The sequence below is a fragment of the Dendrobates tinctorius genome, unplaced genomic scaffold (assembly GCF_039654945.1).
Source record: "Dendrobates tinctorius isolate UK_male_01 unplaced genomic scaffold, ASM3965494v1 ptg000073l, whole genome shotgun sequence".
NCBI classification, from domain to species: Eukaryota; Metazoa; Chordata; class Amphibia; order Anura; family Dendrobatidae; genus Dendrobates; species Dendrobates tinctorius.
Window position 1 is genome coordinate 19617543 of NW_027361741.1, and position 121896 is coordinate 19739438.

General features: G+C 43.6%; 1 protein-coding gene across 1 annotated transcript; it reads left to right on the forward strand.

Annotated features, from left to right (window-relative positions):
• Positions 1-37922: 37922 nt before the first annotated feature.
• On the forward strand, positions 37923-117459 carry LOC141096202 (dehydrogenase/reductase SDR family member 4-like). The gene is made up of 9 exons (XM_073582685.1): positions 37923-37994; positions 38285-38380; positions 38502-38679; positions 39355-39456; positions 79121-79191; positions 95464-95515; positions 111859-111993; positions 112157-112209; positions 117292-117459. Exons 2-9 carry the CDS (start codon positions 38292-38294, stop codon positions 117404-117406), a joined length of 795 nt encoding a protein of 264 aa, XP_073438786.1. The 5' UTR covers positions 37923-37994; positions 38285-38291; the 3' UTR covers positions 117407-117459.
• The last annotated feature ends 4437 nt before the right edge of the window (positions 117460-121896 follow it).

The following is a 121896-nucleotide window of genomic DNA, read 5'->3' on the forward strand; positions in this document are numbered from 1 at the left end:
TAGAGGATAAGTGAGATTTTGAATTTCTGCTCACACTAGTGGACACTGGACACTTTTGGATTGTGTGAGGCCCACTGAATAGCTGAGCGCTATGTCACAGGCTCGATGGCACAACTGTGACCAAAGTGACTAGAGGATAAGTGAGATTTTGAATTTCTGCAAACACTTGTGGACACTGGACACTTTTGGATTGTGTGAGGCCCACTGAATATCTGAGCGCTATGTCACAGGCTCGATGGCACAGCTGTGACCAAAGTGACTAGAGGATAAGTGAGATTTTGAATTTCTGCAGACACTTGTGGACACTGGACACTTTTGGATTGTGTGAGGCCCACTGAATATCTGAGCGCTATGTCACAGGCTCGATGGCACAGCTGTGACCAAAGTGACTAGAGGATAAGTGAGATTTTGAATTTCTGCAGACACTTGTGGACACTGGACACTTTTGGATTGTGTGAGGCCCACTGAATATCTGAGCGCTATGTCACAGGCTCGATGGCACAGCTGTGACCAAAGTGACTAGAGGATAAGTGAGATTTTGAATTTCTGCTCACACTAGTGGACACTGGACACTTTTGGATTGTGTGAGGCCCACTGAATATCTGAGCGCTATGTCACAGGCTTGATGGCACAGCTGTGACCAAAGTGACTAGAGGATAAGTGAGATTTTGAATTTCTGCTCACACTAGTGGACACTGGACACTTTTGGATTGTGTGAGGCCCACTGAATATCTGAGCGCTATGTCACAGGCTCAATGGCACAGCTGTGACCAAAGTGACTAGAAGATAAGTGAGATTTTGAATTTCTGCAGACACTTGTGGACACTGGACACTTTTGGATTGTGTGAGGCCCACTGAATATCTGAGCGCTATGTCACAGGCTCGATGGCACAGCTATGACCAAAGTGACTAGAGGATAAGTGAGATTTTGAATTTCTGCTCACACTAGTGGACACTGGACACTTTTGGATTGTGTGAGGCCCACTGAATATCTGAGCGCTATGTCACAGGCTCGATGGCACAGCTGTGACCAAAGTGACTAGAGGATAAGTGAGATTTTGAATTTCTGCAGACACTTGTGGACACTGGACACTTTTGGATTGTGTGAGGCCCACTGAATATCTGAGCGCTATGTCACAGGCTCGATGGCACAGCTGGGACCAAAGTGACTAGAGGATAAGTGAGATTTTGAATTTCTGCAGACACTTGTGGACACTGGACACTTTTGGATTGTGTGAGGCCCACTGAATATCTGAGCGCTATGTCACAGGCTCAATGGCACAGCTGTGACCAAAGTGACTAGAGGATAAGTGAGATTTTGAATTTCTGCAGACACTTGTGGACACTGGACACTTTTGGATTGTGTGAGGCCCACTGAATATCTGAGCGCTATGTCACAGGCTCGATGGCACAGCTGTGACCAAAGTGACTAGAGGATAAGTGAGATTTTGAATTTCTGCAGACACTTGTGGACACTGGACACTTTTGGATTGTGTGAGGCCCACTGAATATCTGAGCGCTATGTCACTGGCTCGATGGCACAGCTGTGACCAAAGTGACTAGAGGATAAGTGAGATTTTGAATTTCTGCAGACACTTGTGGACACTGGACACTTTTGGATTATGTGAGGCCCACTGAATATCTGAGCGCTATGTCACAGGCTCGATGGCACAGCTGTGACCAAAGTGACTAGAGGATAAGTGAGATTTTGAATTTCTGCTCACACTAGTGGACACTGGACACTTTTGGATTGTGTGAGGCCCACTGAATATCTGAGCGCTATGTCACAGGCTCGATGGCACAGCTATGACCAAAGTGACTAGAGGATAAGTGAGATTTTGAATTTCTGCTCATACTAGTGGACACTGGACACTTTTGGATTGTGTGAGGCCCACTGAATATCTGAGCGCTATGTCACATGCTCGATGGCACAGCTGTGACCAAAGTGACTAGAGGATAAGTGAGATTTTGAATTTCTGCAGACACTTGTGGACACTGGACACTTTTGGATTGTGTGAGGCCCACTGAATATCTGAGCGCTATGTCACAGGCTCGATGGCACAGCTGGGACCAAAGTGACTAGAGGATAAGTGAGATTTTGAATTTCTGCAGACACTTGTGGACACTGGACACTTTTGGATTGTGTGAGGCCCACTGAATATCTGAGCGCTATGTCACAGGCTCGATGGCACAGCTGTGACCAAAATGACTAGAGGATAAGTGAGATTTTGAATTTCTGCAGAGACTTGTGGACACTGGACACTTTTGGATTGTGAGAGGCCCACTGAATATCTCAGCGCTATGTCACAGGCTCGATGGCACAGCTGTGACCAAAGTGACTAGAGGATAAGTGAGATTTTGAATTTCTGCAGACACTTGTGGACACTGGACACTTTTGGATTGTGTGAGGCCCACTGAATATCTGAGCGCTATGTCACAGGCTCGATGGCACAGCTGTGACCAAAGTGACTAGAGGATAAGTGAGATTTTGAATTTCTGCAGACACTTGTGGACACTGGACACTTTTGGATTGTGTGAGGCCCACTGAATATCTGAGCGATATGTCACAGGCTCGATGGCACAGCTATGACCAAAGTGACTGGAGGATAAGTGAGATTTTGAATTTCTGCTCACACTAGTGGACACTGGACACTTTTGGATTGTGTGAGGCCCACTGAATATCTGAGCGCTATGTCACAGGCTCGATGGCACAGCTTTGACCAAAGTGACTAGAGGATAAGTGAGATTTTGAATTTCTGCTCACACTAGTGGACACTGGACACTTTTGGATTGTGTGAGGCCCACTGAATATCTGAGCGCTATGTCACAGGCTCGATGGCACAGCTGTGACCAAAGTGACTAGAGGATAAGTGAGATTTTGAATTTCTGCTCACACTAGTGGACACTGGACACTTTTGGATTGTGTGAGGCCCACTGAATATCTGAGCGCTATGTCACAGGCTCGATGGCACAGCTGTGACCAAAGTTACTAGAGGATAAGTGAGATTTTGAATTTCTGCAGACACTTGTGGACACTGGACACTTTTGGATTGTGTGAGGCCCACTGAATATCTGAGCGCTATGTCACAGGCTTGATGGCACAGCAGTGACCAAAGTGACTAGAGGATAAGTGAGATTTTGAATTTCTGCTCACACTAGTGGACACTGGACACTTTTGGATTGTGTGAGGCCCACTGAATATCTGAGTGCTATGTCACAGGCTCGATGGCACAGCTGTGACCAAAGTGACTAGAGGATAATTGAGATTTTGAATTTCTGCAGACACTTGTGGACACTGGACACTTTTAGATTGTGTGAGGCTCACTGAATATCTGAGCGCTATGTCACAGGCTCGATGGCACAGCTGTGACCAAAGTGACTAGAGGATAAGTGAGATTTTGAAATTCTGCAGACACTTGTGGACACTGGACACTTTTGGATTGTGTGAGGCCCACTGAATATCTGAGCGCTATGTCACAGGCTCGATGGCACAGCTGTGACCAAAGTGACTAGAGGATAAGTGAGATTTTGAATTTCTGCAGACACTTGTGGACACTGGACACTTTTGGATTGTGTGAGGCCCACTGAATATCTGAGCGCTATGTCACAGGCTCGATGGCACAGCTGTGACCAAAGTGACTAGAGGATAAGTGAGATTTTGAATTTCTGCAGACACTTGTGGACACTGGACACTTTTGGATTGTGTGAGGCCCACTGAATATCTGAGCGCTATGTCACAGGCTCGATGGCACAGCTGTGACCAAAGTGACTAGAGGATAAGTGAGATTTTGAATTTCTGCTCACACTAGTGGACACTGGACACTTTTGGATTGTGTGAGGCCCACTGAATATCTGAGCGCTATGTCACAGGCTCGATGGCACAGCTGTGACCAAAGTGACTAGAGGATAAGTGAGATTTTGAATTTCTGCTCACACTAGTGGACACTGGACACTTTTGGATTGTGTGAGGCCCACTGAATATCTGAGCGCTATGTCACAGGCTCAATGGCACAGCTGTGACCAAAGTGACTAGAGGATAAGTGAGATTTTGAATTTCTGCAGACACTTGTGGACACTGGACACTTTTGGATTGTGTGAGGCCCACTGAATATCTGAGCGCTATGTCACAGGCTCGATGGCACAGCTGTGACCAAAGTGACTAGAGGATAAGTGAGATTTTGAATTTCTGCAGACACTTGTGGACACTGGACACTTTTGGATTGTGTGAGGCCTACTGAATATCTGAGCGCTATGTCACTGGCTCGATGGCACAGCTGTGACCAAAGTGACTAGAGGATAAGTGAGATTTTGAATTTCTGCAGACACTTGTGGACACTGGACACTTTTGTATTGTGTGAGGCCCACTGAATATCTGAGCGCTATGTCACAGGCTCGATGGCACAGCTGTGACCAAAGTGACTAGAGGATAAGTGAGATTTTGAATTTCTGCTCACACTAGTGGACACTGGACACTTTTGGATTGTGTGAGGCCCACTGAATATCTGAGCGCTATGTCACAGGCTCGATGGCACAGCTATGACCAAAGTGACTAGAGGATAAGTGAGATTTTGAATTTCTGCTCACACTAGTGGACACTGGACACTTTTGGATTGTGTGAGGCCCACTGAATATCTGAGCGCTATGTCACAGGCTCGATGGCACAGCTGTGACCAAAGTGACTAGAGGATAAGTGAGATTTTGAATTTCTGCAGACACTTGTGGACACTGGACACTTTTGGATTGTGTGAGGCCCACTGAATATCTGAGCGCTATGTCACAGGCTCGATGGCACAGCTGGGACCAAAGTGACTAGAGGATAAGTGAGATTTTGAATTTCTGCAGACACTTGTGGACACTGGACACTTTTGGATTGTGTGAGGCCCACTGAATATCTGAGCGCTATGTCACAGGCTCAATGGCACAGCTGTGACCAAAGTGACTAGAGGATAAGTGAGATTTTGAATTTCTGCAGACACTTGTGGACACTGGACACTTTTGGATTGTGTGAGGCCCACTGAATATCTGAGCGCTATGTCACAGGCTCGATGGCACAGCTGTGACCAAAGTGACTAGAGGATAAGTGAGATTTTGAATTTCTGCAGACACTTGTGGACACTGGACACTTTTGGATTGTGTGAGGCCCACTGAATATCTGAGCGCTATGTCACTGGCTCGATGGCACAGCTGTGACCAAAGTGACTAGAGGATAAGTGAGATTTTGAATTTCTGCAGACACTTGTGGACACTGGACACTTTTGGATTGTGTGTGGCCCACTGAATATCTGAGCGCTATGTCACAGGCTCGATGGCACAGCTGTGACCAAAGTGACTAGAGGATAAGTGAGATTTTGAATTTCTGCTCACACTAGTGGACACTGGACACTTTTGGATTGTGTGAGGCCCACTGAATATCTGAGCGCTATGTCACAGGCTCGATGGCACAGCTGTGACCAAAGTGACTAGAGGATAAGTGAGATTTTGAATTTCTGCAGACACTTGTGGACACTGGACACTTTTGGATTGTGTGAGGCCCACTGAATATCTCAGCGCTATGTCACAGGCTCGATGGCACAGCTGGGACCAAAGTGACTAGAGGATAAGTGAGATTTTGAATTTCTGCAGACACTTGTGGACACTGGACACTTTTGGATTGTGTGAGGCCCACTGAATATCTGAGCGCTATGTCACAGGCTCGATGGCACAGCTGTGACCAAAGTGACTAGAGGATAAGTGAGATTTTGAATTTCTGCAGACACTTGTGGACACTGGACACTTTTGGATTGTGTGAGGCCCACTGAATATCTGAGCGCTATGTCACAGGCTCGATGGCACAGCTGTGACCAAAATGACTAGAGGATAAGTGAGATTATGAATTTCTGCTCACACTAGTGGACACTGGACACTTTTGGATTGTGTGAGGCCCACTGAATATCTGAGCGATATGTCACAGGCTCGATGGCACAGCTATGACCAAAGTGACTAGAGGATATGTGAGATTTTGAATTTCTGCTCACACTAGTGGACACTGGACACTTTTGGATTGTGTGAGGCCCACTGAATATCTGAGCGCTATGTCACAGGCTCGATGGCACAGCTGTGACCAAAGTGACTAGAGGATAAGTGAGATTTTGAATTTCTGCTCACACTAGTGGACACTGGACACTTTTGGATTGTGTGAGGCCCACTGAATATCTGAGCGCTATGTCACAGGCTCGATGGCACAGCTGTGACCAAAGTGACTAGAGGATAAGTGAGATTTTGAATTTCTGCAGACACTTGTGGACACTGGACACTTTTGGATTGTGTGAGGCCCACTGAATATCTGAGCGCTATGTCACAGGCTTGATGGCACAGCTGTGACCAAAGTGACTAGAGGATAAGTGAGATTTTGAATTTCTGCTCACACTAGTGGACACTGGACACTTTTGGATTGTGTGAGGCCCACTGAATATCTGAGCGCTATGTCACAGGCTCGATGGCACAGCTGTGACCAAAGTGACTAGAGGATAATTGAGATTTTGAATTTCTGCAGACACTTGTGGACACTGGACACTTTTAGATTGTGTGAGGCCCACTGAATGTCTGAGCGCTATGTCACAGGCTCGATGGCACAGCTGTGACCAAAGTGACTAGAGGATAAGTGAGATTTTGAAATTCTGCAGACACTTGTGGACACTGGACACTTTTGGATTGTGTGAGGCCCACTGAATATCTGAGCGCTATGTCACAGGCTCGATGGCACAGCTGTGACCAAAGTGACTAGAGGATAAGTGAGATTTTGAATTTCTGCAGACACTTGTGGACACTGGACACTTTTGGATTGTGTGAGGCCCACTGAATATCTGAGCGCTATGTCACAGGCTCGATGGCACAGCTGTGACCAAAGTGACTAGAGGATAAGTGAGATTTTGAATTTCTGCAGACACTTGTGGACACTGGACACTTTTGGATTGTGTGAGGCCCACTGAATATCTGAGCGCTATGTCACAGGCTCGATGGCACAGCTGTGACCAAAGTGACTAGAGGATAAGTGAGATTTTGAATTTCTGCAGACACTTGTGGACACTGGACACTTTTGGATTGTGTGAGGCCCACTGAATATCTGAACGCTATGTCAAAGGCTCGATGGCACAGCTGTGACCAAAGTGACTAGAGGATAAGTGAGATTTTGAATTTCTGCTCACACTAGTGGACACTGGACACTTTTGGATTGTGTGAGGCCCACTGAATATCTGAGCGCTATGTCACAGGCTCGATGGCACAACTGTGACCAAAGTGACTAGAGGATAAGTGAGATTTTGAATTTCTGCAGACACTTGTGGACACTGGACACTTTTGGATTGTGTGAGGCCCACTGAATATCTGAGCGCTATGTCACAGGCTCGATGGCACAGCTGTGACCAAAGTGACTAGAGGATAAGTGAGATTTTGAATTTCTGCAGACACTTGTGGACACTGGACACTTTTGGATTGTGTGAGGCCCACTGTATATCTGAGCGCTATGTCACAGGCTCGATGGCACAGCTGTGACCAAAGTGACTAGAGGATAAGTGAGATTTTGAATTTCTGCAGACACTTGTGGACACTGGACACTTTTGTATTGTGTGAGGCCCACTGAATATCTGAACGCTATGTCAAAGGCTCGATGGCACAGCTGTGACCAAAGTGACTAGAGGATAAGTGAGATTTTGAATTTCTGCTCACACTAGTGGACACTGGACACTTTTGGATTGTGTGAGGCCCACTGAATATCTGAGCGCTATGTCACAGGCTCGATGGCACAACTGTGACCAAAGTGACTAGAGGATAAGTGAGATTTTGAATTTCTGCAGACACTTGTGGACACTGAACACTTTTGGATTGTGTGAGGCCCACTGAATATCTGAGCGCTATGTCACAGGCTCGATGGCACAGCTGTGACCAAAGTGACTAGAGGATAAGTGAGATTTTGAATTTCTGCAGACACTTGTGGACACTGGACACTTTTGGATTGTGTGAGGCCCACTGAATATCTGAGCGCTATGTCACAGGCTCGATGGCACAGCTGTGACCAAAGTGACTAGAGGATAAGTGAGATTTTGAATTTCTGCAGACACTTGTAGACACTGGACACTTTTGGATTGTGTGAGGCCCACTGAATATCTGAGCGCTATGTCACAGGCTCGATGGCACAGCTGTGACCAAAGTGACTAGAGGATAAGTGAGATTTTGAATTTCTGCTCACACTAGTGGACACTGGACACTTTTGGATTGTGTGAGGCCCACTGAATATCTGAGCGCTATGTCACAGGCTCGATGGCACAGCTGTGACCAAAGTGACTAGAGGATAAGTGAGATTTTGAATTTCTGCTCACACTAGTGGACACTGGACACTTTTGGATTGTGTGAGGCCCACTGAATATCTGAGCGCTATGTCACAGGCTCAATGGCACAGCTGTGACCAAAGTGACTAGAGGATAAGTGAGATTTTGAATTTCTGCAGACACTTGTGGACACTGGACACTTTTGGATTGTGTGAGGCCCACTGAATATCTGAGCGCTATGTCACAGGCTCGATGGCACAACTGTGACCAAAGTGACTAGAGGATAAGTGAGATTTTGAATTTCTGCAGACACTTGTGGACACTGGACACTTTTGGATTGTGTGAGGCCCACTGAATATCTGAGCGCTATGTCACTGGCTCGATGGCACAGCTGTGACCAAAGTGACTAGAGGATAAGTGAGATTTTGAATTTCTGCAGACACTTGTGGACACTGGACACTTTTGTATTGTGTGAGGCCCACTGAATATCTGAGCGCTATGTCACAGGCTCGATGGCACAGCTGTGACCAAAGTGACTAGAGGATAAGTGAGATTTTGAATTTCTGCTCACACTAGTGGACACTGGACACTTTTGGATTGTGTGAGGCCCACTGAATATCTGAGCGCTATGTCACAGGCTCGATGGCACAGCTATGACCAAAGTGACTAGAGGATAAGTGAGATTTTGAATTTCTGCTCACACTAGTGGACACTGGACACTTTTGGATTGTGTGAGGCCCACTGAATATCTGAGCGCTATGTCACAGGCTCGATGGCACAGCTGTGACCAAAGTGACTAGAGGATAAGTGAGATTTTGAATTTCTGCAGACACTTGTGGACACTGGACACTTTTGGATTGTGTGAGGCCCACTGAATATCTGAGCGCTCTGTCACAGGCTCGATGGCACAGCTGGGACCAAAGTGACTAGAGGATAAGTGAGATTTTGAATTTCTGCAGACACTTGTGGACACTGGACACTTTTGGATTGTGTGAGGCCCACTGAATATCTGAGCGCTATGTCACAGGCTCGATGGCACAGCTGTGACCAAAGTGACTAGAGGATAAGTGAGATTTTGAATTTCTGCAGACACTTGTGGACACTGGACACTTTTGGATTGTGTGAGGCCCACTGAATATCTGAGCGCTATGTCACAGGCTCGATGGCACAGCTGTGACCAAAGTGACTAGAGGATAAGGGAGATTTTGAATTTCTGCAGACACTTGTGGACACTGGACACTTTTGGATTGTGTGAGGCCCACTGAATATCACAGCTCTATGTCACAGGCAGAAATTGGCTAGTGTATCACAAACTACAAGGTGTATGTAGAATTGGGCAGAGTAGGAATCTCCCTAGAGTGCAGGTCTGTAAGAACGGAACATGTCCTCGACTTATTCTCACAGAGTGACACAGATAGCTACACTGCGGCTGTGATAACAGCCGTTACACGGTACTGTGTGAGGAGCGTACACCGCTGTATGGTGTGAAAAAATGCATGCTCAGTACCTCAGCAGGACAAAAAAAAAAAATTGGGATTGCTTTTAAAAAAGCAGTTTGCAGCTCAGTACCTCAGCAGGACAAAAAAAAAATTGGGATTGCTTTTAAAAAAGCAGTTTGCAGAGCAGTGGGTAAACAGCAATGCAGCTGTCAGGAAGCCTTAGAAGGCAGCCCAACAACCAACACCACTGATACACCACAATATAGCCTCCCCTTGCACTGCACACACAGTGACTGGTGTGTTGTACAGGCACAATCGCTAGCAGCAGAAGCAGTTTTTTTTTCTTCTTCCCTGCCTAACACTCTCCCTACAGAATCAGCAGCAACCTCTCCCTATGCTAAGATCGGCAGAAGTAAGATGGCGGTCGGCGTGCACGCCCTTTTATACCCCCTGTGACGCCCACCAAAGCAAGCCAATCACTTGCATGCCCTTCTGAAAGATGGTGGTGACCCATGCCTATGTCATCACGTTGCCCACAGTGTCCGTGGATCCTGATTGGCTGAAAAAGAGCGCAAAACAAACTTTTGAAACGCGACTTTGGTGCGTAAGTCGCCGACCTCGTCGCCGACCTCATCCTAGGGTCGGGTTTCGTTTCATGAAACCCGACTTTGCCAAAAGTCGGCGACTTTTGAAATTTTTCGACCCGTTTTGCTCAACTCTACTCTTTCCTTGTACTGCATGAAAAAGTAATCATAAGTCTGTAAGTAGGTTGCTGGATGCAGTGACACAAGGCAGACAGAGCAAGGGTTAACTATTTAATTGACAGTAAAGGTACTCCTCGCAGGGAGATAAACTGTTAAATGAGAAAATAGAGAAAAGAAATGGCAATATAACAGCAGTCCACTTTGTCAACTTATCGTGTCCTTGGCTTTCTCAGTCGCAGATGATCCGGTGAGGGTTGTAGTCCCAACAACGGCCTGCAAAATTTCCTCAGATGAAGCTCCACAGCTCAGAGTCCAACTTCTGGCAGCAACGGGTGGCCTCCGGTTTTGCCCACTGAGCCCCTATTCCATTTAACTGCAGAGCTCTCCGCAAGGTTCCTCGTGGCATGTGTATCTCTGGCAGATGCTGTCACCCGAATGGCTACTCTGCACGGCTCTGCTCGGCATGCGCTCCTCTATGCTCTAGCCAAACTGAGGATCGCCGCAATAGTCTCTGTTCCACATGGATGCTGCTGTGAGCCTATCAGTAATGGAGAACGCACCTCAGAGTCCTGCACCAGGCCCCTGATCCTCCGCTCGAGCATAGCACTCTGTCTAGCTTGGTGCACGGGGCTCTGCACACACACTGTCTTTCTGGAGCACACGCTTAATCTCTGCCATGGCTCGTCTTCGCACTGTCTGTCACCCTGCAAGTGCTGCCAGTAGGAAACTAATTGTTTCTTCACGCTTTTTCTCCTCACTTCTTGGCTTAGTTATACCCCCTCTTCCTGTGTGATGGGGCCTGTCATACGTAGTAACATAGTTAGCAAGCCAGAAAAAATACATTTGTCCATCCAGTTCAGCCTATATTCCATCAGAATAAATCCCCAGATCTGCATCCTTATAAAGATTCTAATAATTGTAAGATACAATATTGTTATGCTTAAGGAAGACATCTAGGCCTCTCTAGAACTCCTCCACCGAGTTCGCCATCACCACCTCCTCAGGCAAGGAATTGCAGATTCTCACTGCACTAACAGTAAAGAATCCTCTTCTATGTTGGTGGAAAAATACTTCTTTCCTCCAGACACAGAGAATGCCCCCTTGTGAGCAAACCTTTCTTGGTATAAACAGATCCTCAGAGAGATATTTGTATTGTCCTCTTATATACTTATACATGGTTATTAGATCGCTCCTTAGTCGTCTTTTTCCCCCATCCCCATTATTAATTTTATTGCCCTCCTTTGTACCCGCTTTAGTTCCATTATATCCTTCCGGAGCACTGGTGCCCAAAACTGTACATAGTACTCCATGTGCGGTCTAACCAGTGATTTGTACAGAGGCAGTATAATGCTCTCATCATGCACTGTATATCCAGACCTCTTTTAATGCACCCCATGATCCTGTTTGCCTTGGCAGTTACTGCCTGGCACTGGCTGATCCAGGTAAATTTATCATTAACTGGGATCCCCAAGTCCATCTCCATGTCAGATTTACCCAGTGGTTTCCCATTGAGTGTGTAATGGTGATATTGATTTTTTTCTTCCCATGTGTATAACCTTACATTCATCATTGTTAAACCGCATTTGCCACCTTTCAGCCCTATTTTCCAACTTATCCAGATCCATCTGTAGCAGAATAATATCTTCTCTTGTATTGACTGCTTTACATAGTTTTGTATCATCTGCAAATATTAATATTTTACTGTGTAAACCTTCCACCAGATCGTTAATAAATATGTTGAATAGAATAGGTCCCAACACCGACCCCCTGCGGTACCCCACTGGTCACAGTGACCCAGTTAGAGAATATGCCATTTATAACCACCCTCTGCTTTCTATCACTAAGCCAGTTACTTACCCACTTACACAAATTTTCCCCCATTCTCATTTTGTGTACCAACCTCTTGTGTGGCAGGGTATCAAACGCTTTGGAAAATTAAAGATTTACCACGTCCATTGACTCACCTTGGTCCAGTCTATAGCTTATCTCTTCATAAAAACTGATTGGATTGGTGTGACAGGAGCGATTCCTCATAAACCCATGCTGATATGGAGTTAAACAGTTATTCTCATTGAGATAATCCAGAATAACATCCCTCAGAAACCCTTCAAATATTTTACCAACAATAAAGGTTAGACTTAATGGCCTATAATTTCCAGGTTCACTTTTAGAGCCCTGTTTGAATATTGGTGCCAAATTTGCTGTGCGCCAGTCCTGTGTAACAGACCCTGTCGCTATAGAGTCTCTAAATATAAGAAATAATTGCTTGTCTATTACAATACTTAGTTCTCTTAGTACTCGTGGGTGTATGCCATCCGGACCCAGAGATTTATCTATTTTAATCTTATTTAGCTGGTTTCGCACCTCTTCTTGGGTTAGATTGGTGACCCTTAACCCCTTAATGTCCAATGATGGATATATCCAATTTTGGATGCTTCCCCCTGTTTGCTGTTGGCTCCAGCGATGAGCCCACACTTTTTCCGGCACATGACAGCTGATCTGAGAAACTGAAATGTGCAAATAGCAACTGTGGCTGGAATCGTGATTCACCCGCAGCCGTTAACATGCTAATTTCCCCTCTCAAGCTCTTACAGCGGCATTTAACATGCACGCACAGGTAGCACATAATTATCTCCCCTTATCGGCCCCCATGTCACATGACCGCGGGTAGCCGATGGGTTGGCATGACATCCCGGGGTCTGCAGCAGAATCCCTGTGGTTTTCATAGCCGGATTGCTATGAGCACCACCCAATGGTCACCACTCATAGCAAATGAGCATTTCTGCTACATAGATCAGGGTTGCAGCCCTCCTCTATGTAGCACAAGCAATTGAATGATCGCAGCTTCTAGTCTCCCATGGGGACTATTGAAGCAAGTAAAAATTTTAAAATAGTAAAAAAAAATAAAAAAAATTAAAAGTTCAAATCACCCCCATTCAAAATAAAACAATAAAAAAAATCAAATATACACATATTTGGTATCGCCGTGTTCAGAATCGCATGATCTATCAATCGAGCGATTCTCGATCGGTAAATGATCTAGCAAGAAAAAAACCAAATGTCAGAATTACTTTTTTTGGTCACTGCAACATTGCATTAAAATGCAATAACAGGCGATCATAAGATCGTATACCTACCAAAATGATATCATTAAAAATGTCAGCTCATCATGCAAAAGGTAAGTCATCACCCAGCCCCAGATCACGAAAAATGGAGACTCTACGTGTCTCGGAAAATGGCAACTCGTAATGACCTGGAGAGTCATGATGGTAGGTCAGTTTTAGCATTTAGTGAACATGTTGAAAAAAAATCCCCCCAAAAAATTGTGGAATTGCACTTTTTTTTGCAATTTCACCGCACATGGAATTTTTTTTTACCATTTTCTAGTAAACAATATGGTAAAATTAATCGTGCCACTCAAAAGTACAGCTCGTCCTGCAAAAAACAAGCCCTAATATGGCCATATTTATGGAAAAATAAAAAAGATATGGCTATGGGAAGAAGGGGAGCAAAAAATGGAAACACAAAAGCAGAAATACCCCTGGTCCTTAGGGGGTTAATATAGGGTTTTCTTTGTCTCTTGGAATTTCACCTAGCATTTCATTTCCCATCGTGAAACTGACCTGTCCTGTCCCTTATTTTTTCCCAACATGGTACGCAGCCTCAGCAGTTTTGGACCCAGCTCAATACAGGTACTTGCAGCCCGGTCTTCCTCTTTACAAGTCCACTGTTCTTTGAATATCCTACACTCCAAGTCAATTTTTCTCTTTCTTGATATCATTGTTTCCTAGTGATTCCAAATTGCTATTAGTAAAATACCAATATATATACAGCGCTACAAAAACAATATACCAGCAACGAAATAGCCCACACAGAGACATGCAGACTGTCCATCAATGCAGTCTGATCAGTGCCCATCAATGTAGCCTTGCCAGTCCATACCATTTCAGTCTCACCAGTTCCCATATTGGTGGAACTCCGCTTTTACTTCAGGCTCAGACTGGTGTGGTGCGAGAGTCGCCAATAGGCAAATAAATGTCCCGAATAAGTAGTTAAATGTCCCCAATAGGCAGCATAGGTCCCCAATAGGCATGATAGACTGGACTCAGCATAAAAAAAAAACAGTACTCACCTATGTCCCCTGCTGCTCTGAAGAGGTGCCCGCTAGAGTTGAGTGACTTTGGTCGGATCGGGTTTCGTGAAACCTGAATGAAACAAAATTTGAGTCAGATGAAACTGGTCCGACTAGGGCAAAAAAAGTCGGAGTTTCGTCTGAAACCCGACCCCAATGCAAGTCAATGGGAAATAAAAGTCGGCATTGAGCAGATGACATTCATCCACTCAATGCCGACTTTTATTCCCCATTGACTTGCATTGGGGTCGAGTTTCGGACGAAACTCCGACTTTTTTTGCCCTAGTCGGACCAGTTTTATCCGATTCAAATTTTGTTTCCTTCGGGTTTCACGAAACCCGATCAGACCAAAGCCGCTCAACTCTATCTTCTTCTGGCGCAGGCGGCGTGACATCATCAGGCCATGCAGGCGGCATGATGACAATCATGTCATCTGTGCTGCATATGGAGGGCCGCAAGTCTTCCGGAGTGGCAGCATATTGCTTTTCCTCGCTGTCTTGTCGTTCCGCCTGTGATTACAGGGCATGCCAACACTGAACTGTAGTGAAGTTCAATGTCAGTCTGGTCCAGGTGTGGCCGTGGAAGTTAACTACCGGTGTAGCAGAGGTAGGAGCAACAGCTGCTCTGGGCCCCTTGAGACCACGGGCCCCAAAGCAGCTGCTATGTCTGCTACCCCAGTAGTTCCGCCCCTGGTCGAGAGACAGAGAGAAGGAGGGGAGTTGGAGAATGCAGTGCACATTCCACACATGCGCACTGCGGGCCTGGGACAAGTCGACTGCTAAGCAGGATAGGCAGCGGTGGCAAAAGAACCCGGCAGGCTTTATAAATGTCCTTGGTGAGCTGTACGTGGCCCGTGGGCTGTAGTTTGAGGACCCATGGTCTATATTATGCCCTGTTTATCCTTTGCCCCCTGTTTATGCTATACCACCATCTTTATACTTCCTTTTGCCCATATTGTGCTCTTTATCTATACTATGTCCAATTTCTATACTATGCCTCCTCTCTGTACTGCCCCCTGCCTATGCTGTGTCTCCTCTCTATACTGCACCCTATTTATACTGCAACCATATCTAAAATATGCCTCTTCTCTGTACTGTCCCTTGTCCGTACCGTGCCTCCTCTGTCCACTGAGCCTTCTCTTTACTTCACTAATTCAATACTCTTCCCCACTCTACCTCTCTATATACATTCTCTCTATACTGCATCCTCTTTATACTATGCCTCCTCTCTATACTACCACCGTATCTATACTATGCACACACACAAATGCAATGAAAAAAATGCAAGTATCGTATTTTCCAGAGTATAACACGACTTTTTAACCCCTGAAAATCTTCTCAAAAGTCGGGGGTCGTTTTATATGCCGGGTGTCATCTTATACGGCTTGTGCAGAGCTCTGCGGTTCCCGCATATGGTGCGGGGAGTGGTCCCGATGACAAGGTGCCTCTCCGGGAAGGTATAAGTGAATCAAGCCTGCCCCTGTATCCTATTACCTCCTTCTTTCACTTGTCATGCCCGCCCTTCTCTGCTTCTCAAGAATCTGGAGGATGAAAGTGTAGCAGCTCCTTCGCTTTCATCTGTTCGGCCCGCTCTTCTCTGCCTTTCAAATCTCACGGGGATGGAAGTGAAGTGGCGCAGGCACGCATGTGCCACAACACTTCCATCCTCGCGAGACTTGAAAGGCAGAGAAGGGCGGGCCAGATGGGTGAAAGAGAAGGAGTGGCTTCTTATCATCCTCCAGAGACTTGAGAGGCAAAGAAGGGCATCCTGGACAGGTGAAAGAAGGAGGTAATAGCGTACAAGGACAGGCTTGATTCACTTACACCTTCCCGGGTGAGGCACCCTGTCATCGGGACTGCTCCCAGCACCATATGCGGCGACCGCAGAGCTCCGCACATGCTTTATAAGACGACACCCAGCGTATAAGATGACCCCTGACTTATAGGGCGAGTATATCCCAAATTCTATATTTTAAGTGGAAAGGTTGGGGGTCACCTTATATGCCCAGTCGTCATATACGCCAGATAATACGGTAACTTAATTCAGCAAACAGTTGCAGAAATACTACAGAACATCTGGAACAACAAAATCTCACCAAATTTTCATCATGGGAACAGATCCTCAAGGTTGAATTTCTGCATCATTATATTTTGTGTGTTAGTTTAAGAAAGGCCAGGGCCGCCATCAGGGCATTACTGCCCTGACTGTTGTATGGGGCCCGGTGGGAAGAGGGGGCTCGCTGTTGTGAGTTCATTTAATCAGTAGAGATCTGCCACCTGATAATGAGGATGACGATTGGACCTCTGGAATCTCAGACTGGATTTCAGACAGCCGACGCCCTATTCTGGTGCTGGTGATTCCTTCTGGCTTTTCAGGTCCTGGTTTTCAGCTCTGTTCCAGTCATTTCAAGCTAAGCTTTTCTGCTAATGTTCACACTTGATTTTGCTGGTCTATTCAGTTTTTTGTGTGGTCAGCCAGCCCTGGCTGGGGCTGTGCTGAATTTCCACTCTTATTTATCTGTATTTGCCAATTTGCTTTTGTCCCTTATTAGATTGGCCTCTTTTTGCTCTGTATCAGAATATTTCAGAGTGCTGATTGTTATGAATGAGTCACCGGAGGAGGAGAAAACAAAAATACAAGCTAAGTCCAGAAAACTGGAGAGGTTGGTAGCTATCGGATTGCAGACCCCTGATCCTATTCACCACAACTAACAGTAGCCGTGGGGGGTTCCTACGGGCCCTAGACCCCTTATCACAGCCGGAGAACTACATAAGCCTAAAGAAAGAAAGGGGAAATCTAAACTGCCCCAGAGCAGACCCCAAAGCAATAGACAGCCCCCAACATGTATTGTCGGTGAAAAACAGATGAAAACACAAACACAGACAGATAGACAGGCTGAGCAAACGATGGGGCCCAACTAACTAGATAGGACAGGACAGAAAAGATGCTGGCTGCAATCCGCAAAAAACCCTACAAAAATGTCCCAACCGTCTGATAGGAAAAAAGGCTGTGAAGTCTCTAGACTTCAAAATCACTATATCAGCACTCAGGTATATTCTGAAAACAGAGCAAAGAGATCAACTGATCAGAGACAAAAATGGAATTCAGCCAGTCCCAACCAGGACTGGCTGAATACAAACACTAAGGAAACCAGACAAAATCTCATGGAATAATAGCAGGGCAAAAACTTAGCTTTTAGTAGACAGGAACTAAAACTGGATGCCAGAGCTCAGAGCAGAAAGGATCACCAGCAAACACTGCAGGGTGTCGGCTGCCTTATATCCACTCAGAAATTCCAGATGTCCAATCACACTCCACCTGTTCAGATAACAGGTTCTTCCCATCCCAATCAATTTCACTACCTCTCTTCACCAGCAGAGGGAGTTCATCAGACATCAAAGGTGAAGGGGAAAATGAACTCACAACAGCTGATATAGTGGGAGAAGTCTAGTGACTTCAGGGTTAATTTTGCTATCAGAAGTGTTGGACATTATTTTTGTAGGGTTTTTGGCAGATTGCAGATAGTGTCTTTCCTTTCCTATCCTTTCTAGTTAGTTTGGGCCCCATCATTTGCTCAGCCTATTTTCCTTCCTGTGTTTGTGCTTTCATCTTGTTTCACCGTCAATACATGTGAGGGGGCTGTCTTTCCTTTGGGGTCTGCTCTGGGGCAGTTAGTTTTCCCCTTTTCTTGCTTTAGGCTTATTTAGTCCTCCGGCTGTGACAAAGCAACTAGGACCATCGTAGGTACGCTCCACGGCTGCTGCTAGTTGTGTGGTTAGGATCAGGGATCTGCAATCTGCATAGTTACCAACCTCTCTGGTTTTCTGTGACTTAGCTTGTTTAGTCTTTTTCTCCTCGATGACCCATTCACAACAGTATCACCAGCCATACCACAGATTCTAAGGTACTCAAAAGCAGGAAAAAGTTGTTGAAAAAGAAAAAAAGTGTCAGAATTTTTTTGTTTTATTTATTTTTTCCTCTTTTTTTCTGGGGCCGTAGGAGGATTTTTTTTTCCTAACGGAGATTAAGCAATTGTCTGATTGTGTGGAGCAACTTGCTGCTGAAGTACAGGGAATTTCCACCTACCTCATTCAGTCACATGCTGCTGAACCTAAGATCCCTACTCCTGATGTGTTTTCTGGGGATCGGTCTAAATTTCTGAATTTTAAGAATAATTGTAAATTATTTCTTGCCTTGAAGCCTAACTCATCGGGGAGCTCTGTGTAGCAGGTTAAAATTGTCATCTCCTTGCTGCGCGGCTATCCCCAGGATTGGGCTTTTTCTCTGACACCTGAAAATCCTGTTCTGACTAATGTGGATGCATTTTTTCAGGCCTTGGGGTTGTTATATGATGAACCTAATGCTGTTGATCAAGCTGAGAGAACCCTGTTGGCATTAAACCTGGGTTAGGATTCTGCAGAGTTACACTGTCAAAAATTCCGAAAGTGGGCGGTCATTACTACATGGAATGATAGTGCATTGGCAGCTCTCTTTCGGAAGGGTTTATCAGAGACCGTAAAAGATGTTATGGTGGGATTTCCTGTTCCCGCTGGTCTGGATGATTCTATGTCATTAGCCATTCAAGTTGATCGGCGTTTACGTGAACGTAAGACTACACGGGAGGCGCTGTCACCTTTTGAACAAACGTCTGAACCTATGCAATGTGATGGGGTTTTGCATAGGGCGCAACATCAGGAGTTCAGAAGGCATAATAAGCTGTGTTTTTTCCATGGAGACACTTCTCATACTATTTCTGTCTTCCCTAAACGAGAGAAAAGTTTTGCACACACATTTGCTGTGGGCAGTGTACAACCTAAGTTCCTTTTAGCAATTACTCTGATCTACTCCTTATCCACGTTTTCTACTAAGGCTTTTGTGGATTCAGGAGCAGCGTTGAATCTGTTGGATTTGGACTTGGCTAAACGTTGTGGTTTTTCCATGACGACTCTGCAGACGCCTATTCCTTTGAGGGGTATTGATGCTACTCCTTTGGCGGAGAATAAACCTCAGTTTTGGACCAAGGTGATAATGCGAGTTGCCCCAGACCACCAAGAAAATTGTACATTTTTGGTGCTGCATAATTTGCATGATACTATTGTTCTGGGTTTTCCCTGGTTGCAAACTCATAATCCAGTTTTGGATTGGAAGTCTGGGTCTGTGGTGAGTTGGGGTTGTCAGTGTGTTCTTAGGGACACTCCTGTTTTCTCCACCTCTCCTCAGTCTCATGATATTCCTGATTATCTAGCTGATTTTTCTGATGTATTTAGTGAGAGTAAGTCTGCGTCTTTGCCTCCTCATAGGAGTTATGACTGTGTAATTGAGTTGATGCCTGGGTGTACCCGAGCATGATGCTATGCGGTCCTATATTAAGGAGTCGTTGGAGAAGGGTCTTATTAGACCATCCTCTTCACCTTTAGGTGCTGGCCTTTTTTTGTGGCCAAAAAAGATGGTTCATTAAGACCGTGTATTGATTATCGTTCCCTTAACAAGATGCTACACTTGTAAGGAGAGCTTTAAACTAGAACAACATGGGAAGGGAAGCAAAAGACCAGAAAAAGCCATACACCTGACACATGCTACTGAGAACTCTGCTATTAGAAGTGGAAAGGAAGAACAAAGACGAAAGAATCTAATTAAAAAAAATATTGGAGAAAGAGAAACCAATCACAAACTAAAATGTTTCTATACTAATGCACAAAGCATGGGCAACAAACAAGGAGAATTGGAACTACTAACACAGGAAAAGAAATATGATGTCATTGGAATCACTGAAACTTGGTGGGACAATACACATGATTGGAATACAAGACTAGAAGGATACAACTTATTTGCAAGAAACAGACTTGATAAACGAGGAGGGGGTGTCGCATTGTATGTTAGAAATGCGTATATCTGCACAGAGATTGAAGCTTCAGAGACTGGGAGTTCTGTGGAAACTGTTTGGGTAAGAATACAAGGACAGAACAATGGAAAGGACACCATGTAGGCATTTACTACAGGCCGCCTGTGCAAGCTGAAGATATGGATGAACTCTTTATGCATCAAATGGCCAAGTTCTCCAAAAAATATGACATAGTTGTCATGGGAGATTTCAACTATCCAGACATTTGTTGGGAATCTCTCTCAGGCAAAACTAACAGGTCAAGGAGATTCTTATCCTCTCTTGCTGACAACTTTATCTTCCAAAAGGTAAAGGAGAAAACAAGGGGAACTGCTACCTTGGATCTAATCCTTATAAACAGGGAGGAAATGGTTGAGGAGGTAAAAGTGGCTGGGACCCTAGGAGGTAGCGACCATGCTATTTTAGAATTTTGGATAACTAGAGGCGGAAGACCTGTGAAGACTCAGACGTCAAGGTTAGATTTCAGAAAGGCAGATTTTAAGGGATTCAGAAAGAGAATTGGAGGGATCCAATGGCTGGATATCCTTAAAGACAAAAATGTCCAGGAAGGATGGGAAATCTTGAAAAATGAAATTCTCAAAGCACAGTTGTTAACAATTCCGAAAAGAGGGAAGAATAGGAAGCATTTAAGGAAACCAGGATGGATGAACACAGAACTTAAGCACATGCTAAAAAGGAAGCAAAAAATGTTTATAAAATGGAAAGAAGGAGGCATATCTAAAGAAGAATATAATGCTGTCTGCAGAACCTGCAAGGCACAAATCAGATTATCTAAAGCTGAAAATGAATTGAGGCTTGCAAGAGATGTCAAAAGCAATAATAAAGGATTTTGGGGATATGTCAAAAGTAAAAGAAAAGTCAAAGATGCTATAGGATTTTTACAGGATGAAAATGATGAAATGGTAAGACAGGATGTTGAGAAGGCTGAACTTTTAAATTCCTATTTTGCATCTGTTTTCTCTCAGAAAGGAAATGTAACATCAACTGTTATTCACTGTCCTATTAAGGGAATAGAATAATCCAGGATATCTATAAACAGAAAGATAGTGAGGAAACACTTAGCTAACCTAAATGTATTCAAGTCTCCAGGTCCAGATGAATTACACCCCAGAGTACTGAAGGAGATAGCAGAAGAAATTTTTGAACCCCTCTCCATAATCTTTGAAAATTCTTGGAGAACAGGAGAAGTGCCAGAAGACTGGAGAAGAGCAAATGTTGTTCCTATTTTCAAAAAGGGGAAGAAGGCGGACCCAGGCAACTATAGGCCGGTGAGTCTGACTTCTATACCAGGAAAGATCTTTGAACAAATTATTAAACAACATGTATGTCAATACCTGGATAAGAATGAAGTGATTAAACAGAGTCAGCATGGGTTTGTAACTAATAAGTCATGTCAGACTAACTTAATTTCCTTCTTTGATGGTATTACTGATTGGGTGGATCAAGGAAATGCTGTAGATATAGTATATCTTGACTTCAGCAAAGCATTTGACAAAGTCTCTCATACAATCCTTATTGAAAAAATGACTAAGTATGGAATGGACAAGGCAACTGTTAGGTGGATTCATAACTGGCTTAGTGATCGGACCCAAAGAGTGGTCGTAAATGGCTGCACATCCAGTTGGAAGAATGTCTCAAGTGGGGTACCACAGGGCTCTGTCCTGGGCCCTGTATTGTTCAACATCTTTATCAATGATTTAGATGAAGGAATTGAGGGTAAACTGATTAAATTTGCTGATGACACAAAGCTAGGAGGGATAGCTAATACTAGAGAAGAGAGAGAGAGGATTCAAAAAGATTTAAATAAACTGGAGAAGTGGGCAGCAACTAACAGAATGGTTTTTAACAGGGAGAAATGCAAAGTACTACATCTGGGCAATAAAAATGAAAAAAGCATATATAGAATGGGAGGAATAGGGCTAAGTGACAGCACATGTGAAAAAGACTTGGGTATACTAATAGATCACAGACTGAATATGAGTCAACAGTGTGATGCAGCAGCAAAAAAGGCAAATGCAATTCTAGGATGTATTAACAGAAGCATACAGTCTAGATCACGTGAAGTAATTATTTCCCTCTACTCCTCTTTGGTCAGACCTCATCTGGAATATTGTGTCCAATTTTGGGCACCACATTTTAAAAAAGACATCAACAAACTGGAGCAAGTTCAGAAAAGAGCGACCAGAATGGTGACCGGTCTGCAAACCCTGTCTTATGAGGAAAGGTTGCAGGATTTGGGAATGTTTAGTTTGCAAAAGAGAAGACTGAGAGGAGACTTAATAGCTGTCTACAAATATCTAAAGGGCTGTCACATTGTAGAAGGATCAACTTTATTCTCATTTGCACAAGGAAAGACTAGAAGCAATGGGATGAAGCTGAATGGGAGGAGACACAGATTAGATATTAGAAAAAACTTTTTGACAGTTAGAGTGATCAATGAGTGGAACAGGCTGCCACGAGAAGTGGTGAGTTCTCCTTCAATGGAAGTCTTCAAACAGAGGTTGGACAGACATCTATCTGGGATGATTTAGCGAATCCTGCTTTGAGCAGGGGGTTGGACCAGATGGCCCAGGAGGTCCCTTCCAACTCTACGATTCTATGATTCTATGATTCTATGACGGTTAAATATCAGTACCTGTTACCTGTGATGTCTGATTTATTCTCCAGAGTTAAGAGTGCCTGCTGGTTTACTAAGCTTAACCTCAGGGGGGCGTATAATCTTATTCGCATCAAGCACGGGGATGAATGGAAGATGGCGTTTAATACTCCGGAGGGACATTTTGAGTACCTGGTGATGCCTTTTGGGCTCACTAATGCCCATTCTGTCTTCCAGTCCTTTATGGTATGATTGAGTCACCGAGGAGGAAAAAACAAAAATGCAAGCTCAGCCCAGAAAATCAGACAGGTTGGAAACTAGCAGATTGCAGAACCCTAATCCTATCACACAACTAGCAGTAGCCATGGAGTGTTCCTACGATGATCCTAGACACCTCGTCACAGCCGGAGATCTAAATAAGCCTAAAGAGAGAAAAGGGAAAAACTGACTGCCCCAGAGCAGACCCCAAAGCAATAGGCAGCCCCCAACATATAATGAAAGTGAAGCAAGATGAAAACACTAACACAGATAGAAAGATAGGATGAGCAAATGATGGGGCCCAAGCTAACTAAAAAGGACAGGACAGAAAAGCTGCTGTCTGCAATCCGAGAAAACCCTGCTAAAAATATTACCAACACAACTGATAAGCAAAAAGAACCCTGAAGTCACTAGACTTCAAACCCTATATCAGCACTCAGAATATTCTGAAAGCAGAGCAAAAGAGAACACTGATCAAGGAATAAGAATCCAGCACACCCCCAGCCGGGGATGGCTGAACTCCAAAACAAGGTAAGCAAAACCAAAACTAATAAGTTCAATAGCAGAGCAAAAACTTATCTTTGGGAAGCAGGAATCAGACTGGTCTCCAAGAATCCAGCAGAAAAATCACCAGCCACTCAGAAGGGCGTCAGCTGCCTTATATTCAGTCTGAAGTTCCTGTTACCCAGTCACAATCCACCTGATCAGGTGTTTGGTTTCTTTCATCCAAATCAGCCTCACTACCTTCCTTCACCAGAAGAGGGAGATCCTCGGACACAAAAGGTGAATGAACAGATGAGCTCACAACAGTACCGCCCCCTTGAGGAGGGGTCACCGAACCCTCATCCAAGCCACCAGGCCGATCAGGATGAGCCCGATGAAAAGCACGCACCAATCTTTCGGCATGAATATCAGAGGCAGAGACCCAGGAATTATCCTCCTGACCATAACCCTTCCACTTAACCAATTACTGGAGTCTCCGTCTAGCCAGACGGGAATCCAGTATCTTCTCTACCTCATATTCCATGTTATCTTCAACCAACACAGGATCAGGAGGTGCTGCCATAGGAACCACTGGTTCAACAAACCTCTTCAACAAGGACTTATGAAACACATTATGAACCTTAAATGTGACAGGAAGAGCCAACCGAAAAGAGACCGGATTAATAATCTCCAAAATCTTGTAAGGTCCAATAAATCTAGGATTAAACTTTGGAGAAGCCACCTTCATAGAGATATTCTTTGATGACAACCAGACCATATCATCCACCTTAAACTGGGGACCAATGGTCCTATGCCGGTTAGAAAACCGCTGGGCCTTTTCCTGGGAAAGAGACAACTTATCCACCACTTGGTCCCAAATTTGCTGCATTCTTTCCACCACAGTGTCAAACCCTGGACAGGCAGAAGACTCCACCTGCCCTGAAGAAAATCGAGGATGAAACACAAAGTTACAGAAAAAGGGTGACATCAAAGTGGCAGAACTAGCTCTATTATTTAAAGCAAATTCGGCCAAGGGTAAAAATGAGACCCAATCATCCTGATCAGCAGATATAAAACATCTCAAATAAGCCTCCAAAGTCTGGTTTGTTCTCTCTGTCTGCCCATTGGTCTGAGGGTGAAATGCAGAGGAGAAGGACAACTGAATTCCCAACTTGGAACAAAAGGTCCTCCAGAATCTAGAGACAAACTGAACTCCTCTGTCCGATACAATGTTCTCAGGAATCCCGTGCAAGTGAACCACCTGTTGCAAAAACAAGGGCACCAACTCTGAGGAAGATAACTTAGGGAGTGGTACAAGATGGACCATCTTAGAGGATCTATCACAAATCACCCAGATAACAGTCATCCTCTGAGAGACAGGCAGATCAGAAATAAAATCCATTGAAATATGGGTCCATGGCCTCCTGGGCACCGGCAAGGGCATCAACAACCCACTAGAACGAGAACAAGGCTTAGATCGGGAGCAAGTCCCACAGGACTGCACAAAATTACTGACATCACGAGACAAGGCAGGCACCAAAAAGACCGACTCACCAAATCTCTAGTACCAAAAATACCTGGATGACCAGCCAACACGGAGCAATGAACCTCAGACATCACTTTCCTCCTCCACTAGTCAGAAACATACAACCTACCACTGGGACAACGCTCAGGCTTATCCTCCTGAATCTTCTCCAGAGCACGTCTAAAATCGGGCGAGATGGCAGAAAGAACCACCCCCTCACCTAAGATGGTAGCAGGCTTGGTCACAATAGGAGAATCAGCCAAAAAACTCCTAGAGAGGGCATCAGCCTTAACGTTCTTAGTGCCCGGAAGAAAGGAGACCACAAAATCAAAACACGTGAAAAACAAGGCCCACCTGGCCTGTCTCGGATTCAAGCGTTTAGCCGACTCAAGGTAGATCAAATTCTTGTGGTCAGTGAGGACCACAACTTGATGTCTAGCTCCCTCCAACCAATGTCTCCACTCCTCAAATGCCCACTTCATGGCCAACAGTTCTCGATTCCCCACATCATAGTTGCGCTCCGAAGGAGAGAACTTTCGGGAAAATAAGGCACAGGGGTTCATTTTAGATGTTACAGGATCCTTTTGGGACAAAACAGCTCCTGCACCAGTCTCTGAAGTATCCACCTCCACCTGAAATGGAAGTGAGACATCGGGTTGTCGCAAAACCGGAGAAGAAGTGAACCTCTGCTTCAGCTCCTGAAAAGAAGAAACAGCCTCTGGAGACCAATTCAGCAAATCAGCTCCCTTCTTAGTCAAATCAGACAATGGTTGGGCAATAACAGAAAAATTAGCTATAAACTTACGATAAAAATTAGCAAACCCCAAAAACTTCTGGAGAGTCTTCAAAGAAGTGGGCTGAACCCAATCATAAATGGCCTGTACCTTGGCCAGGTCCATTTCAATAGTTGACGGAGACAAAATAAATCCCAAAAATGAAATCCTCTGTACACCAAAAAGACATTTCGATCCCTTAACATACAGGGAGTTTTCCCTCAAAATCCGGAACACAGTCCGAACATGTTCCACATGAGAGTCCCAATCCCTGGAAAAGATAAAAATATCATCCAAATAGATGATCAGAAAATTATCCACAAAGTCCCGGAAAATATCATTCATGAAGCACTGGAAGACAGAAGGGGCGTTAGTGAGCCCAAAAGGCATCACCAGGTACTCAAAATGTCCCTCCGGAGTATTAAACGCTGTCTTCCATTCATCCCCATGCTTAATGCGAATAAGATTATACGCCCCCCTGAGGTCAAGCTTGGTAAACCAGCAAGCACCTTCAACTCTAGAAAATAGGTCAGAAATCAGGGGTAACGGATACTGATATTTAACAGAAATTTTGTTAAGGGAGCGATATTCAATACAGGGCCTTAATGAACCATCCTTCTTGGCCACAAAAAAACCAGCACCCAAGGGTGAAGAGGATGGTCTAATATGACCCTTCTCCAATGACTCCTTAATATAAGATTGCATAGCCTCGTGCTTGGGTACAGATAAACTAAAAAGTCGACCCTTGGGAAATTTACACCCCGGACTCAGCTCAATTGCACAGTCATAACTCCTATGAGGAGGCAAAGACGCAGACTTACTCTCACTAAACACATCATAAAAATCAGCCAAATAGTCAGGAACCTCATGTGACTGGGGAGAGGTGGAGAAAACAGGAGTGTCACTAAGAGCATACCGACAACCTCAACTCACCACAGACACAGATTTCCAATCCAAAACTGGATTATGGATTTGCAACCAGGGGAACCCCAGAACGATGGTATCATGCAAATTATGCAACACCAAAAATCTGCAATTTTCTTGATGGTCTGGGGCGACCCGCATTACCACCTGGGTCCAAAACTGAGGTTTAATCTTCGCCAACGGAGTAGCATCAATACCCCTTAAAGGAATAGGCATCCGCAGGGGTGTCATAGGGAAACTACAACGTTTAGCAAAATCCAAATCCATTAGGTTCAAGGCCGCTCCTGAATCCACAAAGGCTTTAGCGGAAAATGTGGACAGGGAGCAGATCAGAGTAATTGCCAGAAGAAACTTAGGTTGTACACCACCTACAGCAAATGTGTGTGCAAAACGTTTCTCTTGTTTAGGGCAGACAGAAATAACATGAGAGGCATCTCCACAGAAAAAACACAGCTTATTACGTCTTCTAAACTCCTGACATTGCGCCCTAGACAAAACTCTATCACATTGCATAGGTTCAGACATTTGTTCAACAGGTGGCAGCATTTCCCGTGTAATTTTACGTTCACGTAAACGCCGATCAACCTGAATGGCTAATGACATAGAATTGTCAAGACCAGAGGGAACAGGAAATCCCACCATAGTATCTTTTACGGTTTCTGACAAACCCTTCCGAAAGAGAGCTGCCAAGGCACCATCATTCCAAGTGGTGAGGACCGCCCACTTTCGGAATTTTTGACAGTAGAGTTCTGCAGAATCTTGACCCTGGCTCAATGCCAACAGGGTCTTTTCAGCTTGATCAATCGCATTAGGTTCATCATACAACAACCCCAAGGCCTGAAAAAATGCATCCACATTTGTTAAAATAGGATCATCTGGTACTAAAGAAAACGCCCAATCATGGGGATCGCCGCACAGCAAGGAGATGACAATTTTAACCTGCTGCGCAGAGTTCCCCGATGAGTTAGGCTTCAAGGCAAGAAATAATTTACAATTATTCTTAAAATTCAAAAATTAGACAGATCCCCAAAAAACACATCAGGAGTGGGGATTTTTGGTTCAGCAGTGTGTGAATGAGAAAGATAGGCGGAAATTCCTCGCACTTCAGCAGCAAGCTGCTCCACACGATCAGACAATTGCTTAAACTCCATCAGAAAAAAAAATATTCCTCCTACGGCCTCAGAGAAAAAGAGGAAAAAATATACACACAAAAAAAATTCCATCACTTTTTTTTTTACAATTCTTTCCTACTGTTGAGTACCCTAGAATCTGCGGTATGGCTGGTGATTCTGTTATGATTGAGTCACCGAGGAGGAAAAAACAAAATTGCAAGCTCAGCCCAGAAAATCAGAGAGGTTGGAAACTAGCGGATTGCAGACCCCTAATCCTATCACACAACTAGCAGTAGCCGTGGAGTGTTCCTACGGTGATCCTAGACACCTCGTCACAGCCGGAGATCTAAATAAGCCTAAAGAGAGAAAAGGGAAAAACTGACTGCCCCAGAGCAGACTCCAAAGCAATAGGCAGCCCCCAACATATAATGACGGTGAAGCAAGATGAAAACACTAACACAGATAGAAAGATAGGATGAGCAAACGATGGGGCCCAAGCTAACTAAAAAGGACAGGACAGAAAAGCTGCTGTCTGCAATCTGAGAAAACCCTGCTAAAAATATTACCAACACAACTGATAAGCAAAAAGGACCCTGAAGTCACTAGACTTCAAACCCTATATCAGCACTCAGAATATTATGAAAGCAGAGCAAAAGAGAACACTGATCAAGGAATAAGAATCCAGCACACCCCCAGACGGGGATGGCTGAACTCCAAAACAAGGTAAACAAAACCAAAACTAATAAGTTCAATAGCAGAGCAAAAACTTATCTTTGGGAAGCAAGAATCAGACTGGTCTCCAAGAATCCAGCAGAGAAATCACCAGCCACTCAGAAGGGCGTCGGCTGCCTTATATCCAGTCTGAAGTTCCTGTTAGGCTACTTTCACATTTCTGGATTTTAAATCCGGCGGGCTGCGGCGAAAAGTTGTCAAACCTGATCCGGTAGGAGCCGCAGCCCGCCGGATGATCTGTTTTTGCCGGATACGGTGCAGGAGAGGGAGAGGGAAGAGAGTCTTCGCGCATGCGCTCTGCAAAAAAGCGGTCTGGCGCTGTCAAAAAACGTTGCATGGAACTTTTTTTGCAGACGCCGGACAGGCATTTTTTGCCGTTTCCGGCTAAAGCCGGACACGCCGCATGGCCATCAGGCGCAATGCGGTGATAATGTAAGTCTATGGGAAAAAAGCCGGATCCGGTGGCAGCAGGCGCCGGATCCGGTTTTTCCATTTTTCGCCGCATCGCGCCTGATGCTTCAAAACGGAAATGTGAAAGTAGCCTTACCCAGTCACAATCCACCTGATCAGGTGTTTGGTTTATTTCATCCAAATCACCCTCACTACCTTCCTTCACCAGAAGAGGAAGATCCTCGGACACAAAAGGTGAATGAACAGATGAGCTCACAACACCTTTATGAATGATATTTTCCGTGACTTTGTGGATAAGTTTTTGATCATCTATCTGGATGATATTTTGATCTTTTCTAGTGATTGGGATTCTCATGTGGAACACGTCCAGACTGTGTTCTGGATTTTGAGGGAGAATTCCCTGTTTGTTAAGGGATCGAAATGCCTCTTTAGTGTACAGAGGATTTCATTTTTGGGATTTATCTTGTCTCCATCGACTATTGAAATGGACCAGGCCAAGGTACAGGCCATTTATGATTGGGTTCAGCCTACTTCTTTGAAGGCCCTCCAGAAGTTTTTGGGTTTTACCAATTTCTATTGTAAATTTATTGGTAATTTTTCTGGTATTGTCAAACCACTGACTGATCTGACCAAGAAGGGCGCTGATGTGCTGAATTGGTCTCCTGAGGCTGTCTCAGCATTTCAGGAGCTTAAGTGGAGATTTACTTCAGCTCCATTTTTACGGCAAACTGATGTCTCACTTCCATTTCAGGTGGAGGTAGGTGCTTCTGAGATTGGTGCAGGAGCTGTTTTGTCCCAAAAAGACCCTGTGACTTCTAAGATTAATTCCTGTGCCTTCTTTTCTCGAAAGTTCTCCCCATCTGAATGCAACTATGACGTGGGAAATCGGGAATTGTTGGCCATGAAATGGGCATTTGAGGAGTGGAGACATTGGTTGGAGGGAGCTAGACATCAAGTTCTGGTCCTCACCGATCACAAAAATTTAATTTATCTGGAGTCGGCCAAATGCTTGAATCCTAGGCAGGCTAGATGGGCCTTGTTTTTCACGCGTTTTGATTTTGTGGTCTCTTTTCTTCCGGGCACTAAGAATGTTAAGGCAGATGCCCTTTCAAGGAGTTTCTTTGACGATTCTCTTAATGTGACCAAGCCTACTACCATCCTAGGTGAGGGGGTAGTTCTTTCTACCATTTCACCCGATTAGAGACGCGCCCTGGAGGAATTACAGGAGGATAAACCTGAGTGTTGCCCTATGGGAAAATTGTATGTTCCTGACCAGTGGAGAAAGAGAGTGATGTCTGAAATTCATTGCTTCGCATTGGCTGGTCATCCAGGTATTTTTGGTACCAGAGATTTGGTGAGTCGGTCTTTTTGGTGGCCTGCCTTATCTCGTGACGTCAGGAATTTTGTACAGTCCTGTGGGACTTGTTCTTGGTCTAAACCCTATTCTCATTCTACTGGGTTGCTGATGCCCCTGCCGGTGCCCAAGAGGCCATGGACCCATATCTCAATGGATTTTATTTCTGATCTTCCTGTCTCTCAGAGAATGGCTGTTATCTGGGTGATTTGTGATAGATTTTCGAAGATGGTCCATCTTGTACCACTCCCAAAATTGCCATCTTCCGCTGAGTTGGTGCCCTTGTTTTTACAACAGGTGGTTTGGTTACATGGGATTCCTGAGAACATTGTGTCCGACAGAGGAGTCCAGTTTGTTTCCAGATTCTGGAAAGCCTTTTGTTCCAATCTGGGAATTCAGTTATCCTTCTCCTCCGCGTTTCATCCCCAGACCAATGGACAGACTGAGAGAACAAACCAGACCTTGGAGTCTTATTTAAGATGATTTATATCTGCTGATCAGGATGAGTCGGTCTCATTTTTGCCCTTGGCCGAATTCGCACTGAACAATAGCGCTAGTTCTGCCACTTTGATGTCACCCTTTTTCTGTAATTTTGGGTTTCATCCTCGATTCTCTTCAGGGCAAGTGGAATCTTCGTCCTGCCCAGGTGTGGACACTGTGGTTGAGAGAATGTAGCAGATATGGGACCAAGTGGTGGATAAGTTGTCACTCTCTCAGGAAAAGGCCCATCGTTTTTCCAACCAGCATAGGACCATTGGTCCCCGGTTTAAAGTGGGTGATATGGTTTGGTTGTCATCTAAGAATATTCCTATGAAGGATGCATCTCCAAAATTTAAGCCAAGATTTATTGGACCTTATAAGATTTTGGAGATTCTTAATCCTGTTTCTTTTCGATTGGCTCTTCCAGTTACGTTCAAGATCCATAACGTATTTCACAAGTCTCTGTTGAAGAGGTTTGTTGAGCCAGTGGTTCCTCTGGCAGCACCTCCTGACCCTGTGTTGGTTGAAGGCAATGTGGAATATGAGGTAGAGAAAATATTGGATTCTCGTTTGGTTAGACGGAGACTCCAGTATTTGGTCAAATGGAAGGGTTATGGCCAGGAGGATAATTCTTGGGTCTCTGCCTCTGATATTCATGCCAATAGATTGGTTCGTGCTTTTCACCGGGCCCATCCTGAACGGCCTGGTGGCATGGATGAGGGTTCGGTGACCCCATCTCAAGGGGGGGTACTGTTGTGAGTTCATTTTCCGGTCCACCAGTTGTGAGTTCTCCTTCCAGGCTCCCTCTGGTGGTAATTGGAGGTAGTGAGGCTGATTTAATCAGTAGAGATCTGCCACCTGATAATGAGGATGATGATTGGACCTCAGGAATCTCAGACTGGATTTAAGACAACCGACACCCTATTCTGGTGCTGGTGATTCCTTCTGGCTTTTCAGGTCTTGGTTTTCAGCTCTGTTCCAGTCATTTCAAGCTAAGTTTTTCTGCTAATGTTAACACTTGATTTTGCTGGTCTATTCAGTTTTTTGTGTGGTCAGCCAGCCCCGGCTGGGGCTGTGCTGAATTTCCACTCTTATTTATCTGTATTTGTCAATTTGCTTTTTGTCCCTTATTAGATTGGCCTCTTTTTGCTCTGTCTCAGAATATTTCAGAGTGCTGATATAGTGGGAGAAGTTTAGTGACTTCAGGGTTAATTTTGCTATCACATGTGTTGGACATTATTTTTGCAGGGCTTTTGGCAGATTGCAGACAGTGTCTTTCCTTTCCTATGCTTTCTAGTTAGTTTGGACCCCATCATTTACTCAGCCTATTTTCCTGCCTGTGTTTGTGCTTTCATCTTTTTTCAACATCAATACATGTGAGGGGGCTGTCTTTCCTTTGGGGTCTGCTCTGGGGCAGTTAGTTTTCCCCTTTTCTTGCTTTAGGCTTATTTAGTCCTCTGGCTGTGATGAAGCAACTAGGACCATCGTAGGTACGCTCCACGGCTGCTGCTAGTTGTGTGGTTAGGATCAGGGATCTGCAATCTGCATAGTTACCAACCTCTCTGGTTTTTTGTGACTTAGCTTGTTTAGTCTTTTTCTCCTCGGTGACCCATTCATAACAGATCGCATTGGGCCCTGTCTCATCTGCTCACAGGGCCCCTACCAGCAGGCGAAACAGGGCCCTTAGCAGCGCTGCGGCAGCTGAACGCTGTTGACATGCAGCCAGCCAATAGTTAACAGCTGTCAGCCAATCGGAGGCTGGCAGCTGACGTCAGTCACAGCGTGCATGTCACCGGCGTCTGACGTCACTGTCAGTCACCGGCGAGTGCACGCTTCAGCAGCGTGGAGGGAGGGCGAGCGTCGCCACTGGAGTGCGGCCAGGTAAGAACTTGTTTTTTTTCAATTGAAAGTGGTGAACCGGGGGGTCGCGGCAGATTGCAGACATGGGGGAGATTGCAGACATGGGGGAGATTGCAGACATGGGGGCAGATTGCAGACATGGGGGCAGATTGCAGGACATGATGGGGTCAGAATGCAGGACATGATGGGGCAGAATGCTGGACATGTGGGTAAAATGCAGGACATGAAGGGGGCAGAATGCTGGACATGAAAGGGGCAGAATGCAGACACGGGGCAGAATATAAGACATGATGGGGCAAAATGCTTGACATGATGGGGCAAAATGCTGGACATGATGGGGCAGAATACAAGACATGATGGGGGCAAAATGCTGGACATGATGGGGCAGAATGCTGGACATGGGTGCAGAATGCAAGACATGATGAGGCAGAATGCAGACATGATGGGGCAGACTGTGAGTCATGGGATCAGATTGCAGACATGATGGGGCAGATTGCAGACATGATGGGGCAGAATGCAGACATGGGGGCAGAATGCTGGACATGGGGCAGATTGCAGACATGGGGGCAGAATGCTGGACATGGGGGAAGAATGCAGACATGATGGGGCAGAATGCAAGACATGATGGGGGCAGGATGCTGGACATGGGGGAAGAATGCTAGACATGCGGCAGAATGTGAAACATGATGGGGCAGACTGTGAGACATTGGGGCAGAATGCAGACCTTGGGGCTGAATGCAGACATGATGAAGGCAGAATGCTGACATTATGGGAACAGAATGCTGGACATGGGGGCAAATTGCAGATACAGGAGGGGGCAGAATGTGAGACACAGGAGGAGGCAGGATGGGAGACACATGGTGTAGGATCATGGGGCAGGATGGATACGATGGAGACAGATGGGGAGATCATATGGGGCACAATGGATACTCATGAGGGCAGGATGGGAGAACATATAGCTGAAGCCAGGAATGAGACACACGGGGGCCAGGATGGGGAATATTATTACCATAGGGGATAATTAAGTGATATTATTACTGCATTGTTTATTTTATTTTTTGAGTATACTGTTTTAAATGGGGGAAGGTCCTGTTACTGTGTAGAGTGATGCTATGTTGCCTTTTTTTCTTCATGTGATGTAATATAGAAGTTGGGAAAAAATAAGTAATGTGTTCTGCAAGCAGAGCTCTAGATAACTGTGTTATTTCCTGCAGAGACGAGCCCTGACTTGAAGACGTGATGGCGGTCTGTGCTAGATGAAAGATGAAAAGCAATGATGAAGGACTTCACCTAGAGACATAACTGGTGAGTTAGTGTGTTACCTATACACTGACAATATACACTGTATACTGTATGCAGAGGTCATGTGTATAATGTCACCAGTGATCACTGTATTACCTGTAAATTATATACAGAGCTCCTGTGTATAATGTCATTGATCACTGTATTACCTGTAGACAGACACTGCATACTAAGTACAGATTCCCTGTGTATAATGGCACTTATGGTGATAGTATTGTGTTTTTTTTATTACTGATCAGTGTTGTAGTATTTAGTCACTATGTGGTGGTAATATGTGGTCTGGACATGGTGTTGCCGTATTTTTCCCTTGTATGTGCTATTATTTGGTCACTTTGTGGTGGTAATACTGTATATGGTCTGGTCATGGTGCGGTGGTATTTGTTCCTTCTATGTAATATTATTTGGTCACTATGGTAGTAATACATGGTCTGGTCATGGTGTGGCGGTATTTGTTCCTTGTATGTGGTTTTATAGGTCACTATGTGGTGGTAATAGGTGGTCTGGACATGGTGTGGTGGTGTCACGAAGTGTCTTGCCCTGTGTGACACGAGCAGCCGATCGGTCGGTAATTAAAACAACAAGACAAACAAGGGGACACCGGGGACACAATTACAACGGTGGGCCCTATAATAGGGAACAGGAACGTGGACACCTCCTGCACTCTCCTGAGGCTGTGTCCCTGAACACTCCTAACGTTCCCTATACAGGTTCTTTCAACCTGTCGCCGACCAGGATACCTCAGTCCCTCACTAGCCCTGCACCTATCCCTTACTAGGGAACTGGCTAGTGCGGACACTATTTCCTCTGCTGTACTAATTAACACCAAGGAAAACACAACAGACAGAGAAAAATAATAAAACTTAGCTTGCTCTGCTGCCAATGCTCCTGAGGCAGCAGAGTACGGCACCCGGACACAGCTTCCAGCTGAAACACCAAGGCTCTCAGATGAGCAGCAACAGAATTGCTCCAAATAGCTCCTCTCTCCTCCAAGGTTGGTTAGGGAATGACCAGTATCACCAACAGTGATCCAGAGCACCTGACAACCTTTTATAGGAAGGGAGGAGGGTGATAACACCTGCTGGCTAATTTAAATGTGTAGCAACCCCAGTGGCCACTGGGGGCAAAACCCATTAGCAGAGCAACTAAGGTTGTAGTAACACCGGTGGCCACCGGGGGCAAAAACTGACATCAAGCCAGAGGCTTGAAAGAAAAAAAAGGTTATATATGAGCCTGGATCTACCACAGATCCAAAAATGGATCGTGACAGGTGATATTTGTCCCTTCTATGTGATATTATTGGTCGTTTTAAAAATTGAAAAATAAATAAAAATATGCCTAAATTGTATTGTATATTTTAAAAAATATTTAATAGGTTAGCGTAGAGTAGCGCTCAGCTAAAAGTGTCTACAGTGTTGTGATGGCGGCTTAAAAAATCTTTTGGCCAAAACAAAAGATGCCGGCTATATGTGTGATCTGGTGATGGGAACTGTTAATGTGTGATTGATGAGAAGTGGAGTTTTTCCAAGAGAGGGCGGTGGGACTGTGGACAGTTTGAGGGGTGGAGGCGGGGATGGGGTCGAGCCTGGGCGGAGTGTAAAGGGGGCCCCGAAAATTTTGCCAGTATGAGGCCTCGAAATTCCTAGTGGCAGCACTGAGAGAGGCTACATCCGTATTGTATTAAAATCATATTTCAATATCCTGTATGTGATCTATCATACCTAGTGTGTTCAGGGTTAAACTTGATGACCTACAGTTGTGGCCAAAAGTATCGACACCCCTGCTATTCTGGTGGTGAGGTGTCATTTTCAAATGAAATATTCTTCAAAACACACAGATAGATAGATAGATAGATTAAAAGCCAGCAAATGATCTGCCGCATACAGTTTAATCACAGAATGACAGGTTAGGATAGAATACAGTTGTGGCCAAAAGTATTGACACCCCTGCAATTCTGTCAGATAATACTCAGTTTCTTCCTGAAAATGATTGAAAACACAAATTCTTTGGTATTATTATCTTCATTTAATTTGTCTTAAATGAAAAAACACAAAAAGAATTGTCCTAAAGCCAAATTGGATATAATTCCACACCAAACATAAAAAGAGGGTGGACAAAAGTATTGGCACTGTTCGAAAATCATGTGATGCTTCTCTAGTTTGTGTAATTAACAGCACCTGTAACTTACCTGTGGTACCTAACAGGTGTTGGCAATAACTAAATCACACTTGCAGCCAGTTGACATGGATTAAAGTTGACTCAACCTCTGTCCTGTGTCCTTGTGTGTACCACATTGAGCATGGAGAAAAGAAGGAAGACCAAAGAACTGTCTAAGGACTTGAGAAACCAAATTGTGAGGAAGCATGAGCAATCTCAAGGCTACAAGTCCATCTCCAAAGACCTGAATGTTCCTGTGTCTACCGTGCGCAGTGTCATCAAGAAGTTTAAAGACCATGGTACTGTGGCTAACCTCCCTAGATGTGGATGGAAAAGAAAAATTGACAAGAGAATTCAACGCAAGATTGTGCGGACGTTTGATAAAGAACCTCGACTAACATCCAAACAAGTTCAAGCTGCCCTGCCGTCCGAAGGTACAACAGTGTCAACCCGTACTATCCGTCGACGTCTGAATGAAAAGGGACTGTATGGTAGGAGACCCAGGAAGACCCCACTTCTTACCCCGAGACATAAAAAAGCCAGGCTGGAGTTTGCCAAAACTTACCTGAAAAAGCCTAAAATGTTTTGGAAGAATGTTCTCTGGTCACATGAGAGAAAAGTAGAGCTTTTTGGGCAAATGCATCAACATAGAGTTTACAGGACAAAAAAAGAGGCATTCAAAGAAAAGAACACGGTCTCTACAGTCAAACATGGCGGAGGTTCCCTGATGTTTTGGGGTTGTTTTGCTGTCTCTGGCACTGGACTGCTTGACCGTGTGCATGGCGTTATGAAGTCAGAAGACTACCAACAAATTTTGCAGCATAATGTAGAGCCCAGTGTGAGAAAGCTGGGTCTCCCTCAGAGGTCATGGGTCTTCCAGCAGGACAATGACCCAAAACACACTTCAAAAAGCACTAGAAAATGGTTTGAGAGAAAGCACTGGAGACTTCTAAGGTGGCCAGCAATGAGTCCAGACCTGAATCCCATAGAACACCTGTGGAGAGATCTAAAAATGGCAGTTTGGAGAAGGCACCCTTCAAATATCTGGGACCTGTAGCAGTTTGCCAAAGAAGAATGGTCTAAAATTCCAGCAGAGCATTGTAAGAAACTCATTGATGGTTACCGGAAGTGGTTGGTCGCAGTTATTTTGGCTAAAAGTTGTGCAACCAAGTATTAGGCTGAGGGTGCCAATACTTTTGTCTGGCCCATTTTTGGAGTTTTGTGTGAAATGATCAATGTTTTGCTTTTTGCTTCATTCTCTTTTGTGTTTTTTCATTTAAGACAAATTAAATGAAGATAATAATACCTAAGAATTTGTGTTTGCAATCATTTTCAGGAAGAAACTGAGTATTATCTGACAGAATTGCAGGGGTGTCAATACTTTTGGCCACAACTGTATGTGTCATTTTGCTTTGCATGTGGGCTGATTCCTTGTAGTAGGTGTGGATTTCTTTTTTCCTTCCTGATTTTATTTTGTCAGATGTGTTAAATAGTCAGAGAGCAGCTTTCAAACCACAGACTGCTGGAATTCAATCTCTGATCAGAATCAGGTATTTTTTGTATCTTTGCCTTAGGTATTGCAGAAATTATCCTGATAGTAGTATCCTGCAATTTAAAGAGTTTTACAGGTCATTCTCAGTTATAATCGAGTGATACTAGATCCAGTTGATTTAAATGTTTAATGTGTATTAAAATTGATTTCAAATTTATTTTTTTAGATCCTCTTTTTGAACTGAGAAAGTATATTATAGTAATCTAATATAATCAATATATTGGGATTTATTTTTTTATTCCTATATATAAAATATTTTTATTTTTTCCTTCTTCTCAATCTTTATAGCTTAGCTATGCATTCCGAAGTGAAAATAAAACCGTGCAATGAAAGCAAAAACAAATTACATGAAAAGGTTGCAATTGTGACAGGAGCCACATATGGGTATGTCTGTGGTCAGATAAAAGTTCTGATATTATTATTAAAAAAAAAATTGAAAACACAAAAACATTTGTTCCATTTTTTTTAACTAGTGATATAGTGCAAACTTCTTTTTTTTTCTTAGAATCGGCTTTGCCATAGCCCGACGCCTAGCTCAGGATGGTGCTCATGTCTTAATATGCAGTCGTAAGCAAGAAAATGTTGAAAAAGCTGCTGAACAACTAAAGGACGAGGGACTAAGTGCTTATGCTATGCAGTGTCATGTTGGCAATAAAGAAGACAGAGAAAGATTAGTGGCAAAAGTAAGAGAACTGGGATGTGGAATATATTGAATCTCTTCTGCTTCTGGTGGGTCTTTAGCTCTGAAGCTTAGTCAAGAAATTCTTTTTTTTCTTCATTTTTCCTATAATTTTTCCTATTTTTCCTTTTTCTATATATTGTATATACTGTATATAATGAAAAGCATGGTTTTACTGTGCTTTTCTATATAGTTAAGTGTCATTCTCATCTGATATTCATGACATATCCACAACAATCTGGGACATCTTTCTTCAAAATAGAATCCCTGATCCCAATCCCACCCCACCTGGAGAGGCAGCCTAGAATGTAGTGCATGTGACCTATGTTTGTAAGATGAATATGAGATATCCTATAAACATACTATGAATATTTAATATAAAATACCCATTTAAAAAAGGGTGTATATATATATATAGAGAGAGAGAGTATATATACGGTACATTATGCATCGTAAATATATTATATTCAGTATAGATCTATATGCATATAAACTATATATATATATATATATATATATATAAACTGTATATAAATAAAATAAGTAGATTTTGTTTTATCCAGTGAAAATATTTTTTTCATTTATTACTATTATTACTATCATTTATTGTTTGGTAATGAAGTTATGCAACAAGGTGTTTAAGCTCCAAAATGTTTTAATTTGTTGCTACCTTTGTTAGGCTCTTGAAGTATATGGTAAAATTGACATTCTTGTCTGTAATGCTGCTGTAAATCCATTTGTTGGACCAATATTTGATACCACGGAAGACATGTGGACAAAGGTGAGCATAAAATTCTAATAAATATAAAAATAAGATATGTCTTAGTAGAGGAAATTTATAATGTAATTATCATTTGTACATAAAAGTTATGGAAATTACATTTGGAAAATCCTGATTCCATGTACTAATTTCTATGGATTTTGTGATTTTGTTTTATTTACTTAAGCATAGACACTTAATCTATAATAATAAATGCCCTAACCAGCTTCCGGTTGTAACAACTTCCGTCCAGTTGTAACCGGTGACGTCACCACACACACACGCACGCACGCACGTTAACCCTCAACACACCACACCGCCTCAACACACACTCCTCTCACCTTTCACCTCCACTCATGTCCACTCACTCTTTCACTCCACATACGTTCCTTTCTCTCACTCCGTTTCTCATACTCACACCGTCATCGTCGCTGCCCCGACATCTTCCTCCGCCGCCGCGATCCAGGATCCAGACGTTCTCCAGGCCGCCGACATGTTCTTGCGGGACGCCATCTTAGATTTCGTGAAATCCCGCGATATTTAAGATGGCGTCGCCGCAACAACATGTCGCTGGCGTGGACGACATCGGGATCCAAAAAGATGGCGTCGGCGAAATCTCGCGAGATTACGCCGACGCCATTTTGGATCCCGATGTCGCCCATGCCAGCGACATGTTGTTGCGGCGACGCCATCTTGAATATCGCGGGACTTCACGAAATCTAAGATGGCGTCCCGCAAGAACATGTCGCTGGCGTGGGCGACATCGGGATCCAAAATGGCGTCGGCGTAATCTCGCGAGATTTCGCCAACGCCATCTTTTTGGATCCCGATGTCGCCCACGCCAGCGACATGTTGTTGCGGCGACGCCATCTTAAATATCGCGGGATTTCACGAAATCCAAGATGGCGTCCCGCAAGAACATGTCGGCGGCCTGGAGAAAGTCTGGATCCTGGATCGCGGCGGCGGAGGAAGATGTCGAGGCAGCGACAATGACGGTGTGAGTATGAGAAACGGAGTGAGAGAAAGGAACGTATGTGGAGTGAAAGAGTGGGTGGACATGAGTGGAGGTGAAAGGTGAGAGGAGTGTGTGTTGAGGCGGTGTGGTGTGTTGAGGGTTAACACGGCAAGAGGTGTTAACGACGTCCGCCATCTTGCATTCGTGAAATTGCGTCATTTACCTCACGCCGACTTGCTGTGCGGACGCTTGGCATTGCCTGTACCACCATGACTACTGCTGCCTTGGTCCTATGCCTGTTTACTGCCGGTGTCTAATTACTGGACCAATTTGCCTGTACTGCCATAACTACTGCTGCCTTGCTCCTCTGCCGGTGTCTAATTACAGGGCTAATTTGCCTCTACCGCCATAACTACTGCTGCCTTGCTCCTCTGCCGGTGTCTAATTACAGGGCTAATTTGCCTCTACCGCCATAACTACTGCTGCATTGCTACTCTGCCGGTGTCTAATTACAGGGCCAATTTGCCTCTACCGCCATAACTACTGCTGCCTTGCTCCTCTGCTGGTGTCTAATTACAGGGCTAATTTGCCTCTACCGCCATAACTACTGCTGCATTGCTACTCTGCCGGTGTCTAATTACAGGGCCAATTTGCCTCTATCGCCATAACTACTGCTGCCTTGCTCCTCTGCCTGTTTACTGCCGGTGTCTAATTACAAGGCCAATTTGCCTCTACCGTCATAACTACTGCTGCCTTGCTCCTCTGCCGGTGTCTAATTACAGGGCCAATTTGCCTCTACCGCCATAACTACTGCTGCATTGCTCCTCTGCCGGTGTCTAATTACAGGGCTAATTTGCCTCTACCGCCATAACTACTGCTGCCTTGCTCCTCTGCCGGTGTCTAATTACAGGGCTAATTTGCCTCTACCGCCATAACTACTGCTGCATTGCTCCTCTGCCGGTGTCTAATTACAGGGCGAATTTGCCTATACCGCCATAACTACTGCTGCCTTGCTCCTCTGCCGGTGTCTAATTACAGGGCTAATTTGCCTCTACTGCCATAACTACTGCTGCCTTGCTCCTCTGCCGGTGTCTAATTACAGGGCCAATTTGCCTCTACCGCCATAACTACTGCTGCCTTGCTCCTCTGCCGGTGTCTAATTTACAGGGCCAATTTGCCTCTACCGCCATAACTACTGTTGCCTTGCTCCTCTGCCGGTGTCTAATTACAGGGCCAGTTTGCCTATACCGCCATAACTACTGCTGCATTGCTCCTCTGCTGGTGTCTAATTACAGGGCCAATTTGCCAATACCGCCATAACTACTGCTGCCTTGCTCCTCTGCCGGTGTCTAATTACAGGGCCAATTTGCCTCTACCGCCATAAGTACTGCTGCCTTGCTCCTCTGACTGTTCACTGCCTGTGTCTAATTACAGGGCCAATTTGCCTCTACCGCCATAACTACTGCTGCCTTGCTCCTCTGCCAGTGTCTAATTACAGGGCCAATTTGCCTCTACCGCCATAACTACTGCTGCCTTGCTCCTCTGTCAGTGTCTAATTACAGGGCCAATTTGCCTCTACCGCCATAACTACTGCTGCCTTGCTCCTCTGCCGGTGTCTAACTACAGGGCCAATTTGCCACTACCACTTCATAACTACTGCTGGGCAATTACAGGGTCAATTAGTATCTGTTTACTCTACAATACTCCAGGACGCCTTCTTCACTGCCAGATAACTGCCAAATAGACTCCTTTACCTGTGCCAACATGAGTCATAACAAAAAGTATGCCAATGCCGGTGAAAGGAAAGCAGCTTTAACACTACGACAAAAACAACGCCGTGCTAATGAGACTCCTGAGGAAAAACACCATCGCCTTGAGAAGATTAAGGCTTATAAACGCCGTCGCCTCACACACGAATCCCCTAACTCTAAATCCATAAGATTGGCTGAAGAAGTCTCTGCACGCCGTCACCTCCGACAACAGACGGCCTCTTCCTCATCATTATTATTAGACTCACAACAGGATGCTTCCACATCAGCATGTGGAACAATTTACTGCTACACTTCATCCCATATGCCGTTCACTGACATAACTAATCAGCAATCTGTTTCTGCCCTATCAATACCACCATTCAATACCGATGCACAGTATGCCAATGCCAGTGAAAGGAAAGCAGCTTTAGCACTACGACAAAAACAACGCCGTGCTAATGAGACTCCTGAGGAAAAACAGCATCGACTTGACAAGATTAAGGCTTATAAACGTCGTCGTCTCACACACGAATCCCCTAACTCTAAATCTATTACATTTGGCTGAAGAAGCCTCTACATGCCATCACCGCCAACAACAGACGGCTTCTTCCTCATCATCTATAATAATAAATGCCCTAAGCAGCTTCCGATTGTAACAACTTCTGTCCAGTTGTAACCGGTGACGTCACCACACACACGCACATGTTAACCCTCAACACACCACACCGCCTCAACACACACTCCTCTCACCTTTCACCTCCACTCACGTCCACTCACTCTTTCACTCCACATACGTTCCTTTCTCTCACTCCGTTTCTCATACTCACACCGTCATCGTCGCTGCCCCGACATCTTCCTCCGCCGCCGCGATCCTGGATCCAGACGTTCTCCAGGCCGCCGACATGTTATTGCGGCGACGCCATCTTGTATTTCATGAAATCCCGCGAGATTCAAGATGGCGTCGCCGCAAGAACATGTCGCTGGCGTGGACGACTCGGGATCCAAAAAGATGGCGTCGGTGAAATCTTGCGAGATTACGCCGATGCCATTTTGGATCCCGATGTCGTCCACGCCGGTGACATGTTCTTGCGGCGACGCCATTTTGGATCGGCAAAATCCCACGATAGTCAAGATGGCGTCGCCGCAAGAACATGTCGCCGGCGAGGACGACGTCGGGATCCAAAATGGCATCGGCGAAAACTCGCGGGATTTCACGATACTCAAGATGGCGTCGCCGTAAGAACATGTCGCCGGCGTGGACAACGTCTGGATCCAGGATGGCGCCGGCGGAAGAAGATGTCGGGGATCGTGGAGCAGCGGCGATGACGGCGTGAGTATGAGAGACGGAGTGAGAGAAGGGGTCGTATGTGGAGTGAAAGAGTGAGTGGAGATGGTGAAAGGTGAGAGGAGTGTGTGTTGAGGAGTGTGTGTGTTGAGGGTTAACATGGCAAGAGGTGTGATGCTATCGCATCCTCCCGATGCGATAGCATCGGGCCATAATCTAGTATAGTATATCATGCTTTTTACAGAAGAGAATAAAATCAAATTTTGCTTAATACAGTGGCCAATTTTGCAAGTTTTCCCACCTGTGGAAGGCACACTTCCACTGTGAGAGACATAATCTAAGTAAAAAATCCAGAAAATCACATTGTATGATTTTTGCATAATTCATTTTCTTTGAATTGCATGAAAGAAGTTTTTGATGCAAGAGGAAAGCAGAAAAACATTTCTTTACAATTACAGAGGTCAAATGTTTCCTGTAGTTCTTGACCAAGTTTGCACACATTGCAGCAGAGATTTTGGCCCACTCCTCCATATACATTTTTTCCAGATTTTTCAGGTTTCGGGGCTGTTGCTGGGCAACATTGAGCTTCAGCTCCCTCCATATATTTTCTATTGGGTTCAGGTCTGGAGGCTGGCTAGGCCACTCCAGGATCCTGACATTCTTCTTACAGAGCAACTCCTTAGTTTCTCTGGCTGTGTGTTTCAGGTCATTGTTATGCTAGAAGACCCAGCCATGACCCATCTTCAATGCTCTTACTGAGGGAAGGAGGCTGTAGTCCAAAATTGTCCTGTCCCCTTTACAGAAAAGCATCCCCAAACTAAGATGTTTACCCAACCATTCTTCATGGTTGAGACAGTGTTCTTGGTGTTGTTTCATCCTTCTTCTCCCCCCAAACATAGTCAAAGCAGTTGATTTCAAAAAGTACTATTTTAGTCTCATCTGACCATATGACCTTCTCCCATGCTTCCTGTGGAACATTCATATGGTCAGTAATGAGCTTCAAATGGGTCTGGACATGTGCTGGCATGAGCAGGGGGACCTTGCGTTCCATGCAGGATTTTAAAACAAGGCGTAATAGTGTGTTACTAACAGCAATGTTTGAGACTGTGGTCCCAGCTCACTTCAGGTCATTGACCAGGTCCTTTTCTGTAGTTCTGGGATGATTCCTGACCTTTCTCACAATCATCCTTAACCCACGAGGCGAGATCTTGCATGGAACTCCAGACCGAGGAAGATTGACAGTTATCTTGTGTTTCTTCCATTTTTTAATGAGTGTGTCAACAGTTGTTGCCTTCTCATCAAGCTTGCCTATTGTTCTGTAGCCCATCCCAGCCTTGTGCAAGTCTACAATTTTTTCCCTGATGTCTTTAAACAGCTCTTTGGTCTTGGACATGGTGGAGAGGTTGGAATGTGATTGATTAAAGGGCCTGTCACACTATGCGATATCGCTAGCAATATTGCTATAACGTCACTGGTTTTTGTGACGTTATAGCGATATCGCTAGTGATATCGCTATGTCTGATACTTACCTCCGACCGCTCCCCCGCTGGATATCGCTGATCGCGCGAGAACGTCCTGGAATGTTTCTTCATCAGCTTCCTGCTGGGCTTCCTGCTGTGACGACGAGCGATGTGTGGACGCAGGCGGGAAGATGTCAGGATCGCCTCGTCTGACAGGTAAGTAGCGACCCCCGACCCCTGTGATGTCGCTGGTGAGATCTGCCTGTGTGGCAGCTCACTACTGACCGCTTAGCGATGTACCAGCAATCCTGACCACGTCATATCGCTGGTCGGGATCGCTGGTGCATCGCTAAGTGTGACAGTACCTTAAAACTGGTGTCTTTTACACAGCTAATGAGTTTAAATAGGTGCAATTAATACAGGTAATGACTATAGGGTAGGAGGGCATCTTAAATAAAAGCTAACAGGTCTGTGAGAGCCAGAATTCTTTCTAGTTGGTTGGTGTTCAAATTCATTTTTCTTGCATTGAAATGCAAATCATTTTTTTAAAAATCATACAATGTGATGTTCTAGTTATTACATATAAATTCTGTCTCTTACAGCTGAAGTGTACCTGCGATAAAAATTACAGACCTCTCCATTCTATGTTGGTGGTAAAACTTACAAAATTTGCAGTGTATCAAATACTTATTTTCTCCACTGTATATGTAAAGTAAAATATGTTCTACACTTTAATTGTAGTCTTATATTCACTGGTATTCACAAATAGCAAAAATATATAGAAGCATCACAAATTAATGTATAACTATTTTTGCATACTTATTTTTGCTTTTAGGCCACATAAGTAAAATTCCTAGTCACACCTAAACTAATGGCTCCAAATACAATATCTATAATGGGACCCCCAACTTACCATGTAAGATATCATTTATAATGCTGGTGTGCTCTTAAGTGGCAAGATACGCCTCCACATCCTCTTCCCCAGTAAAACTACTTACTTTACATTTTAGATAAAATTCTTGATGTTATATGGATGGCTGCAGGTGGTATGTGTATGTAATACATTCATTTTAGTGTAAAAGACTCGCCACTTTCCTGGGACCTGTAACCTTATTATTTGTCAGTCAGTGGAGCTTTGTAAATGGCTTATTTGTTACAGTGTTTTTTGTGGAATTGCAGCAACCAAAAAAATTAATTTTGCATTCTTAATTTTTTTCCCTTACCGTTACAAATGAGCGAACCCGAACTCTGTAGTTCAGGGTTCATAACAAATACCTAGTGTCCAGTGCAGTACTCCTAATATGGATGTTTCCATGTATTCCTTTGTACTGTGTAGGTTCAGATACAGAATAAAGTTCATTGATTGGCTGCTCTGCACTTACAGAGCCGGCCATCACAGGCATGTCATTGCTGGGATTTGCCGGCTCACCATGTGACCTGGCCTGTATAAATAAAGAATCATGAATTGCTCCACCAGTCTATTCCCAGTCTAGTGCACATTGCCCTTACAGCCTGGTGCAGAGTACCCTTACAGCCTGGTGCAGAATGCCCTCTCAGCCTGGTGCACATGCCCTCACAGCTTGGTGCACAGTGCCCTCACATCCTGGTGTAGAGTGCCCCAAAAGCCTTGTGTGGAGTGCTCTAACAGCCTGGATGAATGGTGATTTGATGGCTGAGAGAACCTCCAGTTCCTTAGCACTGTCTTTCACATCTAATAAATGTGCCTTTTCTGGGTGGCTGCGGACTGTTATTTTTAGGCTGGAGGGGCCAATATCCATGGCCTCAAACCAGCCTGAGAATACGAGCCCCTCACTATCTGCTTTAGCCAGGCTGGTTGTCAAAAGGGGGTGACCCCACGCCATTTTTTAAAATTATTTATTTAAATAATTTAAAAAACAGTATGGAGACCACTTTATTCTTGAATAACTAGCCTTTCTAATACTGACATCTGAGGGTTGTAGACCATATCAGTCAGTTTTGCCTGGCTGTTTATCAAAATATAGGGGAAAACAGGCCTTTTTTAATTAAATTTTTATTTATTAATTAATTTATTAATTAGTTATATATTTAAAGCACAGGCATCTGCTGATGACTACTCCCATCACTGATATTAGAAGCAGCAGGCATAGTCTTATAGGAGCAGTAGTCCCATTAACTCACACCTGTGAAAGAGGTAAACTTTTTAACTGCGATCACAGCTACAGGCTTACGCTGTCTTTTGACAGCATGGGAACCACATCTGTCTGACCGGCAATAACGATTTTACCGCTGATCAGAAGCAGTGTTTTCTGTGCTGTTATGCCAATGAAAGCGTGGCAAACACTTGATGTTTGGGCCCCCATTAAAGTGAATGGGGTCCGGGCTCGGGTCTGAGTCCTTTTCTATTACCCGAACTTGAAATTTTTTTTAACTGTTCAGCCAAACCTGCCGGACCCCAACATCCAGGAGTCCGCTCATTTCTACCAATGGGTCATCAACATATTAACAAACATTGTTCAATTATCCTATGCCTTTGTTTGCCAAGTAGAACAATACTAGGACTGCAATACTAGGAAAGATACAATAGCTCATCAGCAGCCATTCAACATTAATTCAATTTACAATAAGAGTCTTCATTCATTCTCACATGAACAATAGCACATGTTCCTGTGACTATTGAAATAATATGTCTAGACAATTAAGAATAAATGCTGGTTGTCACACAGCTGCTACAGTGAAACTGCAAAAGGACACATTAAGGCTGGTTTCACATTTGCGCCTGTGTGCACAGTGTTTGATCTGCTTAGATCCACATGCATCATGCATGCATATATTTAACATGGTGTACGCAGGGACATGCGTTTGCATGCGTCCGCATGCTTTTGCATACGCATGCATCATTTGGCGGTGTGCGGCGGGGTGCTGCGAATGCAACATGTTGCATTTTTTGAAGCGCCAAAAATCCATCAAATATGCGCAGACATGCGCATGTGGATGAGTGCACAAAAACACATTACTGTCTATAGAAATGCATTGGTACGCAAGGACATGCATATGCATGCGTTCGATACGCATGCGTTCTTCAAAATTTTAATAGAAATCCCATGAGACACGCCCATTTTTGTTTGATGTCATATCGAACGCATGCGCATAAACAACGCAAACACATGCAAAATGCATACAAACGCACGCACATGCAGCATTTTTTCCATCATGCATAAGATGATGTGCATAAAGACACTGTGTAAACATGCATTATGCATGCAGTTTTGCATGCATTTGCATATGTGGATGATACGCTGCAGACTCAAACGCTAATGTGAACCTAGCCTAGATCAGGTAATTCTGCCAGCTTTGATGAATTTCTGAGCACAGATCACCGAAAAAATACACGAATCTGTCAATGAGTGAATGGAAAAAAGCAATCAAGTTATGGACTGTGCATGAAATGTGTATGACCAGAATGAACACTCGTTTCCAGCAGATGATACCTAGCATCTATCCCTACACTAAACACAGCTAAGGCTACTTTCAGACTAACGTTCAGTGGCTCAGCGCAGGGCCGCCGCTAAGCTCCGCCCCCGGCTGCGCCCCCTCCGGTCAGCTCCTCCTATGGTCGCATGGCGCTGCATGCAATTAGCATACCCTATATTTAGCGTTGGGTACACTGGCCATGCGCTGGTATGATTTTGCCGGTGCTTGCGCCATTTTGGCGCTGTGCCGAGCACACAAAAATGCACTGTGTTGCATTTTTGTGCCCTCAGCGCAGCGCCAAAAGGGCGCAAGCGCCTAAAAAAGTGTGCCAGCGCACGACTAGCATACCCAACTTTAAATATAGGGTACGCTGATTGCATGCAGCATCATGCGATCAGAGGAGGAGCTGACCAGAGGGGGCACAGCCAGGGGCAGAACTTAGTGGCGGCCGTGCACTGCGCCGGGTAATGCTAGTGTGAAACTAGCCTAACAATAGTATTAATAGGGAATATAATCAAATGTTACCTTGATATAATTTTTTTAGGTTGCAGCAGCAAGGGTTATAATTTATAAGGCAATAATCCCTGTAATACGCAATCCCTACTGCAACATCTCACCATAGACAAATTGCAGATAAGAGCGGTATTATTTGCAAAATATAGAAGGGATTTAAACCTGCTCTGAAAAGATTTTTCTCTTAGGTGGCAGAAAAAAACTCTGGAGGACTGCAAGCAACACTGCCAGCTTTGATGAATTTCTGGTTTAACAAAAGCTCACCGTCCTGGTCTCACTCCAGGAGTCCATCCATCAGCCAGGCGATGAGGATTCCACTGTACTTTCAGAGGTCTTGTATATAAAATTTCAGTTTTCTTGAAAATAATAGAAAAAAATTATAAAAGAGCACAGTTGTATACATTCAGATCAACCAGTGGATATCTAGAACCAACATGTTTTGGCCCCATGATTAAGGCCTTTGTTACAGGCTGAAACATGTTGGTTCTAGATATCCAGTGGTTGATCTGACTGCATACAACTGTGCTCTTTTATAATTTTTTTTCTAATATTTTCAATAAAACTGAAGTTTTATATACAAGACCTCTGAAAGTACAGCGGAATCTTCATCGCCAGATCATACATATTTTCTGGGATTTTGATGAATTTCTGGGTACAGATCACTGTAGAAAACATGAATCTGTCAATGTGTGTATGGAAAGGAGCAGCCTCAAGGATTATTATTTATCAGTAAAGTTTAGCAAACTTTTCAAGGCTCCGTTCAGATTGGCAAACATTGCGATTCACTTAACAGTTCATTGAACAGTTTACCGGACATATTCAAACCTCACTGAATTCAATGGGAGGCAAAACCAAACACAAGACAACACCTTCAGTGAGGCCAAAAAGATGCCAAAACAGCTCAGATCAGGGGCAGACACAAGGAAAAGTGGCATCACTTGACCAAGAGTACAAATCATATAATAGCGCAGCATGGATGCATGGGACAGTGCATTAGACAGGTCTTGGACCAGCATTTCTAGCTTAAACATTGATCAGTAACAGGTGGATGAGTGACAGGTGTAGGCCTGGTGCTCTGAGAGCCCTTCCAAAATCAGACAACCCACATGAAAGAGACCCAACTTGAAGTCCAAACATTCCCAAAGAATAGCGGCAGTCACAAGGAAAAGTGTCATCAATTCACCCATAGTAGAAATTTGATAATGGTAAAGCATCAGTCAGCCTTGGGTCATGCATGAAGTATCACGGTCTAAGCCAGCATTTACAGATTTGAATTTATGTTTACGCTAAGATGAGGTGGGTGAGGGGCCAGTGTTAGCCTGCTGTGCTGGGAGCCCTGATAGCTTATGCTACAGCTCAAACTGCTTTTCCGCTCAGCCACACTCAGGTGGCAGAAATATCAGCTTCATAGACTACTATTATTAGAGACACTTAAGGATAGTAGCACAGGTTGACTGTAAGTAAGTGCTGGCCTGCCGGTCTAGAAGCCCTACTGTTACAGGTAAAACATATGAAGGAGACCTAACCTGGTGTCTAAACATTTCAAAAAATGATTGCCACACACCACTAAAGTGACATCAATTTTTCCAGAGTAGAAATAGTATAATGGGGCTCTGAAACCCTTTTAACTACAGCCACCCACCAGATGTAGACGCAACTTGGAGTCCCCACATTTCAAATATTTATTGTCACACAACACTAAAGTGGCATCATATTTTCCCAGAGTAGAAACAGTATAATAAGGCTCTGACACTCCTTCCACTACAGGCAACCTATCAGAAGGAGCACGAACTTGGAGTCTCCACATTTAAAAAAAAATTGTTTGTAGTATCAGCAGCAGTAGCAGTAGCATAAAGGTGTCACAGACTGCAATAATGCAATATTAATGTAGCACACTAAAAACTAAAACATCGCCTAGTCGACTGGGGTGAAAACATCATTTGAGATTCATGACTTGTTCAACTTTATGAAAGTTAGGTAGTCTACACTTCCCTCAGAACACCACCAGCAACGCTGAAGACACATTCTGAGAGAATGCTCGCTGCTGGGCATCACAAAATCTCCAAGGTGTGACAGGCGAGCTCAGGCCACTTCCATTTTTGAAGACCAAAATTCAAAATGGTCCAAACCCCCAGATAACATTTATATTGAGCTCGAGATACTCCTGCGCCATGAGGCATGTATAAAATAGACTTGATGCTCCAAACAATTTCAAAGTGAGATCTCCCCTACTGTAGAAAGTTAGTAACAGAAGCAATGTTTTGGCATGTGGGTGAGGCCTGTAGAACACAGACTAGATGCTCCAAACAATTTCAAAGTGAGATATCCTTTACTGTATGCTGTTAGTAACCAAATACATTTTTTTACCTGTGGATGAGGCCTGTATAGCATAGACTAAATGCTACAAACAATTTTAAACTTGGATGTTCCCTACTTTAGAACGTAAGTTACAGAAGAATTTTTTTGGTATGTGGATGAGGCCTGTGTAAAATAGACTAGATGCTCCAAACAATTTCAAAGTGGGATCTCCTTTACTGTATGTTAGTAACAGAAGAAATTTTATTTTTGGCATGTGGTTGAGGCCTTTTTAACACAGACTAAATGCTCCAAACAATCTCAAAGTGAGATCTCCCCTACTGTAGAACTTTAGTAACAGAAGAAATTTTTTCGGCATGTGGATGAAGAGTGTAAAAAATAGACTAGATGCTCCAAACAATTTCAAAGTGAGATTTCCCCTACTGTAGAATGTTAGTAACAGAAGAAATACTTTTTGGCATGTGGCTGAGACCTGTGTAACATAGACTAGATGCTCCAAATTATTTCAGTGAGACCTCCCCTAGTGCAGAATGTTGGTAACAGAAGATTTTTTTTGTCATGTGGCTGAGGCCTGTATAACATAGACTAGATGCTCCAAACAATTTCAAAGTGATATATACCTTACTGTACGATGTTAGTAACTGAATACACATTTTTTGGCCTGTAGATGAGGCCTGTATAACATAGACTAGATGTTTCAAACTATTTCAAAATGAGATCTCCCCTACAGTATGACATTAGTAACTGAAGAAAATTTTTTATGTGTGGATGAGGCCTGTATAAAATAGACTAGATGCTTCAAATAATTTCAAAATGAGATCTACAATACTGTATGACATTAGTAACAGAAAAAATGTTTTTTAACCCTAAAACGAATACCTGGGGCCTCGCAGGCCTGCTAGGTTAATTGTTTTCTATTTTCTGCAAGATAACTTTAGTTAGAATTCTGAAACTCTAGGTATTCTTCAGGTATATAGTTGTTAGTAATTTCCAGTTGTTCATATATTTTTATGTTACAGGCATTTCAGTATAACAACTCTTTTTGGGTTTACCCCATATTCACATACCTGGGGCCATTTAGGCCTGTACTAGGTTTACATGTGATCCTCAGTCTTTTTATCTTTACTGTTGCTGGGGAATACTTTATCTTTATGACTCAGTCTTTAAGACTCTGCTGTTGCTGTGAAGAGTGTGGATTCTGCCTGACTACATGGTCATGTGATCTTTGGAAAGAGGCTCCCTCACAAAGTCATGCATCTCCGACATCATCACAGGTCCTGAACACACAGGATCAGGAGGACAGACAACATCCTGTTCATTGTGTGCTACTTGCTGAAGAGACTTTGAAGGAAGGAGTCAGCTTTCTTGTTTCTGGAAAAAGAAACTTTCTGAGATACAAAAATCCAGAGGCTTCTACTGCACCTAAAAGAAAGTGGTAACCTGCTGAAGGTGAGAGGAGGGGGGCTGCACTTTACTTTTAGCACACACACTAACATACAGTGTACAACACTGATTTTAATCATTATTTTTTTTTTCATTTTAGTTTACTGACATCTAAGGTTACAATGGCACAGTCTACATCCAGGGGTTTGACTGACCAAGAAATCGAAGCAATCATTTTTGATAGTGATGAAGATAGTGAACTTTCTTTGTCTGATGAAGAATACATGCCACCAGCTAATGTCTCTACTTCATCGTCCAGTGATTCTTCAGATGATGAAGAAGTAGTGGATCCAGCAGAACGTATAAATAGAACATCCAAAACTAATGTTTTTTGGAACAGTACTGCTGGGGTTCTTGGACGCACCCCATCACATAATATTGTAAGAGTTGCTCAGGGAATTATAGGAATACCACAATTCTTGTCCAAAAGAGATGTTTTCTGTAAATTTTTTCAGATGATATTGTAGATGAAGTAGTTTTGTGTACTAACTTAGAAGGAAAACGCATCGCTTCAGGAAGAAAAAAACATGGAAAAACATAACAAAAGAGGAACTGTATGCTTATATTGCCCTTACTCTTCTGGCAGGGTGTACAAAATCGTACGATGTTCCAATCAGAGAATAATTTCTGAACCCTTTTTCAGATCCACACTACAAAGCTACAATGTCAGTCCATAGATTTGAGAATATTCAGAGAAGCCTTCATTTTGATGATAAGAGAACTCGTCATTTGAGGTTGGAAACAGATAAATTAGCCCCTATTAGCTACATCTGGAATCTTTTTATCAAGAACTGTACAAAGCCTTACCATTCTAGTGACAATGTGACATTGGATGAGCAACTTCTTGCCTTTAAGGGACATTGCAAATTCATTCAGTATGCCCAGTAAACCAGCCAAGTATGGAATAAAAATTTTCTGGATGTCTGATTCTGCAATCTATTATGGGATGAATGGTCTGATTTACTGTGGCAAAGAAGTTGATGCTCCAGTCCACAAAGACCTATGTTCTGACATAGTAAAAACACTTGCTGTACCAATTTTCAATCCTGGGAAAATATAGCAATGGACAACTACTTTACCAATCTTGAATTGGTAAAATTTTTGCTTCAGAAACAACTTACACTTGTTGGTACTATGAAGCCAAACCGCAGAGAAATTCATCCAATCATGAAGCACAATCCACAGCGAACACTTTATGAGAGTGTCTTTGGTTTCTGCAATCAAGCGACAATGGTGTCTTATAAAACGAAGAAAGAAAACTCTGTGATATTACTGAGTACCATGAATCATGATGGAAGTATTGACACCAATGACAGGAAACAGAAACCAGAAATCATCCTGCATTGTAATAAAACTAAAGGAAAAAAAGAAACAATTGTGTGAGTGGGGATGAGACCTGTATTACAAAGAAGATATGCTCCAAACTAGAGTTGAGTGAAACAGGTCGGTCAGATTCAAAAATGGCCGACTTTCGCCAAAGTCGGGTTTCGCCGATCGAAACCCGACCCTAGCGTGAGGTCGGCCATGAGGTCGCCGATCAGCGCGCCAAAGTCGCGTTTCAAATGATGCTTTCAGCACCTTTTCTCACCCAATGATGGAGGACGCACACTGTGGGCAACGCGATGACATGCGCAGCAGCCAGCACCATCTTAGAGAAGGGCATTGAAGTGATTGGCTGGCTTTGTGTGGCGTCACATTGGGTACAAAAGGCTGTCAACGCCATCTTACTTCTGCCGATCTTACAATAGGGAGAGGTGCTGCTGCTGATTCTGAACAGGGAGAGCGTTAGGCAGGGAAGAAGAAAAAAAAACTGCTTCTGCTGATAGAGCTTTTCACTGTACAGTTAGTGTGCAGTGAAAGGGGAGGATTTTTGTTGTGTGCAGCAGCGCTGGTGGTGATTAGGCTGCCTTTTAAGGCTACCTGCTAGCTGCATTGCTGTGTGCACACTGCTGTTCAAACTGTTTTTTTCAAAGCACTCCAAATTTTATTATTGTGTCCTGGTGAGTTACTGAGTGATCATTTTTTCACACATCGTCTAGCGGTGTATGCTCCTCACACACTACCGTGTACTGGCTGCTATCACGGACAAATAGAAGCTACCTGTGTGTGACTCTGGAAAAAAAAAATGAGGAGTTTTTCCGTTTTTACAGACCTACACCTTAGAGTCGTGTCCGTTTTTCAAACAGTTTCGTATATCTGCTGTTTGATTACAGTCTAAACTAGACAGAGACAGCGTGTGTCAGTCCGTATACAAATACACGGAGCTTGACAATTTTTTCATACACACACCGTAGAGCAGTGTCCGCTCCTCACACACTACCGTGTACCGCCTTCTAGCAGGGACAAATAAAAGCTACCTGTGTGTGACTCTGGAAAAAAAAACAAGGAGTTTTTCCAGACCTATGCCTTAGATTCGTGTCCGTTTTTCAAACAGTTTCGTATATCTGCTGTTTGATAACGGTCTAAACTAGACAGAGACAGCGTGTGTCAGTCTGTATACAAATACACGGAGCTTGACAATTTTACATACACACACCGTACAGTGGTGTACGCGCCTCACACACTACCGTGTACCGTGTACCGCCCTCTAGCACGGACAAATAGAAGCTACCTGTGTGTGACCCTGGAAAAAAAAACGAGTTTTTCCGTTTTTCCAGACCTACGCCTTAGATTCGTGTCCATTTTTCAAACAGCTTCGTATATCTGCTGTTTGATAACGGTCTAAACTAGACAGAGACAGCGTGTGTCAGTCCGTATACAAATACACGGAGCTTCACAATTTTCCTTACACACATCATATAGAGCTGTCCAATTCTCCAACGGTAATGTGTTAGGAACGGCGGAACGCACTAAATAAAAATAATAATAAAGTGCGTTCACCGCTCGGGGTCCACCGTGCAGTAGGTGATATAACCGCTGCTAAGTGGTGGCAGGAGCAATTTGGCGATAATGCGCACAGGGTTAAACATCACCCAGGTGCGCAGAGCAATCTCTGTTAAAACACAAATACACTGACTAAGCCTGTTGAGGTCACAGTACTCAGTATAAATACACACACGGTATCAGGTCACAGGAGTAGCCCAAGACGGCGGCACTACGTCCATCTAGACCTACCGTGTGTGCGGCGTCACAGCTGCGGACGCTAAGGAGAGCTGCTACTGCAGCGCGGCGTGGACACTGCTGCTAAACGACAAAGCCAAGGCGCAAGTGCAATGTCGGACGCTAGCAGCTGTGGATGTTGCAGCAGAGGAGCGCTGGCGCTGATTCTAAACTCAGTCCCTAATCACATACGTAATATCAGAAGGAAGGGGTTTTATAATGAGTCATTCACCAGAATCATACATCATCCATCCTCATACACACAGCAGCAAGTAAGTCTATACTAGCGCATGACGGAACAGCCATGCGCACCTTTTATAGCAGCCGGGACCTTCTGCAAGCCTCCAGATCTCTGAGATGGACCAATGAGATCTGGAGCAGGACCTGAGCACATAACTCCCAATCTCCAATGGGAGATCGTCCCATGAGCATGCTCAATAGGAGGGCAGAAGCACTTAGCCTCAGGAGAGATTTGCTGCAAGGCACTCTACTCTGCAATCTCCTCTGCAGGAGATAAACAGCAGGAGACTGCAGAATGTGAGGGTCTGGATCCCTGCGGAGTAAACGCAGAAATCCGACGCCTAACATTACCCCTCCTTCTAGGGCCCCCTCTTCCCTGAGCCTTCTGATCCACCAACTTGTGCCCATCAGAGATATAGGCCTTAGACTCGTCCGAAGGCAAGTCTGATGTCCCGGTAGGTGACAGAGAGACCCGGGACAAGTGGAAGGCATCAGGGGCGGCAAGATCGCCAGGTTTGAGAAGGAACTCGTGGGAGACAATGGGAGCAGAAGTTAAAGTGGAATGCCACCGTGTGTCGGCAGGCATCTCCACCGTTCGTTTAAGGAGGCTATTCCTAGCACGAAAGGCGCAGGCCCGAATATATTTTTTAACATCCCGAGCCCTGTGCGGCCACCAGTAAGACCCTGCGAGTAGTTTTGTGGTCTGCATATAGCCACAGTGACCACCCCTCCTGGACTCGTGTGCCCACGTGAGAACCTTCGGCCGAAGGCGAGGAGGAACAAGGGTCTTGCCCGGCGGCACAGAGTTTGGCCGTTGCGGGGCACTGTTGTCCTGAGAAACAGCGTGTTGACAATGATAACCGCAACTGGAGTCTTGTGCCGGACGCGCCTGGAGAACAGCGCGAGACACCTCCATGGGTTCTGGGGGTGGAACCTCTGGCTCAGGTAATTCCAGAGGCTCAAAAAAATTGGGAGCCGAGGTAACCTTCCGTTTGGATTGAGCACGCTCCATACCACGATCCGAGAAACAGAGATCGATGCGGGTGGAAATGGCAATCAGCTCTTCCAAACTTGCAGGAACCTCTCTGGTAGAGAGAGCATCTTTAACGTGCTAAGCCAAACCTCTTCAAAACACAGGGATAAGGGCTTTGTCGAACCACTCCAGCTCGGAAGCCAGTGTCCGAAAATGGACGGCATACTGACTAACCGAGAGAGAACCCTGAGTCAAAGCGAGAAGCTGAAGAGAGGTGTCGTGCGTGACCCATGGACCGATGAAGACCTGCTTAATAGCTTTTAAAAACTGAGCAGCAGTCCGAACCTCTGGGTCATCATGCTCCCATAGTGGCGTAGTCCACTCCAACGCCTTACCAGACAGAAGGGATACAATAAACCCCACCTTGGCCCGTTCCGTAGGGAATCGCGAGCTACTAGCTCCAGCTGGATAGAGCACTGGCTGATGAAACCCCTACAGGAGGCGCCATCGTCAGAAAATTTATCAGGCAACGGGAGGTGGGTAACTGTCGGTGCTAGGGAGGACTTGACATACGTGAAACCGCGACTGTGATTGCCTTTACAGCAGCTTCGGTGCATTGTGCAGCTGAGAGAGCCCTCTCAAGAGTGGCCAACCGGCCCTCAAGCTGCCAAATACACTGTAAGAGTTGCTGCTGCTCTGCCATCACTAGCCAGACCCTGGCGCTAGTATAATGCTAGAAATGGCGGAATGCACTAAATAAAAATAATAATAAAGTGCGTTCGCCGCTTGGGGTCCACCGTGATATAACCGCTGCTAAGTGGTGGCAGGAGCAATATGGCGATAATGCGCACAGGGTTAAACGTCACCCAGTTTCGCAGAGCAATCTCTGTTAAGTCACAGAGATGCCAAATAAACACAAATACACTGACTGAGCCTGTTGAGGTCACAGTACTCAGTATAAATACACACATGGTATCAGGTCATAGGAGTAGCCCAAGACGGCGGCACTACGTCCATCTAGACCTACCGTGTGTGCGGCGTCGCAGCTGCAGACGCTAAGGAGAGCTGCCACTGCAGCGCGGTGTGGACACTGCTGCTAAACGACAAAGCTAAGGCGCAAGTGCAATGTCGGACACTAGCAGCTGTGGATGTTGCAGCAGAGGAGCGCTGGCGCTGATTCTAAACTCAGTCCCTAACCACATACTTAATATCAGAGGGAAGGGGTTTTATAATGACTCATTCACCAGAATCATACATCCGTCCTCATACACACAGCAGCAAGTAAGTCTATACTAGCGCATGGCGGAACAGCCATGCGCGCCTTTTATAGTAGCCGGGATGTTCTTCAAACCTTCAGATCTCTGAGATGGACCAATGAGATCTGGAGCAGGACCTGAGCACATGACTCCTGATCTCTTATACCACCCTACCCGCGCCCTCCGTTCTGCTGATGACCTGAGGTTAGCATCCTCAATAGTCAGAACCTCCCACTCCCGTCTCCAAGACTTTACACGTGCCGCGCCAATTCTTTGGAATGCACTTCCAGGTCAATACGATTAGTCCCCAATCCCCACAATTTTAAGCGTGTCCTGAAAACGCATTTATTCAGACTGGCCTACCGCCTCAACACATTAACCTAATCTATCCCTGTGTGCAAGAGCCAAAAGTTTTACCATAACCAGGTTCCCCGCATCATTCTCCCACATGCTTTATGCATCCATTAGCCCTCTGTGTCCGTACTGTCACACACCTAACATTATGGCTGGTCCATACAATCAGGGCAACTCTTACCACCCACCTTTCGTGTCTACCTCTTTCCTCATAGACTGTAAGCTTGCGAGCAGGGCCCTCTTTCCTCTTGGTATTTGTTATAATCTACTGTATGTGATTATTGTTATGCTGTAATGTCTATTGTCTGTACAAATCCCCTCTGAAATGTAAAGTGCTGCGGAATATGTCGGCGCTATAAAAATAAAATTTATTATTATTTATTATTATCTCCAATGGGAGATCGTCCCATGAGCATGCTCAGTAGGAGGGCAGAAGGACAGCCTCAGGAGAGATTTGCTGCAAGGCAATCTCCTCTGCAATCTCCTCTGTAGTAGATAAACAGTAGGAGACAGCAGAATGTGAGGGTCTGGATCCCTGCGAAGTAAACGCAGAAATCCTACGCCTAACAGTATTGTATGTCTGCTGTTCGCATTACAGTCAGTTTTATATCTAGTCAACATGTGTGTGTGACACTCCATAAATACATATACGGAGATTGTTAGCTGCACAAAAATCGTATACAGCTGTACACTTCTGATTCAGTTCCGTATATCTGCTTGTTGGATTACTGTCAATGCATACTGTGAGAGCGTCTGTGACTAACATAATATATACGTTGATTTAATTTGTTTAATACACCTTACACAGCTGGACGCACCTCATACAGTACATCTCTCTGCTGGTATTTTTGGTACATCTTCCCAAACATGAGGAAGTATGGTGGAAGAGGCCGCAGACGTGGGCAGGGGGGAGCAGCTGGTACTGATGGTGGTGGTGCATCGGCTGGTTCTGGCAAAAGCACAATAGCAGCTAAGGCAGGAGGTGTTGAGCCTGCATCATCCTCTGGCCCAAGAAGGCCTGTAAGGTTGCCTTTTCTTGGAGTAGGAAAACCGCTTTTAAAGCCGGAGCATCAGGAACAGGTTTTGGCGTACATTGCCAAAACAGCCACCAGCTCTATTGCCTACTCTTCTGAACGGTCGAAACCTGCAAGCACGGAGTCGTCAGTGCAGGGTTCTGGTCATAAAAAAACTTTCCTAGTGTCCTTCACCCCCACCAAAAGTTAAGGATGCAGCAGCCCACACTTCAGATTACTCTATGGAGCTCTTTTCACATACCATGCCTGGGTTATCCAGTAAAATCCTGAATTCCCCAGTCCAAGATGAATCTTACATGGAGTGCACTGATGCACAGCCACTGCTAGATGAGTCTGCTGGTACATTGACCCACAGCACTACATGGCCCTCGCAGTCTATTGAGCCAGAATCTGACCCTGATGAAACCCAGGTGCCCCTTCCCGCATGCTATACCACCTTACACGGTGACACAGAGGAAGGTAAAGAGGAAGGTGCAGATGACTTTGAAGAGGAGGTGATGGATGACCCAGTTCTGGACCTGGATTGGCATCCATTGGGGGAGGAGGATGGCACTGACAATAGTTTAGATAAGGAGAAGGTTCCGTACAGGCATTGACATCGCAGCAGAGGTTATCTAGCAGGCCCGTAGCTGTCCTAAAACGTGGAATAAAAACTAAGTGCGGAAGGACCTTTAACCCACGTAAACAACTCTGAAATTTGAATACCAGTTGCATGCTTAGACATTTAATCAACATGCACTTGCAACATGGACGGACTACAAAACCTCAGGTAGCACATGAGCACCTGCTCCGACTGAAGGTAGCCAACAATGCTCCATCGCTACCCCCACTGTAAGACCACAGCCATCATTAAGCACACCACCAGCACTAAATGTGGAGGCGTCGACGCAAGGCCAAAGCACTCAGGGAATCACAATGGTTTTTCAACACAACACTGAATCTAGGCCATCACCACCAATAACATCACCAACCCCCTCTCACTCCATCCGGTCCACCGCTATTTCCCCCATATGCAGCGCCCCAGTCCAGCTCACCCTACCAGACACTTTGAGTAGGACAAGAAAGTACTCATCCTCTCAACCGCGTACACTGTGTTTGAACGCCTACATTGTCAAACTAATCTCATTAGAGATGATGCCCTACCGTTTGGTTGAAAGCAAAGCTTTCTGCGACCTCATGGCCTACGCTGTCCCACGCTATGATCTACCCAGTCAGCACTTCTTTTCTCGAAAAGCCATCCCGGCATGTGAAAGACCACATTGTCCATGCACTAAAACAGTCAGTGAGTGGAAAGGTGCACCTCACAACGGATACATGGACCAGTAGGCATGGCCAGGGCCGTTACGTGTCCATCGCTGCACACTGGGTTAATGTGGTGGATGCAGGCTCCATTGGGGACAGCGGCGGTGGAACAGTGCTGCCTAGCCCATGGTATAGGAAACAGTTGGCTGTAGGCTTTCGCTCCTCCTCGTCTACCAGAGAAAACTCATCCACAGAGCGCAGTCGCACGAGCACTACATCTGCAGCTGGTAGTGTTGCACACGAGGTGTCCCACTATCGAACAGCTACTGGTAAGCGTCAGCAGGCTGTGTTAAAGATGATGTCTTTGGGCGACAACAGACACACCGCGGAGGTACTGGCCGACTACTTGAAGTGACAAACAGAGTCATGGCTGGGCAGTCTACATCTTGAGGCAGGCAAGGTAGTCAGTGATAACGGCCGTAATTTTGTGGCAGCCATAGCCCGTGCAAAACTCACACACATACCTTGTCTGGCTCACACTTTGAACGTGGTGGTGCAGTGCTTCCTTAATAATTATCCAGAGTTAACATCCCTGCTCCATAAGGTGCGAAGACTGTGCTCGCACATCCGTTGCTCGGCCGTACACTCCAGTCGTTTGCAGAAGCTGCAGCGATTGCTCCACCTCACCAAGCACTGCCTAATCATAGATGTTGCAACAAGGTGGAACTCCACCCTGCACATGGTTGAGAGGCTGTGTGAACAGAGGCAGGCTGTAAAGCATTTGTGGGAGGATACATGGGCAGGCAGTTTGAGGGAAGACATGGAATTGTCGGGTGTGCAGTGGTCAAAGCTGAAAGACCTCTGTAAAGTCCTTCAGTGTTTTGAGGAATGCACACGGCTAGTAAGCGCAGACGACGCCATCATAAACATGAGCATCCCACTTATGCATCTGCTCATGCAAAGTTTGACGCACATTAAGGATCAGGCGTCTGCAGCGGAGGAGGAGGGAAGCCTTGATGACAGTCAGCCATTGTCTGGTCAGGGAACTGTCCTGGACGAGGTGGAGGAAGAAGAGAAAGAGGAGGATGAGGGGGATGATTATTTTGGGCAGGAGGATGTTTCTAAGGGGGCAAGAGAAAATGTTGGTGTTCCAAAGTCAGGGACAGTGTTTGTGCGTGACTGGAGGGATGTGGATTTGCCAGAAACTGCTCCTCCACCCACCACGGACAGTGCATCATTGACACCAGGAACATTGGCCCACATGTGCGATTATGCCTTGCAGATCCTAAAAAGGGACCCCCGCATTGCCAAAATGATGAGGGATGACGACTACTGGCTGGCCAACATCCTCGATCCACGCTACAAAGGCAAATTACACAACATCATGCCACAGGAAAACCTAGAGATAATATTGGCAAACAAACAAGCAACTCTGGTAAACCGTTTGTTTGAGGCTTTCCCAGCACACAGCAGTGGTGCTGGTTCTCCCACGAGCCATAGTGGGCACAATGGAAGAGGTGTTCGTGGTGCACACAGCAGAAGTGGCATTGGAGACAGGTGTTTAATGACCATATTGTGGAATGATTTCTCAAGTACCGCTCACACGACTGCTAATACTGCATCAATTAAAAGTGACAGGAGGCAGCAGTTGTCAACTATGGTTACAAACTTCTTTTCCTCCCATATCGATGTTCTCCCTCACATGTCATTCCCCTTTGACTATTGGGCCTCTAAACTGGACGCGTGGCCTGAACTGGCACAATATGCCTTACTGGAGCTCGCTTGCCCTGCTGCTAGTGTGTTATCTGAAAGAGTCTTCAGTGCAGCTGGATCAATCCTGACAGAAAAAAGGACCCATCTGTCGACCCAAAATGTTGATGATCTAACCTTCATTAAAATGAACCATGCATGGATTTCAAAGGATTTTGTCCCACCTTCCCCTGATGACACATAGGTTACCAGAAAAGTGCCTCTGTTTTTTCCTCCTCCTCCTTGGACTTGCCCAATTACGCCCTTTGCAGCAGCTGAATGTCCAGCCAACACATCTGCATATGGCAATTTTTAAACCTCCCTAACTGGGCTGCCCACCCTTCCCCCAATGGCTGGGGTCAAGACCTGGTGCACCCGGCAAGTGCCGTTGCTCTGAACAGGTGGATGGGCCCACTGATGGCTGACGGCAATGGCACAGGGCCCCTCATAGTACAATACAGTGTCTCAGGTGGTAGGAGGGCCCTCTCGCCATCAGACACACCAGCGTACTATGAGGGGCCCTGTGCCAGTATCGTCGACCACGATTGTGCCCCCCCTGCTTGGTCATGGCCACAGCACTTGCAAGTTGCAATACTTACCTCTTACTGCTCCACCGCTGTGTAGACTGTGCAGTTAAATCCTTCACAGGGATGGCCACTAGAAATTTGGTGTATTGATCAATGATGGTTAAGATGTAGCTATGGCCCGTCCTGCTGGCCTCTACCTTCAGATGATTAATGTCTACCATTTGAAATGGACGTCAACTTACAAGCGGATGCAGTGGTCGTTTATGATCACCTTTCACAGTTGTGATAGTCACAGACGTGTGACATTCCTGCCACCATTTTTCAATGTCTCCTCTCATGCCAATCCAATAGAATCGCCTACGGCCTGTAGCTTCTGTCTTTTGCACTCCGAAATGACCAAACACATCATGAGAGGCAGTGAGGACCATGGGTACATCTCTCCCTGTGATCACAATTTGATGGCGACGACTAACGGTGATATGATCCACGCTACTGCGATAAAGCATTCCTCTCTTCACAAAGAACTTTTTTCGCTTTCTCCACAGACACAGTAATTGAGGGTCTGCATCGCCTCTGCAACATCTACTGGGAGGTTTTCCCGGGAAGATTAATTCCAAAATTTCTGTTAACACTCGACTTTGCGTCTATACTTGTATCCATGCAGTTTCCAGTAGCGGAGATTCTTGACTGGCTTACTGAGATTGAAACATATACGAAGATTTACCACAACACTGTATACTGGTGTATGCTATGAATACCTTTCCATTTTCTACTTTTGTAATTCTGGTGTAATACATAGTGAGCCTGTGAGTGTCTGTGTCTGACTCCGGAAGTATAGACGGAAATTTAACCCTAGACTGGACACACCTGGTATGTGCTGATACAGTACCTTGTTTCAAAAATTTGTATTAAGGTATCATCTGTAGGATAACCAACTGTGGGGGGGGGACCCTTTTCTTGCCGCAGACAAACATGACAGAGTTTGTATTGAACAGGTCCGTTTTTAGTGCCCATCCTTCTGTCGACAACAGCAATTCACCACAGCCATTTCACATTTCTCTGTACACAGGCCCCGTTACCTTCACTTCCTTTGTAACTATAATCGTGGCGTCCTCTGTGGCTTTTCCACTGTGGTTGGCCTAGGCCCAACCACCACAGCGCTGCACCAGTCTGAGCACACCGTCCGTATGATAGCCCTAGGCTGTCTTCGTCTGCGGCTACCATCCTCTGGGCCACCCCCCGTGACCGCCTCAACTGTCAGTCCTCTCTGGAGCCTTTCCACTGTCTCTCAGCAGAACTTCCTCTTTACTGTGCTCCCTTCGCTGACTGACTCTTCCAGAACCTTCCCTCAGCCTTTTATACTTCCAGTTCTGGTAACTCCGCCCACCATCTCCTAACAGTTTCTCTGACCAATGGCAGTTATTCAGTCCCACTCCTACACTCTCCACTGTCCTCCAAAGGGCAAGCTAAAACACTGCACCCTTTCTCTTTATCTTAGAGGTTTCACACCTACACTGTGCTACACTTCTGCTTCTCACTACAGGCTGGTTTGTCTGTCAGTCCACCTTCCCTACATCATCCATAGTGAGTGAGCATGTGTGGATTACGCCTTCTATATATACAGTGAATCGGAGAAACAAATTTTTACACTATACTCGATACAGCTTGTATCTTGTTATACAGTACCTTTGTTCGACATTTAGCATTACAGTCAAATCCGTACTGTGTAAGCGTCTGAGAGTGACTACGGGATTATTTATATGGAGATTTCAATTGTACCCTAAAAAATATATACTTGCTATCTTGTTATCCAGGACCTTTTTTACAACATTTTTTATTATGGTCAAATCCAAACTGAGTGAGTGTCTGAGGGTGACTACGGAAATATATACCGATATTTTCAATTTGGCCAACACTGTATACAGCAGAACGCTTCTGATACAGTAACCTTTTTAGCTATTTAGATTCTGGTGTAATCCATAATGAGCCTGTAAACGTCTGTCTGTTACTCCGGCAATATATTTGTAACTTTAAGATTACCCCAACACTGTATACAGCTGTACGCTTGTGTTACCTAACCCATTTACAGCTTTTCATATTCTTGTGTAATCCATACTGGGCTTGAGAGCATTTGTGTCTGCCTCTTGAAATGTATACGGAGAATCAGAATGTTTACACTATACTATATATACCTTTTATCTGGTGATACTGTACCCTTTTTCAACTTGTTATTTTATTGGGTAATCCATACTGAGCCTGTGAGCGTCTGTGTATGCCTCATGAAATATATACGGAGATTTACTGTTATCCATAGATTGTATAGAGCTGTACGCTTCTGATACAGTACCATATATCTGCTGGTATTTTGGGTCAATTTTCAAAAACATGAGGAAGTATGGTGGAAGAGGACGCGGATGTGGGTGTGGAGGGCCACCTGGTACTGATGGTGGTGGTGCATCTGCTGGTAGTGCCAAAAACACAATAGCAGCTAAGGCAGGAGGTGTTGAGCCAGCGTCATGGTGTAACTCTGGAAGGCCTGGAAGGCTCCCTTTTCTGGGAGTAGGTAGACTGCTTTTAAAGCCGGAGTATCAGGAACTGTTTGTGGCTTTCATTGCTGAAACAGCCTCCAGCTCTATCGCCTCCTCTACTGAAGTTGTAAAAAATGCAAGCACTGACTCATAACTGCAGGCTTCTGGTCAGGAGCAACCCTTTTCCTTGTGTCCTTCACCCACATCAAAAGTGAAGGATGTGGAAGCACACACCTCAGATTACTCCATGGAGCTCTTTTCACATACCATGCCTGGGTTAATTAAAAATAGGGCCCATCATGTACTGAGCAATGTAAATGGGGCAGATCAGACACTGCAGCAGCATCTAAGGGGCCCATTATACACTGGAGCATTGCAAATGGGGCCCATTATATATGGAGCATTATTACAGCCCATGGTACACTGGAGCATCATCCGTGAGGCCCATCATGTACTGGAGTATTGTAAATGGGGTAGATCAGACACTGGAGCAGCATCTAAGGGGCCCATTATACACTGGAGCATTACAAATGGGGCCCATTATATATGGAGCATTATTGGAGCCCATCATACACTGGAGCATCATCCATGAGGCCCATCATGTACTGGAGCATTGTAAATGGGGCAGATCAGACACTGGAGCAGCATCTAAGGGGCCCATTATACACTGGAGCATTACAAATGGGGCCCATTATATTTGGAGCATTATTAGGGCCCATGATACACTGGAGCATCATCCATGAGGCCCATCATGTACTGGAGCATTGTAAATGGGGTAGATCAGACACTGGAGCAGCATCTAAGGGGCACATTATACACTGGAGCATTACAAATGGGGCCCATTATATATGGAGTATTATTGGAGCCCATCATACACTGGAGCATTATCCATAAATCCATGAGGCCCATCATGTACTGGAGCAACGTAAATGGGGCAGATAAGACACTGGAGCAGCATCTAAGGGGCACAATATACACTGGAGCATTACAAATGGTGCCCATTATATATGGAGCATTACTGTATGTGGAGCTCATCAGATACTGTATGGAACATTATATGTGACTAATTATTTGGTATGGAGAAATATATGGGGCTCATTATTCTGTATGGCGCAAAATGTGGTGGTCATAACACTGTATGGAGTAATATAATGTCCTGTTTTTGAGCTATTGTACATTTTAAAATAGATCAGTCATGTCATGTAAGCAGTGAAGTATGTGTCATTGTACTATACCTATATTTCTGTGGCGTATCGGAGCATCATGAGTTGTGGTATGTGTTAAAGGGGCGCACTGACACTCTTTGGCCCAGGGCACACGAAAACCTGGAGCCAGCCCAACCCCCCACAACTTTAGCCAAATAACACCCAGTTTTCAATGCGTAACTATTATTAGGAAGTAAATTAAGGTTGACAAGCTTCAGTTATATGAATTGATGCTTTTGGCATTGAAATGGGCACTGTAGGTGTGTTTACTGTCTTCCTCTCCCTGCCGACTTTGCTTCCCCATTGACTTGCATTGGGTTTCGTGTTTCAGTCGGTCTCCGACTTTTCCCTATAGTCGGCCGATTTCGTTCGACCCGACTTTTGCGAAAGTTGGGTTTCATGAAACCCGACTCAACCCGAAAAAAGGCTAAGTCACTCATCTCTACTCCAAACAATTTCCAAATTAGATCTCACCTACTGTATGAAGCTAGTTACAGAAGAAAGAATTGTTTGAGTGGTGATGAGGCCTGTATGACAAAGAAGATATGCTCCAAACGTTAGTTACTGAAGGAAATGTATTTCTGTGTGGATGAGGCCAGTATAAAATAGACTAGATGCTCCAAATAATTTCAAAGTGAGATCTCCCCTGCTGTAGAACGTTTGTAACAGAAGAAATTTATTTTGGCTTGTGGATGAGGCCTGCATAACATAGACAAGATGCTAAAGAAAAATTTTCAAAGTTAGATCTCCCCTACTCTATGACTTTAGCAACAGAATTAAGAAGTGTTTGAGTGTGGATGAGGCCTGTATGACAAAGAAGATATGTTGGTACCAGAACAAATATTTTTCCTAGTGGGAGTGATGCCTGTATAAAATAGACTAGATTTTGTCAAACAATTTCAAAGTGAGAAGTACCCAACTGTATGACATTTGTAATATAATTTTTTTTCTTGGCATGTGGATAAGGCCTGTATAACATAGACTAGATGCTTTAAAAAATCTTATATTGAGATCTACCCTACTGTGGAATGTTTGTAGCAGATTAATTTTTGTTAGGCCTGTGGATTGGGCCTGTATGACATAGACTAGATGCTCCAAACAATTTCAAAGTGAGATCTATTGTACTGTATGATTTTAGAAACCAAAGAAAATTTATTTCTGTGTGGAAGAGGCCTGTATAAAAAAGAATAGATAGATAGCTCCAAATAATTGCAAAGTGAGATCTTCCCTACTGTAGAACGTTAGTAACAGAAGAAATTTATTTTCACATGTGGATGAGGCCTGTTTAAAATAGAATAGATGCTCCAAACAATTTCAAAGAGAGATCTCCCCTACTGTATGATGTTAGTAACAGAAGAAAGAATTGTTTGAGTGGGGATGAGGCTTGTATGACAAAGAAGATATGCTTCTAACAATTTGAACATGAGTTCTAACCTACTGTATGATGTTAGTAACAGAAAAAATGTTATTTTGTATGTGGATTAGGCCTGTATAAAATAGACTAGATGTTCCAAACAATTTCAATGTGAAATGTACACAACCGTATTACATTAGTAACCGGTGAAATTTTTTAGGCCTGTGGATGAGGCCTGTATACCATAGACTAGATGCTTCAAACAATTTCAAAGTGAGAGCTTCCCTACTGTAAAACATTAGAAACAGAAAAAAAATTCTGTCTGAATGAGGGAGGCCTGTATAAAATAGACTAGATGCTCCAAACAATTTCAAAGTGTGATCTTCCCTACTGTAGAATGTTAGTAACAGAGGAAAGAATTGTTTGAGTGGGCATGAGGTCTGTATGACAAAGAAGATATGCTCCAAACAATTTAAAAATGAGATCTCCCCTAGTGTATGACGTGAGTAACAGACTCTTTATTTGTATGAATGAGGTCTGTATAAAATAGATTAGATACTCCAAACAATTCCAAAGTGAGATCTACCCTACTGTATGACATTATTAACGGAATCATTTTTTTTGGCCTGTTGATGAGGCCTGTATAACATAGACTAGATGCTACAAACAATTTCCTACTGTAGAACGTTAGTAACTGAGCAAATTTATTTTTAGTGTGAATGAGGCCTGAATAACCAAGATGATATGCTCCAAAAAATTTCAAACTCAGATCCAGTCTGCTGTATCACATCTGTAAAAATAATATATAGATATATTTTTTTATGTGCAACAGCACTGCACACACAACAAATTTTGTCGCGCTGTATCACATTTAGCAACAGAAAAAATATATTTTTAATGTGCATGAGCTCTGCAGACAGCTTCTTTTCACCACCACAAACTTATCACGTGGGATATGGCAGGCTGTGTTATGTTTAGCAACAGAAATATCTATATTTTTCTAATCTGCATGAGCTATGCAGGCCGTTGAATTTTACTACCCCTAAATGACGAGGTGAGATTTGGCATGAATCACAGTAACAACTGGCAAAAAAAAATAGAATATCACCTGACCACTAAATGACAAGGTGACATATGCCTTGCTGTATCACATTTAGCAAATGAAAAAACGAGATTTAGAAAGGTCTACTCATGCATGGAGCACAATAGAAGCAGCGCGGAACTATTCTTGTCTGTGGTCCTCAGTAATGGCACAAAAAAATAAAAGATATGCTGGAAGGTTGATTTCACAGATACACAGGACATTAGCTATCTAAACTATTTGACTAAGAAACAATCGCCTAGCTAACTAGCTAAAATCTATCAAACAGTCCCAGCATCAGGAGCAGTCTCTCTGCGCTCTCAGTATCAAAATGGTGCTAAAACAAGATGTCTGCTCTTTATGTGGAGAGTGACATATGATTTCAGCAGCCAATGACACAAGCCATTGTGTCAGGACATTGTGGATGTTTCCTGTGCCCTGATTGGCTAGCCACAATGGGCACACATACATTTAGAAGAAATAAAAAAGTTAACAAGGACACCTCTCCTCTGAGCTCTCCCCGCCCCCTAACCTCATAAAACATGTGCCCCACACTCCTTTAAAGCACCACAATTATCGTAGCCAAAGTGCTCAAAATACTTTAGTGGCAAATGTTTTCCTGCACTTTTTACTGAATGTTTCCGATTTTATAAAATTTTGCTCGTGTTTCCGATCATGAATCCGGATGTGACATATTCGTGCCAATTTTATGTTTGGCGATCGTTTTTTGAACAAAATCGCTCATTACTAGTTAATGTTTTTTCTTGTGACAGTTTCCCTTTAAAATTGAGTCTTTTCCCATATCTAAGCAGTAAACTCATTTCTATTCCTGTATTTATGTAATAAGCTTGGTTCTGTTTCTGTATCTGTGGAGAAGGCTTGATTCTGCTTAAATATTTGTGTAGTAAGCTTGGTTCTTTACCCATATTCATGTGATCAGCTCTGATCTGTTCCTATATCTATGTAGTAGTTCCGTTATTATACATTGGGTACGGAAAGTATTCAGACTCCTTTAAATTTTTCATTCTTTGTTTCATTGCAGCCATTTGGTAAAGTCAAAAAAGGTCATTTTTTTCTCATTAATGCACACTCTGCACCCCATTTTGACTGAAAAATAGTAGAAATGTAGAATTTTTTGCAAATTTATTAAAAAAGAAAAACTGAAATATCACATGGTCATACGTATTCAGACACTCATATTTAAGCCACATGCTGTCCATTTCCTTGTGATCCTCCTTGAGATGGTTCTACTCCTTCATTGGAGTCCAGCTGTGTTTAATTAAACTAATAGGACTTGATTTGGAAAGGCACACAATGAAACAAAGAGAAAAAGCCGACCATGCAGTCCAAATGCAATGTATTGAAAAAATCAGTAATGGTTTATTAAATTACATCAGGTGACAATAACAGATAAACACATCAATGTACACAAAAAGATTAAAATATTAAAAACAGGGCCGCACATCCAGACATTAAAAAGATGGTAGTTAAGAGGGAGAGAATGAGCTAAATTTTGAGTGCCAAATACAAAGGGAGCGTGCCAAAACGTGTGTTGAGTGGACGACATCTAAGAGAGGAAACCCTACATTACCTTTGTAAGTACGATTACCCCTCTATTTTTCCATTACACATTACTGCATAAATTTTCCTTTATTGTTTAATATACAGCTAACATGTTGTCTTAATGTGCCCTAATATCATTAGTATGACTATGTATAGCAATACCATGGATTTATACTGACACTTACTGGAGATGTCTTGCACTAGCACTTTACTGTTACCTATAAATTGTAGTACAATGCTGTGTATGCACTTTACATGCTCTTTAGTTCCTCTTTACACTTGTATATATATATATTCTAGTAATTTTATTAATTCGTTGTATTCAGCACTCAACATTTAGCTTCTTCTCTCCATCTTGACTGCGGTCATTTTAATGTCTGGATGTGCGGCCCTGTTTTTAATTTTTTAATCTTTTTGTGTACATTGATGTGTTTATCTGTTAGCGTCACCTGATGTAATTTAATAAACCATTACTATTTCTTTCACAACATTGCGTTGGGACTGTATGGTCGGCTTTTTCTCTTCATTCTCCTAGAATTTTGCCCTGAAGTATTAAGTCTGCACTCTTATAACCTACGTGTTCTGCCCTTCCCCTCATGGATGATCGAAGATCAGAGGTAGCTCTGCACACATACAGAAGAGAAGGATTCTTTGTGCAATGTAAGCAACACATTCTCCTATTTTTTTATTTTTTTTCAAAGCTGTCTGCCTCCTCTCCACACAGTGTCGTTGTAGTTTTAGAAGAAACAATACACCACAAAAATTGACCAACAGGATCTTACATCATGCAGGCCATCATGGCATATTGGCATGGTTCTGATATGACAGGCATATTGTTAACTTTAGCCCCATCACCTCTAAGCCTGCTTTTTTCATGTTCCTGACCAGGCCATTTTTTCAGTTGTAACCACTCTCATTTTATATGGACATAACTTTGGAACACTTCAATGAATCCCACTGATACTGGGATTTTTTTTGTGACATACTGTACTTTGTTAGTGGTAAAATTTCTTTAATATGACTTACATTTATCTGTGAGAAATTCAGAAAGTTGGAGAAAATTTTGAAAATGTTATTTTCAAACTTTTAATTTTTATGCCCTTAAGTCATGTCACACAAAAATAAATAACATTCCCAACATGTCTAAATTACATCAGCACTATATTTTAAACATCTTTTTTATGAAGTTATAAGAGTTATAGGTTGACCAGCGATTTCTCATTTTTACAAAAAAATGTACAAAACCATCTTTCTCAGGGACCACATCACATTTCAAGTGACTTTGAGGGGCCTATATGACAGAAAATACCCAAAAGTGACACAATTCTGAAAAAGTGCACCCCTCAAGGTGCTCAAAACCACATTCAAGAAGTTTATTAAACCGTCATGTGCTTCACTGGAATTAATGGAATGTGGAAGGGAAACATAAAAATTTAACTTTTTTACACAAAAATTTTCCTTGAGACCAAATTTTTTTTACTTTCACAAGGGTAACAGGAGAAACTTATCTAGATATGTATTGAGCACCTTTAAAGACCAGGTGCTTCACAAAGGTTTTTAATGTTGAGCCGTGAAAATAAAAAAATCCCATTTTTCCCCAAAAAGTTTTTTAGCTCCAAAATTTGCATTTTCATAAGGGTAACAGGAGAAATTGCACCATACAATTTGTTCTGCAATTTCTTCTAAGCATGCCGATACCCCATATGTGGGGGAAAACCACTGTTTGGGTGCACTGCAGGGCTCAGAATAGAAAGAGTGCCATTTGGCTTTTTGAATGCAAAATTTGCTGGAATAATTATAGGATACCATGTCACGTTTGGAGAGCCCCTGATGTGCCTAAACAAAGGAAACTCCTCACAAGTGACAATATTTTGGAAACTAGAACCCTCAGGGAACTTTTCTAAATCTGTATTGAGCATCTTGAACCCCTAGGTGCTTCACAGATGTTTATAACATTGACCCGTGAAAATAAAAAAATCCCATTTTTCCCCACAAAAAAAGGTTTTTTAGCTTCAAATTTTTCATTTTCATAAGAGTAACCAGAAAAATTGCACCATACAGTTTGTTTTGCAATTTCATCTCAGCATGCCGATTTACCATATGGGGGAAGGTTTGGTAGGGAAGGAGTGCCATTTGACTTTTCGAATGCAAAATTTGCTGGAATAATTAGTGGATGCCATGTCATGTTTGTAAAGCCCCTGATGTGGCTGAACAGTGAAAACCCCCAACAAGTGACTATTGAGCACCTCGAATCCACAGGTGCTTCACAGAAGTTTATAACGTTGAATCGTCAAAAAAATCCCATTATTCCCACAAAAATCTTTTTTAGCTCCAAATTTTTCATTTTCATAAGGGTAAGAGGAGAAATTGCACCATGTAATTTGTCGTACAATTTCTTCTGAGCATGTTGATACCCCATATGTGGGGGAAGACCACTGTTTGTGCGCACGGCAGGGCTCTTAAGGGAAGGAGCACCATTTGATTTTTTTAGTGTGAAATTTGCTGGAACAATTAGTGGATACTTGTGTGTGGAGAGCCCTTGATGTTCCTAAACAGTTGAAATCCCCACAAGTGACACTGTTTTCGAAACTAGACACCTCAGGGAACTTATCTTGATGTGTGGTGAGAACCTTGATACCCCTTTGCTTGTGCTTCACAGAAGTTTATAATGTTGAGCCGTGACAATAAAACAATCATATTTTTCCCACAGAAATATTTTTTAGCGCCAAATTTTGTTTTTTCACAATGGTAACAGGAAAAAATAAACTCCAAAATATCTTGCACAATTTCTCCTGAGTTCAAGGATACCCCATATGTGGTTGAAAACTACTTTTGATGCACAGTGCAAAGCTCTGAAGTGAAGGAGTGCCATATTACAGTGCAGATTTTGCTGCACTGGTTTGAGGGTGTCATGTCGTATTGGCAGAACCTCTGAGGTACCAGAACAGCAGAACCCCCCCATAAGTAGCCCCATTTTACAAACTACACTTCTCAATTAATTCATCTAGGGGTGCAGTGATTATTTTGACTCCATGGGTGTGTCACAGAATGTTATACAATAAAGTCAGGTAAAAATAATTAACATTTTTACTGCCAAGATTGGGTGTTAGCCCAAATTTTACATTTTCATACAGTGAAATGGGTAAAAATGGTACCTAATTTGTCCACAAATTTCTGTTGAATGTAGAAATACTTTATATGTGGCTGTGCAGTTCTACTTAACCACATGGCGAGACTCGGGGGGAATGGAGCTATATTTACCTACTAGTTCATAGATATTCCTAGAATAGTTTGCGGACTCCATACACAAATCCCCTAGGTGCTAGAAAAGCAGAATCCCCCCTCAAATGAACCCATTTTGGAAATTATACCTGTGGCGCCCCTGAGGGTCCAGTTGCCACAGAGGTACTGCACCTCACCCAGAGGTGTGTGTCTGTCACGTGCCCTATCCTGTGTGACACGGCCAGTTGGCCGGTAACTAATACAACAGGACACGGCACGTGTAATTGTACAGTGTGACGCGGCCCACAGGCAGGTAACTAATGCAACAAGACAAAGGGGATAGGGAACCATTTGCAATGGAGGGCCCTGCTATAGGGAATGGGGAACGTGGAGACCTCCTGCACTCCCCTGAGTCAGTGTCCCTAACTCTCCTAACATTCCCTATGCCGCTTCTGCATCGGGCGCCGCTCAGGAACCTGTAGCCCTGGCACACCCTACACCTATCCCTTGCTAGGGAGATGGGTGGCACAGGCACTGGCCCCACTGCTGCACTAACACCAACATGAGGAAAAGTGACAAACAGGGAAACACTTAGCTTTGCTCTGATGCACTTGCTCCTGGCAACAGAGACCAACACCTGAGTGCATCTTCCTCCACCGTGTCCAACACCTGGGTGTAGCTTTACAGCCACAGTGTCCAGCACTGAGTGCCGCCTTGGAGCAACAGAGTCCAGCACCTGAGTGCAGCTGTCCACCTACCGAGTCCAGCACCTGAGTGCAACTGTCCAGCAACCGAGTCCAGCACCTGAGTGCAGCTTTCCAGTAACAGAGTCCAGCAAACAGAGTGCAGCTCTACATCATAGCTGCCACTCCACCAAGCTTTGCAGGAATTCTTCACTGACACCATAGCTGCCACTCCACCATGCTTTACACGAACTCCTCGCTGACACCATGGCTGCCACTCCAGAACTCTGAATGAGCTGCCCTGGACTCTCCTCCAGCTCCTCATCCAGCTTCTTCCTTCACCCAGGATGGTTGGAAAAGACCAACAATAATAATATCACCAACGTCAGTGAGCACTACTGAAACACCTTTATAGAGCAAAAACACCTGTTAGTGATTCCCGTGCAGTTACTCTAACCACCACTGGGGGCAAACTATCTCTAAAAACACCTGTGCAATGACCATAATGGCCACCGGGGCAAAACCAACCCTGAGCAAAACAGCTCACAAGAAAAAAAAAGGTTACTTGTGCATTTAATCTGTCAGATCCACCGTGGATCATGACAGTGTGGTACCCCACGACCAGGTAAGGTGGGTGCACCCAACCAGACTCCAACACCCACACACCACACACACCAGTAGTATAGCAGAGCACCCTTTATGGCTCCCTGCTTGGAACACGAAGAGTGCTGGGAGGTGGGAGAAGTGTAGTTTAGGAGGAAGAATCTAGGCTGAAGTAGGTTGAGTCCCTTCAGAGGGAGGGTAGGTGAAGGACGTGTCTGGAGCAGCTCCTGACTTGAGTTGCCAGACGTTTTGGCAAAAACAGCAGATTCTCCATTGGGAAGATTAGTTCTTCCAGAGACACGGTTGGAAAGTTATTCCATGGGTCTCGTTCTATGCTGACCACCGTCAGGTGGAGGAAGGAACTGTACTAGTCGCAAAGGGAATGGCCCCTAGCCTAGATCGCATTCCTTTGGGTGCCACTAGCAAGCCGACCGCTTTGTTTACTTTATGGACCAACGCCCCTTCCACAGTTAGTCCGACTGGAAAGGCAGCTATATAGAGTCACAGAAACGGTGAGGCGTTGTCTGAACAGGATTCGCAGCTGCTGGCCCGGAATGATAATTGTGAAGTGCTGGAGTGGAAGAAGGAGTTTAAGCAGCGTATAGTTTGGAGACGGCCAGGAAAGGAACACACTGACAGGGAAGGCTGGAAAGGTGCACCTTATCTTATCTGGTAGTTGGCTGGACCCCTCACCTGGAGGGCACAGCACCGAAGCGGGCCTCTGTGCATGCCAGAACTTTGATTAAAGCCCTTTGAACTACATGCCATTGTGTCCTCCACTTTCTTCCTGCGCCTCTCACCCGACTTTGCTACATCCTCCATTCCACACCATCTTACCATCTACTAACTCTTCACAACTTCCCTGGGACTACAGCCCTACCTGTGGAGGACTTCAACATCTCAGCTGCACCCAACATCTGTCCCAGAGAAGCAACACCGCAGCACTGGTCAATCTGACCAGAAACCACAGGTGGCGTCACGAATCACTGCATAAACTTTATCCCCATTCAACTCCACCCCTTTTACATGACCATCTGGGGCCACGGACCGGGTCTCTGCCACTGTGACATTTCCCATTGAAGTCAACGGGCCCGTCACCAAGTATCCCACGGCCTGTGGGGTGCGTCATACCCCTTTGAGAATTTATCAACACGCGTAGTGATGATTTTGACTCATGGGTTTTTTACAGAAACAAGCAGTAGTGGATGTTTCTGAGTGAAAATTGCAAACTGCCATTGTAGTGACTGGTACGCTGTACTGACCAGTATGCTGTAATGACCAGTATGTTGTAGTGACCAGTACATTATGCCTAGCTCGTGCTTCTTTAGATGTGCACCTGTAAATTAGGTGGGCTCTCACTACTACAGAAATTCCAGAGTGGAAGCGTTGAGTTATCAAGGTAGGAGATTGAATAGAGGCAGATAACGATCAGGTCAAGGGTGTTAGCATCTTTGTGTGTTTGAGAGGTTGAGAGCTGTGAGAGACCAAGAGAAGTGGTTAGTGATAGAAGCTGGGATGCAGATGTAGAAGTGGGGCTGTTAATGGGGATGTTGAAGTCTCCCAGGATAAGGGTTGGGAGTTCTGAGGACATGAAGTGGGGCAGCCAGGCTGCAATGAGGTAGCAAAGTTATTCTGGACTCCATCTGGCCTCTGTGCAGAGATGTCCTTCCTGGTTTTATTTACTTTTTATGCCTTTCCTCATGTGGTATAAGTTATTAGGCAATTTTAATCTTGTCTGTGCGATTACAGCGATACCAGATTTATATCCGGTTTTTATGTTTGGCTGGTGTCACGCACTAAAAGACGCTTTTTATTGCAAAAAATAGTTTTTGCATCACCATATTTTGAGAGATATACACTTTCCTTTTCCTGCGAGGGCATGACATTTTTTGATTACAATTTTTGTGAGGCAGAATGAATAAAAACCAGCAATTCAGGATTTTATTGGGGGGGCGGGATGTTTATGTCGTTCTGCATTTGGTTTTATTCTTTGTGTCAGTACAATTACAGTGATGCCACATTTATATAGTTCTTTTTAATGTTTTCGCACTTATACACAATTAAAACTATTTTATAGAAAAAAAATTATTTTTGCATTGCTTTATGCTGAGAGCTACTGTATACCTTTTTTATTTTTCTGCTGATGGAGCTGTATGGTGGCTCGTTTTTTGTTGGACAAGATAACGTTTTCAGTGATTTTATGTTCACTTATATCTGTCTTTTTGATCGCCAATTATTCAACTTTGTGTTCAGCAGTATAATGATAAAGCATTGTTTTTTGCCTTGCTTTTTTATTTTTTTATGGTGTTCACTAAAGGGGGTTAACTAGTGGAACAGTTTATAGGTTGGGTCGTTCCGGTCGCGGTGATGCCAAATATGCATACTTTTATTGTATATATTTTTTTATACACATATTTATTTATGGGTACAGTATCTTTTGATTTTTTTTAATATTTTTACAATTATTTAAAAAACATGTTTACTTTTATACTTTGTCCCACTAAGGGACTATCATTTTTTGTAGGCTGATCGCTTGTATAGCAAAGAGATGCAGCAGCATCCCCATGCTATGCAAACTGTCAGCTTTGCACTGACAGAGAAAGTTGCTGATCATGCACTGCACATGATCAAGCAACTTTCCTAGCTCTGGTGACCTGGATGTTGTCATGACGACATACAGTCACCATGGCAACAATCAGTGTCACCCCTCTCCCAGCTTTCAGAATATTGCGATCGTTTTTGATTGCAGCATTTAGTGGTTTAAAGTGCTGGGAGTGGTGCAGGACCACTCCTCGCACTGAGAGTCAAGTGTCAGTTGTCAGAATCAGCTGACACCCGGCAGTGATTACCCACGCACAGCCTGTGTGCATGCACTATCACCATGACGTAATAATCCATCCCTGGTCAATCAGCACCAGGGCGCAGGGACGTATTATTATGATATATGTCGGAAAGCGGTTAAAATTTTATATTTTTAAAAATCAAATTTTAGATATTTTTATAAATAAGCGCAAATTAAATCAAACTAAATATACCATTAAAGCTAGGTTCAGATTTGCGGATGTCAGAGCTGCAAAAGGCTGCGTAGTTTCTCCGTTTTGACGCTGCGGTGACCGTAACAAAATACAACATACATCCGTATGGCCTGCATACCCAATGTTAAAGATGGGTACGCAGGCCACATGCAGATGTAGGCGGAGCTGAACGAAGGAGGTGCCGCAGTGGGCGGAGCTTCACGGAGGAACTACGCAGCCCTCAGCAGCTCTGACATCCGTAAAACTGAACCTAGCCTAATATCAAGTACATTTTGTCTTGAAAAAACAAATTTAGATTCACAGGGATTGGTAGAAGCATTCCAGAATTATTAGCACATAAATTGACACATGTCAGATTTGAAAAATTTTGCCAGGTCTGGAAGGAGAAAACTGGCTTCCGCAGGAAGGGGTTGTAGGTGTATGTTCTTTACATATTTTTAACTTTGTTTCACCCCATTACACACCCAAATGGTCATGAAAGACCTTTGCTGAACATTTCAGCATTAAATGTTTTTTTTTTTCGATTTCTCTGGTAGCTGGGCCTGACATATTAGCATCATAACAGGATAACACAGCCTCTTGTCTACACTGTACCGCTGAAATTGGCTGGAAAGAAAAGAGAAGAAAGCAGGGAGCCCCTTTCCTATATGGAGTGATCTAATTTCTTCAGATTTTTAGAGGTCCGCCACTTTTATTTTTCAAAATGTATTTTTCATATTACTAGTATGTTTATTTATTTTGTGTTTTTGTTTCCTCCTTAGGTGTTTCATGTAAATGTAATATCAACATTCTCTATGGTCAAACTTGTAGCTCCTCACATAGCAAAACAGGGGTAAGAAAATAAGTATACAAGCATGAAACTTCTGCAACTCTGTTCCCAATGGCATCCTAATAAATCCCATTCATAGGTTTTAGGTTTTCAACAGCATTTTAATATCTGTAGATTGTACTATATTTGCTCCCAAAAATGCTGCAGACTAGGTTCCAGTCCTGTGGCCAGGTCCTTAATCTCTGGTTGCTGGATAGGAGCTCTGAGTACCGCCTTTTACCTAACTGCCTCCACAGCTCTTATTTTAAGTAGTGTGGTATCATTGTTGACATGTGATGGACATGTGATGTCACGTCAGTCTGGCTGATCAAAAGAGCTGCAAATAGTGTCAAGTAGAATATGCTTCTCAAGTCTATTCTGTATACTAAGGTTACTCACTTGGTCCTGAGAATCAACTTGAACCAGCTCTACTTTTCAGCCTAAACAGTCCATGACAGATATGTTCAATGGATATAAAAAAGTTTGCACATGCCTAATGCCAAATTATTGTCATGGAAAAAAATAATACCAAGAAGAATCTTTTCAGGACTTTTTCCATCTTGTGGCTATGTGCCCACGTAGTATTTTTTTCCGGACACTAAAAACCGGACTCCTTCCCAGAAATTGCGCGTTTTTTTTCTGCATGATTTCACCTCGATTTTACCGAGATTATGTTCACGATTTTGCCGCGATTTTCGCGTGCAATATTCAAGCACTTTCCAAGCGATTTGAAGCATCGCTTGGAAAGTGATTGACAGGTTGGTCACACTCGTCAAACATAGTGTTTGACAAGTGTGAGGAGCTTTTTACTATTGAGGCCACCTATGCGGCCTCAATAGTAAAAGACAGAATGTTAAAAATGATAAAAAAATAAAAAAAATCGGGGTATATTTACCTTCCAAAGTCCCGCGCAGTCTCAGCGGCGCTCCCGTTCGCAGCGATGCCTTGCGAGACCAGTGATGACGTTGGTCTCGCGTTGCTATAGCTATCTCATGAGACCGCTAGAGTCACGTGAGACTACGTCATCACAGGACCTTGCCGCAAGGCATTACTGGGAATGCTGAGGCCAGGAATGCAGCGCGGGACGTCGGAAGATAAATATACCCTGATTTTTTATTTTTATTCTTTTTTTTACAGGGGTATGGTACCCAGGGCCTGGAGGACAGTCTCCTCTCCTCCACACCGTGGGTACCAACCGCACATGAGACGCTTAACTTCCCGCATGGTGGGCATAGCCACATGCGGGAAGTAAGCGGTTCTCATGCATTCCTATGGGTGCGGAATCGCGGCAATTCTTTGCGATTCCGCACAAAAGAATGAGCATGCTGCGATTTTTTCCGCGATGCGATTCTGCCTTGGAAAAAAGCGCAGCATTAGCACAGCATGTGCGGAATGCCATAGGAATGCATGGGGGGCGTTCTGTACACGATTTTTAAACGTTTTCGCAGCGTTTTCGTGCCGGCAAAAACGCTTAAAAATCGCTACGTGGGCACACAGCCTGTATGTCACCAAAAGTCTGCAAATTGCCTCTTCAGAGAGGAAGAGGACTTGAACTCTATAGCACCACCTGTTGGTAGTAGCGATCCTACAAGTCACAATCAAACCCTTGTAATATGACAGGATAAAAAGTCTGTACATTTGTACATTGAGAAACAAACTGAAATCATTTTGTGATGGGAAATAAAAAAAGCTATTTTACATTTTTGGGTTTGTTTTTTTCTTTTCTTTTTTTCCAGAATCATAACTTTTTTTTTGTTGAAATAGCCATATGAGTGCTTAGTTTTTTTGCAGGATGAGATGTGCTTTTGGATGAAACCATTCATTTTATTATGAGATGTAAAGGAAAGCTATAAAAAATTCAAAGTTCAGCAAAATTGCAAAAAAAGTGCAATTATACAATTATTTTTAAATTTGTTATTTACCATGTTAACTATATGGTAAAAATTAACTGGCAACATGATTCTCCAGGTCAGTAAGACTTTGAAAATACCAAACATGTATAGTTTTTAAGACATTATTAAAACATTTTGTTTTACTTTTCACTGGACTTGTTAGTCCCCTTGGAGAATTTGAACCTTTAATCGTCCAATCACTTATGTTATATACAGCAATATCACAGAACTGTTGTACATAGCAAAAATCACATCTCTTATGAACACCAGCCAGAAGCTGGCATTCAAAGGAGTGCCGTCATGACAAGCATGAAGGTCTTGGTTGTCATAGCAATTCATTGGGGCACTGTGATAGTCACAGAAACACCAATAGACTCATGGAATCACGTGCCTCTCTGCTGGTGTGTTGTAAATGCTGTTGTCAGAGATTGACAGGTTGACATTCATGGGTGGAACAGAGGTCCATCCGTGGTTGTTAGAGGCAGATGATGGCAAAATTACAGCCATCATCTTATGCGAAAGATGCAGGCTCAGTTTCTGTGTGTTTGATTTCATAATCAAAATGGTTTGTACTAATATTGTGGTGCAGGCAGGAGGTCACATTTCCTATCAAAATCATTTGTGCTAATATTGTGGTGCAGGCACCAGACCACATTTCATAATCAAAATAATTTGGTCTAATACTGTGCTGCAGGCACCAGTCTACATTTCATAATCAAAATCATTTGTGCTAATATTGCCATCTAGGCAGGAGTCCACATTATGGTCCAGCCAGCAGTATACATTTCAGCATCTAAATCCTTTGTGCTAATTGTGTTGTCTATCCAGGAGTCCACATTTCAGCATTAAATATTTTGTACTAATTCTGGGGCCCAGCCACACTATCTCAGCAAATAAATACAGATTGGTAATTTACTGATAAGTGTGAGCCTAGGGTTATTAAACAGCAGGTTAAAAGAGGGGAAGGGTAGATGCAACATGAGTGGGGAAAAAGTGAGGTTGTGGTTGCAGGGGGAATAAGCTTTGTGTTCGAGGTGTACGTGGGATAGGTGATAATGGTAATGAAAGCTCTACTGAAAAAACACCTTCTTGTCCTGTCAGAAGACAATTGACAACTTCTGTTACTGGATGGGCTTGTCAACTAGCTTTCTTTGGCAGCTGTTGGCAGCTGTACAGTGGGGAGCCTTGAAGATGAGGGCCCTAAAGAGCATGTGCTTGAGTTGTTGCAAGCGATGCATTAAATGGCATCTCCCCCTTTTCCTCCACCTTTACATCATACACAGTGCAAACCTCAGAGGTGGCACACCAATTACCATTGTTTCCCACTGTGTCACAATTCTCCAACCCCCCAAATGACCCAGAGTACAAATAGTATATTTGCGCAACATGGATGCATGGAACAGGGCTTGGACCAGCATTTTCTAGCTTAAGAAACAGGTGTATAAGTGATAGGTGTAGGCTTGGTGCTCTGAGAGCTCTGCGAAATTCAGGCAACACACATGAAAGAGGCCCAACTGGGAGTTCAAATATTTCCAAATATAAATTCTAAATTCCAAATACTAAAGTGGCATCTATTTCCCAAGAGTATATTGGGGCTCTGACACCCTTTCCACTACAGGCAATATACCAGATGTAGACATAACTCCACATTTCCAAAAATTGTTAGTAACATCATCAGCAGTAGCAACAGCAGGCATGGAAGCCACAACAAAGGTGTCACAGACTACAATAATGTGAGATCAATGCAGCTTGCTAAAAACTACACCATCACCTAGTCTGCCCAGTCTGCAACTGGGGAGCAAAAGTCATTGGAGATCCATGACTTGTTCATCTTGATAAAAGTCAGATGGTCTACACTTTCAGGAAACAGCCGGAAAGCACTTATCAGTCAGGACACTACAGGCAGCGCTGAAGACACCTTCTGAGAGAACACTGGGTGCCGGGCATGACAAACCCTCCAAGGTGTCACAGGTGAGCTCAGGCCACTAGAGATGAGCATACCTTTCAAGGTTCAGTTTGTTTCATCAAGCATCTCGATGTTCGCCGAACATGTTCGCCCAACAGTTTGTCGAACGAACCTGAACCCCACTGAATTCAATGGGAGGCAAAACTAAATGCATAGACAACACCTTAAGGATGGCCAAAAAGCTTGCCAAACAGCTCAAATTATGAGCAGACACCAGGAAAAGTGGCAATAATTTCTTTGGTAAGCCAATAAAGGTATCACTCCTTGAATACTTTTCTCATTTTTTGGGACATACTGTAAGTATTTACATCGATTTTTTTTCTGGCTAACACAGTATCACAATATTATTTTGTATTGTACATTGCAAAAATTCGGGGCAAACCCAAGTAAAAGTGGCATTAATTGACCCACAGTCAGCCATGATTTTCTGTTAGCACTGATACCTCATGCAACAACTCAAACTGCTTTTTTTCTCACCTAAAAATGAAGGCCAGTTATACAGGCAGTTGACTGATGATCAATTCACCTACACTAAAAATGTGATAATGGTACTGCATCAGTCAGCCATGGGCCATGCATGAGTTTTCAGGGTCTGGGCCAGCATATGTAGTTTCTAATTTAATTTTAATTTAAGATGAGGTGGGAGAGGAACCTGTGTATGCCTGTTTTGCTGGAAGCCCTGATACCTCATGCAACAGCTCAAACTGCTATTCAGCTCAGCTACACTGAGGTGGCACAAATATCAGTTTCATTGACTACTATTATTACAAACATTTAAGCATAGTAACACAGGTATTTGACTCAAAGTAAATGCAGGCCTTCTGGTTTGGTGGCCCTACTGCTAAAGGAAACACACATGAAGGAGAATCAACTCAGAATACAAACATTTCCAAAAACTATTGCCACACATCAGTAAAGTGGAATCAATTTCCCCAGAATAGAAATTGTACAATTGTGCAGCTTTTGGACAACTTCTGTTACCGAATGGGTTACTTGACTCCCTTTCTTTGGCAGCCAATCAGAGGTATTATTATTATTTATTATTGTCGTACTTTAATTCTATGGCACTTTAGATGTGAAAAGGGGTATATGTAATAAAAACAAGTGCAATAATCTTAAACAATACAAGTCACCGACTGGTACTAGAGGAGAGACGACCCTGCCCATGAGGGCTCACAGTCTACAAGATATGGGTGAGGATAGAAAAGGTGAGGGAAGAACTGCTTGTGCAGCAGTATGGTGGAGTGATGGTTACTGTAGGTTGTAGGCTTGTCATAAGAAGTAGTTCTTCAGGTTCCTTTTAAAGGTGCCCATGGAAGAAGAAAGTATGATATGTTTGGGTAGAGAGTTCCAAAGTAAAGGGGATGCACAGAAGACAGCTAGTATGCGATTATGGGAAGAGGAGATAACAGGGGAGTAGAGAAGGAGATCTTGTGAGGATTAGAGGTTGCGTGCAGGTCAGTACTAGGTCACATATGTATGGAGGAGACAGGTTGTTGATGGCTTTATATGCTATAGTTAGGGATTTTAACATGAGTCTCTAGGTAATGGAGAGCCAGTGAACGGATTGACAAAGGAGAGGCCGGTGAATAGCGTGGGGATGGGTGGATTAGTCAGGCCACAGAGTTTAGTATAGATTGAAGGTCTGTGAGACTGTTAGATTGGAGGTCACAAAGCAGGAGCTTGCAGTAGTCGAGGCAGGGGATGATGATTACATGGATTAGGAGATTTACAGATTCCTGATTAAGGAATGTAAGGATCCAGGAAATATATTTGATTTGTAGTCATCAGAAAGTGGAAAGGGCATGGATATGTGTTTTGAAGGAGAGATGAGTGTCCAGAGTTGCCAAGAGGCAGCGAGCTTGCGGGACACCCTTATCTATGCCTTTTTAGATGAGGGCCAGAAAGAGCCTGTGCTCCAGTGGATGTCAAGTGCTGCATCAATTGACGTCTCCTCCTCTTCCTCCACTTTAACATCACACACAGTACAGTTCTCAGTGTTGGCTCCCCCAATTACCCTTGTTTCCCACTGTTTCACAACTCTTCAACCACTCAGCTGAGTGTGCGACACTGCGCAGCTGTTCACATGGGCATCAGAGGTCTGCTCCAAAGATACACAGACTCAAGAGAACAAAAGCATCTGCACCAATGCCTCAAGGTTTTTTCAGTTGGATCTGAGGCTGGAAGAAGTAGGGTCCGAGCAGAATCCAGACCCTGGTCTGGTTAATCTTCCTGGGGTGGAGTTGATACTGATGAGAATTAGATACCTGAGGTGTATGCGGATTGGACTGTGCTGTCAAGGCAGGAAGAGGAGAAGGGTGACTATCAGGTCGAATAGTATGAGAACATAGAGGATAACGATTAGGTTGTAGGTCCCATTGTTGTGAAATTAGAGGCATGCAGCTGAATTGCTTAGCATTTACATTGTGTCCTGCCGCACACACATGGAATGATGCAACCACGACAAGCAACTCTGGGTGTGGCCAGCTGCTGTCATGAGTCTGCAGTTCGCATGGGCGGCAAGGGTTGCCTAGCCTGGTCCTTTTTTGAGCCAGAAAAGGAGGACCTAACTTGCGTTATCTGTCAAGTTTTTATAATAGATAAGAGGCAAAAATTCCAATAATTTAGCTACTATATGCATGAACCGTCACGTGTGATAAACAAGCGTTAGTATGCAAATCTCACTGAGCTAAAATGGGGCCTCGACAACCACTGGCTGCCCCATCAAGTGCACCTGCTACTTCTACCTCCTCCGTCACAGTTGCATGTGTTCTCACACAGGTCTCCAGTCGCAGAATCTTTACTTGTTTCCCAGCTACAGTTGGGTGGGTGACAGTTGATCAGCTGTTATGGAAGTGGTCATTCCTGCTGTTTTTGACAGATCTCAGACACAAACCACATCACATCTTTCTCAATCCACCATAATATCTCCTCATGTACCTCATTCATAGTCCAGCAGTTTTTCGTGTCCATCCTATTCCACACTCTCTCAACACAGCAGCCAGCCCTCGGTCCCGCAGTTGTGGTCACATAAAAGATTGTTTCCTCCTACAGATGGCAAAGTGAAGAGATTGAGCTTGACTATCTATGGTCTATTGACCATGGAAATGCTGCTTTTTCGCCTGGTGTATACAGACGATTTCCGAAAGCTGATGCCCGTTGCAGTCTCCCAGTACCAGTTGCCCAGTCGTCATTACTTATCTAAGAAAGCTGTGATAGCACTACACCAGCATGTCACAAACAACATTATCCATTTCTTGAAAAAATCCATGTTTGCCAGGATGCATTCCACCACTGACATCTGGACGAGCAAGCATGTCCAGGGGTATTACATCTTGGCGACTGAGCAGTGGGAGATTCTGTTGGTTGTGTGGGCATGCAAGTCTTTGATTCCCCAAGGCTTGCAGGGCGCTTGGAGATGAAGAACCAAACCACTACACAGCAGAGGATGGAGAAGTAAACTACTAGACAACAGGGGTTGGAGAACTAAATTACCAAACACCTAGGGTTGGAGAACTAAACCACTAAACAACAAAGGATGGTGAAGTAAACTACTTGACACCAAGGTGTCAAAAGACACCAAGGACTGGAATCCTCAAACCTTGTGGGACAAACCTCTGTATCTAAAACACTTCCTCCACTGCTTTAGCTTTCTCTAGCTGTGCCCTCAACCTCTCCCTTAGTGACACACACATTCCAAAGCTGCGGAGAGAATCCCACTCACCTCCATACTGTGCAGTCAGGGCTCACCAAAATCAGGCAGCGTTTAAATTAATATGCCTTGGATATCGCAGTCACGCAGCTGAAGGGTTGTGGACAGGTATCGAGGTAGAGTTTGAGCAGTGGTTGTCTACATTGAATCTGGTTGCAGAAAAGGGCATTTTTGATAACCGTACAAGCCTAGTGGCAACCCTTAGCTGGGGCAACCTCACACATGAGCCTTGCACGGATCATGTTCTCAACCTGTTGGTGCAATAATTTCTCCACTATCCCGGCCTGAATGCGCTGCTGCAGAAACCACGGTCACTGTGTGCTCACTTCTGCCGATCGCCCCCCACAGGTCATCAACTTGCATCGCTACAGAGGTTTTTTGGGCTACCGGTTAATTGTTTGATAGATGATGTGCCGACATGGTGAAAATCCACTCAGCTCATGTTGCAGCGATGATCCCTGGTGTAGTATTGTCCTTTTGCATAGTGTGACGGCCGTCTGCAAATCTGGGCTGCAGTAGGTACAGCACCCCGAGTAACCCTGAGACCCTTAACCCCTATACAGGGATCTGGAATTGTAGCAAGGCCTATGGGGTATCTGTCTGGTGGAGCAGTGGACCAGAGCAGGACGGCCGCCAAGGGGTTAAAACTAAAATCTGTAATCGTGGTCAGGAGGCAGGAGTCAGAGGCCGGAGGGCAGCAGAGGTGCAAAGTCAGCAGGCAGAAGAAGAGTCAAAAGTCCGGGCCGAGCTCAGTAAAATCAGAAGGGCAGCAAAGGTGCAGAATTAGCAGGCAGCAGAAGGGTCAGGAATCCAAACGAAGGTCAGCGTCAAAAAATCAGAAGAGAGGCAAAGGTACAAAAACGGCAGGCAATAGAATGGTCAGAAATCCAGGCTGAGGTCAGAGTTAACTATAGCAATTCACACAGTAACATGCAGGGGAACCAAGAATATATCCGGCAGCTTGCAAGACCAGTCCCAAGGTATTTGAGGGATCAGGTCATCCCTCACAGGTTCCCGGACTGATGATGTAATTAGGACCGCCCCCAGGACCAGGCCAGATGGTGATGCAGTAAGCCCTACATGACTGACAGAGGGGCGGAGCCTGCACCCACCAGATGCCTGAGCAGGAGCCTCTTCACTGTCACCACCCTCACCCAGGGGCGAACCACGGTGCCTCCCAGTGGCCGAGGCAGGAACAGCCGTCCCCGAGTCCGACAGCGACGCGACGGTCCAGCGCCTTCTAGTGGCCGAGACCGGAACAGCAGGCCCCGAGTCTGGCGGCAACGTGTCAGTCCGGCGCCTCCTAGTGGCCGAAGCCAGAACAGCAGGCCCTGAGTCTGACAGCGACGTGACAGTAGCCCCCCTTCTAAGAGGGGCCTCCGGACCCTCAAAACCCGGTTTGTCAGGGTGAAGGAGGTGAAACCTTCTAATTAACCCCATGGAATGGATGTCACCAGCAGGGACCCAGGACCTCTCCTCTGGGCCGTAGCCCTTCCAATGCACCAAATATTGCAAAGACCCTCTCACCAAACGGGAATCAAGGATACCCTGTACTTCGTACTCCAAAGCACCCTTGACCAAACTGGAGGAGGAGGGGACTGGACAGGATGAATTGTGGAGTTGTACATCTTGAGGAGGGATTTGTGGAAAACATTGGGTATTTTAAAAGACAGAGGGAGCTTTAAATGAAAGGCTTCCGGGTTAATTACCTCTAATATCTCATAGGGACCAATAAATCTGGGACCCAGTTTGGCACATGGTACCTTAAGCTTAATGTTCTTGGTAGACAGCCAAACTTTGTCCCCAACTCCCAGGTGCGGCCCCTTGGACCGCCGTCTATTTGTGGCCGAAGCCTGTTTGACCTGGGAGCCTTTTAAGTTTGTGTTCACCTCCAACCAGATGGTCTTTAAGTGATGTATGGATTTCTCTACCCCCGGGAGCTCCGACATCTTAGCCGAAAATGAACCAAAACGTGGGTGCAAACCATGATTGCAGAAGAACGGGGTGGTTTTGATGGATTCTTGGTATTGATTATTTAGGGCGAATTTGGCTAACGGAAGATGTTCCACCCAATTGGACTGATGTTCCAAGACATAGCAGCGGAGATACTGCTCTAGGGCCTGGTTGGGGAGCTCAGTTTCACCATGGGTGGTAAGCGGAGAAGAAGGATAATTCAACCCAAATGCGTTTGCAGAATGCCTTCCAGAATTTAGAAATGAACTGGGTACCTCGGTCAGACACGATATTCACTGGAGCGCCATGCAGTCGTATTACATGAATGACGAACAACTTATTCAAAGAGTCTGAATTAGGTAGTCCAGACAGGGGAACGAAATGGCACTGCTTACTGAACCTGTCCACCACCACCCAGACACATGTCTTCCCTTCTGAGGGCGGCAGGTCAGTAATGAAGTCCATGGAGATGTGGGTCCATGGACTCTCTGGGGCAGGCAAGGACTGGAGCTAGCCGGCAGGCCGATTATGGGGGGACTTGGCACGAGCACAGGTTTCGCAAGCTAGTACGTAATCTTTACAGTCCTTAACCACCGTCGGCCACAAAAAATTCCTAGTCACTAGTCTGGCGGTATTATTGAAACCAGGATGGCTTGCCAAGACAGAGGCATGCGACTCCTTCAGAACTTGTAGGCGAAACGGGGCTGGAAGGAACAATTTCTGGGGGGGCGTCGTGTCCGGGGCTGGTTCTGAGGACCTACAGATCTCCTCCAGAAGGTCCAGAGACACTGCCGAGACTACCATCCCATTGGCCAGTATTGGAACTGGTTCCGAATCCTCAGCCTGTGAGGGGCAGGAACTTCACGAGAGGGCATCAGCCCTTACATTTTTAGTCCCTGGACGAAACGTGATCATGAAGTTAAACCTTGAGAAGAACAAAGCCCACCTAGCCTTCCTAGGATTCAGTCTTTTAGCTGACTCCAAGTAAGTCAGGTTCTTGTGATCTGTGATCACTGTAACCTTGTGTTTAGCACCTTCAAGGAAGTGGCGCCATTCCTCGAAGGCCCACTTTATGGCCACCAATTCCCGATTCCCTATATCATAATTTTTCTCAATAGGAGAGAATTTTCGGGAAAAGAAGGCACATGGACGGAGTTGAGTGAGGGAGGCAATGCCTTGGGAAAGCATTGCCCCTACTCCAACCTCAGAGGCATCAATCTCTACCACAAAGGGGCGGTCTAGATCAGGCTGGATTAATATTGGGTTGCCAGAAAAACATCCTTTAAAACAGAAAATGCCTAAAGTGCCTCAGGCTTCCAATTAATCACGTCTGCCCCCTTCCGGGTCAGATCCGTGAGCAGTTTGGCAATCTCAGAGAAGCCTTTGATAAATTTACGGTAGTAATTTGTAAACCCCAAGAATCGCTGCAGCACTTTTAGAGTTTTGGGTTGCACCCATTCTCTAATGGGTCGGATCTTGGAAGGATCCATGCGGAACCCCTTAGCAGAAATCATGTACCCCAAAAATTGTACCTCCTCAGCCATAAAAACAAACTTCTCCAGCTTGGCAAATAGAGAATGTTCTCTAAGTCTCTGGAGCACAGATCGGACATGTTGCGCGTGTGTAAGAACATCAGCAGAGTAGGTGAGGATGTCATCTAAATACACCACTATATATACCCCACAGATATCCCTGAAGATATCATTCACAAAGTTTTGGAACACAGCAGGTGCGTTACTTAACCCAAACGGCATAACAAGATACTCAAAATGACCAAGGGGTGTGTTAAACGTGGTTTTCCACTTATCTCCGTCTCTGATGTGGACAAGATTGTAAGCTCCCCGGAGATCAAGCTTAGTGAACCAACGGGCTCCCAGTAGCTGATTAAACAGATCAGGGATGAGTGGAAGCGGATACTGATTTTTTACAGCAATAGCGTTCAGCTCACGATAATCAATACAAGGTCTGAGTCCACCATCTTTTTTTTTCCACAAAGAAAAACCCAGCCCCTACAGGTGAAGTGGAGGGTCTAATAAAACCTTTTCGGAGGCTGTCTGTTATGTAGTCATTCATGGCTACACGCTCTGGACCAGAGAGATTAAATATTCTCCCCTTAGGGAGACGAGCACCTGGGACCAAGTCTATAGGACAGTCATACTCTCTATGAGGAGGTAATTTCTCAGACTCCACTATGGGGAAAAAACATCCTCATAGTCCCTGAATGCATATGGTATAAAGGGGGTTTTAATTTTAATTTGGTTCACTGACAGCGACATACAGTGATTCTGACACTGTGGACTCAAGAGCATGATATCACCTAAGTGCCAGTCAATAACAGGATTATGCTGGCACAACCTTGGCATACCTAAAACAACTGCATGTGATAAATTGTGAATAACAAAAAATGTTCTGTGTGTAATGCCCCCACTGACATAGCAATTTCTGTAGTAACAAATTCCACTCCACCCTGGACAATAGATGTACCATTAATTGCAGTGGTGTGAATAGGGGCATTAAGCCTTAGCAAAGTTGCACCAAGATTCTTTGCAAGTAAAAAATCCATGAAGTTTCCTGCAGAACCACAATCCACATAAGCCTTCACACACACAGAGATTTCTTAGAAAACGAGGGAGAGACGGGTAACAAAAGTTTAGCCGCATTTGCGGGCAATACCTGAGCCTCTGGGCAAGCATGACAAGAGCTGCCCAGAGGCCGATGTCCCAGGAATGTGGATTTCTGATGCTCAGCATTTCCCTTGAAGTCTCCAGGCTGCAGCATGCTGGTATAGGAAGATGGGAGTGTTCCTTCAGGCTGTGCACTGAAGCAGGTGTTAGGCCAAGAAATCAGTTCAGGCAGAAGAAGGGGAAAAAAAAGTCCAGGAGACTGCTTTTATATATGATGGACATATATACAAGAAGCAGTTTTTTGGGCCGGATATAATGTGACGGCCATCTGCGAATCTGGGCTGCAGTTGGTACAGCACCCCGAGTAACCCCGAGACCCTTAACCCCTATACAGGGATCTGAAATTGTAGCAAGGCCCAGGGGGTAGCTGTCTGGTGGAGCAGTGGACCAGAGCAGGACGGCCGCCAAGGGGTTAAAACTAAAACCCGTAATCGTGGTCAGGAGGCAGGAGATGGAGGCCGGAGGGCAGCAGAGGTGCAAAGTCAGCAGGCAGAAGAATAGTCAAAAGTCCGGGCCGAGGTCAGTGAAACCAGAAGGGCAGCAAAGGTACAGAATCAGCAGGCAGAAGAAGGGTCAGGAATCCAAGTGAAGATCAAAAATCGGAAGAGAGGCAAAGGTACAAAAACGGCAGGCAATAGAATGGTCAGAAATCCAGGCTGAGGTCAGAGTTAACTATAGCAATTCACACTGTAACACGCAGGGGAACCAAGAATATATCCGGCAGCTTGCAAGACCAGTCCCAAGGTATTTGAGGGATCAGGTCATCCCTCACAGGTTCCCGGACTGATGATGTAATTAGGACTGCCCCCAGGACCAGGCCAGGTGGTGATGCAGTACATGACTGACAGAGGGGCGGAGCCTGCGCCCACCAGATGCCTGCGCAGGAGCCTCTTCTCTGTCACCACCCTCACCCAGGGGTGAACCACAGCGCCTCCCAGTAGCCGAGGCAGGAACAGCCGTCCCCGAGACTGGCGGCGACGCGACGGTCCGGCGCCTTCTAGTGGCCATGACCGGAACAGCAGGCCCCGAGTCTGGCGGCAACGTGTCAGTCCGGCACCTCCTAGTGGCCAAAGCTGGAACAGCAGGCCCTGAGTCTGACAGCGACGTGACACATAGCTTGGGACTATGCAAAACAAATGTGCTGAAAATCACTTTGGGAGTGGGAGCAGATGCAGGGCCTTTGCACCCTTCTGCACAGTTTTGAAATGGCTACTAAAATGGTTAGCACTGACGAGTCCATCATCAGTATCACTAGTCTGGTCATCCACATGCTGGAGCACACTTTGAATAATCTGCGGGAGGAGGTGGTAGTTCCAAATGAAGAGGATGAAGCAGAGGAGAAGGCAGAAAGTATTACAAAATCTGGAAGTTCCCAACTGTCGTCGCACAAGCAGCTGCCATGGTACGGTGGATTACAGTGATCAAGGGGGAATCATTGTACCATTCAAACAGTTACTGAAGGTGCAAGAGTCGAGGACCAAATAGAGGAGGAAGGGGAGGAATAGGTGATGGTCATGCAGCAGTCAAGAGATAAAGAGGATAATGATGCCCTCTGTTGTCTCTGGTTGGCGGGAGTGGACACAGTGAGCAAGACACCATGAACTTGTACCTCATGAAAGCACCCGACATATGAGCACCTTCTTGCTCCATTACAACATGATGCCCATTCTGTTAGGATTAGAAATAGTGCTGACTACTGAGTTGCCCCTCTGTTAAATCCACGGTGTAAGAATAAATTTTGTCAGATGCTCTTCTCCTGGAAAGGGGCACTGGGATGCTGGTGCATCGAAACACGCTTGTAGACAATGTTCAGAGTAGTTTATCCCAAGACAGCCTTGAGGCACACAGTGTAAATAACAGCTATAGACTTAGAACCCCTGGAATGCCGAGTCATTAACACCAAAACATTAGCCACAGCAGAGAAAGTGTCATAAGCAATTTCTGTGAGTCATTAAACACATTTTTTAGACCTGCCCATGCACCATCAGTACAAAGTAAACAAGACTGACACATTGTGAACTACAGGAGAGGATGGTGTAGGAGTATCTGGATCTTAATATCAATGCCATCAGGGGGAATTTGGACCCTTTTGCATTTTGATCTTCAAAAATGGAAAAGTGGCCGGAGTTTGCCTGTCATGGCTTGAAGGTTTTGTCTTACCCGACAGCCAGCGTTATCTCAGAACATGTCTACAGTGCTGCTGGTGGTGTCCTGATGGATAAGCGCATCCGGCTGACCCTTGAAAGTGTAGACTGCATAAGTTTGATCAAGATGAACAAGTCATGGATCTCCAATGACTTTTGCACCCCAGTCGCAGACTTGGCAGACATTGATGTAGTTTAGTGTGTGACAATGATTTCACATTATTGCAGTCTGTGACACCTTTGTCATGGCTTCTGTGCCTGCTGTTGCTACTGCTGCTGATGTTATAAACCATTTTTTGAAATATAGCGACTCGAAGTTGGATCTCTATCTGGTGGCTTTGACTGTAAGAAAGGGACTGAGAGGCTCATTATACTACTTCTACTCTGGGGAAATTGATGCCACTTTACTGATGTGTGCCAATAATTTTTTGAAATTTGGAGACTCCAAGTTGTGTCATCATGTGGTGAGATGCCTGTAGTGGAAGGGGCCTGAGAGATCCATTATACTATTTCTACTCTGGAGAACTTTATGCCACTTTACTGGTGTGTGCCAATAATTTTTTGAAATGTGGAGACTCCAAGTCAAGTCTCCCTCATGTGTGTTGCCTGGAGCTGTAGGGCTTCCAGACTGCCAGACCTGCACTTACTTTTAGTCAACTACCTGCTTTACTATCGTTAAATGTTTATAACAATATTAGTCTAGGAAGCTGATATTTATGGCACCTGAGCGTGGCTGAGCAGAAAAGCAGTTTGAGCTGTTGCATGAGGAATAAGAGCTCCTAACACAGCAGGCTTACACTGGTCCATCACCCACCTCATCTCAATTTAAATTTAAATTCAAAGCTGTAAATGCTGGCCCAGACCCTGATAGTGCATGCATTGCCCATGGCTGACTGCTTCTGTGCCATTATCAAATTTATACTTTGGGTGAATTGATCATCTGTCAACTACCTTTGTTACTATCCTTACATTATTCCAACATTAGTAGTCTACCAAGCTGATATTTGTGTCAGCTGTGTGTGGCTGAACAAAAAAGCAGTTTTGAGCTGATGCATGAGGTATAAGGGCCCCCAGCAAAGCAGGATTACACCAGCCTCTCACTCACCTCAACTGAATTGAAACTTAAATTTAGATCTGTAAATGCTGGCCCAGATCCTGATACCTCATGCATGGCCCATGACTGACTGCTGCTGTGACATTATAAAATTCCTACAGGGAGTCAATTGATGCCAATGTTACTGTTATCTGCCTCTAATTTGGGGAAATGTTTGGACTCCAAGTTGAGTCTCCTTCATGTGTGTTGCCTGAATTTGGCAGGCCTCAAAGAGTACCAGGCCTACACCTGTCACTCATTCACCTGTTACTGATCAATGTTTCAGCTAGAAATGCTGATCCAAGCCCTGTCCCATTCATCCATGCTGCACAATTATACCTCATGCATGGCCCATGGCTGATGGCAGCTGTGCCATTATGAAATTTCTACTACAGGTCAATTGATGCCACTTTGCATTGGGTCTGTCCCTAATTTTTGGAAATGTTTTGACACCAAGTTGGGTCTCCTTCATGTGTATTACCTGAAACTGGCAGACCTTTATGTAACCGAGTGCAGTCCAATGGTTTCCATACATACATAGACTTGAATGGGTGAACGCGCTCCAATTTTTGCAGAAACTGCGATTTTCCTAATTGACATGAGAAAAATACATTGATCATTGGTGCAAGTGCTATCCAATAAAACAACAGATATCACTCATCTGATGTATAAACTCTTGTGAGCGAGCCCTAAATATATTTTTACCTATTTTTATATAGCATGAGGTTTATCAATGAAATTAATGTGTCCCTATTTCTATTAGTCTGTTACCTTTTTGTTCAGAAATGCATTAACATACATTTTATTTTGCTGATTTTTAACCTATGTTTTATCTAACTTCTTGTATTTTAGTGGAGGATCGATCATTTTATGTTCATCCTTTATTGGATACATACCTCACCCTGTAAGTTATTCCTAAAGTTCACTTCAACTTGAAATGAAAATGTTTTGCATTCATTTGTTCTTGGCAAAATTGACTGGGCTATGAAATTTGCAGCAGTAAATGTATTTCCAAAGTTAAATTGTAGGTTTAAAAAGACTGGTGCATATATTCCGACATTTGAGCTGTGTTAACTAGAGTTGCGCAAAACACGTCTGTCAGATTCAAAAGTCGCCGACTTTCGCCAAAGTCGGGTTTCGCCAAGCGAAATCCGACCATAGCGTGAGGTCGGCCATGCGGTCGCCGACCCGAGCACCAAAATTGCGTTTCCCATAATGCTTACAGGCGCTATTTCTCAGCCAATGAGCAAGGACGCACACTGTGGGCAATGCGATGATATGGGCAGCAGCCACCACCATCTTAGAGAAGGGCATTGCAGTGATTGGCTTGCTTTGTGTAGCGTCACAGTGGCTATAAAAACCCTGACCGCCGACTGCCATTTTACTTCTTCCAGTCTTAGCATAGGGAGAGGTTGCTGCCGCTGTTTCTCAATAGGGAGAGTGTTAGGCAGGAAAGAAAAAAGATAGGCAGGAAAGAAAAAAGAATCTGTGCTTCTGCTGATAGCAATTGTTGTGTAGAGTTAGTGTGCAGTGACTGGGAATGATTTTCTAGTGTGCAGCAGCACTGATTATTAGCCTGCCTTACAGGAGTATTGCTGTCTGGACCATGCCGTGCAGACTGTTTTTTATACAGCACTCCTACTTTTATTCATTTTTTCTGCACAGTTACCGAGCGTTCAATTTTTCCCACACCACATAGAGCTGTACGCTCCTCACACACTACCATGTACCGGCTGGTATCAAGGACAAATACATGCTGACTATCTGTGTGTGACTCCGGAAATAAATACAGAGATTTAAATTTTCCCCTACACCGTATTCAGCTGTCCGCTTCTGATATAGTACTGTATATCTGCTGTTTGGATTACGGTCAAATCCATACTGAGACAGAGTTTGTGTGGGACTCAGTAAATAAATAAACGGAGATTTAAATTTTCACCTACACCGCATTCAGCTGTCCGCTTCTGATACAGTATTGTATATCTGCTGTTTGGATTATGGTCAAATTCATACTGAGACAGTGTCTGTGTGTGACTCCAGAAATAAATATACGGAGATTTAAATTTTCCCCTACACCTTATTCAGCTGTCCGCTTCTGATACAGTACCATATATCTGCTGTTTGGAAACGGTCAAATCCATACTGAGACAGCGTCTGTGTATGACTCTGGAAATAAATATATGGAGATTTAAATTTTCCACTACACCATATTCAGCTGTTCGCTTCTGATACAATGTCGTATATCTGCTGTTTGGATTATGGTCAAATCCATACTGAGACAGCGTCTGTGTGAGACTCCGGAAATATAAACGGAGATTTAAATTTTTCCATACACCGTATAGAGCTGTACGCTCCTCACACACTACCGTGTACTGGCTGGTATCACGGACAAATACATGCTGACTATCTGTGTGTGACTCCGGAAATAAATACGGAGATTTAAATTTTCCCCTAAACCATATTCAGCTGTCTGCTTCTGATACAGTACCGTATATCTGCTGTTTGGATCACGGTCAAATCCATACTGAGACAGCGTCTGTGTGACTCCGAAAATAAATATACTGACATTTAAATTTTCCCCTACACCGTGTTCAGCTGTACGCTTCTGATACAGTACCGTATATCTGCTGTTTGGATTACGGTCAAATCCATACTGAGACAGCGTCTGTGTTTGACTCCGGAAAAAAATAAATGGAGATTTACATTTTCCCCTACACCGTATTCAGCTGTCTGCCTCTGATACAGTACCATATATCTGCTGTTTGAATTGCGGTCAAATCCATACTGAGACAGCGTCTGTGTGTGAGTCCGGAAATAAATATACAGAGATTTAAATTTTTCCATACACCGCATAGAGCTGTACGCTACTCACACACTACCGCATACTGGCTGGCATCACGGACAAATACATGCTGACTATCTATGTGTGTGACTCCGGAAAGAAATACAGAGATTTAAATTTTCCCCTACACCGTATTCAGCTGTCCGCTTCTGATACAGTACCGTGTATCTGCTATTTGGATTACGGTCAAATCCATACTGAGACAGCGTTTGTGTGTGACTCCGGAAATAAATATACAGAGCTTTAAATTTTCCCCTACACCGTATACAGCTGTACATTTCTGATACAGTACCGTATATCTGCTGTTTGTATCATGGTCAAATCAATACTGGGGGGGCGTCTGTGTGTGACTTAGGAAATATATACGGAGATTTAAATTTTTCCCTACACCTTATACAGCTGTACAATCCTCGTACAATACCATATATCTGCTGGTATTTTTGGTACATTTTCCAAAATATGAGGAAGTATGGTGGAAGAGGCAACGGATGTGGGCGGGGGGGACAGCTGGTACTGATGGTGGTGGTGCATCTGCTGGTTATGCCAAAAGCACAATAGCAGCTAAGCCAGGAGGTGTTGAGCCAGCGTCATCGTCTGGCTCAAGAAGGCCTGGAAGGTTCCCTTTTCTTGGAGTAGGTAAACCGCTTTTAAAGCCGGAGCATCAGGAACAGGTTTTGGCTTACATTGCCAAAACAGCCTCTAGCTCTATTGCCTCCTCTTCTGAAGTTTCAAAAACTGCAAGCACTGAGTCGTCAGTGCTGGCTTCTGGTCAGGAATAACACCTTTCCTTGTGTCCTTCACCCCCACCAAAAGTGAAGGATAGGGCAGACCACACTTCAGATTACTCCATGGATCTCTTTTCACATACCATACCTGGGTTATCAAGTCAAATTCTGAATTCCCCAGTCCAAGATGAATCTGACAAGGAGTGCACTGATACACTGCCACTGATAGATGATTCTGCTGGTACATTGACCCAGAGCACTACATTGCCCTCGCAGTCTACTGAGCCTGAATCTGACCCTGATGAAACTCAGGTGCCCCTTCCCACATACTCTACCACCTTACACGGTGACACAGAGGAAGGTGCAGATGAAATTGAGGAGGAGGTGATGGATGACCCAGTTGTTGACCCGGATTGGCATCCATTTGGGGAAGAGGGTGACGCTGGTCATAGCTCAGAAGAGGAGAAGGATCCGCAGCAGGCATTGACATCACAGCAGCGGTTACCTGGCAGGCCCGTAGCTGTTCAAAAACGTGGTAAAAAAACAAAAAGAGTAGCAGGACACCTTGGCCAGACGGTCAAATTAGCACAACGTGCAAGCCCTGAAAATTTTTCCCATAGTAGGAAGAGTGCAGTGTGGCACTTTTTTAACCAAAATCCTATTGATCAGGCAAAGGTTATCTGTAAGAAGTGCGGAAGGACCTTTAGCCGTTGGAAAAATCTCCGAAATTTGAATACCAGTTGCATGCTTAGACTTTTAAACACCATGCACTAGCAAGCGTGGACGCAATTCAAAACCTCACATAGCACATGTGCACCTGCTCCGACTGAAGTTAGCCAGCAGCGCTACATTGCTTCCCCCACTGTAAGCCCACCGGTTAGCACACCACCAGTAAGAAATGTTGAGGTGTCGTCGCAAGGCCAAAGCAGTCAGGGAATCACAATGTTTTTGCAACGAAAGACTGAATCTAGGCCATCAGCACCATCACCAACCCCCTCTCAGTCCGTCCAGTCCACCGCTAGTTCCCTCATATGCAGCTCTTAAGTCCAGCTCACCCTAGCAGAGACTCTGAGTAGGACAAGAAAGTACTCATCCTCTCATCCGTGTACACTGGCTTTTAACGCCTACATTGCCAAACTGATCTCATTAGAGATGATGCCCTTCCATTTGGTTGAAAGCGAAGCGTTCCAGGAGCTCATGGCCTACGCTGTCCCACACTATGACCTACCCAGTTGGCACTTCTTTTCTAGGAAAGCCATCCCTGCCCTCCACCTGCATGTGAAAGACCGCATTGTCCATGCACTCAAACAATCAGTGAGTGGAAAGGTGCACCTCACAACAGATGCATGGGCCAGTAGGCATGGCCAGGGCCATTGTCTGTCCATCACTGTGCACTGGGTTAATGTGGTGGATGCAAGGTCCACAGGGGACAGCGGCAGTGGGACAGTGCTGCCTAGCAAACGGTATAGGAAACAGTTGACTGTAGGCGTTCGACCCCCCCTCCTCCTCCAGAAGCGAAAGCTCGTCGACAGAGCGCAGTCGCACGAGCACTCCATCTGCAGCTGCCAGTGTTGCACACGAGGTGTCCCACTATCGAACAGCTAGTGGTAAGCATCAGCAGGCTGTTTTAAAGATGATGTCTTTGGGCGACAACAGACACACCGTGGAGGTACTGGCCGAGTACTTGCAGCGAGAAACTGAGTCATGGCTGGGCAGTCTACATCTTGAGCCAAGCAAGGTAGTCAGTGATAACGGCCGTAATTTTGTGGCGGCCATAACCCTTGCAAAACTCAGACACATACCTTGCCTGGCTCACACCTTTAACCTGGTGGTGCAGTGCTTCCTAAATAATTATCCGGATTTAACAGCCCTGCTCCATAAGGTGCGAAGACTGTGCTCGCACATCCATCACTTGCCCTTAGATGCCAGTCGTATGCAGAGGCTGCAGCGATCGCTCCACCTCCCCAATCACTGCCTAATCATAGACGTTGCAACAAGGTGGAACTCCAGCATGCACATGGTTGAGAGGCTGTGCGAACAGAGGCAGGTTGTAATGCATTGGTGGGAGGATACACGGACAGGCAGTTTGAGGGCAGACAAGGATTTGTCAGGTGTGCAGTGGTCAAAGCTGAAAGACCTCTGTAAAGTCCTACGGTGTTTTGAGGAATGCACATAGCTGGTAAGCACAGACGACGCCATCATAAGCATAAGCATCCCACTTATGCGTCTGCTCATGCAAACTTTGATGCACATTAAGGATCAGGCATCTACAGTGGAGGAGGAAGAGGAGGAGGAGCGAAGCCTTGATGAGAGTCAGCCATTGTCTGGTCAGGGAACTGTCCAGGACGAGGTGGAGGATGAAGAGGAAGAGGAGGAGGAGGAGGATGAGGGGGATGATTATTTTGGGGAGGAGGATGCTTCTCGGGAGGCAAGAGAAAATTTTGGCTTGCCAAGGTCAGGTGCAGGGTTTGTACGTGACTGCAGGGATGTGGATTTGGCAGAAAGTGCTCCTCCACCCACCACTGTCAGTGCATCAGTGATACCTTGAACATTGGCCCACATGTTCAATTATGTATTGCGGATCCTAAAAAGGGACCCTGCATTGCCAAAATCATGAAGGATGACGACTACTGGTTGGCCAGCATCCTCGATCCATGCTATAAAGGCAAATTACAGAACATCATGCCACAGGAGAACCTAGAGCTAATATTGGTGAACAAACAAGCAACTCTGGTAAACCGTTTGTTAGAGGCATTCCCAGGACACAGCAGCGATGCAGGTTCTACCATGAGCCATACTGGGCCAAATGGAAGAGGTGTTCATGGTGCACACAGCCAAACTAGCGTTGGAGACCGGGGTTTCTTGACCATGTTGTGGACTGATTTCTTGAGGACCATTCACACGACTGTTAATACTGAATCGATTGCAACAGACAGGAGGTAACAGTTGTCAACTATGGTTCAAAATTACCTCTCCTCCCCTATCGATGTTCTCCCTCACAGTTCATTCCCCTTTGACTACTGGGCCTGTAAACTGGACACCTGGCCTGAATTGGCACAGTATGCCTTACAGGAGCTCGCTTGCCCTGCTGGTAGTGTGCTATCAGAAAGAGTCTTCAGTGCTGCTGGGTCAATCCTGACAGAAAGAAGGACACGGCTGTCGATCCAAACTGTTGGTGATCTCACCTTCATTAAAATGAACCATGCATAGGTTTCAAAGGATTTTGTCCCACCTTCCCCTAATGACACATAGGTTGCCAGCAAAATGGCTCGCTTTGTCATCCTCTTCCTTTGACTTCTCCAAATCCTCCATTTGCAGCTGCTGAACGTCCAGCCTGCACCTCAACATATGACAGTTTTTCCACCTACCTAACTGGGCTGTACCAGTGGCGGTGCCCTGAGCAGGTGGGGGGGCCCACTCGTGGACAACGGCACTGGCACAGGGCCCCTCACAGTACATCAGTGTCTGTGACGGTGGGGGGGACCACTCACCATCACAGACACCGTCGTGCTATGAGGGGCCCTGTGCCAGTGCCGTCGCCCATGAGTGGGCCCCCCTGCTTGCTCAGGGCACCAATACTTGCAATACTTACCTCTCCCTGCTCCACCGCTGTGACCTCTTCCGCATTTCCTGACAGTGACATTCAGGTCAGAGAGTGTGAATACGTCACGTCTGTATGCCCTCTGCCTGAACAGTCCGAGTGCAGAAAGCTGGAAGATGATGACACTGAAGTGTCTAGAGTAGAGCAGTGCCCAGTGAGGTGAGGTATTTCATTTTTTTAAATGCTTGAGCAATATATGGGGAGCATTATACACTGGAGAATTCTATATGGGGCCCATCATACACTTGAGCATCATAGATAGGGCCCATTATACACTGGAGCATCATATGGGGCCCATTATATATGGAGCATTATACAGTTATATGTTAAAGTTTGGGCACCCCTATTAATGTTAACCTTTTTTTTTTATAACAATTTTGGTTTTTGCAACAGCTATTTCAGTTTCATATATCTAATAACTGATGGACTCATTTATATTTCTGGATTCAAATGAGGTTTATTGTAGTAACAGAAAATGTGCAATCTGCATTTAAACAAAATTTTACCGGTGCAAAAGTATGGGCACCTCAACATAAAAGTGACATTAATATTTCGTAGATCCTCCTTTTGCAAAAATAACAGCCTCTAGTCGCTTCCTGTAGCTATTAATGAGTTCCTGGATCCTGGATGAAGGTATTTGTAACCATTCCTGTTTACAAAACAATTCCAGTTCAGTTAAGTTTGATGGTCGCCGAGCATGGACAGCCCGCTTCAAATCATCCCACAGATGACTGTATGGGCCCATCATATACTGGAGCATTATAAATGGGGCACATCATACACTGGAGCATCATATACAGGGCCCATTTTACACTGGAGCATTATAAATGGGGGCCATTATATATGAAGCATTATACACTGTTTGCATAATTATTATTAGGCAAGTTGTATTTGAGAGGATTCTTTTTATTATTGAACAACAACTATGTTCTCAATCAACCGAAAAGACTCATAAATATCAAAGCTTAATATTTTTGGAAGTTGGAGTGGTTTTTTTTTGAAAATTTGGCTATCTTAGGAGGATATCTGTTTGTGCAGGTAACTATTACTATGCAGAATTATTAGGCAACTTAATAAAAGCCAAATATATACCCATCTCACCTGTTTATTTTCACCAGGTAAACCAATATAACAACACAAAATTTAGAAATAAACATTTCTGACATTCAAAACCAAAAAAAAGGGACCAACATAGCCACCTTTCTTTACGATGACACTCAAAAGCCTTCCATCCATAGATTCTGTCAGTTGCTTGATCGCTTTACGAGCAACATTGCGTGCAGAAGCCACCAAAGCCTCCCTGACACTGTTCCAAGAGGTGTAATGTTTTCACTCCCTGTAGATGTCACATTTTATGAGGGACCACAGGTTCTCTCTGGGGTTCAGATCAGGTGAACAAGGGAGCCATGTCATTATTTTTTCTTCTTTTAGACCGTTACTGGGCAGCAACGCTGTGTAGTATTTGGATGCATGTGATGGAGCATTGTCCTGCATGAAAATCATGTTTTTCTTGAATGATATTGACTTCCTCCTGTACCACTGCTTGAAGAAGGTGTCTTCCAGAAACTGGCACTAGGTCTGGGAATTGAGCTTCACTCCATCCTCAACCCGAAAAGGTTCCACAAGTTCATCTTTGATGATACCAGCCCATACCAGTAACCCACCTCCACCTTGTTGGAGTCTGAGTCAGAGTGGAGCTCTCTGGCCTTTACTGATCCAGCTTCGGGCCCATCCATCTGGCCCATCAAGAGTCACTCTCATTTCATTAGTCCATAAAACCTTACAAAAATCTGTCTTAACATATTTCTTGGCCCAGTCTTGATGTTTTATCTTATGTTTCTTGTTCAAAGGTGGTTGTTTTCCAGCCTTCCTTACCTTGGCCATGTCCCTCAGTATTGCACAGTATTGTGATTTTTGATACTCCAGTAATGTTGCAGCTCTGAAATATGGCAAAACTGGTGTCAATTGGCATCTTGGCAGCTTCACGCTTGATTTTTCCTCAATTCATGTGCAGTTATTTTGAGCCTTTTTTTTATTAACATGCTTCTTGTGACCCTGTTGCCTATTTGCCATGAAACGTTTGAGTGTTCAGTGATCATACTTCAAAAGTTTGGTAATTTCAATACTGCTGCATCCCTCTGCACGACATCTCACAATTTTTGACTTTTCAGAGTCCGTCAAATCTCTCTTCTGGCCCATTTTGCCAAAGGAAAGGAAGTTTCCTAATAATTAAGCACATCTTATATAGGGTGTTGATGTCATTAGACCACACCCCTCCTCATTACAGATGTCATAGTCCAGGTTGGATCTGACAGTTTAAATGCACAAAGTAACCTTTTTTTTCCTTTGGCTGTGTGTCAAAGGTGGTTTTGCCCCCTGTGGCCATTAGGGTCATTGCACTGTGTTGATTTTAGTTGCAGTTTTCCCCCCGGTGCCCATTAGGGTCATTGCGCTTTGGTTACCTTAGTTTTTGCACGTAATTATGTAACAGGTGTGGTAGCTCTATAAGAGAGTATCAGGTGTGTCAATCATGGTTGATGATTAGTCCTCAGTTACATGCAAGCCTGGGTGAAGGATGGAGCTCAAGGAGAGTCACGGGCAGCTCAGAGAGAGTACATTGCTGGAGTCAGTGATGGTGTCTGCAAGGAGGGCTGGCATGGATTGGTGGAGTCGTCGCATTGGTGTCAGCAAGGAGTGCCTGCATGGCTTGGTGGAGTGGCAGTTGCGGTGTAGAACTGCACTCACTATGCTGGACTTAGTTGCTGAAATCTGGACTCAAAATCCTGGACTCATTGGCAGAACAGCTGGGCTCATGGTGCTGGACTTTGTCTCTGGACAGCTGCATGGAGGTGGTGGACTCTGGTTGCTCCGAGGCTGCACTATGATGTTGGACCCGGTCGGAGGAAAGGATGCACGCAGGTGGTGGGCTCTGTTGCTAGGAGCTTAAGCAACAGAGCAAAGCTAAGTGGTGTTTCCCCTGTTTTGTCACTTTTCCTTATGTGTGTTTAGTGCAGTGGTGGGATTAGTTTCCGCACCGACCAATTCCCTAGTGAGGGTTTAGGTGCAGGGCGAGCTAGGGTTAAAAGGTATCCTGAGCGGCACCCGGTGCGGAACCGGCCTAGGGAACGCTAGGAGTGTAGAGACACTGCCTCAGGGGAGTGCAGGAGGTCTCCACGTCCCCATTCCCTATCGCAGGGCCACCATTGTTATTGTTACCCAGGTTTTCCCTTATTGTTTAAATTCGCCTTACTGGAGGTGGGGTTTCCAGATTTACGTGTGACATGTATTACCTAAATTCGCCTGTTGGAGGCGGCATACCAGCTGCACGTGTTACTATTTAAATTCGTCCAACTGGAGGCGGTGTATCCAGGGTCATGCGTGTCATCTAAATCCGCCCTGCTGGGGGCGCTGTGTCCAGCCGCGTGTGACCGTGACAACAGAGATGCAAATCAACTGATTTACATAATTGACAGTTGGCTTTCAAGCCTATACAGCTTGGAGTAGGACAACATGTATAAAAAGGATGATGTGATCAAAATACTCATTTGCCTTATTATTCTGCACACAGTGTATAGGCCCATCATACACTGGAGCATCATCCATGGGGCCCATCATATGGGGCCCATCATATACTAGAGCATCATATGGGGCCCATTATATATGGAGCATTACATAGGCCCACCATACAATGGAGCATTATCCATGGGACCCATCATATACTGGAGCATCATATGGGGCCCATCATATACTAGAGCATCATATGGGACCCATTATATATGGAGCATTATATAGGCCCATCATACAATGGAGCATCATCCATGGGGCCCATCATATACTGGAGCATCATATGGGGTTCATTATTTATGGGCCATCATATAGGGTATGGAGTATTATATGGAGCACATAAAGGGCCTATTCTGTATGGAGCATTATGTGGAGCCCATTCTGTATGGAGCAATATATTGGGCTCATTATTCTGTATGGCGCACTATGTGGTGGCCATAATACTGTATGGAGGAATATACTGTCCGGTTTTTGAGCTATTGTAGAATTTAAAATAGATATCAGTCATGTAATGTAAGAAGTGAAGAATTTTTTATTGCACTATACCAATATTTCTCTGCCGTAACAGAGCATCATGAATTGTGGCATGTGTTAAAGGGGCCCACTGACACTCTTTCTCCCGGGGCACATGAAAACCTGGAGCCAGACCTCCCCCCACAACTTTAGCCAAATAACCCCCGGTTTTCAATGCGTAACTATCTATCATAAAGTAAATTAAGGTTGACAAGCTTAAGTAATAAGAATTGATGTTGCTGGCATTGAAATGGGCACTGTAGGTGTGTTTACTGTCCTCCACTCCCTGCCGACTTTGCTTCCCCATTAACTTGCATTGGGTTTCATGTTTCAGTTGGACCTCCGACTTTTCACGATAGTCGGCCAATTTCGTTCGACTCGACTTTTGAGAATGTTGGCTTTCATGAAACCCGACACAACCCTAAAAAAAGGCAAAGTCGCTCATCTCTAGTGTTAACCACTGGCATTTTCTTAAATTGTATTTTGCTTGTAAAATTTACCAGGTTCACCAGCATATAAAAGGCATAGTGTGCACATGCATAAATTCTCAATTTTACTTGGCTTAACTCATATTTCTCATGACACCACAAGTCCTCCGATTAGCTTTTTTCTCTTCTATTTTCTAACTTCTCTTTCTAGACTTCTTTCATAGTCATCTTTTTTACTTCGCCACATAACATAACTGGTGACAACTGGAAAGGTATTAGGAAGGCCAAAAAGAGGCGAATTTACAGGTCAAAGGTTAAATAAAGTATAATCCAAATCCTTATCTATTTAATGCTGTAATGTAAACTAATTTCCAATATGCTTGCAAAAAAAAAAAATTCCCTACTATTCCCCTAACTACACTATCTGCTTTTGTACTTTTTTCCCCTACTTCCTGTGGGCTGAGGCTTCATTTGAGAATTCAAGTGCATGCTGGAACACTCAAACGAAGCATCCTCAGAGCAGGGCCCCCTTACTAAAATGAACCAGAACCATCATTAAAGGGAATCTGCCACCCCATTTTTTCGAGTACCAGCTGCCAGCACCGTCACCAGGGGCTTATCTACAGCATTCTGTAATGCTGTAGATAAACCCCCAATGTAACCTGAAAGATAAGAAAAATGAGTTATATTATACTCACCCAGGGGTGGTCCGAATCTGGTCTCCGGCGCCTCCCATCTTCTAACGGTGACATCCTCTTCTTTCCTTCTCGTCGCTCCTGCGCAAGCACACTGCTCTGCCCTTGTAGCAGAGTACTGCAGTGCGCAGGCGCTGGGAGCAGTGCACCTGCGCAGCAGCCATGACAGGCAACAATGAAGAGGACATCACCGTTAGAAGATGGGAGGTGCCGGACCGCAACACCCATTGGACCAAGACCGAACCGCCCCCCTCCCCCCCGGTGAGTATAATATAACTAATTTTTCTTATCTTTCTTATCAGATTCCCTTTAATGCGCTGTCATTGTGCAACATGCATAATCACAGAGAGCTCTCTGTGTTGCCGGCTAGGATCAGCACTAACGAGCCGGCAACACAGAGGAGATAAGAGGTGTAGAATGACACTGGATACCAGAGACAGCGATGGTAGGTGAATATATTAATACACTTTCACTACACAGCATACACATACAGTGGGGAAAAAAAGTATTTAGTCAGTCAGCAATAGTGCAAGTTCCACCACTTAAAAAGATGAGAGGCGTCTGTAATTTACATCATAGGTAGACCTCAACTATGGGAGACAAACTGAGAAAAAAAAATCCAGAAAATCACATTGTCTGTTTTTTTTCCATTTTATTTGCATATTATGGTGGAAAATAAGTATTTGGTCAGAAACAAGCAATCAAGATTTCTGGCTCTCACAGACCTGTAACTTCTTCTTTAAGAGTCTCCTCTTTCCTCCACTTATTACCTGTAGTAATGGCACCTGTTTAAACTTGTTATCAGTATAAAAAGACACCTGTGCACACCCTCAAACAGTCTGACTCCAAACTCCACTATGGTGAAGACCAAAGAGCTGTCAAAGGACACCAGAAACAAAATTGTAGCCCTGCACCAGGCTGGGAAGACTGAATCTGCAATAGCCAACCAGCTTGGAGTGAAGAAATCAACTGTGGGAGCAATAATTAGAAAATGGAAGACATACAAGACCACTGATAATCTCCCTCGATCTGGTGCTCCACGCAAAATCCCACCCCGTGGGGTCAGAATGATCACAAGAACGGTGAGCAAAAATCCCAGAACCACGCGGGGGGACCTAGTGAATGACCTGCAGAGAGCTGGGACCAATGTAACAAGGCCTACCATAAGTAACACACTACGCCACCATGGACTCAGATCCTGCAGTGCCAGACGTGTCCCACTGCTTAAGCCTGTACATGTCCGGGCCCGTCTGAAGTTTGCTAGAGAGCATTTGGATGATCCAGAGGAGTTTTGGGAGAATGTCCTATGGTCTGATGAAACCAAACTGGAACTGTTTGGTAGAAACACAACTTATCGTGTTTGGAGGAAAAAGAATACTGAGTTGCATCCATCAAACACCATACCTACTGTAAAGCATGGTGGTGGAAACATCATGCTTTGGGGCTGTTTCTCTGCAAAGGGGCCAGGACGACTGATCCAGGTACATGAAAGAATGAATGGGGCCATGTATCGTGAGATTTTGAGTGCAAACCTCCTTCCATCAGAAAGGGCATTGAAGATGAAACATGGCTGGGTCTTTCAACATGACAATGATCCAAAGCACACCGCCAGGGCAACGAAGGAGTGGCTTCGTAAGAAGCATTTCAAGGTCCTGGAGTGGCCTAGCCAGTCTCCAGATCTCAACCCTATAGAAAACCTTTGGAGGGAGTTGAAAGTCCGTGTTGCCAAGAGAAAAGCCAAAAACATCACTGCTCTAGAGGAGATCTGCATGGAGGAATGGGCCAACATACCAACAACAGTGTGTGGCAACCTTGTGAAGACTTACAGAAAACATTTGACCTCTGTCATTGCCAACAAAGGATATATCACAAAGTATTGAGATGAAATTTTGTTTCTGACCAAATACTTATTTTCCACCATAATATGCAAATGTGACAATGTGATTTTCTGGATTTTTTTTTCTCAGTTTGTCTCCCATAGTTGAGGTCTACCTATGATGTAAATTACAGACGCCTCTCATCTTTTTAAGTGGCGGAACTTGCACTATTGCTGACTGACTAAATACTTTTTTTCCCCACTGTATATACACATTTGTTGAACTGGACACATGATATAATAGTAACTGCACTGGAATAAAACTTGTTTTTTTTTCACCTCTCCATTGCGGAAATATTAGAAATGAAAGTATTTGCCACCTAATGTGTTAACTTTAGGTACAAGTGGGTGTTATCAGATATCAACGTGGTACGTCAAGACTATGCAAAGAAAATTTTGAAAACAGATTTTTCAAAGATTTTATGGACTGATGAGATTTGAGTGACTCTTGACTGACCACATGAATGGGCTCATTGCTGGATCAGTAACAGACACAGACCTCCACTTTGGCTCAGACATGAGCATGGTCAAGTTGGGGTAATGCTATGAGCTGGTATTATTAAAGATGAGATAGTAGGACATTTTTGGTTGGAACATGGACTTAAAATCAACTCACAAACCTACTGTTTTTAGAAGACATTTTTCCTCAAGCAGAGGTACAGAAAAAATTCTATCTCTTTCAAGTAAACCATGATATTTATGCAGGACAATGTCACATGCGTCACAGTACTCCACTGCTTAGCTATCCAGTAAAAGCTTTAAAAATGAAAGAATAATGACATGGCTCCTTCTTCACCTGACCAAAATCATTTTGAAAACTTGAGGGCTCTTTTGAAAAAAGAGATTTACAGTGAAAAAAAAATCCACCTCTTTGAACAGTGTCTGGGAAGCTGTAGCTCTTGCCCAATAAGTTGTCAACAGTTTAAGAGACTGACAGACTCTATAGATGGAAACTTTATGATTGTATGATTGTTATTAAAAAGAATGGTAGCTACTGTATATTGGTCTCAGATATTTTTTTTAAATATCAGAAATGTATTTTAATACATCCAGTGCTGTTGGATTCCTATTCTCACTTTAACAGATGAAAATAAACAACTGAGATGGGACAGTTTATGGTTTTTTTTCCATTAGGCTGGATAATAATTCTACACACTAATAATAACCAAATAATTATGCACCCATAAATATTCTGCTAAGTAAGAAAAAAAAAACACTTTTATTTTATTAAATATTTAGGTTTATTAACCCATTTACCCCCGAAGATGGTTTGCACATTAATGACCAGGCCAATCTTTACAATTCTGACCACTGTCATTTAATGAGGTAATAACTCTGAAATGCTTCAATAAATCCCACTGATGATGAGACTGTTTTTTGTGACATGTTGAACTTCATGATAGTGGTAAAATTTATTCGGCATTACTTGCCTTTATTTGTGAAAAAAACAGAAAGTTGGCAAAAATGTTGAAAATTTTGCAGTTTTTCCAACTTTGAGTTTTCATGCCTTTAAATCACAGAGATAAGTCACACAAAATAGTTAATAAATAAAATTTCCCACATGTCTACTTTACATCAGCACAATTTGGGAACCAAAATTTTTTTTGCTAAGAAGTTATAAATTTACAAAACCATTGTATTTGAAGTCACTTTGAGGGGTCTATATGATAGAAGATACCCAAAAGTGACACCATTTTAAAAAATGCACACCTTAAGGTGCTCAAAACCACTTTCAATAAGTTTAATAACTCTTCAGGAGTTTCACAGGAATTTTTGGAATGTGGAAAAAAAATGAACATTTAACTTTTTTTCACAAAAAAATTACTTCAGATCCATTTTTTTCATTTCTACAAGGGTAGCAAGAAAAAATGGACCCCAAAATTTGTTGTGTAATTTCTCTTGAGCATGTTGATACCCCCACTGTTTGGGCGCATGGCAAATATCAGAAAGGAAGGAGCGTCATTTGACTTTTTGAATGTAAACTTTCTGGGAATCATTAGCGGACTTCATGTCCCATTTGGAGAGCCCCTGAAATGCCTAAACAGTGGAAACCCCCCACAAGTGACCCTATTTTGGAAACTAGACCCCTCAAAGAATGTATTTAGAAGTGTGGGGAGCACCTTGAACCTCCAGGTGCTTCACAGAAGTTTATAATGCTGAGCCGTGAAAATAATAAAATCAATAACATTTTCCTCACAAAAATGTTATTTTAGCCCCAAATTTTGCATTTCCATAAGAGTAACAGGAGAAATTGCACCTTACAATTTATTGTGCAATTTTTCCTGAGTACGTAGATATGTGGGGGAATACTACTTTTGAGGCCTAGTTCAGATGAGAAGAGGCACCATATTGAAGTTCAGATTTTGCTATAATGGTTTGAGAGTGCCATGTCACATTGACAGAGCCCCTGAGATGCCAGAACAACAGAAAACCCCTATATGTGAAATCATTTTACAAACTACACTCCTCAATGAATTCATCTAGGGGTGCAGTCATCATATTGACACCACATGTGCCTCACAGAATTTTTTTACCATGGAAAATTACATTTTTACCACTAAAATGTTGTTTTAGCCCCAAGTTTTTAATTTTTATAAGGGCTTACAGCATTTTTTTTTACAACAAACTGAGGTGCATTTGTTTCAGAGTGCGCCAATACCCTACATGCAATCGAGAAATATTTTTCATGCAGAAAGTAAAGCTCAGAAGGCAAGGAGCGTCAGATTTTACTGTTATGGTTTGCAGGTGCTATGACCCACTGGGAGAGCCCATGAAAGTGCTAACACAGCAGAACCCCCTTAAGTAACCCCATTTTACAAACTACATCTCTCAATGAATTTATCTAGGGGTGCAAGGATCATATTCACACCACGGGTGTGTCACAGAATTTTATACCATTAAGCAGTGAATAAAAAAATAACTACATTTTTACCACCAAAATGTTGTTTTAGCCCCAGAGTATTACACATTTGCAACAGCTAACTTTGAGGTCTTTTTTTCTAGATTATTGGGGCATACGCCATATCTAAGACAACACTTTTTGGACTAACAAATGTTCTGGCTCAAGCAATGCGGTTTATGAACATCAGAGTGAATGGACTTGCTCTGGGATTAATCAACACGAGCTTCAGCAAAGCGGTTAGTGGATATTTTCTTGGATTATTCTTTTAATGGCCAACATTAATGCTGTGGATCCAATATGTTTTTAGCATTGACATTTTTAGTGATATTATTTAATTACATTATGTGTGTTCCATTTACACAGACAGTATCCTAAAATGCTATGTTTTACTTTTCCCAGATAATGAAAAATCCAGAGCTGGCATCTTTGGTGATTCCCATGGGTGTTTACAGGTGAATTTCTTTGTTTCCTTTTGTAACAGATGTAATAAAATCTAGGTAAATTAGTTATTAAACTACTGCTAAAAGAATAAAGAATGATAATCGTGGACCCTATATCTTATCTACTTTTTTTTATATAGAAAAGCAAATGTGTTTGTTTTTGTGGAAAGATTTGTTATTTTGGATAAAACAATTCACTTTACCATATAACATACCATACACAGGGGAAAAAAAGAAAATATTTTTTGCACAATACATAATTTCCAGTATGGCTGCTAAAGCTTGGTTTTTATGATGTTCACTGAGCTGTAAAAATAGCAGCTTTATTCTGTAGGATTATTTATGATGATGATGACATATTTTTATAATACAGGGCCGGCCCGAGAGATTACGGCGCCCTAGGCGAAACTATGTTGTTGCGCCCCTACTATTCTTGGCAGTAGATGAAAACTTGGGATATAAATTTAGGAGCAAAATAAACCACAACAACAATGATTGATTAATTAACTCTCTCCTAACTCTTTAATCTTCTGAGAAGCTGTATAGGACAAATATATACAAAGTAATCAATAACACAAAACAAAAACGACCATAGGTAATTAAAATTTTTGTTTCCTTGCCTTTTTTTTTTAAAAGGATGACACTAAGTCACCGAGATTAATTTGTTTAGCAACTTCAGATTCTATCGAAATTGTTGCCAACCCAACCAACCTCTCTTGCCTCATATTTGCCCTTAAATATGTACACTTTTCTTTCCATCCCTAAAACTTTTTGCCTTTTGAAAAGATTTTTTAAAATTTTTTCTATTTTTTCTCTGGCGCCCCCTTTCGGTCGGCGCCCTAGGTGGTCGCCTAGTTCGCCTATACGTTCGGGCTGGCCCTGTTATAATATTGTATTTTACATTTGTCTTTTGATTGTCTTTTACATTTAATTGATAGCAGCAGCATCTAAGGAGTAAAACAGGAGCAATTTGAGATATTATTTGAAATGACACATTGAAAAATTTTCTGACAAACTAATAATAATCCATTGAATCAATTAGTAAGTGCTATTCCTTTACACTTCAAACAGTGCAGATACGTATTCGTTATATATTTGCAGTGTGATAAGTATTCATATAACATGTTTGTAAATAATTTCAAAAGTGCATACCGGCATCCAGGAAAGAATAAACTGTACACATGAATATACAAAAAAGTATAGAGAAAGATAAATATGGTAGGTATAGGAAATTATGCCTCACAAACAAAAAACTAATACCTTTAAAAATTAACTTTATTTGTCATCTCTAAAAATACGGCAAAATTCACCACTAAAGTAAACTTAAACAGGCCACAATGTACCAGTCATAAATTGGTTACCAAAAATATAAGCACAAACCTTATTTTCGCCTATAATACCCTACTATACCCCTACCTAATGTGGAGGTTGGCACCCTAACGTGAATGCAACATTGGCCCGCAGCTCAATGGTGACTCACCTTAGATGCATCCTGTTACTCTCTGTCTAACCAGAAATAATATCTAGTCATAGCCACCAGGACTAGGCCCATAATGATAAATATCCAACAGGGTGTACTGTTAAAGGGGTAGTTTGGAGCGGTGAAGTAAGGAGGATTAAGGGAATGGAATATGTGCTCAGGGTGATGATGACCGCAGAGGTTCATGGCTCGAGATTCCCCCTGTGCAGTGGGGGAAACTCGACGCCTAACACAAATGAATATATATCAGTGAGCAGTAGTGAGTAAACCGTATATGCAACTACATTAAAAATTGCTGTAATTATGCATTATCTCACTCCCACCGCCACATTATAATCACTTTATTTGCTGAAATAATCATCCATACAACCTACCCCATTTTATTAAACTTTTAAGGCTCTGGTAATTTTTCATTTTTGTACTTTTTTCAAGAGCCATAACTTTTTTATTTTTTTTGTTGACTTTTATATGTGAGGGCTTTACTTTTTTTACAAGACAAAAATAAATTCCAAGTGGGATAAAGTGGTGAAAAAATTGAAATTCTGCTTTTGACTTTTGGGTTTTGTTTTCATAACGTTCATTGTGCAGTAAAAATGACTGGAAACATAATTGTCCAGGTCAGTCTGATTATGATGCATTGTTTGATAATGTCTGATTAGCAAACATGCATTGCTTTTTAAAGTGGTGAAAAAAATATGAATATTGTAAAGAAAAATCTTTTGCTTTGTGTCTGTATTAGGGCTAACCACATCTCTGTTAGTCCTGTCAAAGACCATGACACACAATATCGATTTATTAAAGGAGAATGGAACATCCACAATGGTTAAAATGTCAAATCTTTTTTTAAATTCCATTAGAAAGATGTTAGAAACATTCACCACAAGTAGTAAACTGTTGTGTTTCTGGCGTTCAAAATGCCCTTAATCATAGTCTAAATACACCGAATCCTGTGAACTTATATAAAAACAATATTGTGTGAATACAATTTGACCCTTCGCAGACCAGAATACAAAAATATAAAAATTCAAATTACTCATCTAATTCATCAAATTCTAGATGTAAATTTCCCCTAAACAACAGAAAATTACAAATATTCCACTATTTACTGTGGGGAAAAAAAGTATTTGATAAACTTTTAATTTTGCAAGTATTACCACCTACAAAGAATGGAGAGAGGCCTGTAATATTTATCACTTCAACTGTGAGAGACATAATCTTAAAAAAATCCAGAAAATCTCACTGTATGATTTTTACATAATTAATTTGCATTATATTGCATTAAATAAGTATTTGAAACAATAGAAAAACATAACTTTATAATTTTTACAGAAACCTTTGTTTGCAATTACAGAGGTCACACATTAACTGTAGTTCTTGATCAAGTTTATACATACTGCTGTAGGGATTTTGGCCCACTCCTCCATACAGGTCTTCTCCATATCTTTCAGGTTTTGGGGCTGTCACTGGGCAACATTGCGATTCAGCTCCTTCCAAAAATATTCTATTGGATTCAAGTCTAAAGACTGTTTAGGCCACTTCAGGACCTTGAAATGCTTTCTAAGAAGCCACTCCTTAGTTGCCCTGTCTTTGGGTCATTGCCATGCTGGAAGACCCAGCAACAACCTATCTTCAATGCTCTTACTGAGGGAAGGAAGTTGTTGGGCAAAATCTCGTGATACATGACCCCATCCATCCTCCATTCAATATGGTGCCATCAACCAGTCCCCTATGCAGAGAAGCACCCCCCAAGTATGATATTTCCCCCACCATGGTCCACGGCTGGGACAATGTTCTTGAGGTTACTCATCCTTCTGTTTCCTCCAAACATGGCGGATGGAGTTTACACCAAAAAGTTCTATTTTGGTCTCATCTGACCATATGACCTCCTCCCATGCCTCCTCTAGATCATCCAGATGGTCATTGGCAAACATTAAATGGGGCTAGACATAAGCTGGAGTGAGCAGGTGGACCTTGTGTTCTCTGCAGGATTTTAATCCATGATGGCATAGTGTATTACTAATGGTAACATTTGAGATGCTCTTCAGGTAGTTGAACTTCCCATGTAGTTCTGGGCTGATTCATGACATTTCTCAGAATCATCCTTACCCCACAATGTGAAACGTTGTTTTGTGTTTCTCCTATTTTCTAATAATTGTACCAACAGTTGTTGCCTTCTCACCAAGCTGCTTGTCTATTGTCCTGTAGCCCATCCCAGTCTTGAGCAGATCTACAATTGTGTCTCTTGTGTCCTTAGACAGCTCTTTGGTCTCAGCCATAGTGGAGAAATTGGAGCGTCAATGTCATGCCCTGTATGTAGGGATGACATTTGTATTGTGTTGTCATTTTATACATTACTTATATGATTACAGTACAGGGTCAAAGACGAGTAGTACTCTTTGAGTGGGGATACCATATTGTGAATTTGGATAGTCAAAGAGTAGCCTGAGGCTAATTAGGCCCCAAATTTCCTCTTCCTCTATACGACCTTATGTGTATATAGTGTGTGTTAGTTGGCTTACATCCCGGTGCATAGTACCTTTTAGATTTATATGAATAAAGATATGGATTTTAGTTTTTTTTCTTTTGTTGTTCGTTTTCTAAAGGGCCTCATATTATATTATTTTTCTGGTGGTTTGCTACCTGCTGGCCAGTATGTATGCATCTCAGTCAAAGGCCAGAGCAGTAGCATTTTGCCACCTCCTGAGAAACAGACCGTTACCTGAGGCGAGCTATGGCCTTGGTTTAGTAAATCATTGAGTAATTTCAGTCATTCAAATAGGTTAACTATATTGCTCAGTGATAACAATCTACAGATAGCCTATAGCATGTTACAGCTGACAGCTTTGTGCTAATATTAATTATCGCACTATTATACTAAAGAAAACAAAAGAGGAAAAACGAAAAGCACTTATGGTTGATGTGAATATGAAAAGAGGCAAATCCAAGACAAATATTAAAATTTGAGTGTCCTCCTCGGTTGATACCTTTTAATGGCTAATTGAAAGAGATGGTAACAAATAGCTGCTTTCAAGACAGCCCAGGTCTCTTCATCAGGAATATTATAACACAAAATCTGAAGAGTCACATATTTATACGCAAAAGGATATAGAATAGTGCAGTAAATAAGACAAGTGACGTGAAGCATATCTATTACTATGGCACGGAGAGAAAGCAATTGTGGAAGTAAATATTGGAGCAACTGTCACAACTGTTTTCTCCCCTTCCCAGCCCACATTGATAATTCTACTTCTTGTCACTTGTTCCCATGTCCTGCTATACATAAATATGTGACTCTTTAGATTTTGTGTTATGCTATGCCTAATGAAGAGACCTGAGTAGTCTCGAAAGCTTGATAAGTGTTATCATTTTTTCAGTTAGTTATTAAAAGGTATCAACCACTGAGGACTCTCAAATTTTCATATTTTTCTATCTGCTAGCTAATACGGTACAAAGATATATTTTTCCTAGGAAAATCAAAAAATTGTATTCGAACTCCACGTATATTACTATATGTTATAAATTTCACTGCTTATTGTCCATTTATACTCTACTTTTCATATGAGATCTAATATAGCCAAATAATTTTTAGGATTATTTTAATTACTGTTTTACAGGCTTGGTGAACCAGAGGAGTGTGCTGGCATAGCATCATTTTTATGTTCTGAAGATGCTTCATATATAAATGGAGAAAACATTGCTGTGACAGGTGGATTGAGAGGAAGGCTCTGATCCACTAGATAAGAAACATTTATTATATGTTAATAAAAGCCAATAAATGAAAACATTTACATTTTTTTCATTCAAATATAAATTTTTCTCTTTAGTTTTTCCTTTCTAAAATATATTCTTTTTCTCATATATTGTAATTTTTAAATTGTCATTCGTACATAAACTTATTAGAGAGTTATGGAAATCTGGTTACCACACCTTATGAAGAGATCATGCTCACTTAACCATTGCCCTCAATTGCTGGTAGATGCTGAATGACTTCACCTCCAATGGTAAGTTCTCGACTTATTAACAAACATTACAATGCTACAGTAAATGAGGAGATGCAGAAAGGATCATCATAAGTGGATGAGCAACGAATGACCCAATAAAGTAATACATAAATAAACCAAATCAATTTGGCACGCTGATATCATGCATAGATCCATATCTCCTGGGATATGTCAAAATTAAACTCTTGTGGCAATTGTTGGGTAAAATAGACTCATTGAATGTATTTGGGGTTTGTTATAGGAGTTTTTCTTGTTGAGGCCATGTTCACAAATTTAGTACTAGGTCAGTATTTTACATCAGTATTTGTAAGGCCAAACCAGGAGTGGGTGAAAAATACAGAAGTGGTGACTTGTTTCTATTATTTAGAGATGAGGGAATCTTTCAAAATTCGGTTTGCATTCTCCGAACGGACCATGTTTTGCCAAACAGTTCGACGAACTTACCTGAACCCCATTAGATTCAATGGAAGGCGAAACCAAACTCAAACACAACACCTGAAGGGGTGACAAAAAGCTTCATAAAACAGCAAAAATTAGGGGCAAACACCAGGAAAAGTGGTATCAATTGACCCACAATAGAAATTTGCAAATGGCACAACAGCACTCAGCCACGGGCCATGCTTGAGGTATCAGGCTTTGGCCCAGCATTTACAGCTTGAAATTTAAGTTTTAATTCCCTTTTCTTTCCTCTCCCTTCCCTTTCCCTTAGTGTTAATTCCCTTCCTCTCCCCTCCCTTTCAACCCTATATTATTACTAAAATTCAATAAAAATGTTTGAAAGAAATTTAAGTTTTAATGAGGACCTGTTGGTTAAGGGAGCGGTGTAAGCTTTCTTAGCTGGGAGATCTCACACCTCATGCAACACCTGGAATTTTTTTTTTTGTTAATCCAGCTACACTCAGATGGCACAGTCATCAATTTTATAGACTACTATTGACACAAAAATTTAAGAATCAATTGACCCATAGTAGAACCTGTTATAATGGCACACAAGCAGTCAGTCATGGGCCATGCATAAGGAATTAGGCTCTGGGCCAGCATTTATAGCTAGGAATTGACATTTTAATGAGTACCTGGTGGTCAAGGGAGCAATGAAAGCCTTCTTAGCTGGGAGACCTCACAACTCAGACACCATCTCCATTTTTTTTATTTTTATTTCAGCCACACTCAGATGGCACAAACATCAGTTTTATAGACTACTATTGGAGAAAATTGCAAAGAAAGTAACACAGGTAGTTGATTGAAAGTAAGACCTACTTACACGGGAAACCCACGAGATGGAGACCCAACTTGGAGTCTCTACATTTTAAAAAATAATTGTTACACTAAAATGCTATCAATTTCTACAGAGTAAAAACAGTATAATAGGCCTATGACACACCTTCCACCAATGGCAAAACACACCTGATGGAAACTCAACTTGGAGTATCCACATTTCAAAAAATTGTTAGTAGCATCAACAGCAATAGCAACAGCAGGCACAGAAGTAACCACAAGGATGGCACAGACTGCAATAACGAGAGATAAATACATGACACTAAAAATGACACCATTGCATAGTCTGCCCAATCTGCAACTGGGGTACAAAAGTCATTGGAGATCTATGACTTGTTCATTTTACTCAAAGTTAGGCAGTCTACACTTTCAATGTACAGCAGGATGTGCTTATCTGTCAGGACACCACAATCAGTGCTGAAGACACATTCTGAGAGAATGCTTGCTGCTGGGCATGACAAAACCTCCCAGGTGTGACAGGCGAGCGCAGGCAAATCTTCCATTTTTGAAGACCAAAATGTAGAAGTGTCTAAACACCCCCTGATGGCATTGATTCTCCTGCAACATCCTCTCCAGTCATTCACAACATGACAGACTTGTACTCTGGTCTGCTGGTGCATGGACTGGTGTTAAAATGTGTGAAACGACTCACAGAAATTACTTATGCCACTTACACTGCTTCTGCTGCAAATGTTTTGGCGATGATGCCTTGATGTTCCCAGGTTGGATGTCTACAACTGGGATGCATACTGTATGCCTTACTGCTGTCTTGGGGAAAACCACACTTAAGATTGTCTACAAGTGTATTTCAATACTCCAGCATGCGCACATCCCTTTCCAAGGAGGAAAGCATTTGGCTAAATTTACTCTCATAACGTGGCTCTAACAGAGTGGCAACTCAGTAGTCAGTACTATTTCAAACCCTAAGAATATGGGCATCATGTTGAAGATAGTGCAGTAAGAAGGCAGTCATGTGTCGTGCTCTTCCATGAGGGCCAAGTCCATGATGTGTTGGTGGCGGGGTAACACTCTAGGTTGCTTCCTCCATCCCTTCTCACCAACCATGAGCCACAGAGAGCTTATCATTTTTATCTTCATTTCCTGACTGTTGCAGGTCAGTCACCTCGTCCTCCTCAATTTGTTCCTTGATTCCTCAATCTTCATTGACTGTATGCCTGGTATCAAGAGCCCCCCATTATTGCTGTAAGCCACCCTCACATGGCTTCACATGTGTGATGACAGTCAGGAAATTTGAGATATTGTTATCTCTTCAGCATCCTCCTCTGTTTCCAACTCTTCTGCTGAGATCATCACATCTTCCCACAGAGTATTCAAAGTGTGCTCCAGCATGTAGATGACCGGAATAGTGATGCTGATAACAGAATTGTCAGTGCTAACCATGTTAGTAGCCATTTTAAAACTGTGCAGAAGGGTGTAGAGGTACTTCATCTGTTCCCACTCTGCAGGCATGATTTGCACCATGTCCATAGTGCATTGGCCTAGGCTATTCAAAATCTATGCACCATCTATGCACAACTGCAGGACTGTGAGTTGGCTACTGTGCTGAGTGAGGGCAGTGTGCGGAGAACAGGACAAACTGCTGGACTGTGAGGGATGTGCAGGTGTAGATGTTTTGGTGGATTGAGAAAGATGTGTTGTGCTAAGTGACACAAAAGCAGCAGTCATATCTACTTCCATAACACTTTTCTGGCTCTCAATCACCTCAACTGTGGTGGGTAAACAATTGTGGTTTCTGCATTCGGAGACCTGTGTGTTAACACTTGGAATGGTGACAGAGGAGGAAGAAGCAGAACATGTGATTGATGGTACAGCCAGTGGATGGCAAGACCTCATAGTCCGCATTTGTGAGCAGTGAGATTTACACACTAAGGCATGTTGATCATGCAAGTGCTGTTTCATGAATGGAGTTATCAAATTATTGCAATTTTTGCCTCTACTGAGCTTTTGTTTGCAAATTTGGCAGATAATGTATGTTGGGTCATCCTTTGCGGTCGCAAATAACACCCAGGCTAGACAACCCTTGTTGCCCCTGGAAACTGTACATTCGTGACCGGTGCTGGCCACAATAAGAGTTGGGGCTGAAGATTCATTGCTTGTCATGGTTGTGCCACTTTGCATCTGTGTGGAAAGCTGCAACGTAACTAGAGATGAGTGATTATTTCAATGTTTGGTTCAGATTATGATCACCAAATTTGCAATATTCACTGATTTACTTATTCGTTGAATATTCACTGAGCATAATAGAACACCATTCAAGTCAATGGGAGGCAAAAACAAACACACAACACTTTCAAATGGGCCCATAAGCTGCCAAAACACTTTAAATGAGGGACAGAAAACAGGAAAGTGGCCTCAATACACACACACAATTCAAATTGTAGTATGGCAGGGCAGCAATCAGCTCTGCATGAGGTATCGGGAAGTGGGGAAGCATTTACAGCTTTGAATTGAACTTCAAAGTATGACGAGGTGAGTGAGGGATCGGTGTAGGCCTGCTGTGCTGGGAGACCCACTACAGGCAACATCTCAACCTGCTTTCATGCTCAGCGACACTGAGGTAGTACAAATATCAGTTTTATAGACTGCTATTGTTAGAAAAATCTAAGGATATTATTAACACAGGTAATTAACTCAAAAGAAGTGGAGGCCTGATGGCCTCAGATGCCTACTGCTGCAGGCATCATACATGAAGAAGACCCAACCAGGACTCTCCACATTTCCAATGATTATTGGCAGACACCACCAAAGTGGCATCAATTTCAGAAGAGCAGAAATTATAATAGGTATTGACATCTCTTCAACTAAAGCTAACTCATCACATGGAAACCCAACAAGGAGTGTTCACATTTCCAAAAATTAGGGCCTGACACCACTTAAGTAGCATCAATTTCACCAGAATACAAATAGTATAATGGAGAACAA

Excerpts from the sequence above, each read along its gene's own strand:
- LOC141096202 (XM_073582685.1), top strand. The coding sequence starts at position 38,292 with ATGCATTCCGAAGTGAAAATAAAACCGTGCAATGAAAGCAAAAACAAA. Across the intron at positions 79,192-95,463 it reads CCTCACATAGCAAAACAGGG|TGGAGGATCGATCATTTTAT; the intron begins GTAAGAAAATAA and ends CTTGTATTTTAG. Across the intron at positions 112,210-117,291 it reads ATTCCCATGGGTGTTTACAG|GCTTGGTGAACCAGAGGAGT; the intron begins GTGAATTTCTTT and ends ACTGTTTTACAG.